Here is a 144,179-nt window from a genome sequence, read left to right on the forward strand (position 1 = left end):
AATATAATTGTTTGGCTTAGACACAAGAATTCGGAACATCCAGACGGTGAAATGAATTATTAGAATTGCAAGTAAACCGTGACTGGTACAAATTAGAACTTCCTATTGCAAAGTAAACTTTATAAGTACCGCGAAGGTTATTCATAACTCCGTTTGCTTTTGTTCATTTTCCATTGTCCCGCTGCTAAATTCAAAATTACCGAGATATTCTGTTTAATTATGTTGTTTTGAATTATATTATATTTATAATATATTATAATACCCTCGGTATCTTCTTAATAATAACAATTTTCGCAATTTTGTATGAAAATTATAATCATTACTTAAATCTGCAATGTTATAAATTGACATATATGCTATTTTATTCCACTAACATCAAGCTTCAAAGTTATACATGATATATTTCGCCGAAGTAACGCAATCATACATTTATACTTCTTTGAATATGTCAACTTTCGTGCCAGAAAATAAAATAATGAAAAATAAAAAGCCCACAAAAAGACACATAAGAGGTGTGGTTTAGAAAATAATAAAATGGTGATTTCGATGTGCAAGATAAAGAATCTGCGTTTGGTGGAACTGGAGTGGCGTGGTGTATTATGCACTGTTGAAATCTAGTGAAACAGTTAATAGTGATCGTAGCTGACTATAAAGGCTTAACTTGAACTCTAGAATTGGACTGAAGATACAGTAATGTAATTTTACACCGTGATAACGTGCTCTCTCATGAAGCAAAATCAGTCAAGGAAGCATTGGAAGCACTTGGATTGGACATATTCTCGCATCCGCCGTACTCTCCAGACTTTGCCCCGTCTGACTATCAACTTTTCACATCAACGGGCTTATAGAGCAGTATTTCACCAATTTTGAAGAAGTTATAAAATGGTTCCATGAATAATTTTGTTCAAATCAAGCAAAAAGTTTTTTTGAAATTGCATCCATAAATTGCCTGAAAAATAGGCAAGATACATATAATCAAATTTCCAATATTTTGAGTAAATAAATGTTCGCCAAAATGGTATGTACGCTCATAAAAAACATTAAAAAATTGCTTACGGAAACGTTTTTTACCTTTAAATCTCATGATATGAAGAGGGCGACATAGAAGACAGTTGACAAAACATTGAATTTTTTTAAATGGGCTTCTGTGTATTATAAAGGAACTCAATTTAACCAACTTCATATTTCTTAAATTAAGCAATTCTATTAATTAAACAAACATTATAATTTATAAATAATCCAATGAAAAGAAACAAGAAGACAAGTTCTGGGGTGGTTTTAATAATGAAGTATTTGACAATGTGTATGACCGAACAAGGGTTCGGTCCGTTTACAGTTCCACAGAAGCCTTTAGTAAGATATCTGCCCTTATACTCAGGCATGCTACAGACTCATTATATTATGTCCGGCTAAATATACAATCATTGGATAAGTCTTCAGACATATAAACAAAAAGAAATATTTGATTTTATTTCTATATACATATACTTGAAAATTTCCAAAAGCAATAAATCCAAAATTTAGAAAACATTTTGGTTGTTATATTTCAATAAAAAAAAGGTGTTGACGAAGTTTGATGGTGAAATATTCTTGTAAAAATAGTATTATATTTAATAAATAGTAAATAATAATATATAGAACTAAAAACAAAAACTATGAAAAACAGCTTTTAATTTAAATAATTAATAAATAAATCTTAACTGGCTGAACTAGAAGGTAATCTCACCATATTATATATAACCACTTTATATTACATATTTTATATTTTTTAGAAAGAAATTTTTAATAAAAAATGTGTGAAGTAAGCAACAATTAAAAACTTAACAAAACGATGGTAACAATTGAAAATGAAATAGAACTTTGGGGCTTGAAAGATGTTACATTTGAATAAAAACAAAATGTGTTATAAAAACTAACCAGAACGGTTGTTGACAATAATTATTGTGACATTGTGACCTGGGACTAACCCCATTAGGGAATTTGAGCGTTAAGTTATGAGGGTATTCGGTCTTACAAAGAGGAACCTTTACTTTTATAACAAGTATTTTTACACGTCCTGAAATATAAACAATTAGTTGTTTGCTTATTTAAAAACCCTATATATTTTTGATTTATACATTTGAAAGAATTTGCTAAAAATATTATTTCTGCAATTTAATATTATTACTATTGTTTCTGATTATTTTTCTAAAGGGTATACTTCAATAAAGAAGTGTTATATGGAAAACGCATATTTGAATTTCTATATAAAAAATTAGAATTGATTGAATTATATTTGAAGAAATATGACCTCAGTCATAAACCAAAAGTTACTGTATGTTAAACATTAAACAAATACCTTGCATATGCATGACCTATAACTTAGTCTCAGACCTCACATATACTAATCCTAATAGTACAATACTTAATCTCTAATCAGCCACTTCATTTATAACTTAAACTGAGTGGTTTTAATTAAAACAAGTTTTAAAATTAACATCGAATCGACGGAGCAAAACGCTGCTTGGAGTAATTTAAATGAAAAAACACACACAATCCATGTCACAAAATATGGAAAATATGAAGCCCTTGATAAGAATATATATGAAGGATATTGTACACTGACTAAAAGTAAGAACATGGGAAAGTTATGCGTTACCTTGTTTGCTGAACTGAAGCATTTCTGGTGAAAATGACTCAACTAAGTGTATAGATATAAAGCAACGGAAGAAGTATTCATCACTTAACATCTGGAAAATTTAAGGAACCACCAACATTTACAGGATTTACAGCCAAGGTTTTTGCCATCTTTTTTGAGATGTACCAGATGTGCAGGAGTATTCTTTATTTAATTCTCTTCACCAAACTTTGCTCTGTGAGATTATTTTATTTTTCTAAATTGCATTGGAAACCTTGCCGCTTTCATATAATATTGAAAATATCTAATGCATTGAAATCACATATTACAAATGATTAATAAGTAAGAATTAATAGACATATCTAAGGAAACAATTAAAAAAAGTTAAATAAAAGTGAATTAAATCCACGTAAAGCATTTGGCTAAGACTATCTATCAAGAAAGAGAATTATAAAATTCACCAACTTGATTATTGCTGGATGAAGTTATTATAATTCTGAAGCTTGGAATTAAGTTGTATTTTTGAATGGATTTGGAATTAATTGGACTCTGAAGTTCAGTGCTACGGGATAAGGAGTAAATCAGTGCTTATTAAATTCGCCTACAACCATATTCCTATTCATATATTTAGCAATAAATACGAATATGAAAAATATTATCATCCCATGCGGTAACAGCCCATGTACCTTGGAATAAATCTTTATGCGAAACCTCATTGGAATGAGCATATTGAAAAGACCACGTTCATGGAGATAAAAAACCAATAGCAACACACCAGTTTGGGTTTATTAACAAGCATTCAACAATTGACCGGGTCCACAGAATAACAGATGTTATTGAAAAAGCCTACGAAAGAAAAAAATTATGCTCAGTCAAATTTGTAGCTTTCGATAAGGTTTGGCACGAAGGCCTTTCTCATAAACTACAGAACATGTTACCAAAACAACACACCTAACTACTAAAATCATATATTACAGCTAGAATGTTTAGAGTTAAACAAGAAGAAGCTTACTCTACAATAAAGGAAGCTAAAGCAGATGTACCACAAAGAAAGAAGAAGAAAGAAGTGTACTGGCGCCAATGCTTTATCTACTCTATACCTGTGATATACCACAGAGAGAGAATATTAAAATGGCTACATTTGCTGATGATACTGCGATTATAGCTGTCAGAGACAATAGTCAAGAAGCCACAGAAGAAAAACAAGGCAAGTGACAATATAAATAATTGGACGCATGTGTAGTTCACCTACAATTTCGCCGTACAAGCGCCAATAATAAATAATAATATCAGTCATTATAACAAAAACGCTAAATATCTCGGAATCAATCTTGATGCAAAACTTCGCTGGAAGGAACATATAAAGAAGAAAAGAAATGAACCGGAATTATAATGTAGGAAAATGTTTTGGCTAATTGAAAGAAAATCATAATTATCAGTGCATAATAAATTGCTAATATATAAGCAAATACTGTAACCTATATGGACATATGGAGTTATTATATTTATATATTCAATTATGTTCTGCAAAGATTAACATAACCAAAATACAAATTTTTCAGAACAAAGTCCTAAGAAATATTGTGGGAGCACCCAAATACTACAGGACTGACTACCTACATTCTCTTTTGACTACCTTCAGATACCCACAGTCAGTCAATAAATCAAGAGAATTACAAGGGGACATGAGGAAAGACTCCATTCTCATGAGAATATTGAAGTATTGAAACTTTTGGATACCACCAGAGCAGGACACAAACTCAAAAGAATCAAACAATCTGATCTTGTGTAGTGTTGTGTAGTGAGGCGGATATAATAAAAAATGCAGCAGTGACATGTATAAACATTATTTCACCAGAGACTGAGATACTGGCCAATGAGTCCTCCTAGTTATATACCTAGATTTAAGATATCATAAAAAAAATATATTGGCTATTTGGAGCAAAATCTAAGTTATCCGTACATAATAAGTTGCTTCTATTCAAGCAACTATTAAAATCTCTATAGACTTATGGAACTGAGTTACACGAGCTTATTTTGTTTTATTTGAAACTAACTAACGGCCAACAGGTGTTCGTAAAGATAAATCGTAAATTAGATGTCAACCACTAGTAACAATATATTAACAATTCTAAAATTAAAATATCCTTTATGTAATGTTTCATAAATTAAATCTTAAAACTAATTATATCATATAAAATGTTAAATAAAAATTTACTTTTTTACGTTTTAAATAATTTGTCTATCTTCGTTATTTAAATGATATCAATTGCTTATTGGATGTCGCTTTCCATTTAATGATATATCACTTTAATATTATATCGTAACTGTTATATTGCAGTAAAGTGAATGGTAATTACAAAACTAAATTCAAGCATCACTTTTCTAATGGAATAAATCTGAAACCTTAAAATATCAATCCAATGAATCGAAAGTTATACAATCTTCTAAGCAAACTTACCAGTACGCTAAATTAGTTTTGATTTTATGATTTTTATGTTTATATCCTACATTATCTCGCACTATTTCTAACAATAATGACAAAACCAAACCTGGTGCATCAAACAACGTCGTCAAATGTGCCTACTTCGTTCTAAATATAATATAAAATTTATAAAATTTTGTATATAATTATTTTATTATTTGAGATTGAACTTATTTCATTCATTTACGGACTTGTATGTTATTATTTACAAATCAAAGTTAATGTTTCTACTATCTAGACTATCTTAAATACAAAAATACTACTCTAACCACATCTAGTCGAGTTTATTCGGGCGTATGCGGATATATCACATAAATAACAAAATATAGTTTAATAAATGTACTTTGGCTTAAACCAAAAACACTTTTTTTAAATAACTTTTTCATAATTAACAAAGAAAGCGTAATAATAGCGAATATAGAAAAAAATTATTTAACAAAAAATAACCACATTGGATTTATTTCCTCTGGTTTGAGAGACCTTTTTGAAATATTTTTTATAACAAGATCTAAAATATTTATAAAAATCAGTTTTAGATCAAAATGGCAATTACAACATAAAATTAATCGCACATAAATGGAGCTTTAATGAATGTTTGTGATGAAAGTTAATAAATGCAGCAGATACTAGTAGTACATAATACTGTACCTTACACGAGTAGTAGATATTTGAAAAAGTATATTTTATAGAGATTTTTCAGAGTTGTATAAGTTATATTCAATTTATTTTGTTGCATATAACGTTAATACACGAAAACATCTTAAACGAAATTATTTCATTAAAATTTGCTATTGTAAATATTTAATGTTTTTAAACAAATAGATTTTACTAATTTCAATAATACTCTAAGTAACTTGATTGAAGATAATATAGATTCATTAAAAGAACCCAACAATCAGTGTTGCCAGGTCAAATGACACTTAAAATTTTCTTAAACACTTTCTTTTCTTGTGTTTATTAGACTGAACGCTTAAATGTCCCAAATAGTGGTACTCCTAAAACGTATCCTATCCAAAATTATTTCCAGCATAAGCATACAGGAACAACAGAATTTATTCTGACAATTTATAGTTAATGCAATTTGAATGCTTCAGGCTGTTTGTGTATGTCTGTTTAGCAACCATAACTCTTAATTTTCTCGCAAAATTCAGTCGAAATTGTAATCTCATGAACTATGAAAGAATTATATAAAGATATGTGTGACAATAACTCAGTTAGTGATCATAGACATCTTGGTATTCAGCAACATTACGTTGACCTAAATCCAAGAAAAGAGTTTATGGCTGTACTATAAAGCCTATTTGGACCAATAGTTTTGGGACCAAATTTGGGATTGCACAAAAAAATTAAATTATCCATCTAGTAATCTAACGCAGCCAAAACAAGATCCTACGATTATTTGCCCCATACGCACTTTCAACTGCTGAAATCGTTCCTCACGACCAGACATTTTATTGTCAAACAGGGTGACGAATACACTGACCTACAGCCAATATATTCGGGTGTTCCGCAGGGCAGTGTTCTTGGCCCATTGTTATAATTATTGTATTCAGCTGACCTACCGACATCAAGAAACACTATTGTTGCAACATATGCTAACGATACAGCGGTTTTATCATCACACGAGGATCCAATATCAGCCACAAGAAACCTCCAACTTCATCTTAACAAAGTCGAATTGTGGTTGAAAACGTGGAGTATCAAAGCAAATGAGACAAAATCAACCCATGTGACATTCACCCTTTGCGGAAGAACATGTCCCTCAGTAAAATTGAATAATAATGAACTTCCGCAAACAGAAAACGTTGAATATCTCGGAATACATTTCGATCGACGTTTGACATGGAAAAAAACATATAGTGACAAAACGCAAACAGCTTTGGGTTAAACTAAACCAAATGTACTGACGTAAATCTAAATTATAATTAGATAACAAGGTTTTTCTGTATAAATCAATTCTGAGGCCCATTTGGACATTTTTGTGGGGTACTATTTGAGGGGCAAATCTAACATTAATATCCTTTAGAGGTTCCAGAATAAATTGTTGCAAGTGATCGTCGATGCTCTCTATTATGTGTCCAACCAACTGATTCAGCGCGCTATCCCCATAGAACCCATCACGAGTGTGATTCGGAGTGTTAGTGCAAAGTACTCTGAAAGACTATTACTGCATCCCAACGCTCTCGTCAAACAGTTCAATGTGCGCGATGACAGTGAAGTGCGCAGGCTCAGACGCAAAACTAGCATAAGAACTGATTAATAGACTTATAGAGTGAGATAACCTCTAGAATAAGCTACAATAGTTTTTAGAATAAGTTAGGATATTCATTAAATTAAGTTAGAATAGTATCTAGAATAAGATTTAGATTATAAGTTGTAGAGTAGATCACTTACTGAAGTGATCTTCTACATATCACGATGGTTATATTGTATAACTAATATCATATAATAATACTTATTGCCTAAGGCAGATTGTTGACGTTCTAGGAGATTTATTTAAAAAATTTACGAATGTTTATAGCTAAGTAACCAAAGAAGAATTACACGGTTATATTTTAGTCAAATAGATATACGAAGTTATTCAAAATTCCCCCTTACAACATGAAATAAGGTTACTAAATTCAAATGATGTAGAAATAATGGACATTGAAACAAACTGATAAATATTGTTGTGCTTATCCCACACTAGTCCTGGTTATATATGCGAGTACAACAGAACAATAGTAGTGCATTAATTTTGTAAATTAAGATTAAACTAAGGATATTTAATGTAAGACGTAACTAAAAAATTCCGTCAACAATTCATGTTGCACCAAATATCGGTAAAATGTTAAAATATCCGTAAAAAACAAATTGCTTTTTTATATACTGGTACTAAGTAGATCGTGGAATATTTTATAACATCTGGCAACACTGTTGATGATAATAAGCGACAAGAGCTTTGGTTTGAAAACGGACAGCGAAAGCTGTCCCTGTCATACTGGCACGTCATAATTACCATCTTGTTCTAAAACTCAAAAAATACTCAATATACCGAAATTTCAATCAATATTATCAGAAATAAATTTCTGAATTCCGCATCATCGTAATATTTACCCGAAATTATTCTATTTCATCTAATACGGAAGCACTTATCGCCAAAAACATCTAACACTGGTCGCTCTAGTGATAAGTCCTTGGTACATCCCACAATTCAAAATAGTCGGGCGGGCTTTGCTATTTGTACCTAGTTGGTCCCAGCCATGGGCTGCCGAAAATCTGACACACCGCCAACACTACCACCAGCACGATCACCACACCGATCAGCGAGTACACTATGCACAGATGCACCAGCGAGAAAACGTAGAGGGTGCGGTGGCACCACTTGTTGGGTTCGAACAGGGTGGGAGCGTAGTCAGGCCATTTGATTCTTAGGATCCAGTAGTTTCCCAGGCCGAACCATATTATCAGAAAAACCGTCAAGGCAACCTGGAACAAAAAGTTGTTAATCAGAACGTATATTTTATTAATCAAAAACATCAATCAAATCATCATCAAAGATTCTTCGTTTTTTTTTAATATAACAGAAGTCTTCAACAAAAAACTGCCTGCTTGGTTCGCGCGATCGTAAAGGAAACAGGACTTCGTCGCGGATTCGAATCCTGCTGGGGCATGGACGTAAATTTATGTTTGTGATTGTCCTTAGGCAAATGTGTAAAATACGCCAAGGTTACCATGATCCCAGTCACGCCAGTAACCAGGCTGAGTAAGAGCCTACGTTAAACTCTAGGTTCAGTTCAGATAAAACCTCGTTAATAAATACATATTTTTTAAAAATATTTTTATAAATATTAGCGATTTTTTAGCTTTTTATTATTTAAAATTAAGGAATTGAACACTGGTCCTTAATTTATACGCAAACCTTTTTTTTTTTTGATAGCATGACATATAATTTATAACAAAGATATACACTTTATATAAGTTCGTATGGTTAGGTTCCCTTCAATCTTCTAATATACTGTTGTATTGCTTCCACGTTAGTATGATTTAGTAACCTTCTTTCGTGTTTCAAGGCGAAATCTTGGATAACTTCGTAAATCCATTTGATTTCCAGGTCATCGTGCAGTTTATCGTTGGTAACGTAACGGTAGGCATTGGTAACTAATCGAAGAATTTTGCTTTGACAACTTTGGATGAATAGTTGATTTGAATGTTCAGTGCAACCCCATATTTGCACCCCATAGGTCCAAATTGGCATTATGATTGTCCGATAAATCAATCTTTTTGATTTTAGATCAAGTTAAGAGTATCTTCCGACTACCGACCGAAAGTAAATCTGTACATGTGCAGTTCACCTTCATACAGTACCATATAGTTCACCTATAAACAGACCGTTCAAACACCAATAACATTAAATTACACTATCATTCCATAATGCTAAATAAACCGGAATGAATCTCGATGCAAAACTTATAAATAAGGAACGTATAAAGAAAAAAAGAAAAGAACTGGAATTGAAATATAGCAAAATGTACTGGCTAGTTGGAAGAAAATCATAATTATCAGTACACAATAAATTGCTATTATATAAGCAAATATTGAAACCTATGTGGATACACGGAGTTCAATTATCGGGATATTCTGCAAAGAGTGACATAAATAAAATACAAATTTTTCAGAACAAAGTCCTGAGAGGTATTGTGGGCGCACCCAAATACTATAGGACTGATTACCTACATTGAGACCTTCAGATACCCACAGTCAGTCAAGAAATCAAGAGAATTGCAAGGGGGCATCAGGAAAGACTCGATTCTTATACGAATATTGATATATTGCAGCTTTTGGATACCACCAGAACAGGACACAGACTCAAAAATATCAAACCATCTGATCTTGTGTAGTGTTGTGTAGTGAGGTGCATATATGAAAAAATTCAGCAGTGAAATGTATAAACATTATTTCACCAAAGACTGAGTTAGGACCGATGTGTTTTGATTTTTGTCTAATATGATGTTGTCTTAATATATTAACAATCATGGAACATTTTATCTCAATAGTATTTGAGTTATTTTCGTATACGGTTCTCATTAAATGGAACGAGTCTACATCGCAATTTTCTTTTCGTGTATGATTTCTTAATATTCTACTGCGTTTCATGGGTAGTATCGAAATACTTTCTTTCATTATCAATGGCACAAAAGATCTATTAGTACAGAGAGCCCTTAATTAAATGTTACAAATATAAAAATGTATCATATAACATAAAATACGTTTATATCGTCATTAAATAAATAATAAAATATCAGAAAGCTGTTCTATCTTTATACAGTAAAACGACCTGTAAAAACGTTCTTATTGTAACTGTTTGGGATGACATATCTACAAAATACGGCTGCTGCTTTTGTCGGTTATTTCGACCATAAGAAAAAAAACATATTTCGTCTTTTAAACATCAACAGGACAGTTTATATCCGAGAAATATTTCATTCTATTCTAACGTATGTATAAAAGGTATAACAAATTTTATGAAGGTTTTTGTTTTTATAAGAGATCTGGATGTATAAAATCTAAATAAATCCGTTTAAAATATAACTCAATATAACATATAAGAAATAATTGTTAATAAAAATAACTAGAAGTATAAATAAAGTATAATATAAACATATAAATATTTTCAATTATTATGAGCACTGTACTGCAGCTAATGGTGATCAGTTAATTTTAAACGAGTTTTGTTAATTGGGACGAGTTTATTTAGTTAATTTTTGTATGTTATTCATTACGATATGAATCAAAATGGTCAGTATTTGATGTTCGTATATTTTTAACAGATTTGTGAAAAGAAAAACTGTAATATTAATGCATAAATTATAATTATTTGACATATCCTTATATAATCATATGACTTCATATAGTTATTATAACTCATGAGGAACTGTGACAAAAATTGTGTTTAATAAACGTTCCATAAATTCTTTTTTATGTCTAGTTATTATCTTAACTTGAATTTTTAAACTAATTCATCTGTTTTGTTTCTTTTATTTTACTTAGTATGCTATTTTTAAATAAATATTATATATTGTTCAAAATATTTGAAATATTTGTCGTTCATAACTATCTTTTACGTCGTAATTTATATCACAGATGTTTAGAGTTTTAGCTAGTATTTAAAATTACAATAAAACAAATACTAACTTTTCTTTCAACTTCTTTTTATACAGAAATAACATTTACTTCGTATAAAATAAATACCTCAAAATATCTCTAACAGAGCAGCTAAAAAGAGAGGGAGGGGGGGGGTTGTAATGAAAGTGAAAACCACTAAAGGTTTGTATATAATTAATATAAGAATAATGCTGCTAGAAGTTGTAAAATATAGAGAGTATTAAAATGCATATGTTTGTACAAACATTTGTGTAATTTTTCAGATAATATATGAGCATTTAGATAAAATGTACGAGGAGAAAATGAATACTAACTGTTTTGCAGATATTGCAAGCGTATTAGGAAGAAAAATATACACGGATGATAACAGAAGAAATATAGTGATATTAGAATGATATGAGAAGGAAACAGTGCAATGGAGGAAAAAAGAACCAAACATAAAAATGCAAATATGTTCTCTAGTGAAAATACATTATTATGTTCCACATATTAGCGCTCTTGTGCCAACTATTGTGGGTGTATAATTAATTGTAGTTTAAGTCTTTCAATAATATATGCTATTAGATTAAAGTAATATAATATTAAAGAAAATTATATTTTTTACACTCAATATAAAATAAAATAAACGTAAAAATACATTTGGATGACGTGGGTTCACTGCTATTTTGGATAGATTATAGGTAGTTGTAATTAATAATTACTTGTAATGTGTGAAATGTGCTTTTAAATTTTAAAAAATGTTTGTTTTTTGAAATTAGTTATGACGGCCATTTGTTCTTCACCGTCCTATATTGTCAGAAAACGGATAATTACTGAAAACTCCCAACCATCGGAGATAGTATAAAAATTTGCGGGATTGCCGCATAAAATACAGCTTATTTCAGCAATTAGCTTGTCAGTGCTTTATCTAAATCGCTTATTAATGCACTCGCAAATCAAAGCATAATATTTGCGAGGTATCCAATCGAATATGTCGAACAAAAAACGAAAACTACGAAGAATAACGCATTTATCGGCATCGAACTTTTCAGAGCGAATGAAGATTGCATGGCAATAAGCCCGATATCGCCGGCAACCTCTAAAGTTAATCAATTTATGGCGGAAACCACTCCGTATCGACTATAATAAGGAAAGTAGGTAAAAGGAAAAATGTATGCAAACTTTTCCGGATGGTCCGAAGTACGCGATATATCGAAAGTACGTTTGATATATTGTTATGCTTTTCAATTTCGAACGTCTCATATATCATTATATTTATCTGTTTGGCAATACACATTTTGCCAGCGTTTTATTATAACCGTTTACCTTCCAATTCCGTATTCAATTGTTGTATGTTAAGTTTATAAAGTACTTAGCTACTTTAAGTCGTTAGAAAGCTTTCATTTATTTTAAATTATATATTATTTTAAAGCACACTAAAAAAATAAAGTTTTAACAAAATCATACTAAGAACTGGGTGTTATTACTTGCCTATATTTTGATCAGCTGTGAGCTATTACCTAAACTGCGAAGTATAAATGTAAACAAATACTAAACAACCTAATATATAGTCCATTTAAAACAACAATAAGCTCATGTCATCAAGATGTTGCCGTAAGTTGTAAATTCGGTTTGGTATCAGACGATATTTTCCTTCTCACTTCTATTTTAGTTAGAGAGATATAATGCTGATGGGTCTGATAAGTTCGACAATGTAACTAAATCATCCTGTCCCGTAGTCAAACGTCTGCAAAATTCATTAAAATTTTAATTATAATAACTAACAGGTCAATTGAAAAGTCCTCGGTATACCATAGAAAACCACATTTTTTGGCAAAATCAGATTTTTTTATTCAACATAATTCCCTTTAAGGGAGATACGCTGATTATAGCGACCCTCCAACTTTTTGATACCATTTTTGTAGTACGATTTGCCCTTTGCTTCAAAATAAGCCTCAGTTTTGGCGATCATCTCTTTATTAGACAAATATTTCTTCCCTGCGAGAATTATTTAGAGATCTGAGAACAGTAAATAGGCGCTGGGAGCTAGATCTGGAGAATACGCTTGATGAGGAAGCAATTGGAAGCCCAATTCATGCATTTTTGCCATCGTTTTCACTGACTGGTGACACAGTGCATTGTTTTTGTGAAAAAGCACTTCCTTTCTCTTTAAATGTCGCCGTTTTTCGGCAATCTCGTATTTCAAACTGCCCAATAACGCTGTATAATAGTCACTGCTAATAGTCCTTCCTTTTTCAAGGTAGTCAATGAAAATTATTGCATGCATATCCCAAAATACAGAAGACATAACCCTGCTAGCCGACTGTTGCGTTTTCCCATGCTTTGGAGCGGTTTAATCTTGTACAGTCCACTCAGATGGCTGTCGATTGCACTTCAGAGTGAAATGATGGAGCCATATTTTATCCATTATCACATATCGACGCAAAAACACGGGTTTATTACTCTTGGTCATTTTCAAACACTGCTCCGAATCATTAACCCGTCATTGTTTTTGGTCAAAAGTGAGCTCGCGCGGCACACACACACTTTGCACAGAGCTGTCTCATACGCAAATATTCATGAACTCGGCGTCAAGCCAAGTTTTTGCTTCAACTGTATTTTTTCCTTCAAAAAGCAATATTTTAGCAACACGCGAAATTCCTTTTTGTCTGTGTTTTTCACAATAACAAAAGTTGCTTCACTCAAAATATTTTAATTCACAAACTAATAATCCGACAGCTGTCAAATTGATCCACGCATCTTTTGAGGGTTGGGGCTTAGGCTAGGCTGAGGCTAACTAAAAAACATATGGATTTAATTCTAGTAGCGCCATCTATATTTTAGGCTGGGGACTTTCAGTTGACCTGTTATATCCCACTTCCATTTATAAGTTTATACATAATACTATTTTTTACTTATTTCGTTAGGTGTTGTGGCCTTACTTTCCATATAATATATTATCAAAAACGTCAAAATGTTGGTTTCGACCTCTTAATGGTTTTACGACATTAAAACACATTGCCAGATTGTCAGAATAAAAATTTGATCTAAATAAAGTCATTATTACAAAATACCACACAAAATACCTTCAAATGCAAACTCCTGATGTATCATGTTTTAATCCAAATTCAAGTGACCTCAATAGTAATAATTAGCGACAGACATACAAGGGAATATAACGAAATATTCATCTCAAATTTGCCTTCCAATTATCTATTTCTGTACGTGTTATGAATAAGATCGGAACACAGACGTCACGAAATAACATACTAGCATATATTATACTCCCTAATTCCCATGCTAATCCACATTTACACAGATTTCTTCAAAGAACAAAAACTTAACGTAAACTGTATACTATTTTTGGAACAAAACTACATTCTATATTACTTTATACTCTGTTAATTGTTTAGTTATTAGTAAGTTATTTAATTAAAACTATATAAAGGCGTAAGAGCAAAAATAAAATTTTATTTTATTTTAATTGCTATTTAGTGTGTTTTAGTAATATAGACAGTATAAAAGATAGTAAACTATAAACATAATAAAATAAGTATTATGAATAGATTATTAGATAACTTCAATTGATCACTACATAGTATAAAACAAAGTCGCCTTTTCTGTCCCTGTATCCCTATGTGCGCTTAAATCTTTAAAACTACGCAACGGATTTTGATACGGTTTTTTTTCAATAGATAGAGTGATTCAAGAGGAAGGTTTATATATATAATACATGCATAATATACTAAGGCAACATGGCTAATTTTAGAGGTTTCTAACGTGATGTCGTAAATTAACCTATTTTTTAGGCTTATTTAGCAATTAACAAAAACGCTGCCTAACCCTAGCAGTTAGATCAAATTAATGTACTACAGTATTGTACACCATAAAAAGGTCTACAAAAAAGTCCGCGATGGTATATGTTTATCTTTTAGGGATAACCCACATTAACCATTTTTATTGTTTACTTTTTACGTGAGAAAATGGCTTAATTACGAAGCTATTTTAAGCAATACGCCATTAATCCTTATCGAATTAAGTACCTTAAATACAGTGTGCAATTAATATAGATCAATATGGTTCCTTACAGCATGTAAATTTGCGTTTAAAAATGTGTAATGTAATAAAAATTGTATGAATTTAGATATTCCAAAGATAGCAGGAAATCTTCATAGTAAGTATAGGGGAAGAGGAATTGTTTTACTCCAAATTTAATGCGTGCAGGCCAATGCGGGCAGTAATGAATGAACCAAAAATACTGGATCGATTTTAATCATGTTTTCATTGGCCGCTATGTTTTTATATACAACGTTCATATTTTTTCTGTAGTGTATTTAATTTAGTATCAGCATTGCACCCGTGCGAAGCCGGGGCGGGTCGCTAGTATATAATAAAACAAAAATAACTAAAAGTAAGAAACAAGTTTTAAACTTTAAAAGTTTTTGCTTTGGTATACACACACACAGGTTCTTCACAGTCTTCATTTTATCAACTAGGGTTTATCTGGAGTGGATATACTACTTAACGTAGGCTTCGAAACATGGTAGTCGGCACTGAGCTGACTGGGGAGTAATCAACTTAGAGATCATCTCGGTAGACATCCGTCTTATCCATTCTGATTACTGGTAAAACTAAAATATTGTGACTCTTTCTGTTTTCACCTAAATTTTAAATTCAACACTATGTTGTAACAAACAAAGCAGACAAATGCAATAAAGTGGTTTTGTGTATCAAGAGCAGGCATATAAGGCACTTTCTAGGTGTCCTCAGCATCAAAAGCAAAATCAAAATCGGTACTAGGCATAATAGATCTAACCAGTAATCTCTAACAGTAATAAATATCAGGGATATAATTGATATCTATAAAGAACCCAGCATTCTATCGGCGTTGTCTGCAGTAAAAGCTTTTCTATAATTTAGAAAAGGGTTATTAAAAAAATTTCGTTAAATCTAGAAGAGTTCTCTATTCGTGAGGTTTGACCAATGTCATTGAAATGTTTTGCTAATTGATTTTCTAATTGTGGTAATGAGATCTGTGTGATAGAGTAATTCATGTATGGAAGACTATTTGGAAAATACATAGTGAGAAGTTTGAATGTAAAATATGGAAAAAATATAACTCAGATAATTATAAGAGATATAATTGACCTTCTCACACTCACCCTCGTTCCATCACCTGATTTACAGTTTTTTGAACTTCCTTTACAGTGAATTAAAGTTATTGCTTCGAGATCATACATTTTTGTAGACTAAGAACATTAAACCGAGTTGAAGAATGCTTTAAAGGCTTATTCATAAATGCAAGACAAGAATCATTTCGCAAACTAGAAATGCATTAGAATAAAAGCATAGTATCCGAAGAAGATTGCATGGAATAATTAGCTTGATTTTAATTTTGGCTTCTTCTCCATATAATTCCGAAACACACAGAGAAATCTCCATATAGAAATGATCGTGTTTACCATAGTTAAAAAGTCAATTGAAAAGTCCCCGGCCTGACCCATATATGGCGCTACTAGAATTAAATCCATATATTTTTTAATTATCCCTATCCCTCTAAAGATGCGCGTATAAATTTTACAGCTGTCGAATCATTAGTTCGTGAATTATAGCGTTTTGAGTGAAACAACTTTTGTTATTGTGAAAAAATGAATAAAAAGGAATTTCGCGTGTTCATAAATCATTGGTCTTTGAAGGGAAAAAATACAGTTGAAACAAAAACTTGGCTTGAAGCCGAGTTTCCGGACAGTGCCCCAGGAAAATGAACCATCAAGGATTGGTATGCTAAGTTTAGACGTGGTAAAATGAGCACCGAAAACGGTGAACGCAGTGGACGCCCAAAAGAGATTGTTACCGAAGAAAATATTTTAAAAAATCCACAAAATAATTTTTAATGACCGTAAATTGAAATTGAATGAAATAGCACACTTTAAGATATCAACTGAACGTGTACATCATATCAATCACGAATATTTGGGTATGAGAAAACTCTGTGCAAAGTAGGTGCCGTGCGAGCTCACTTTTGATCAAAAACAGCGACGAGTTCATGATTCGGAGCAGGGTTTGAAGATGATCGTAATAAACCCGAGTTTTTGCATCGATATGTGACAATGGATGAAACACAGCTCCATTATTTCACTCGGAAGTCCAATCGACAGTAATCACAGTGGACTGCACACGATGTACCCGCCCCAAACCGTGAGAAATGGCAACAGTCGACTGGCAAATTTATGGCGTCTGTATTTTGGGATGCGCATGGAGTAATCATCATTGGCTACCTTGAAAAAAGAACGTCCATCAACAGCGACTATTACATAGCATTATTAGGCCGTTTGAAGGACCAAGTCGCCGAAAAACAGGCCGTATTTGATGGCAAGAATCCATGAATTGGGCTTCGAGTTGCTTGCTCATCCACCGTATTCTCCATATCTGGCCACCAGCGACTATTTCCGGTTCTAGATCTAATAACCCCGTTTTCCGAGTTCATCCTATGCATTCCACTCGAATAACTGTCTATTGGACTTCGGAGTAAAATGATGGAACCATGTTTCATCCACTGTCACATATAGATGCAAAAACTCGGGTTTATTACGCTTGATCATCTTCAAACACTGCTCCAAATCAAAAGAATGCTCGCTGAGAAGACATTTTCGTAGAATGAAGAGGTGATCACCTGAACTGAGGCCTATTTTGAAGCAAAGGGCAAATCGAACTACAAAAATGGTATTGAAAAGTTGGAGGGTCTCCATAATCAGTGCATCATCCTTGAAGAGAATTAATATGAATAAAAATGCCAATTTTGCCAAAGAAAAATGTATTTCACTATAGATGGCCGGGCACTTTTCAATTGACCTGTTACTTGCCTCAGTTCCCTTCATCGAATTGCCATTGAACTATCCATGTGGAATATCTTACACCGAGACTCTCTCGAACTTGGCACCGCGCGGTAGGGTAAAAGATTCCAGATCTTTCGATCTTTTCACACCTTTATCTCCTACCTAGTTGTTTCCGCTTCGGATTTTATGGAGGGCTGACGTCCTTCCGTTTCGCACGTTTCTTTCACGAGGGGGACATTGAATTGGCTCTAAGAAATTTTATATTTAATATTTGCACCTATTGAGGTGTAAATCGGATCGAATGTTATATATTCTTGAAAAGAGCTTTGAATTCTTGTTTGATAGTATATATTTTGGTATATCTATCGTATATGGGCTATATTGAATAAAGTCCTTAAACCGAGAATATTTTTATGCCGGATTTGTGACCAATCGCTATTATAGCTTTAAAAATTTTATTTATCGACGCAAAACCTCGGGTTTATTACGCTTGATCATCTTCAAACACTGATCCGAATAATCAACTCGTCGTTGTTTTAGGTCAAAAGTGAACTCGCGCGGCACCTACTTTGCGCGGAGCTTTCTCATACCCAAATACACGTTCAGTTGATATCTTTAGAGTGTCTGCTATTTCATTCAATTTCAATTTACGGTAATTCTAAATCATTTTGTGAGCTTTTTAATGTTTTCGTCGGCAGCCACCTTTTTTGGGCATCGACTGCGTTCACGGTGCTCATTTCACCACGACTAAACTTAGCATATCAATCCTTGATGGTTGATTTTCCTGGGCCAGTGTCCGGAAACTCGGCACCATGCCAAGTTTTTGTGTTTGAACTGTATTTTTTCCCTTAAAAACAATATTTTCTCAACACGCAAAATTCTTTTTATCAATTTTTTTCACAATAAAAAAAGTTGCTTTACTCAAAAGGCTATAATTCATAAACTAATTATCCGACAGCTGCCAAGTTTATACACGTATCTTTGGAGAGTTAGGGCTAACTGAAAAAGAATATGGATCTAATTCTAGTAGCGCCATCTATGTGTCAAGCCGGGGACTTTTCAATTGACCTGTTAATATGTTGAAATATTGTCCCCATAGTGATAAATATACGAATTGACTTTCTGACTTACCATTTAGAAATCTTTGAGTATAGAGGTTTTATTACCAAGAAAAAAAAGAATACATTTTTGTAGTACATTATAACTGTTAATGAAAAATATCCACACTACGACAACCAAGATCTATAAAAAGTCGTGAATTTGTGAAGGAAAGTCATCTATATCAACATTCAAGCGAAAAATTCAAGCCTTGCTCCGCATATAGTTTGCATATTATAGAGGTCTCTCGACATATTTATAAACAAATTCAACAATGTATAGTTGCAGAAAAGAGCTGAAATAGATAGTAACAGACTTCTTGCATGATAGTGTTCGTCCAGATGTCATAAGACACTCACAGTATATTCACCAGGTATAGCGCCTTCTGATTATTACTCTAAAATATTGATACAGCATGATTTGATTGACTCACTGTTTCAAACGACGGAAGAAGTGCAAAAATGGATCGACGGTCGGATCGATGCCACTCCAACATAATTTTTTATGTATTAATACATATTTTACAAAATTTTATCAATAAATAACTTTTTAATGTGATCAGAATACATGCAGGCATCTAATAGTAATATGAATGCAAAAATATAACATCCAACAGATTTTTGCGTAATCGATGTAATTTAAAAATATTTCAGTCTTTATAAATTGACCATAGATGTACTAATTCAGTGATTGATCTGATGCTAAAAAACTGTCAAAGGAATTGCCAAAATGAACAATAAAATCACTTTCGTTGATTTATGCTAACGGAGCTACAGTACCATTAATTTCTTTTAAAGACTCCTTCGTTCTTGTTTAGGAACAATGAAATCATATTAAAAACTAGTTTTAAACTTACTGATGCCACTTTAGAACCAATTGAAGTAGCGTTTACTGAAGACGAATCTAGATGGCGAGAATGTAGTTGGTTCCATAACGTCAATCCCATTTTCACGCACCCCAAACTTCCACCAACAACCATGTAGATTGGTATATTTGGTTCCCTTGGGCAGTCACGAAGAAACTGAATACCTGTAACAAAATTTTAAAATTTTAGAATACGTCTATTATAGATTTTAACAGATGATCGATATATATAAAAGTTTTATGAATGGATTTTCGGAAAATTTATCAAGATTTGCGTTTTTAAGGTTTTGATGTTGATGTACTTTGTGTATCTTTATACATCATCAGACTATGTACTCTCCATTAAAATTTGTACTGAAATGACGGCCTAATGGAATACAGCTTTGTAGTAGTAATACCAACTTATATTTACATTTAAAAAATTATGTTGTACCAACTTAGCCTTTTATTTTCTTAAGAAATATTGTTAAATTATTATTTATGTATAGAAATATATACTTTGAAAATTTAATTAGAGAATATATGAACAATATTAATAGTATTAGGGGTTTGCATATATTCTGATCATTTATTCGTTTAAATTTTTGGGAAGACTGGTACAATATATGTTAATCAAAATATCTTACATTATGTTTTACATTTCCTGTCCATCTGACCTTTGCTTCAATATAGGCACTAGTATCGGTTATCACCTCTTCATTCGAAGAGAATTTCTTTTCAGTGAGCATTCTTTTGAGATCTGAGAACAGGAAATAGTCCAGAAATTGGAGGCCAGATCTGGAGAATACGGTGGATGAGGAAGCAATTTGAAGCCCATTTCATGGAATTTTACCATCGTTTTCGGTGACTTGTGACACGGTGCATTGTCTTGGTGAAACAGCACTTTCCTATTATTCAAATGTGACCTTTTTCGGGGATTTCGTCATTCCAACGATCCAATAGCGCTATGTAATAGTCGCTTTTGATGGTACTTCCTTTTTCAAGGTAGTCAATGAAAATTATTCGATGCGCAGCTCAAAATACATACGCCACAACATTGCCAGCCAACTGTTGCGTTTTCCCACGCTTTGGAACGGGTTCATCGTATGCAATCCACTCGGATGACTGTTGATTGAACTTCGGAGTAAAATGATGGAGCCATTTTTCATCCATTGTCCCATATTGACGCAAAAACTCGGGTTTATTATGCTTGATCATCTTCAAACACTGCTCGCGATACGAAAAACGAGCTATTTCATTCAATTTCAATTTACGGTCATTTAAAATCCTTTTGTGGATTTTTCAAAAGTTTTCGTCGGCAACAACCTATTTTGGGCGTCCACTGCTTTCACCGTCTTCGCTGCTCATTTCACCACGTCTAAAATTAGTATACCAATTATTGGTGCTTCTGCGGTCTGATTTTAAGTCAATGGCATATGCACAGTTTAATGTTCGTTAATCTGAATCGAAATTATCTAGTATATACACACAATAATAACTGAATAATTTTCAAATACTTAATATTAACTGCAACATCCTGCTAATAGTCCAAATAATCACTTAGAAATATTTAGAAACACAAAGCTCAGAATACACTTCTTTTAAAGAATACAACTTACATTTCAAAATATATATTTTATTTTCCTCGTCACATTTTTATGTTAAATATTTTTTATGTGTTAATATATTCATATATTATTAATCTTTACAATGGTGAACAGAAATTCGGTAAAAATTTGGGATTAAATTGTACCCTTTATATTCCTTTGGGTTCTTTCAAAGACCTCATTCCCTGACCCCGATAAAAATAAACTAAAGCACCAGATCACTGTATTATTGGCAATTTTGTTCGATTTCAAAAAGCAGTAAATTGCCATATTAGCTCTGCCTTTGAGAACGTTGCAGTATCGAAAAATTCGTGAAACAATAGGAAACTCGATAGTTGGTTATATGAATTTTTTCGATGCTCCCTATTCGCTCAATAAAACGGGCTTTCCATAAAGTTTTTGGAATTTCATAAAAGCAGAAACCAATAACAAAGTATGCAATAATGGAATTTATTTGGTAATATTATCATGTACTATAATAGTGGGAACTGAAATAAAAGAAAGTGCTTATATGCAAAAGTATAGTTGATTTTTGTAAACATCAGAGTTTATTATAGTAGGTCAATTGAAAAGTCTCCGGCCTGACACATACATGGCGCTACTAGAATTAAATCAATATGTTTTTTAGTTAGCCCTAACACTCGAAAGATGCGTGTATAAATTTGACAAATGTCGGATCATTAGCTTACGAATTATAGCATCTTGAAGAAAAGAAAAAGAAAGTGCTGCTTCACCAAAACTATACACCGTGTCACAAGTCAGTGAAAACGATGGCAAAAATTAATGAATTGGGTTTGGAGTTGCTTCGTAATCTATCGTATTCTCCAGATCTGGCCTCCAGCGATATTTTCTGTTCTCAGGACTCAAAAGAATGCTCGCTGGAAAAAATGTTCGCCAAATGAAGAGACGATCGCCGAAACTGAGGCCTATTTGGGGCAAAGAACAAATCGTATTACAAAAAAGGTATCGAAAAATTGGAGGGTCACTATTATCAGTGTATCACCCTTGAAGAGAATTATGTTGAATAAAAAATCTAATTTTGCCAAAAAATGTAAGCTGGGGACTTTTTAATTGGCCTGTTATGCTCAATCTTAAGATATTACAGAACATATTTTGATGGAGAATATTTTACGCTACTTCTCGTTTCGTCGAACCTAGGGTATTTATTTATACACCCACAACACCCACCAGATTTTGTTCTCACAAAATACTTGCTGATATTATTAATTTTTCCAGTAACAAACTTTTTATTATCTTTTAAGTTATACAAATACTTTCTGCCGAAAGCCAAAAATTATTTTCCCGATATTTATTTAAACGAATTGACAAAAGGAAAGAGTTTTAACAGAAAACAATAATACGAATACAAAATATTCTATAGCATTCTCAGATTAAGGGCAAAAACAAACAAACAAAACAATAAACTATAGGAAGACGTCCTAATTTATAAGAGACAAGTAAATACAATTTAATTATGCTGCTTTCCACTAGAATGCTTATTTATCATCTTATGTCAGTCTGGCTGGTGGATATCTATTTAGAAACTCTAGACGAACTTATAATAGAAAGTAATTGATAATTATCGTACCCCAAAAATATATTTTCCCTTTCTGTTCTACCGAAAACAAAATAAAATGTTACTTTTTCTGTAAGAATAACCAAAAATTAAATCGTACTGTTATAAAGTGGTCTCTACTGCAATTGGTAAAGTTCAAGTTTCAGAAACCTAACAAATAAAGGAATAAAAGAGGGATCTTGGTTTTTTGTTTCTTTCCTACAATGCTTTTTGATTTATATACTTCTATAGTCTATTCGATGTTTCTTTTTACATACGTTATCGCGATGTTTAATGTATTTCCTGTCGCAATTTGTGAATTCGTTTTAGAATCAGACAATATGTTCCTTTTAATTTTATTTTGGTTAAAAAGAGACACAATGCTGTCTGATTAGTTCGAACACGTAAATGAATGAACCTCTCAAATTCGTCCGGTTGGCAGACGTATGCAAAATTTTTGAAAGCAATAGTGATAAGAGGTTTTTAGGAAAGAGGAAACGTGATTTTTAGATGTACTATAATGTTAAAATAAATTATATTCGATAACAATTTTGTTCAAAGCCAAGCTGAACTAAAACTCAGAGCTGATGGTGCAACTTTGCGACATTTTGATATCACATAACTATATGACGTATGTACGAAATAACTTTGAACAAATTATATATATTAAATACGATAAGCCATATATTTGACATCATTTTGAGAATATTTAACTCATGTGACTAGAATAAATGTGAGGTGTGGCATAGTTAAAGAAGTTTATATAATGAAAAAATGTATAGACAGAAGTGAAACCATAGACCATCGATAATTGTCATTCAGAGCTACATTTATACATTATAGCGATGCTGCTAGCTCTTCCTATTATACGATAGATTTAGAGTTATATGAAGTTTTGTCTTTTAGTTCTTGGAATCTAGCAGTATGCAAGCAACGCAATATCATATAATTAGATATATCATTAATATTGTATAAACTTTTGAGTTACTTTTTTGTGCTTTTGAAGAAAATTATAAGTTCTGAGTTAAAAAGTATTGTAAATACTAAGACCGTTAATTTAAAACATTTTTTATATTATGAAAAACAGGTTCAAAAGAAATTTGAAATTAAGAGAAATCCACAAAATAATTCCTAACCCATCCGGATTTCCAAAGACATCTCTTTTAAGTTGATGGTAAAAATAGCAAAATAACGGCCAGTTGAATCTTCCTTAAGAAATTATAGTAATCGAAATTAAGCTATAAACACATTGTGTCACTATATTAGAACTAATCGAAAATGTAATTTAAAAATATTTTGTGTACATACTATCAACATTAATTTCAAATTCATCTCAGTTCCTTTCTTTCAATCAATGTTGCTTTAATATATTAATATTTAATATATTATAACTAATATAATTATTAATATATATATAACAAATAGTGAAAGTGCTGCACAGATTCATCAAAAATAATTGAACGCCATTTATTTAAATTTTGATGTTAAATAAATAAGCTAACAGTTGAAGAGTTCATTGAAACTCTTAAAATTATCGATGTAGAAAATTTGGGGAATTTAGTTGAGAAGTCTGAACCTTAACACACTGTACTAACTGAATTTCTGTCCATTTTCTGGAAAATGTACTTAATGGTGAAAAGAAGGTTGTGAAAACGGAGTAGTTTGCAATGAAAAACATAACAAACCCGACATCACTTTTTCTCCAACTTTGTATAACATATATTAACACATTTTAGGTATAGAAAGGTTGCTTTTAAAGGCTTACGTATAGCTCCCAAATTAATTACATACAAACTAATGTAATTAATTTAGTTAATTATCCAGTACATTTTATAGATATTATTTATTAATGAATGTAAACTATATAATATTGCGTTAGATATTTCACGTATGGGGTACTGAAAAATATCCAGCTAATAATACGTTTTGAATAATTAATTATAGCTAGAGATATCGTCATAAAATATTAATATGTAATTAGGGCGATAAAAACTATTTTAAAATATATAATGTATTTATAATTTTTGTAAAAACTATAAAACGTATATAGTTATTGTATTTATTATCTCAAATTAGTATAGAAAATATTGCTAAATTGTAAGCATAATTCGGTCAAATTTTGCTGTTTATTGGTATATATTTCTTAACTTAATGCTGTTGGTGTTACTGTTTAGAGAAGATAGGGATGGTAGTACACATTTATTGGAACATTGTGTATAAATGTTTATTTCTTGAAGAATTTTAAAGTTTTATTTATTGTTTATATATATATATATATATATATATATATATATATATATATATATATATATTGAGTGATATAGACATATGTATATGAAAGGGCGAAATAAATTAAGAAAAATTAAATAAATTCAATGATTGAATGAATTATTTGTAATTTTTTATATTATGTGGATAATATATATGATTAATAACTGAAGAAATTAGAGGAAGTCCATGAATGTAAATGAAACGCTGTAAAAATAAACAATTAAAATATACTGCTTTGTGAAACTTTGTAAAATATATAAAATATGTGATCTTCAAGAGAGTTTGTCAATATATTTCTTATTCAAATTGCGTAAAATTTCCCATGGATTTCAGTCGCAGAGCATTATTATCCAGTCTTGAAGTGATTTAATGTGATATAAACAAGCTACTCGAGATTCCCCCACATACTAGACATTTTTACGAGATACAATAGCATCCGCATCAATTTTATGGGAAAAATATTTTCCTTATATATAAATATAACATTGTATAAAACGGGTATGACATTGTTTATTACATAAGATTTATTTTTAAGGAAAATATTGGTAATATTACTCGTATTAGTCATATTTTATTAATAATAATTAAGTATTGATTATTAAAATTAATTGTTTGTGATTGTTTAAAATTTGTGATTGTCCTAGGCAAGAGTTTGAAATCCGACAAATATATTTTCGTATATTTTCGAAAATAACAACAATATAGCAATATTGTTAAGCTAATAATTTAATAAAAATGATACATTAAAAAGAACAACAGATTTGTTGTCGCCTTGGTCCACTAGTTTGGTATTTCATGTTACAGAAAATGGACGTATATTGTGTTTGTGATTGTAATTGTAAGTATTTATAGACGACTTTCTCAAATTCGACAAGTAGTAAACAACCAACGTGAAGAGACAGAGTTGTAATTGTCCATAAGGTAAGAGTACAAAATCCGTCAAGAAAAATGGCCACAGTCAAGCCAGTAACTAAGCTGGGTAAGGCCGGATATCTTCTGGGATAGCCTCTAAGTTTATCACTGGCCAGTCTGTAGGCCTAATGCAGAGGACCGTAATTCGAACCCGACGTTAAGCAGTAGGTCCAGTTCATATATAAAGCGTGGTTAGTAAAATGGAGATTTTAAAATAAAAAACACAGGCGATTATTCGCGAAATGAAACTATAAAAATCAAATTTTATCAAATTTTCATACATTAAATTTTATTTCGTTTCAGTTTTGCACTATATCTAAATATAACTTTGATATTCTTCAAGAAAATAAACCTTTATAAACAATGTTCCAATACATGTGTAGTACCATTCCTATCTTCTCTAAACATTAACACCAGAAACATTAAGTTAAGAAATATATACCAATAAAGCAGCAAATTTTCACCAAGTTATGCTTACAATTTAGCAATATTTTAATAAACTTAAACATGAATAAAACAAGTATAAATTTATTTATAAATAACTAATTCGAGATAATAAATACAATAACTATATACGTTTTATAGTTTTTACAAAAATTATAAATATATTATATATTTTAAAATAGTTTTTATCGCCCCAATTATATATTAATATTTTATGACGATATCTCCAACTATAATTAATTATTCAAAACGTATTATTAGCTGGATATTTTTCAGTACCCCATACGTGAAATATCTAACGCAATATTATATAGTTTACATTCATTAATAAATAACATCTATAAAATGTACTGGATAATTAACTAAATTAATTACATTAGTTTGTAAGTAATTTGGGAGCTATACGTAAGTCTAAAGCAACCTTTTTATACCTAAAATGTGTTAATATATGTTATACAAAGTTGGAGAAAAAGTGATGTCGGGTTTTTTATGTTTTTCATTGCAAACTATTCCGTTTTCACAATCTTCTTTTCACCATTAAGAACATTTTCCAGAAAGTGGACAGAATTTCAGTTAGTATAGTGTGGTTAGGTCCAGACTCCTCAACTAAATTCCCCAATTTTTCTACATCGATAATTTTAAGAGTTTCAATGAACTCTTCAACTGTTGGCTTGTTTATTTAACATCAAAATTTAAATAAATGGCGTTCACTTATTTTTGATGAATCTGTGCAGCACTTTCACCATTTGGAAGTCATTATTTGGAGTACGATTGCTTGAATATTTATTGTAAAGTTGATGCACGTTTTATATCTATTTTTTCACATTTAAGACGAGAGGGCCCTGTTATATCGATATTTTTCCTGCCATATGCAGTTCTGTAATTCATATGAATCAAAAAGGACAAGTCGGAACTAAGCACGTAATGACTGCTCATGACGAACTAAATACAAGGCTTAGAAAGACCACCGCACATTTAACTCGCTGGAGCGTAATTGGCGTCCAATGAAAATAACACATTACGCGCTAGAGTGTTATTGAGAGCGTACATATTATTCAGAACGTTTGGAAAAACAATTATTCATGGATCATATCGTAACAGGAGTATCTCAAATTATTTTAAAAATTGCAGCAATTTTCTTTTCCTTATATTTAAAAGTTTACCTTTTATTACTGTTGCAACAATTCTCGATAGTCACAACAAATTATGGCGAAAAGTTTTCGATATTCCGTACAGTTGCAGCCCGTATGCCATCTTACGAATCGCGAGCAAATTAAAGCCACCCAAAAAAACATCTTGTTTACCAAGCTTTGGGAATATACAATTCAAACTTAGCTTGCCTAACAAGCAATCCTACGCTCTTGAATATATTTTCAGGAAGTTCGTAAACAACTCTAATCAGCTGATATAAGAAGCTTAAAATAACCCTTAATAAAGTCAGTCAACTTTTAACAAAGCATTTGACTAGAGCACCATAAATCAGAAACTACTATTGGTTAATTAAAAAGATGTAAAGTTACTCTAGGAATATGTAGCGGTCGTATTAAATTAAAATTTATAATTTAATTTACGAATTGTTGAATAGAAGGGTTTTATTTAGTTTCAGAGTTATGCTATCTTCTACCTGTCAAATGTCATTGGATAATGGATTTCAGCAGCGTTTATTAACTGAAGGTAGGAGACGATTCACAATTGCCCTATTACATCTTCAGGATGGGAGCTCTGACACTGATGCTCTTTAAATCAAGGGTCATTTGAAAAGTGTCCGGCCTACCATAGTAAAACACATTTTTTTGACAAAATTAGTTTTTTTTTATTCAACATAATTCCCTTCTAGGGTGATACACTGATTATAGCGACGCTCCAACTTTTTGTAGTACGATTTGTTCTTTGCTTCAAAATGGGCCTCAGTTTCGGCGATCACATCTTCATTCGATGAAAATTTCTTCCCTGCGAGCATTTTTTTGCGATATAAGAACAGGAAATAATCGCTGGGGGCCACATATCGAGGTTGCGGTGGATGAGGATGCAATTCTTGGATTTTTGCCATCGTTTTCACGCTATGTAATAGTGGCTGTTGATGGCCCTTCCTTTTTCAAGGTAGTTAATGAAAATTATTCCACTGTCGACTGGATTGTCGATTGGATTTCGGAGTGATATGATGGAGTCGCAAAAACTCTGGTTTATTACGCTTGACCATCTTCAAACACTGCTTCGAATCATCAACTCATCGTATTTTTTGGTAAAAAGTGAGCTCGCGCGGTACCTACTTTACAAAGAGCTTTCTTATACCCAAAGATTCGTCAATGATATAATGTACACGTTCATTTGATATATTTAGAGTATCTGCTATTTCATTCAGTTTCAATTTACGGTAATTCAAAATCGTTCTTTGATTTTTTTAAATGTTTTTTCGGTAACAACCTCTTTTGGGCGTCTACTGCGTTCACCGTCTTCGGTGCTGATTTCAACACGTCTAAACCTAGCATACCAATCCTTGATGGTTGATTTTCCTGCGGCTGTGTCAGTAAACTCGGCATCAAGCCACGTTTTTGCTTCAACTGTATTTTTCTCTTCAAAAAACAATATTTTATCAATACATGAAATTCCTTTTAATCCATTTTTTCGCAGTAACAAAAGTTACTTCACTCAAAATGCTATAATGCACAAACTAATAATCCGACAGCTGTCAAATTTATACACGCATCTGTGGAGTGTTAAGGCTAACTAAAACATATGGATTCAGTTATAGTAGCACCATCTGTGGGGCAGCCCGGGGATAATTCAATTGACCTGTTATAAAATTGACGATATTATATTTCTTTGATTAATTTATATCGTTTAGTATTTTGTTATGTTGGATTGCGATATTCTAACACCATACGTTTATATAACGTGAGTTCACTGTTTATTGAACGGGCTATATTGTTATATGTAGTTTGAAAATAACTCTAGTGTTTTACTACACCCCTTGTATCAATTTTATCAAGATTTTTTCATCAAGGACTATATAAAAACATTAATATTATCTACATGTCTACAAAACCACAACACCAAAAAAAAAGAACAATTCATCGTCGAATATATACTACCCAATTCAATTATCGGAACACTCATTAACTAACCGAATAAACAAATGTTCTCTGTCGCTACAAAATAAATCAGGCACCGTTTTAATGAAATTTTGCACCTCACGCAAATACGTTTTAATTTAATAGAGTAGATTGCATATGAGACCGAATGAACCAACCCGACCAATTCACAACTCGAACGTAAATGAATGTTCTCTGTTTAATTTGTATTGCAGCGGACTAATTCTGGCGCGTTTATTTTCAAGACCGGTTTTTCGATTTTTGAAACCAACACATTTTCGGTTGATTACGATAATTCGTTAGCTTTATTTTCGATCTTAATTTAATATGATTTTTGGCACTATTTGATAGCTAGAATAATAACCACCACTGTTAGATTTATTGTAATTTATACCAGTTAGTGCCTCACTGTAGTAATAACAAATGATATATTTAAAATTACACAACGTGGGACAAAAATACCGCTACCATTTTGAATGCCAATAACTTTGCTCAAAGAAAAGACAAGTAAGTTTCGTTTTCATAAAAAGTTTATTTGGACATTTTTTTCCGTTGTGATTGAAAAATAATATCGGCTAATAATGACAGCGACTCGCTATGCAACTTTCAGCCCTTTTTAAAGGATTTTTCATTACATCCTGCAACATCTGAGGTTGAAATTCTTCAATTTCGTGACAAACATTGTCTTTAAAATGTTGAACGATTTGGGGCTTATTCACATAAGCTTTTGATTTTTAAAAACCTCTTAAGAAAAAGTTAGGCGCTGCTAAATCCAGAGATCTGTGTGACTATGTTAAATTGCCATTTCGCGACATTAGTCGTCGTGAAAAAACGTCATAATTGAAATTTTCAACGAGCGGTGCGTGCTGTGACCTCATCTTGCTGAAATCATATATCCTCTAGTCTTTGTTCTTTCATTTCTAACACAAGAAAATTTCGATTCATGTCTTGGTACCGTTCAGCAGTAACACTAACTGCAACACCTTCGTTAATACAATAAAAATAGGGACCAATAAAGTTTCCAGCATGAATTCCACACCATACAGTTGTTTTTAGTGGATGCAATAATGCTTCATGAATGTATTGAGGATTCTGTGGCTAAGAGTAACTACCATGAAAAAATTAACCATAACTTGGTTGGTTTTGACAGTAGTTTGAAAATCAGCCTTTAAAGAATTTGGAGCAACCATGAGTTATTGTTATGGACAATGCACCATATCATAGTACACTGGTGGAGAAGATCCCAGCAAGTGCATCAACAAAGGCTGCAAGTTAGGAATGGCTTAAAGTACATAAAATAAGTTTTGAAGAAGCCATGTTAAAGAAACTATTTCAGATTATTACTCGGTAAATACACTGACAATTACCCAGACAGGGTGATAAATGAGGAAACAATTAAAGGCCAGTATATAATTAATACACTTTAACTGTAGGAAATTGGATTATAGGGTGTAAAAGCTTTATGTGCATGTGTGTTATTGCTCAGAATATACATGAACGTTTAGTTAAAGTGTATGAGAAGAGAAATAATAATAACTGTTTTGCACATATGGCAAATACATTACGGAGAATGCAGTGATTAAATCTAGTTTTATCAAGAAATCTGTATACAGGTAGTAACAGAACAAACTAAGGAAAAATACAGTAACATCAAAATGAATTTACAAGGAAAGATTGCAACGAAAAAGGTAAAAGGTAAATATGCTCTCTAATAAAAGTAAATATTCAGATATACAAAGATTAGATACTCAGATTAGGCCTTTGGGTGATACCAGTACATACAACAACGCGTCTAGAATTCTACATATACAAGTGTGAAAAAAAGTTCAATGTAAATATAATAAAACAACACTAACCTATAAATTATTGTGGCTGTATAATTATTTGTAGTTTCAAGTTTGATTCGGTAATATATGCATTAGATGTATAATAATGTTAAAATAAATTATATGAGATAACATTTACATTACATTAACATTACATTGGTACGGCAATAATGCGTCATCAATTCAATTGAGATGACGTGGGTTCACTGCTGTTTTGAATATACTATATATACTGACTTAGACTGAATATCTAGCCAATTACTAGTACATTTCTTGTACTCCAGTTTAAGTTCTTCACATCTTTTCTTAACATGTGACAACCCACCTGGGTTCAACATACACTGCTGCTGATCTATATATACTGGTTAATGATTGATTCTTTTGTTGATGAAATCAATATGCATTGATATATTTTGATACGGCATTTTTCTATCCCGTATGGCATTTCGGCAGTAGCTGCTTGTAACTTTTTGCTTGATTCAGTGTTGTTACCTTCAATGGCTAGGATAGCGTTATCTGCAATTGCATCATTGAATGTAGGCAAGTCCCAAGTATGCGACACATAACAAATTAGTGCCAATAGACTTCCTTGTGACACGCCTATATTTTCGTCAAGTCGAAATAGGCATCTTCTTGTTTGAATCTGAAGAATCGGTCAACTATATATATGCTTTAACATTTTTGAATATTGTATACATTTTAGTACTATGCTTTTCAGTTGTTATATCCACTGGCTATGATTAAAATGTCATTTGCAAATCTAACAACATCATTTATGTTACATGTAGGCAACTCCAGAATATACCGCAGATAAAAAACTGGTCCCAATTCTTTCCAGTCCTAGTTAGACAAGTACCTTCTTGTTTGACTCCGAAGTATGCATCAGGTTTTGGTCAGGGAGAAGCCTTTTAATCTTATGCTTTATACCCTCATGCCAAAAATTATCGAAAGATTGAACAATATTTAAAAATAGTGAAAGACAAATTTAATTTTCTTCTAGTGATTTTTCTATGATATTGGTGATCCTTCGAATCTGATCAGTCTTGAAATGATGTAACGTGAAACCATATTGATGATCCGAAATAAAATGATCTTCCTTACAATTGATTTTATACTTTTCGAATGAAAATATCTAAATAATGATAATATATATATATATATATATATATATATATATATATATATATATATATATATATCACTACATAGTATAAAACAAATTCGCCTTTTCTGTCCCTATATCCCTATGTGCGCTTAAATCTTTAAAACTACGCAACGGATTTTGATGCGGTTTTTTTCAATAGATAGAGTGATTAAGAGGAAGGTTTATATGTATAATACGTGCATAATATACTAAGGCAACATTGCTAATTTTAGAGGTTTCTAACGTGATGTCGTAAATTAACCTATTTTTTTAGGCTTATTTAGCAATTAGCAAAAACGCTGCCTAACCCTACGAGTTAGATCAAATTAATGTACTACAGTATTGTACACCATAAAAAGGTCTACAAAAAGTCCGCGATGGTATATGTTTATCTTTTAGGGATAACCCACATTAACCATTTTTATTGTTTACTTTTTACGTGAGAAAATGGCTTATTTACGAAGCTATTTTAAGCAATACGGCATTAATCCTTATCGAATTAAGTACCTTAAATACAGTGTGCAATTAATATAGATCAATATGGTTCCTTACAGCATGTAAATTAAACAAATATTTTCGGAGATATTACAAATTTAAAATTTGCGTTTAAAAATGTGTAATGTAATAAAAATTGTATGAATTTAGATATTCCAAAGATAGCAGGAAATCTTCATAGTAAGTATAGGGGAAGAGGAATTGTTTTACTCCAAATTTAATGCGTGCAGGCCAAGGGCAGTAATGAATGAACCAAAAATACTGGATCGATTTTAATCACGTTTTCATTGAGTGACATAGGCATATATATTTTATATATACAACGTACATATTTTTTCTGTAATGTATTTAATTTAGTATCAGCATTGCACCCCTGCTTCGCCGGGGAGGGTCGCTAGTATATATATATATATATATATATATATATATATATATATATATATATATATATATATATATACATCTCTATTCCGTGCTGTTTACTGGGTGAGAAGTGACACCGATAGACACATGTAGGGGATAACTTACCAAGTGATAATAATTAATGCTATCGAACGGGATAAAAAATGACAAAATTATTAAAATGACTATTGAAAAGCATTGGTTGGTGATAGAAAAGTAAACATTTAGGGTTGTATGTATTTTTCACATAGGGGTTTTCACATTTTATTGTTTACATGCGAATTTTCGACACTGCAATATGACAGCAGGTGGGCCTCGTTCTGAAAGAAAACGGATGTCTCGTAAGGCTGAAAATGTGGCTCAGGTGCGCGATAGTATTGCAGAGTCTCCAGAAACATAAATTCGGAGACGTCGTTTCCAGTTACACATTTTTGCACACTGTTTAAGGCGAATTTTTAAAACTGATTTGAACATGTGCGAAATAAACTTTCTCTGAAAACCAAACTTACTTATCTTTACTTTGAGCAAAGATGTTTATATAATTTCTATATACTAGTAATCTAATTCTAAATCTAAGACTACATACAATATAATCTATATATGTCATTTCTTCATACCTTTCAATTCCTTTTCTTTTTGGTTGTGCTCAGTCTTTTCGCTTCTTTCCTTTCATCTTCTTCTTGCTTTTCTGGAGTATTTCTGTGACACATTCGTCCCAGTTTCGCTTACATTTTTCTCTTCTCCGTCTTAGCATATCATATTCTTTTTAGCTATCGTTTGTCCTCCTTACACTGTAGTGTTTTCTTTATTAATTTAGTCATTAACATTATAAACAGTGTTGGAAATAAAGGTTCCTCAAGTTTTAGTTCTGTTTGGATGATATTTATGTTTGCAGTGACAACATTGGTATTACGTATAATGCATGTAATTATATTTATATTATATAATAATTGGTATTCTATTATATATTGAAATTATCAGTGAAAACCCCTTTAATATTATAAATGATTTTTCGGAGAAAATACGAGTAAGGTAATAGGCTCTCTTCCCTCCAAGCATAACTTTTATATGAAAGAACTATATATATGTATATATATATAGAAATACTGTAATTATCGATATACCAGGCTTGATAAGTTGGTCTAAACTGGACGATTTAATGCAAATAAGAGCCTTATTAAATTTACTATCTCGACGCAATACGTAAGCCTCGAAACCGTTCCGTTGAAAATTCAATAAGTTTCAAAGTTACGAATCGTTATTTATGTCGCTTAGATATTCATCCTCGGGAAAATGCAGAATAATATTCGCATCTCTGCAACTCTCAAGCGATAAACCAAATGCGACTAAGCCCTTTGTTTACGTTAGCATAAGTTTCGTAAGTACGTGGTTATCTACGCGTACGTGCCAGTGGAACTTATTGCATGTACCGTACTGAATTTAGATTTAGCCAATATAAATTCAAATTTGTTTTAAACGCTGTCTTATCGTAGATTGGGAGAGTACAAGGCAATGCGAGATTTATGGTGTTTAATAGATTCACGCCTTTGAGAAGCTACAATATTTAAACCAGCAAAAAAAAAACGGAATTTTTATTCAACATAAAACGCTTTAAGGGTGATACACTGATTATAGCGACCCTCCAACTTTTCCATACCATTTTTGTAGTACGATGTATCTTTTGCTTCAAAATAGGCCTCAGTTTTGGCGGTTACTTCTTCATTCGACGAAAATTTCTTCCCAGCGAGCATTCCTTTGAGATCTGAGAACAAGAAATAGTTGCTGGTGGCCAGATCTGGCGAATATGGTGGATGAGGAAACAATTCGAAGCCCACTTCATGAATTTTTTCGGCGATTTCGTCCTTCAAACGGTCCAATAACGCTATGTAATAATCGCTGTTGATGCTCGTTCCTTTTTCAAGGGAGTCAATAACAATTATTCCATGCGCATCTCAAAATACAGGCGCCATAACTATGCCAGCCGACTGTTACGTTTTCCCACGTTTTGGAACGGGTTCATCATGTGCAGTCCACTCAGATGATCGTCGATTGGAATTAGGAGTGAAATTATGCAGCTTTGTTTCATTCATTGTCACATATCGACGCAAAAACTCGAGTTTAATACACTTAATTATCTTCAAACCCTGCTCCGAATCATCAACTCGTCGCTGCTTTTAGTCAAAAATGAGCTCGCGCGGCACCCACTTTGCACAGATATTTCTCATACCCAAATATTCGTGAATGATATGATGTACATGTTTAATTGATATATTTAGGGTGTCTGCTATTTCATTCAATTTCAATTTACAGTGATTTAAAATCATTTTTTAGATTTTATTAATAAAATATTTATAATTAAAAAAAATCGTCGGTAACAACTTCTTTTGGGCATCCGCTGCGTTCACCGTCTTCGGTGCTCATTTCACCACGTCTAATCCAGCATACCAATACTTCCTGGTTGATTTTCCTGGGACAGTGTCCAGAAAGTCAGCATCAAGCCAAGTTCTTGCTTCAACTGTATTTTTGCTCTTCAATCATTCATTCATCAACACACGAAATTCCTTTTTATCCATTTTTCTTCACAATAACAAAAGTTGCTTCACTCAAAATACTATAGTTCACAAACTAATGATCCGACAGCCGTCAAATGTATACACGCATCCTTTGAGGGTTAGGGCTAACTAATAAACATAGTGATTTAATTCTAGTAGCGACATCTATGTGTTAGACCGGGGACTTTCCAGGTGAACTGTTAATATGAATACTACTCAATATAATACATCTCGTGGCATCGCTCAGTTTATATGCGAAGTCTTGTAGGTTACATTTCAGTTCATTATTCGTTTTGTTCTGCGACATTTAGAACACGCGATTGATGAATCGTGTGATCTCAGGATTGATGATTGTTTAACACTTTACCAACGACAGTATCCAAGGTAATGACAGTGTACGTACGGTATGGCGAAATGTCATCTGAGAAATAGTAAGCATAATACAAAGTTATCTGACAGAGCCCGATAAAGTTTTAAAATTATTGCGGCTAGAAAATGCTACCATATCAATAGTAAAAGAAGAACGCAATATTCCCTTGGGTAATGCTCTTCTAACAAAAGAAGTATGACGCGAGTTTCATAAAGCTGATGTTCAAGGAAGAGCAGCGATTACAAAGCACTTATAATGGAAAACAACGATAACCAAAGAAGGAGCGGTGCCACGACAATAAAACCTGAACGTTTGATGATTGGAAGAATGTGGTACGGTTCTATGAATCACTGCTTATCTTTTTATCCGCAGGTGATGAGGTTTATATATGAAAATCAACAAAAGAAGTCTACGATCTACCTGCTTCCTACAGAAGTGATTCGGTCATTATTTGGGCGGCAATATATTGGTGTTCAAATTATTCTCTCATTCACGTCACTCAACATCCCGACATCCTCAACGACGAAGGTCCTACTATGACCAGCATATTGCTAGTAAACACTGACACATTTTAAAATGCCAAAAATCTTCTGTTTTGTTTTGAGGATCATCAAAGCATCATCAAACATCTTCCAGGAAATTTTCATGTGAATATCATCCATGCTAACTTTTGAAAGAGCTTAAAAGTCTTAAAATTATAGAGGCAGTTAGACATTTTTATATTCGCTGTGTCATTAGGAACAAAAGATAAACCATGAGATAGTTTCTAAGCAACTTACGTAAGACTTTATAACAAGGGAAGTTTTATAACTTGGATTCCACTTTAACTGCTAGTAAATAATTTAATGGTTATTTAATGATACATTTAAAGGTTAGGAAGAAAATGAATGAAACCTGGACCAGCATCACAACTGACTGCATAGCCCACATTGTAAAGCCCGCTACCAAATATACTAAATGTTACGTCCATAATTCAATACTACTCATATTTAGAGATTTGACTTCGTCAAGAATTTAAGCAGATAAACTTGCCAATATCTTACCCCAAACTTTCTTAATGGTGTAAAGCTTCTCACCCAGAAATCTCAGAACTTCTATAACAACGAAGTTATGATTTAACCAGAACAGTTACAAGGGGCTATCAATAAAATCGGAATATATTTCATTCCTTAAGGTTTGAAATTTATATGAATACATTGGCTTTGAAAAATAATATAAAAATTCAGAAGATCCTTATTTTTATTATCCGATAACCAAATTAATTAAAGTTAATATCAAACCGATTACTTGATCATGCCCCTTATTTTCCATCCTCTCTATTTTAATTTTCATATAAATTAAATGCGGAAAAAATCCATAAAGTAATACTTGAGCGCATTTTAAATTTATATAACAAAGTGGTTGGGTACATCAAAAGACTCCCACGATAAATTCTTATATAAGCTTATATTACGCCGGCAACTAGCACAATATAGAATTTTCTTGTCAAAGTTACTAAGTGCTTAAAAAGTTCTTTCATATAAAAGTTATGCTTGGAGGGAAGAGAGCCTATTACCTTACTCGTATTTTCTCCGCAAAATCATTTATAATATTAAAGGGGTTTTCACTGATAATTTCAATATATAATAGAATACCAATTATTATATAATATAAATATAATTACATGCATTATACGTAATACCAATGTTGTCACTGCAAACATAAATATCATCCAAACAGAACTAAAACTTGGGGATATTTTATTTAAAACACTGTTTATAATGTTAATGAATAAATTAATAAAGAAAACACTACAGTGCAAGGAGGACAGACGACAGATAAAAACAATATGGTATGCTAAGACGGAGAAGAAAAAATCTAAGCGAAACTGGGACGAATGTGTCACAGAAATACTCCAGAAAAGCAAGAAGAAGATGGAAGGAAAGAAGCAAAAAGACTGAGCACAGGCAAAAAAAAGGAATTGAAAGAAATGAAGAAATTATATATATACATTATATTGTATGTGGTCTTAGATTTGGAATTAGATTACTAGTATATAGAAATTATATAAACATCTTTGCTCAAAGTAAAGATAAGTAAGTTTGGTTTTCTGAGAAAGTTTGATTCGCACATGTTCAAATCAGTTTTAAAAATTCGCCTTAAACAGTGTGCAAAAATGTGTAACTGGAAACTACGTTCCGAATTTATGTTTCTGGAGACTCTGCAATACTATCGCGCACCTGAGTCACATTTTCAGGATTACGAGACCTCCGTTTTCTTCCAGAACGAGGCCCGCCTGCTGTCATATTGCAGTGTCGAAAATTCGCATATAAACAATAAAATGTGAAAACCCCTATGTGAAAAGGGGTGTCCACCACAGAGTTTTTTTCTTAATTGTTTTGTTAAGTGGCGTAAAAATACATACAACCCTAAATGTTTACTTTTCTATCACCAATCCCTGCTTTTCAATAGTCATTTTAATAATTTTGTCATTTTTTATCCCGTTCGATAGCATTAATTATTATCACTTGGTAAGTTATCCCCTACGTGTGTCTATCGGTGTCACTTCTCACCCAATAAACAGCACGGAATAGAGATGGCAATGAAGATGGTCTCCTATATCTCTCAAACAAAAAGCCTTCTCTCACTCCCTCTACAGTTTTCAATTATGATTAGTATTTATACGTCAAGCGCTGTAGTTAGACCTTTTTGTTATCTCAGCGTAAATATATTCTCAAGTAACTTTATTATTTATTTATTAATAACTAATATTATTGAATACAATTTATTATTAAAAACTACGTAATAATTGAATAGCAAGGTGTTCTCATTGAACAAATATTTCCGGATGTACGTACAAACTACATAAATCTCGGGTAACAGTTATTGCCAGGGGACTTGGTATCATATATATCTATTGATACACTTTGTGATGCCACTGAAGCTGTGAATTTTCCAACAGAGTTTTTGAACTGACTGGAATTGCTAGGCATGCCACTTCATAACTTGCAATTGAAGAAAGGTTCCCCAATTATTTTGCTTCGTAATTTGAACCCGCCACGGCTGTGCAACGGTACGCGATTAGTCATTAAAAAATTAATGAAAAACGTTATCGAAGCTACCATTTTAAATGGCAGGTTTCGAGGTGAAAATATATTAATACCACGAATACCTATTATACCCAGATACGTGCCAATTTAATTTAAGCGTATTCAATTTCCGATTAGGTTGGCATTTGCAATGACTATTAATAAATCCCAAGTCCAAACAATGTCTGTTTGTGGCGTAGATTTGAGCACACCGTGTTTTTTATACGGAATATTATACGTTGCATGCTCTCGAGTGGGTAAACCATCAAGTTTGTTTGTATTAGCTAAAGACGGGCTAACAATTAATATTGTTCACGCTGTAGCATTAAGAGATTAATATTATGTAATGAATTACTGATAAAAATAATTATTATTTAAAATAATTTATAATAATTTTTTTTTAAAATTTGGTGTTTTGTTATTTTTATATTCATTCATCGTTCATAGCGCTCCATGCCTTTTTCACTCATATACCACATCCAAACACATTTCCAATAAGTTAGTTTTTTTTGCAATAAGTTAGTTTTCTAACAAAACAACGTTTGCCCCGTCAGCTAGTACTTGTTATATAATTCTCAATTTGATTATCTTATCTAAATTAAAATAGCGAAAACATAGTACTTACCCATAATAAGCATGATTAGAGGCAATATGGCCAAACAGACCAGTAATATGGTAACTACAACTGAAACAAAAACGCAATTTCATTAAAATCATTCGACTCTACACGCAAAAATATAAACTTAAGTAATAGTAGTATGAAAAACCAATTTCGAAGATGTTCCTGTTCTGTTAGGTTCTGCTCAAAAAGAAACCAGCTAAACTTTTTATTTCAGATATATTGAAAAAGTTGGCAAAACGGTAAAATCAAAAGATGATATATAACATCGGAAATGTGTATTTGAAATGAGTTTTCAAAACTTTTATCGACGATTGGCCTGAGCTAAAACATACCGCGCCTGAAAAATTGAATAGCCAGTCCTAAAAAGAACATAACATAGTTTCTGCTTATATGTATACTTACAGAAGATTATAGTTTAATTTTGGTTAGTTGAAAATGCTTGGAGATATGTTTTAGAAAGGCCAAATATGTGAAGTTAAAAATATAAAATAGATGTTAAATTATTGTCATAACAGACTACAAGGTAAATGTAACTAGCGTAATATAATTTTGAAATAATTTGAAATAATCACACATATATGTTAATTCAATTTAACCAGTGATTGGTACAATACCTAATAGGCTCACGAAAATACTTTTTAATTACAGGTCAACCGAATTATTTGTCATTTTTAAAGTTATTCTGCAATAATTCGTAACACAATGATTAAGATCACCTAACATAATTTTAAAAACTGTTCAACAAATGTGGAAAGGCAAAACACTCCGAGAATATCAAAAAATAAAAATTTGGACATTATTATAAAATATGGTAAAATTGTCTTTCCTCCTTTCCTTGTTTCCATTTCATCCAAGATTGTCTTAATAATATAATTATCCCAAGAAGATAATGCGCTCATAAATACAGATAAATTGGTTCATTCTGGGTTTGAAGAGCATTAAAATATTATTGAAAATCTTCTCTGACTAGTACAATTGCTAAACCTTAATGTAATTCAAACATTATGAGTTTTAGATGAGTGAGTGAGGAGCAGATTTCCATCTCCAACATCAGTGAGTAAAACTATTCAGATACTAAACAAAATTATTCCGAGAAGAATTTCAGCTAATCTAAAAGCAAATGGTAGAACAATACATTATTTATAAACAAATGTTGTCAATACTTCAGGAATTTAAATTATTTTGTCCATTCCTGTATATAGAAAGTCGTTTATTATTCCAAATTTAGTTTAAAATCACATAAAACAATATTTTCTTGTGCCCAATTGTAATTTTCTAAAAACAACACAAAATCTGCCAGTACTAAAGAGATGGTTTCAGTACTGCTTCATTGCATATAACACCGTACAATACACCATGGCCATAGAAACATCTTCAGAATACTTCCAAATTTTAGTTGCACAGTATGAAGGGATCATTCATCATATCGTTACAAAAAATGATGAAATGCAACAGAACTGAAAAAGATTTTCTTTAAATAATTTTCAATACGTAATTATTACTGTTTCTTTCATTAAAATAGGAATTTGAATGACACTTGAATACTCTATAGATAAAGTTTAAATAAAGTCAAATTTAGATATGCTGCTTTTCTACTAAAACTTCTACAATTATGGAAAATTATAAAATATTGTTAAGAAATTACTAAGAATTTGAAAGAGCATCAAGTAATATCGTATTAATGACAATGAATTGATTAAATCTACACCAGACAACAAAATTAAAGAAACTTGTATTTATAAAAACCCAATTTAACTTAAATAATGTGTATATTATTTAATAATATTACTTACTAGTTCTATTGACGATTCGTAAGGCTTTGCAGACAAAGTCGCAGGTACCGCTAGCTTCCAGATTTGCATCTTTCAGCTGATAGGCCACGGATCCGTAAGTGGTGAGGCTGAGTCCAAGTCCCAGGCCTTGGCCGGCTTCCTCGGAGTATTTTTGGTCGGCGCAGAGTCGTCGCTGCTCATCCCCCGAGACCTGCGGGACCCCCACCTGTTTAATTTATGGCGTTTTGGATGGAAAACTTCGTACAGTATCTACTACAAATTATCTCACATTAATTCATCTACGATTCACTACGAATTCATTTAGAACAGAAACATTTAAATACCGGAATAGTGATATAAATATAAACAATTTGTTACAAGGGGAATTTTTACAGTTATAGGACTTTGGATTGAAATAGAGTTCAGATAAATCAAGTTTGAGATCCAATATATTCGGCAGCTTTGACGTTAATTTTATTTAAAACAACAGGGATACTGAATGTTAATATATACTTACTACATAGCCTAATATCTATAATTTAAATAGTTTTATATAACTAAACCAAAATAATAATATAAAATGGATAGTTAGATAAATTATATAACATATTGAATATATATAACAATAAAAATATGCCCCATATAATATATTAGTTTTAGTATGGTAATATTAATAGTAATATTCAATTTCTTACTATTAACTTATATATTTAAAAATGATAAATCATTATATTGTAATATATGGAGAAAAGCACAAGTGATATCGTGAGACATGTGTTGTGTATTTAGCAAATCAATTGAAAAGTCCCCGGCCTGTCACATAGATGGCGCTACTAGAATTAAATCCATATGTTTTTTTAGTTAGCCTTAACCCTCAAAAGATGTGTATATAAATTTGACAGCTGTCGGATCATTAATTGGCGAATTATAGCATTTTGAGTGAATCAACTTTTGTTATTGCGAAAAAAATATATAAAAAGGAATTTCGCGTGTTGATAAAATATTGCTTTTTGAAGGGAAAAATACAGTTGAAGAAAAAACTGGCTGGCTTCATACCGAGTTTCCGGATACTGCCGCGAATGAAGAGATGTCGACGAAACTAATGCCTATTTTGAAGCAAAGGACAAATCGTACTACAAAAATGGTATCGAAAGTTGGAGTGTGGCTATAATCAGTGTATCACCATTGAAAGGAATTAGTGGAATAAACACAACTAATTTTACTAAAAAATGTGTTTTACTATGGTAGGCCGGGGACGTTTCAATTGACCTATTACAAATATAATTCTGCAATTAACAGTTACAAATAAAGCAAAGTTTTTTGATCATTGTTTTTCTAAAATAATTTCGAATTTTTATAAAAAGACGGTGTAATATATTGAGAAACCTAGACCAAGGAAAAACCAAGAATTAGAGACCATTTCCTCATCAAATATGTAACTGGGCTCCAAAATCGAAATGTTTAATTTTATCATTAAAGTTTTACCGAATTTTAAAATGTAGTTTTAGTTGATAAAAAGGACAATTGGAATACAATAAAAAGGTAGTTATTTGATTTAAATTTATTTTGAACTTTTATTACAACTAGGTAATGAATATGTGGATTTATATTAATTATGAGGCCTATAAATTAGTTTTATAGAAATTGTTCTCTCGCTAGACGCTCTTTGTGTGAAAATCGTCACATTGAAAATGTCGGAACCAGTATTCAGATACTGAAATCCATGGAGAATGGTTACCGTACCTTTCAGATATCCTTTAGTCAACTTTTTCACCAAATTGTAACTACCTGTGAGGTTTCAACGTAATGGTGGTTACAAATGTACCCAATTCGATTTAAATACCTTTACATAATCTGCTGTAAAACCTTTAAAATTAATTTATAGGCAGATATTTATAAAGTAACGAGATCAGTTCTTAATCAAAGTATGAGTGTTCTATGATATGAAGTGCCCAATTCTATTTTTTTGTAAATATTGAACGGTATCCATCACTTGAATTATGTGATGTTTCCCACCACTTCATTTAGTGATTAATAATTCTGAAACATAATGTCACTATAACTAATTCTAAAACACCAATGGCAACATATCTTCTTACTTGTTTTCAAATACTAACTCATTTAAAAGCTAAAATGTTACTTTAGGTAATATCACTGATTAACATCGTATTTTGATTCCAAATCATTGCCACAATAAAAGCTAAATAATTCTAGTATTATATTGTATTTAAAGTGACATTTAATGTCTTATGTTATATGTACTTAAAGTACTGTCTACTACTTAAAGTACTACTTAAAGCGTGTCTGATCAAATTCCAAAAGCTTTTGCTAAATTTGTCTTGATCGACCAGTGATCTTCCGAAACCATATCCTTCATTTTTATAACTTTGCAATGTCACGTGAATTTTATTCACCAGAAAGTTCACATTTTGATGGTTGCAAACCAATTTCTGTTTTTAGTAATGTTTTGTTAATCAAGAATCAGCTAGAACCCCGAATTTCGTGAATAAAATGATTTATTCAACATATTATATTTAAACATATAATGACTTTAAGTAACAAAATCTAGTCTAGTTTTACGTTGATGAATAACTTATTGAGAAACCTAGCATATATAGTAATCATCAGTTCTAAATTATCAGACTTGAACTAATATTAGTTATAGTTACAAAATAAGATGTTTTTACTCATTTGAAGAACTTTTCTGTAAACAATTGTACGCAATTCGGTATATGGAGACGGCAATATAGTTTGTTTACGTGGTGTATTCCATTTGTTTTTAGATAAACGGATTTATACCGAGTGGTTTATAGATCGGAACAAAAGCGGCCTGTCAAGTGTTTTAGGAATAAAGTCTTAGGAACAGTTTTTTTTAGTTAGTCGTTCATAGCATTTCGATCCATAAAGAACATTTTTGGTACAATCGCCGTTGGTATCCCGTAAAGCAAAGGATACGCCAAGTAGACTATTATTCGGGATAGATCAATTAGGCGAGATCAATGATTGTATTAAACTAATTTTAGAAGACAATTGTGGAAAAGTGCGAAATTTTGAGCAAATTTTGACGAAACGAAAGAAAGCTTTGATGTATAATGTGGGGAATCATGTTATTATATAGAATGTTGACGCTATTGTGGGTGTTAAAATGTATGTCGAAATTTAAAGATCTTTATGTAGCTAGGAGAATGTTTTGTTCATCAAGAATGAGTTAAAACCTAGAATTTTGTGAATAAAATGATTTATTCAACATATTATCTTTAAATTTATTGTAAACAATGAATGAGTTTAAGTAACAAATTCTAGTCTAGCTTTACGTTGATGAATAACTTATTGAGAAACCTAGCATATATAGTAATCATCAGTTCTAAATTATCAGACTTGAACTAATATTAGTTATAGTTACAAAATAAGATGCTTTTACTCATTTGAAGAAATTTTCTGTAAATAATTGTACGCAATTCGGTACACGGAGAGGGCAATATAGTTTATTTACGTGGTGTGATCCCATTTGTTTTTGGAAAAACGGATTTATACCGAGTGGCTTATAGATCGGAACAAAAGCGGCCTGTTAAGCGTTAATTAGGAATAACGTCTCTCTGGACCATTCCAGGTAGTTTTTTTTTCGATCTGTTGTTCATAGCATTTCAATCTGTAAAGAACATTTTTGGTCGAATCGCCGTGTTGTTTGTTGATGTAATTTGTTAGAATTTTAAATTAATCCGTTGTCATCGTCACCGGTTGTTAGATACTTGTCCCAATTTATCGCCTACACAATATTCTTATTCCTTTTAAAATGTTCAGTAAAAACCATTAAAATTATCTACAGTTGAAATAAAAGAAAAATAACAAAATCATAATTTATGGAAGTGAAACATTGAATCCTAAATTGTCTTATGTCTACCGGATTTCTGTAAAATTTATGTTAATCGACAACTTGGCTGATATACGACTCTTCTTTATGTACTTTTAAAATGACTCCATAAATTGCAATCCTCGGCTTCCGCTTAACATTTTAACGAACGGTATCCAGCTTTGTCCGTAATGCGACTGTATATCAAAAGAACGCCACAGACGACGTGAAGTTTCGCGAAGCCATTGCATGACCGCATATATTTCTCGTATAAAAATAGAATACAAATTATATGTTGTCTGGAATATATTTCAGTACACTGAGCTATTTAAGTACTATAACAGAGTCGTTTTCAAATATGACATTCCATTCTTCATGTCGAACAATAAGTTACATATTGTAATGTAAAACTTTCCAGAATGCCATAGTTCAATATAATTGGTATTAAACGGACCATTTCTTGATAATATTTTTGAAGCACATGTTCATTGGGCATTGGAACAAATCTCGTTAATAACACGTCAATTGAAAAGTCCCCAGTCTACCATAGTAAAACACATTTTTTGGCAAAATTAGTTTTTTTTTATTCAACATAATTCCCTTCAGTGTGATACACTGATTACAGCGAACCTCCAACTTTCCGATGCCATTTTAGTAGCACGGTTCAAAATAGGCCTCAGTTTCGGCGAACACCTCTTCATTCGACAATTTCTTTCCAGCGAGCATTCATTCGAGATTAGAGAGAAGGAAATAGTCGCTGGTGGTCAGATCTAGAATACGGTGGATGAGGAAGCAATTCGAAGCCCAATCCATAGATTTTTGACACGGTGCATTATTTGGTGAAGCAGCACTTTCTTTTTCTTCAAATGCGGCCGTTTTCGGCGATTTCGTCATTCAAACGGTCCAATAATGCTATGTAATAGTCGCTGTTGACGGTCCTTCCTTTTCGGAGGTAATTAATGAAAATTATTCCATGCGCATCCCAAAATACAGACGCCACAACCTTGCCAACCGACTATTGCGTTTGCGTTTTCTCACGCTTTGGAGCGTTTTCATCGTGTGCAGTCCACTCAGATGACTGTAGATTGGACTTCGGAGTGAAGTAATGGAGACACGTTTCATCCATTGTCACATATCAATGCAAAAACTCGGGTTTATTATGCTTAATCATCTTCAAACACTTCTCAGAATCATCAACTCGACGTTATTTTTGGTCAAAAGTGAGCTCGCGCGGCACCCACTTTGCACAGAGCTTTCTCATACCCAAATATTCATGAATGATATGATGTACACGTACAGTTGATATCTTTAGGGTGTCTGCTATTGCATTCAATTTCAATTTATGGTAATTCGAAATCATATTGTGGATTTTTTAAATGTTTACGTTAAATAGCTTTAACACTTAACTACTTCCGCTTTTCCATCATATTATTTCAGCAATAACATTATGCATAATTATCTGATTTTTTTAAATAAAAAAATACGTGAAAACTATATAGATGCGCTCAAAACTAGATATTTTTCTGCGATTTCCCCTTTTCGTGAAAACGATTTGGTTTCTATGGGACCACTTTGGTTCATAATTGATAGAGATACGTTAAATAGGGTTTTTGCTGATTTTCAGTTAGTGGTTACAACGATTATTATGTATTATATTTTATTTTAAAACGTTTAAAAATCTAAGTTTGTTTATTTTTTACTTGTGTGTCTCTTATTTAATTTTGAAGTCGTTTCAATTTTTTTATATTTTATTTTTAGGTAGTAGTTAAATTTAGAATTATACATGGCATTTTAAATACTATAGTTTCCATATTGAATCGATAACTGATTACCTTGTAACTACATAATAATTATGATGAGACCGCTCGAAATTAAACTGGTCCGTTCGTATTTTTTCTGGAAGTAGTTTTTATTGGAAGCAGTCCGAACTAGTACATTTCTTATAGGCGCAGGAAGCAATTTCTCTAAACGATTTTTTCCCGAAACGCTTCGCACGCCATATTTGTTTTACTTCCGAGACTAACATAAGGCTTTGCTGTTCCCTTTTACCCGTGATAAATCGATGCCTGATCCTCAATTCGTACTTTGCTCACAACAATGATTGTTCCAATTTTTCTTTATGTTTCCTATTACGTCCCAAAAATATACTGTGTTTTTTATTTGAGAAATTGACGCATATAAATTGCGGGTAATCCAATGTGGACTTTATAAATGTAAAAAAGTTACAGGAACAATATTTGGTCCGAAGTGAAAAGAATATTTTTTTATTTTACTACTTTAATAACATTAATCATCTACAATGTTTAGATTACAGAGGTCTGTTAAAACATCTAAGCCCCAGTTACATTTTCTAATGTAACCGTCTCTCACTTCTTAAGCTCTTCACTCACATCTCCAAAGTATTATGGAAAGTGGTCGGGATGGGAATGGGAGAAACATATATTTAGTCATTAGGCAACCTAAACCTCCAAATTCTTTTAGAATTCATTAAACGATTTTTTTACAATTAGGGTGTTTGTGCCTAAAAATATTTCTATGACCTCCTCAAAGTTCGCCCTTCTTTTTGACTGAATCATTGCTATAATTCCTGACCCGATGAAAGCATTTTCTTATGCCTTGGAAGTAATCTCCATCTTTAGCGCGATCCATGGCATGAATAAATTTATCTCTGCTTACAACAAAACATGCTGTAATGATCATAAATGTCTTTGATAATTAATCCAGTCAGTTTGGGAATTATAACATTATCAGCTCATTTTTAAAGATAGCCAAAATCCTCGAAGTAAAACGATTCTGAATTTTTTTACAATCTGTGAATCCGGATAAACAACATTTATAGATCGGGAAATCGAGATCGAACACTCTTGTTATTATACTACCGATTTATATATACAAATGAACTAAATTAACTTAATGTCTAAACGTTATAAAATATAAACTTACTATTCCTGACGTTAGATACATAGAGTATATATAGAGGCTTTACTTAAATAGGCGAAACCGAGGAAATGTTTTGCGTGGCCCAACCAATGCTGGCTCTGAGACCACTTTTTTGATTGGTTCATTTGAATTGCCCTATAAAGGCATGTAATAGACTACTTTCTATAAACCGATTGTTTGTTTCTTTGAATTGTTTATGTCGCTATTGTGTCTTACTTATAACAACTATTATTTGATTATAATATATCTTCATTCTCAAAAGTGCTGTGCATCTAGTTTATATGGTGCAATAAAAAATCAGATGTCATTTTCCTTGGAAGAAACAGCCCAAGTTAAGGATTAAGGGTCTGTTTGTGTGTGTGATTTAGCTTTGCTTTTACCTCGCACATATACAATTACTTATATAGAGCCTTTGTATTCATATAAATCCATATTACTTTTTATAGGAATACAACAGAAGAAATCATCAAAATATTAGCCACACTTTAAACCCAAAATGTGTTCAAATGGGGCGATGGCAAAGTTACATTTAAGGTGAATGTATATACTAAATCAGTATCAAAAGTTTTAATAGACAAAATTTTGCTGACCTTTAAAAAGTGGTTTCTAAACTACCATCAAGTAAAAACTTCATTATTTTGAAGGGGTTCATTTGTTTTAAACAAATGTATATTGGTTAAGATACTTTTAATTAATATTTTTGACTTAAAGCTCCTTAACTAAGAGAGATAGAAAAATTTTGTTGTTGCATCTGCACTAAATATTATTACGGCCACGGTCACTAAAATATCTCTAAAGAATAAATAGCAATATAAACTTAAAAGATACAGCTTTTATGTGAAATAGGTGAAGAATCAAGATCAGCTTGTTGTTAGCTGTATCAGAGATCAAATATACGAAATTTAAAAAACAGTAAGTAGCGTTTTCAATCGAAATATAATTAAATACAGTTATTTCAGAGAAAATTATTAGTCTGGAAGGTATCCATGAAAGCCCAAAACATATACAACTATATGAGGGATGCAGAATATCCCTTCATACGCTGTAGGTTAATATAGGATTTAAGTGATGCAAAGATAACTCACGAAGGGATTTATTATATCAATTTATATATTTAAATGAGACATAAATATTTCAGAATGATGCATTGGATCGCTCATGGCAAGATAATAATAAATATGGTGCAAACACAACAAAAGTTGATGGAAAAAGGTAAACGTTGGAATAACTATCGATTAGGTTTTGTAAGTCATAGCATTTATTAATGATTCATAGCAGACATATAGTTCTTCATGCTGGAAACAGGAATGTTTTTATTCCTGGTGCAGAATTAGTGTTTTCCTCTAAGTCCAAGGGTGGCTACAGCTTTTAAAGAACTTGGAGGACCCATCTGTTATTGTTATGTACAATTTATCATACCTACTATATATATAATACACTGGTACAAAATTCCAACAAGTGCACCAACAAAGGCTGCAATTAAGGAATGGCTTAAAGTACATAAAATAAGTTTCGAGGAAATCATGTTAAAGAATGAACTATTTCAAATTCTTACTCGGTAAATATATATGAAATATTTAATTGCATTTTATGTAATTTAATTTTTTTAAAATAAGCCTGGAAAAAGATATATGATAGATCAGATTACTGAACGTTATGGCCACAGAGTATTATGGCTTCCTGCCTATCACTGCATATTTAATCCTATTGAGGTGATATAGGATATTGCAATAGACATTCAGATCGAAAAGGCTTTTTAACTGGATTTATAGAAAGAAGCATTGTCGAAAATAACACCTTCGGTTTCTGTGAACTGGATCAGACACATTGAAGAAGAAATTGACAAATGTTAAAATCCTGAGCAAGTTTTGTTAAATTCGAAATAAACAGCTAAGTTATTAACATGATTAATATTTCTGAAAGTGACACTGATTGATTAAAATTTAATGAATGTTGATTTATTATTCAATGGTGACAATTACCAAGACAGGGAAGAGGAAACAGTGAAAGAGGAAACAACTAAAGATCAGTATACAATTAATATACTTTAATTATATTGTTCACAATATACATGAACATTTGTTTAATATGTATTAGGAGAGAAATAATACTAGAAGAAGTGAAGAAAAAAATTTTTCATGAAAGATGTATACAGATAGTAACAGGACAAACTAACGAGAAATTTTACTGTAAAAAACTTTACTGTAATGACTTATACAAAGTTAAAGAAACAAGAACTAAGCGCAAAATATAAATATGCTCTACACACAAGGATTACTCAATAACTTCTCAGGATATATAAATGGTGATCATAAAAACAAATATTGTTAGTTTTATTAGGAATCATGTCTCTTCGGTCAACAAATTTCCTATAAAGTTAAAACTCTATTTCTCTGTGACGAGAATCGCCAAACAATGACATACAATGGCAAAGTTTATTTTCAATACGTTTTACTTCCAAATAAGCGACAATCCTTCAGAATCCGATTACCGATAATACGCGATGTTTAATGAAAGAAGGAACCCCATCGAGAATATTTTCTCGTACGGACGCGGCCGGAAATAACCGAAACGCGGAAATGCCGTTATATTTAGCATCACAAAAGCAAACTTTTAAGCTCGACACGCTCCACAACACTCCCCTTTAAAAAATTCAAATCGTGTACACACGTTAGCAAATGAAATTTGGAAGGCAGAGGATAGATATCATGAATTTTATATATCTAAAAACGGTTCGCCTCAAAAGGAACTGGAAATGAAAGCACTCGAAGACGTACTCGAAGAAAATTGTTTTTTTTGGTCGGGCGTTTCGGAATAATATTTTAACCCGAATAACAAACGCGTGCCTTCGCTAAAATATAACTTTAAGGGTTTGGTCCTAACGATGCTTAGAGACCGATCAGAATTCTAGCTGTTTCTCTTACTGTGTTATCACTAAATTCAGTTTTGTAATACGAGCACTGTTCAAATAGTTCTCAGTTAAATATTATTAGGTTTGGTAAGCATCATGTCTTATAATAAATATTGAGAATTCTTGATTGTTTTCCTACTGGGCTATCACTAAACTTAGTTTGTACGGTATAATATACAGAGACTGTTCAATGAGTCCTCAAGATATGTAGATAATGCTTATAGCTACAAATATTGTCAGTTTTAGAAAGCATCATATTTTATACAAAATATTGAGAGGTCTCTATAACATATAAAAATAATTCTGTTTTTTTCCTAATGGTTTATTAATAAATTGAGTTTTGTATTAAACAATATAGGACGACTGTTCAATAAGCTCTCAGGATATGAAGATTGTGCCTATATCAAAAAATATTATTAGGTTTGGTAAGCATGATGTTATAAGAAATATTAAAAATTCTTGATTGTTTTCCTACTGGGCTATTACTAAACTTAGTTTGTACGGTATAATATTCAGAGACTGTTCAATAAGTCCTCAAGATTTGTAGATAATGCTTATAGCTACCAATTTTGTCAGTTTTACATACAGAAAGTGTTCAATAGATACTTAAGATATGTAGACAATACTTATAGCAACTGATATTGGTAGTTTTAGTATCACATTTTATAAAAAATACTATTGGTGTATTATATGAGAAATATTAAGAATTCTTGATTCTTTTACTACTATGCTATCACTAAACTTAGTTTTGTACCATATAATAATGAGGACTGTTCAATAAGTCCTCAAGATATGTAGATAATGCTTTTAGCAACACATAATCTCAGTTTAAAGGCATCATACTTAACAAAAAACAGGGATTTCACAAAATTCAATTAAAAGTGTTTTCCATACAAAATACTAAGACTTATTATTTTATAACCACTCTAAACTACTTTAGAACTATGCTATCACTAGACTTAGTTTTGTACCGTATAATATACGAGAACTGTTATAGGAGATATATGGTCAGGGTATGCAGATGATTTTTATATCAGAGAATATTGTTAGTATCATGTCTTAAAAAAATATTAAGAATTCTTGATTGTTTTTACACTGGGCTATCACTAAGTCAAGTTTTGTATCATACAGTATACGAGGATTATTCAATAAGATTTCAGAATATGTAGATGTTGCCAATAGCATCAAATATTGTTAGATTTGGTAAGCATCATGTTTCATAAGTAATATTAAGAATGTATTCTATAAGAAATATTAAATATTCTTGATTGTCTTCCTACTGGGCTATCACAATATTCAGTTTTGTCCAGTATAATGTACAAAGACTGTTCAATAAATCCTATGGATATGGAGATGATACTCTATTTATAAGTTTTATTCAGATATATTTGTATTGCATCATATTATTAAAGGTCCTGATCCTCAGAATCTTGATAAAGTCCGCCTGATTCTAAGTTCAATAACTAACTACTTCAAAGAAATATTTCCAAAACTTTCAACACAATTCGACGTAAATAACAAACATAATTGGAGGAAATATCAGAAATATTAAATGAGAATGTTAAATGTGAAAATTAAATTAATAAAGATGATTCAACTTAGTGAAACAATTCACTTATAATTCAATTTATAATAAAAAAATATAATTTTAAAAGAATTTCCCTTTATTTGCAAATAAATAATTCGCAGAAAAATACTCCAAATTCCATATAACAAAACCCAAATCATATTTGTTACCCATGATGATGAATGAGGGTAATTTAAGTTTATAGTTTATTGTTTAGTTTAACGTACTCTGTATTCATTAGATTTTAATTTATACAGGACTGTTTAGTAATTAAAATTTCTTGTTGTATATATATTTTAATGCTGTAACGCCTATAGTGCTATAGTATATGATTTAAATTAAAAATGTGTTAGTTACCTGACTGACCGAACTGCTTGCTCTACGAGAACCGCTACTCTCAAATCCACTGTTACCGCTATATCCCATATTTATGTTTCCCCTAGATGAAGTGCGATACGAAGGCGATGAATTACCCCCTCGGGAACCTGGAACAAATAGGATGATTTAGCGTAAGTTGTAATTGATTTTTAAAATTATACGTTTAAAATATAAATTATATATTTATTCGCAGTTTTCAACCATTAATTCTCCAAATATATGGCTTAAGAAACCGCCAATTCTATTAACCTAAATTATAAACGTTACAATTTCAACATATCGATAATAGTTTTATCTACAAAACAATAGCTTTGAACTTTTTAACAACTAGGGTTTATCTGGAGTGGACTCTCTGCTGACTTTTGAGTAGCCAAGTTCAGAGACTAGCTTAGACAATATGGGGTCATACAAAAATGATTAATGGTGTAACTAAAAGGGTAAAAACTATAGGTGTTTTCTATAGAGAGATACATAGAATCATAAGAACTAGTTAAAATAAGGAATTTCCTAAGAAAGATTCGAGTACTTCTGTAAATATATTTTTATATCAAAATATAATCATAATAGATAAAGATACATATTTTTTTACTAATTACATCTTACATTCGGTATACTACTGTTCAGTTATGCATTAATATCATGCAAGGCGTGTACGAGATTAATACATCAATATGTATTTTCCATATTAGAATAAAACTAATCTACTTCAGCTAAAGTTAAAAATATACTTATACCCTAAATTAGTTCGTGTGGTTTGGTTTGGTTTGGTTTGGTTTGGTCAATCAATTCAATCTTCTGATTTCTAGCGTGTTGTCCAGCATCTATATTGCTTTCACGTCGCTGTGATTTAGCAAACTTGTTTCATGTTTTAAGGTGAAATCTTGAATCACTTCGTGTATCCACTTGATACCGAGACCATAATGAAGCTCTTCGTCGGTTAGGTAGCGACAATCATTGTTATTTAATGTTTGTTTTAATAATGTTTTCAGTTTAACCTACCAACGATATATATTCCGAGGTATTTAGCTGATTCTGATTGAGGAATCGGACATCCGTCAAATGAAATAATTCGATTTTTGTCAATTGTAGTAACACAAAATTAACATGGACAGATTTGGGGCTATTAGGATGTGTTTTCAAGGTTCTAGTCTATTTGTTGATCTTGTTGACCGCTACTTCTATAGCCTTAGAGAGAGATAGGTTTTTTTGCCATTATAACTGTGTCGTCAGCAAATGTTGCAAATACTCTTTCTTTTGTTGTTAGTGTATTAACAGAATAGAGCAGATATAGAAATGGTCCTAAGACTCTATCTTGTAGAACTCCAGCCAAAATAGGTTTAAGTGTCGAAAATGTCCCTTCATGCGAGACTCTTTCTATCGAAAAGATGTGATTCCATCAGCCGACAGTAATTAAGCGTTAGCAATTTACTAATTTTGTAGATTAATCCCAAATGCCATACCCATTCAAAAGCTTGTGAGGCGTCCAGGAATATTGCAGGGCAGTATTTATTTTTTTCGAGATGCCTCTTCAACAACCGCTGTTACTCTGGGCGCTGTTGAATGGTGATTCCGAAATCCAAACAGGAAATCTGGTGTTTCTATAAATGATTTAATGCGCTTTAGCAGTAGTTTCTCAATTAACAGCAGTTTAGCAATTTTGATATCGCAGGTAGCAGCGAAATATTAAAAATGACAATAAGTTACCATATTCCTCTGGCATAAAATTCTGAAGCACTAGAAGCAACCTCAATGGCAATGGAAATTAGAGGTCTATACGTGGTAGATTTGGCAAGAATGGCATATGAAGCAACATTGTCTAGCGTAACTCATTCAATTCCAAAATAAGAGAAAGTTTATAACCTAGAATTGTTTAAAACATTTATTTGATTTCGTATTTGAGAATTTTTCTATGACTCAGAAATTCGCATTTTCGCGACTTTTAATGAAGTACTGACTTTGGAATGCATTTAGCAATCGAACATTTGTTTAGGAACGCAATGTTTATTATGTCTCTAACTATATAGCGATACCGTATCGAGAGAATGTACCAGACCGTGCTGGATTAATCTGAACAAGAATTTCTGACTAACTTTATAATATAAAAGGTTTACTTTGCCCCTTTTACTAGTTATTCATATTCTATAAATCTTCTTTCAATCCTATAAACCAAATATTACGGAACAGAGTCATGATATGCTTCTAGAACTCTTTGAAAGGATCCGGCAGCAGTTTTCTTCTGACCACAAAATAAAACCACATTACACGATTAGCATCTATATACTAAAACTCAACAGTATTAAATGAAAAACTCTCATATTATATAGAGAAAAATCAATAGAGTCGAATTTAAAGGTTAGGTTATTTGCTTGATTATTTCTTATACTGATATTTGGTATATGCACCAATAGATATCAATATCGATCAAAATATATTCAAAATGACGACTATTTATTCTGCCGAAAAGACTTTTTAAAGCAAATATTACGTACTTTATTGTGTCGTTTCTTACAGAATAAATAGAATAAATAAGTATATAATACAGCTGAAATATAATAAATGCTTTCCAGGTATTCTAATGTCATTGTGTTAAATGTTAAGCATCAATTGTACTAGTACAATTGTACTAGTACAAAACTATACTAGTACTTGCATACAAACATTATCATCAACTTTATTTATATTGAAGATTTAATCTCTATTACATATATAAATCAATTTGGAGGTAATCTACCAACAAGATGTTTTGCATCTTATTAATGTACACCTTCCCAATCAATTTCTGAAGGGTTAGCAGTTTTTACCTTCGCTCAAAACCCTTTTTACTTCGGTTATGTTTATTATCCTAAACTACTTAGTAAGTGCCCAAAATTCCATTTAACATTTCTAGTAAATGTTTTTACAAATGAGAGCTATGGCCATACAGCTTGCCGTATTTTGTGCTCAATACATAAATTAAAATTCAAATTCTATAAATTAACTTATAATTATTATTAATGAAAGATCATGTATTAAAATAGCGCTGAAGTTTCAGATCTACTGCTAATGAATAAATGATGTTCCGCGAACTTATTAGTTCATTTCGGTATCATTTTGTCATTTTTAAAAAGTACTGAAATGACCTTTTATTCAATTATTAATATATGTTGCAGCTATTTTGAACATATCCTTTTGGAATACGAAACATTAGCCAGAGTACTATTTACACTATGCGATGTATTCAATAACAATCCATTTACAATTGTAAAAAGTTTTTTTAACTTTCAGGCATATTATAAAAAACTGGGAGTACATTTTGGGAAATTAATGAAAGATTTTTGCTGCATAACATTTAGAAAGTCTCTCCTTCAGTTTATTAGTACATAATTATAACAAGTAAACCCAAGATTTAACTTCCAACATCAACAAATCTTCGAAAAATATTAAATCCATTCGCGAATTAATTAATAAATTTAGACAATTTGAATGGTTGATTTACTAATTAATTCTTAAAACTGAACGGGTACATTTACAATTTTAATATTCCGCTTAATATTTTGATCATTCTAAGCATTTCATTTAAAATGCTAAATCAGATAATTGCATATTCGATGTGATGGAAAATATTAATTTTGAATTATTCAGATAGCTATTAAAATGTGCGAGGTCATGAACAAATGCCGGTGTCGAAGTTCGCCATATTATAAACCCCAAAGTAAATTCGAGGTCAAATTTATAACGAAAATATTAAACGATTCGTTTACTGAAGCCTTTGGCAATTACAGGGCATATACAAGAAAATATGAACACCTCGCAGACTGTGTGTCTATATATATATACTTGATTATAGCCTATCCAATAAAACATTAATACATATTAATAATAATAATTTGGTTCTACTGATTTTACTACTTTTTACCAGTCACTGTTTCAGTCGACTGTTTTCAGTCGCTATTTTCGGTCCGACTTATTTTCTTACTATTCACTATCGACTGTTTCAGTCGTACTTTTAGTTACTATTTTTGGTTCTACTTGTTTCATTCGATTGATATTTAACCTTCTGGCTCTGTCGTCCTAGCCGCGACTAAAATTGAACTAAAACTCAGAGTTGATTCGGCAATATGTACAAAATAACTTTGAGAAGATTATAGGATAACTGTTATAATGTAGAGTATGAAATATTCAAATCTAAAGTATATATAAGTCAAATTTATAACGAAAATATTAAACGATTCGTTTACTGAAGCCTTCGACAATTACAGGGCATATACAAGAAAATATGAACACCTCGCAGACTGTGTGTCTATATATATATACTTGATTATAGCCTATCCAATAAAACATTAATACATATTAATAATAATAATTTGGTTCTACTGATTTTACTACTTTTTACCAGTCACTGTTTCAGTCGAATGTTTTCAGTCGCTATTTTCGGTCCGACTTATTTTGTTACTATTCACTATCGACTGTTTCAGTCGTACTTTTAGTTACTATTTTTGGTTCTACTTGTTTCATTCGATTGATATTTAACCTTCTGGCTACGTCGTCCTAGCCGCGACTAAAGCTGAACTAAAACTCACAGTTGATTCGGCAATATGTACAAAATAACTTTGAGAAGATTATAGGATAACTGTTATAATGTAGAGTATGAGAGATTTATGTGCATAGATATGTGGGTAGTTGATCAGAATATATATAAGCATTAGGTTAGAATTTATGACGATTATTGTATTGATAATGTATTAGTACTAACTTTTTTGCAGATATGGCAGATTAATTATGGAGAATGTAGTAATTAAATCTAAATTTATTAAGGCAGATGTACACAGGCAGTAACACAAGAAACTCAAGAACGATATTAAAATGACAAGGAAACACAGGGACGAAGAAAACAAGAACTAAACATAATTTAATTACTTACCTGTATGTCCAATTATCAGAGGAAAAATAAACTTAAACTTACATTTTATGCGGCAATGTTGCATTATAAATTTTGATGTATTAATTTGTCTGTCAGTATTTGATCCTATCTGTGACCGCTATCTCTAGCTTATTTGGAATATGAAAAAACTCTTGCAATTTGCTATTGACTAGAGAAGATGTTAAGTTAAATTCGTTAAACTGACAATTCTTTATAGTTCCTTAGGTCAGGGTCGAGAAATCTAGATAAAGAACGCAAATCAAGGATCGCCTAGGTTCATTTGAATTGCAATTAGTCCGAATAAATTAAGTAGTGTGAAGTAAAGACAATCATTAATTCACAAGAAAGTCTGGCTGAAATCGTTGATTGTGAGCAAACGGGCTACAGAGTGAATGAGCAATAAAGAAAAGGGTTCCAACGGCAGTCCACTTAGAGAGCCATGGCGTCAGATAAAGAAATAATTACCTAATTAGTGCACCTTTTTTTTCTCACTAACAATATTGGAGATGGAAATCGACTCCTCACTATATGTTCCAAAACTCGCCATCGCTGTTAATTATGTTGAGATCTGACGATTATATGACCAGATAAAATATTTCATAATATTCTAATACTACTCAAACCAAAACTAACCCTTTTTGGCAGTATGTATTTGTATATATTATCATCACCTTAGAATATAAATATATCGAATATCAGAATTTTAATCAGTGAGGATATCGAGATTTTAATTAAAAGTAATCTGGCGTCAGTGATGTGAATAGTGCCATTTTAATCTAATACACCATCACCATGCTTATTGTATACACAAAATATATAACACATCAAATGAAAAGTTCCCAGCCTACCATAGTATAACATATTTTTTTGGCAAAATTAGTTTTTTTTATTCAATATAATTCCCTTCAAGGGTGATACACTGATTATAGCGACCCGTCAATTTGCCATTTGTCGCTGAGGGCCATGCCTGGAGAATGCGGTAGATGAGGAAGCAATCCGAAGGTCAATTCATCGATTTTTGATATGGTGCATTGTCTTGGTGAAGCACCTCTTTATTTTTCTTTATATGCAGACGTTTCGGCGATTTCATCCTTCAAACATTCCAATAACCAACCTCTTTAATGGTTACTGTTGATGATCCTTCCTTTTCAAACTAGTCAATAAAAATTATTCCATGCGCATCCCAAAATACAGACGCCATAACCTTCCCAGCCGACTGTTGCGTTTTTCCACGCTTTGGAACCGGTTCATAGTGTGCAGCCCACTCGGATGACTGTCAACTGGACTTCGGAGTGAAATGATAGAGCCATGTTTCATACATTGTCACATATCGATGCAAAATTTCGGGCTTATTACGCCTGATTATCTTCAAACACTGGTCCGAATCATCAACTCGTCGTTGATATTCTTAGAGTGTCTGCTATTTCATTTAGTTTCAATTTACGGTAATTCGAAATTATTTTGTGGTTTTTTTTAACGTTTTCGTCGATAACAACCTATTTTGGGCGTCCACTGAGTTTACCGTCTTCGATGCCTTTTTCACCACGTCTAAATTTAGCATACCAATCCTTGATGGTTGACTTCCCTGGGGCAGTATCCGGAAACTCGGCATCAAGCCAAGTTTTTGCTTCAATTTTATTTTTTACGTTCAAAAAGCAATATTTTATCAACACGCAAAATTCCTTTTTATCCATTTTTTTGACAGTAACAAAAGTTTCTTCACTCAAAATGCTAAAATTCGACAGCTGTCAAATTTATACACCCATATTTTGAGGGTTAGGGCTAACCAAATAAACAAATGGATTTAATTATATTAGCGTCATCTATGTGTCAGACCGGCGACTTTTCAATTGACCTGTTAATGACATTGATTTTGTTTTTTTTTAATTTAAGATTGATAAACATCGTATATTTAGTACAGTTCTAGTACTTTTCAGTTACTTTATTATTATCATGCTTTAGCGTCTCAATCATTGAACATCTTAAAATAGAAATTCCTGTCCAATACAGTTGCCAATACATTGAATAAAATAACCTAATGTAGCCCATAAATCTCATAAAAGTCCATTTTGTATGAACTTATCAAAATTCAAATTAACGTACTTATTCTGAAATATTAAGCGTGTAAGAAGGTTCACGGTCATAACAGTTTTAGAATGTTTAAAGGTAAACCTTACGTATGCAAATTAGTTGCGTTATAGTTACCCTACATTTAACAAACTACTGCTGAAGCTCATGTGCTTCACAGTAACTATAGTTCTAAACTTGGTCGTTGTGCTTTATCTGTAATAAAGGCGATTATTTATGGACCCTTCAATAGGTGAAGTTTGTAATATTCGACCAACCCTTAGACATATATTTAGACATATATATATATATATATATATATATATATATATATATATATATATATATATATATATATATATATATATACATATATTTAGATATGCATGAAAACATTGTGGGGACGTTATGTAACCAGCTGTATTTAAGAGTTTAATTTTTATTAGAATTGGATTGATAATATTAATACTCATTATTTTAAGTTAACATAAAATGGTTTAAAAGTGAAATTAAAAGTTCTGTGTTTAAACCGTACATTGTTAACAGCTCCTCTAGATGTAGCATATAGCTCTTATAATAAGTTACTATAATCTATAATAGAAGACACAGGTCTGATCGATGTCGTCTGAGTAATAGATCGAAAGAACAACACTCGATCATGTAACAAGTCCATAGGATCTGAAATGTCATTTAAAAATTACCAGCAAAAGAAAAGTTTTCTTCACGGTCAACTCTTCAGTTCGGACATTCAACTAAGAACGAATGTGGTACGAAGCAGTGGTAAGAAGTGTTATTCTACAAACTAAACCTGAGTCAAACAAAAGAATATGGACGGCTTTTTCAATCTGATTTACCAGACGGATAATTTAGAATTAAGCAAATAATAGGGCATATCTGCCATATACTAGCAATATTCTAAATCAGGAAATTAAATCCGTACTTGTAAATTTTACTTTTAAACAGAAGCATTTTTTAGCAGAAAATCTTTTTTAGGAAAAAACCTATTACCGATACCCAAATACATTTTCTGACTCAGCTAATTATTTGGGTTTAATCTTAGATACTAGACACTGCTGGAAAGCCCATATCAAAAAAAAAAGATTACTTGAAAGAAATTACAAGTTATTTATATATAGAAAATTGCTCCTATAAAGCCAAATTTAGAAACCCATTTTTACTTTACCTCTTGGGTTGCACCATAGAGTTCATATTAAACTCCTGAATTACTCAAACCTAGTAAGGACACTTAAGAGGATGAAGTCTTATGACTTACTGAATTAGTGCTATTGAAAGCGGAGTATTCTATAGGTTGTGCCACATGTTAAATTTAGTGAATAGAAAAAAAACTAGTGAATAGAGATCTTAGTTCAAGAATCACATAATTATCACCCATGAATTTTAGTTAGAACAATATTGTTCATTGATCCATATAAAATATCAGATTATTAGTGTAACTAGAAGGCCTGTATAGTTACTTAAATTCAATAATAATTAAACAAAACGTTTTATAACCTTTCATAATCATCAATTAACCGGAGTTAACTAAAGGAGTACAAGCAAAATCATCACAGTTTTTGATGTAAGGTCATCAAAGATTGATAGAAAGTGCTCAAGGTTCTCTAGCTATATACTACAAAAATTATGAAACATTCATGCTATGAAAACTGCCCCTAGTCCATGGATTTCTATCCCAAGTATTGCAGTTGAGAATCTAAAGCTACCAAAGGCATATTGCCACATTTGTTGTAGCTCAGTTGCTTGACAATTCCATATATGTTATATAGTGGATTTTTTAATAAAAACAGTGTAATTCAGAAGATCTTAAAAAGCTCAGAAGATTCTTAACATGATGATGGAAATCACAAATAGAAGTGATGTAAATACTCCCAAAAAAAAATTAATTATCATTAGCAACTATGAATGTTTTTACAGTCCTATAGAATATTATGCATATGAATGCTACATCAAAATTAGTAAGATAATTTTAACTTGTACAAAACTCCTCTTAACATCCATACACTGCTTTTGATTTACCAAGCTTGTAAAAAAACACCGTCTTCACAAGGCACTCAAAAGCTTATAGTTATTAGGACTATAAATTAGTTTTAAATCATTCTCTTTCTGATGAAGAAAGCCTCAATTCTCTTTCTGATGAAGAAAGCCACAATTCTTGTAAAAATCAGTACAATGTATTTTATTTAAAATGTACTTCATCCATAATAGCTACCTTTTCCCATCTTTCAGGCAATTTGTATTCCATGTAGGAAAACGATGAATATTTCTTCACAAGGCACTCAAAAGCTTATAGTTATTAGGACTATAAATTAGTTATAAATCATTCTCTTTCTGATGAAGAAAGCTTCAATTCTTGTAAAAATCAGTACAATGTATTTTATTTAAAATGTACTTCATCCATAATAGCTACCTTTTCCCATCTTTCAGGCAATTTGTATTCTATGTAGGAAAACGATGAATATTTCTTCACAAAGCACTCAAAAGCTTATAGTTATTAGGACTATAAATTAGTCTTAAATCTTTCTCTTTCTGATGAAGAAAGCTTCAAATCTTGTAAAAAGCAGTACAATGTATTTTATTTAAAATGTACTTCGTCAATAATAGCTACCTTTTCCCATCTTTCAGGCAATTTGTATTCTATGTAGGAAAACGATGAATATTTCTTCACAAAGCACTCAAAAGCTTATAGTTATTAGGACTATAAATTAGTTTTAAATCATTCTCTTTCTGATGAAGAAAGCTTCAATTCTTGTAAAAAGCAGTACAATGTATTTTATTTAAAATATACTTCGTCAATAATAGCTACCTTTTCCCATCTTTCAGGCAATTTGTATTCTATGTAGGAAAACGATGAATATTTTTTCACAAAGCACTCAAAAGCTTATAGTTATTAGGACTATAAATTAGTTATAAATCATTCTCTTTCTGATGAAGAAAGCTTCAATTCTTGTAAAAATCAGTACAATGTATTTTATTTAAAATGTACTTCATCCATAATAGCTACCTTTTCCCATCTTTCAGGCAATTTGTATTCCATGTAGGAAAACGACCCATTTTTTGATATCTTCTTAAGAAGTGAAGAACTGCTCAAACAGGTCACGACTTATATATCGGAACAAGTAGTTATTAGAAGGAACAACGAAATGAGAATAAGGAAGGTAGTCATTCTTATTTTAACGTTTCCAGGCATGTTTTCGCCGGCTTTAAAACATGTGGTCGAACTTTGTCATACTGAAGACAAGCGTTGTTATATCTTCTTCTGTCTAAACTTCATACAGCATTCAATGACTTTTAGCTACTTTTTATTTTCAAAATAAAGTCAAAACTACTCGCAAATGTGATTTACTCGATAGAAATTCATTCATTTTCAATGTACTAAAAACACATATTGTTCACAGTTCAACGAAATGGTACATACTGTAATTTGAAGCCTATTAGTCAAGCTTCAGCATGAATTTGATTCTAAATACACACGATGCGATATAATATATATAATATAATATATATAATATAATATATATAATATAATATATATAATATATATATATATATATATATATATAATATAATATAATATATATATATATATATAATATATATATATATATATATATAATATAATATAATATATATATATATATAATATAATATATATAATATAATATATATCATATAATATATATAATATAGTAACACCATCAGTTTCAAATACTCTAAAAGTAATGTATATATTGATTTCTTTCCATGGTTATAACAGCATTAAAGAATGAAAATACAGTTAATTATAAAACTAACATTTTTCAACTATTTGCAGGAATGTAGGCGGCATAAATTTGATATAACATAGTCGGCAATATAATTTCTCATTATTGTTTAGCATATCTCGTGTATTTATTGAAAGACGTGCCAAGTACAACAGTTTTTTTTTTGCGAAAACTCGAAACTATATATTTAGATCGATGAGGCCTACAAAATATAAGAAACGACGATGTGACTGTCCAGTTATATCCCTCTTTTATCATTTTAACGGCACTGGCAGATCTTGTCTGGACACTCAATACGTGAGTGGAATTCAGATAACGACAATCTTGTTTACGCCCAGTCCTTGGAATTCGAGTGGACAAACACATTTCTAATGACAAAAAGTGGCGACTTTCTGCGGCAAATGAAAAGGTGAATGACACAAAAATATCTTGATGTTCGTAAGAGGCTCACGTTGAGATACAAAATGCTCGAACGTCAATACATGGATTTGTCAGTTGTATAAAGAATTTTCTGGTTCGCTTGAATATACTGCATATATTATAACAGACCGAAACCTCGCATTTTTATTATATAAAACAACTAGAAACTATTTATAATATTTAAATATACAATACACTTTTTTTAAGTTGAATATATTTTATACCTTCATTTGTAAAACCGAGTCTTATTTGTTTATGTTTTATCGAATTTTTTTCCTAAAATACAGACACAGACATGTAGCATTCAAGAAAATCATAAATCTTTCCGAATGTCTGTGGTACCTCGAATTCGATCTCGTAGTTCGATATTTTAGAACTTTTAATTTTTGGGTCGCTCAAGTATTTTTAAAAAAGGTTTGAACGATAATGGAAAGGAACTAGGCGGGATTGTCGCTTCTTTTTTAATTATATGATTTGTCACCCTTGCGAATACTTATTAACAGAAATAATTGCCATGAATGGCAACAGTGATGATCAACAACAACTTTCTTCGGGGGTTGTATATGCCAGATGCGATCACGTTCTAGTGATGTTAGAACTTCATAAAAGCCTATTTCTAATCCATCGCTACATATTTTATTTTACTCTATTTATTATTTCTTCGACTCGTCATATATCACTACATAGTATAAAACAAAGTCGCCTTTTCTGTCCCTATATTCCTATGTGCGCTTAAATCTTTAAAACTACGCAACGGATTTTGATGCGGTTTTTTTCAATAGATAGAGTGATTCAAGAGGAAGGTTCGTATGTATAATACATGCATAATATACTAAGGCAACATTGCTAATTTTAGAGGTTTCTAACGTGATATCGTAAATTAACCTATTTTTTTAGGCTTATTTAGCAATTAGCAAAAACGCTGCCTAACCCTACGAGTTAGATCAAATTAATGTACTACAGTATTGTACACCATAAAAAGGTCTACAAAAAAGTCCGCGATGGTATATGTTTATCTTTTAGGGATAACCCACATTAACCATTTTTATTGTTTACTTTTTACGTGAGAAAATGGCTTATTTACGAAGCTATTTTAATATAGATCAATATGGTTCCTTACAGCATGTAAATTAAACAAATATTTTCGGAGATACTACAAATTTAAAATTTGCGTTTAAAAATGTGTAATGTAATAAAAATTGTATGAATTTAGATATTCCAAAGATAGCAGGAAATCTTCATAGTAAGTATAGGGGAAGAGGAATTGTTTTACTCCAAATTTAATGCGTGCAGGCCAAGGGCAGTAATGAATGAACCAAAAATACTGGATCAATTTTAATCATGTTTTCATTAAGTGACATAGGCATATATATTTTATGCCCGTGCAAAGTCGGAGCGGGCCACTATGTTTTTATATACAACGTTCATATTTTTTCTGTAGTGTATTTAATTTAGTATCAGCATTGCACCCGTGCGAAGCCGGGGCGGGTCGCTAGTTCTCCATAATTCTTACACTATCGCAAAAGTAAAGATAATAGTTTTATGGTTGCAAATGTAAATATAATAAATTATAACAATTTTATAATCCAGAAATTAACGTCAAAGTGGCTTAAGATACTGATGCGTGGTTATAATACATGTCTAAATTGAAACATACATAAACGCCATCGAAAGTGGTTTCTGCTAGCTCTTGGTGGCAGCATATCTAGCATGTGGTTTTTCGCTTTCTCCCATGTAGGCATTACAGGTCCATCATAGCTGAAGTTGGAGAAGTAAGTACACTAATACAGTACTGATCATTATTTATTTATTTTGAGAATTTAGCTTAATCCCAGTAAGGCCTATTAACAGTATTGGCAGCAGATATCGCGCGTTACTTCTATTGATCTCTTGCACATCATTATTGTTAGTGTTCGAACATAAGCTGGTACGTCGCGCGCTACTTTCCCTTCGTACCGTGTGCACATGCCATACTTCGCCCTAGCACCGTTTATCATTGCTATTAGTTTTTTTTGAGATTATCTATACCAGTCGCCAGTATTTGTCCACATATTCATTTATTCATACCATTATTATCGATACCATTATAACTGCTAGTATTTGGACTGCCAGTACCGCTATATTTTAATTACATAGCAATAGAAGCATCTATCTACGTAATATGTCAATTATATTTTAATTTCACCCTTGTCATTGAAAACATTGGTTGCTCAGGTACGTTTTATTATGTTAGAATTATCACCCGACCACCTTGAATATCAAAATCTCGCACGCTTATTTGCATTAATTATTTTGTCATTTATAGAGTAAGCAGTTGTCATATCATGTATTTTGATCTCTGTTTTTATATATTTAAGATGTCCTCTGAGGAAAACTATTCATCAGCCATGTTTTAACTTCTTCGATGTTGGCGAAGTGCTGCTCGGCATACGCGTCTCCCATTGACGCGAAAAGTCGATAGACGGACGGGAAAAAGTTTGGAGGGTACAGTGGGTATGATAATATGTCCCATTCAAGTACTCTCAATGCCTTCGTGACCGGTTTATCCCGCTGTAAAATCAATTTACCATGCCTTCAGGTCCACTTTTAACGCTTTTCGGCCAATGCATGGATCAAAATTGATTATTTGATCGACGTTGACATTGTGGCATCAATAAGTTTCTGTTAAATCACATTTTCTATAGTGAATAACAATATTTGAATTGTTTTGCATTTGAATTGATTTCCGACACTTAGACTAGAATTGAAGCTTTGGCAACCATCAGTTTTGCTGATGAACAAACAGTTATTTTATCCCGCAGCTAATGCAATAGTAACGTGACTTTCCTAAAAATTTGGCAGCGTTGTTTCACAGTACACAAGCTCAATTTACTATTGGTGTAATTCCGTTGTTGCCAAATAACAAGTTATGTGTTATAAGGATATATAAATCCATGTAAAAAGTATACCTACCTGCTGCAGGTATATATAATCTGCTATAGTTTCACAAAGTAAATACAATTTAGGAATATAGGAAAATAAAGATACAAAAATATAAAGATATCAGAAAATTTAACTTACATACGGCTGTAATTTAAAGAAACTTGGATAATATGCGTAAAATGTAACACGTTTACTCGTGTACAGCCACAAAATGAAACTCGGCTTAAACTTTCGAACAGTTTGGAGAACATAGCTAGTTCGAACTTTAAGATATAAAGTTTTAAGTCACCCTGACATACTAATGCATTTGCTGATACCTTATTATCATGTAATTTTACAGCTCTATGTGTTATAATGAATACATTTATAGGCTTATTTTCTTCCTTATATATTATACTATAGTTCTTTGTGTTCAATTTGTATTAATAAATGATATTCTCCTTCAAAATTAACCATTTTTATGTAGCCTCATTAGTTCGTTGGCAATTAAAGAGAAACATCAACAAAAATCGTGAAATAAGGCACGAATTGTCTCCAATATGACGTTATACGTCAAATCTAGCTTCCTATGTCTTTTGACACTTCTCACTCGTCGGAAAAAATATTTAGTGGGAAACGATTTACAATAATTAATTAATTATTTCGTTAAATAATAATTACCTTCATCATCATTGATTTGATTGAATTGTCAGATAATGCTTTATGAAATATCCTATTATTAGATAAACAGTCGTTCCCTAAAAAGCCTAGTTGTTTAGGGTAACTGGCTCGTGTTTTCATGACAAGTAATAATGGTCAGTCACCCAAGCAAATAGCCAAGAAATCTTGTAGTATAATATTATACCTATAGTATATGATACATATAAATATTTGGCTGAAATAAATTTGGTTAATTTTCACTAAAGTAGGCAATAAAAATTGGGCTATGTATATGATCGACAACTTTTAAAAACTTTAGAAAGGAAATGTGTTTTTAAATAAATCCGAAATTTGAAAGGCAATCCCAATACTGTATGTTACTATTTATAATTACGTTAAAATGTTGAAATGTATATGATATTGTTTTGACTCCCAGAATTATCAAACACAATAAACCTTTTAAGTCGAAATAAAATTGTAAAGCTTATTTCATATTATGTTTAAATAAACAAAAACAACCTTTGGTATATAAAAAAAATTAACAGATTTTAATGGACTCTTTTGTTTTAAATAGAAAGGGCTGTTTTAGTTAAAAATATGATGTAAACGTTCAACAAAAAACTAAACGTCCAATAGAATTTGAGATCTAAAGTTGAATTTCTCTAGGTTGATTTTATGTTATTTTAAGTTTTTTTTGTTTAATTAAATATTGCTTTATTCTACACAGCTCAAGTTATGTGCCATGCTATTACGAATCCGGTGATGATATTTAATTCACCAACAATCAACTTAAATTCAGGATACGCTACCAAGAAAGATTGTGCTATTTACCCGGTATAAATTCAGACATTTTCAATGTACTGAAAAAATTTACTGTTCTCAGGTCGACGAAATGGCACATATTGTAAAAGGAAGTCGGTTAGTGACCCTTCTGCATGAAGATGCTTATAAATTCATCAGATGCGATATAATATATAAAATCATCAGTTGAAAAGCATCTGAAATTAATATATAAACCTGTAATAAATTCAAATACAAGTGGTGTATTAATTTTTTTATGGTTAAATATATTGAAAGCTAAACTTCTATATATAACAGGTCAATTGGAAAGTCCTCTGCTACCATAGTAAGGTAGGCAGAGGACTTCTATAGTTTTTTTATTCAACATAACTCCCTTCAAGGGTGATACACTGATTATAGCGACCCTCCAACTTTTCGATACAATTTTTGTAGTACTATTTGTCCTTTGCTTCAAAATAATTTTGAGATCTGAGAACAGGAAATGGTCCTTGGTGGGCAGATCTGGAGATTACGGTGGAAGAGGAAGCAATTCAAAGCCCAATTCATGGATTTTTGCCATCCTTTTTTACTGATTTGTGACACGATGCATTGTCTTGGTGAGGCAGCATTTTCTTGTTCTTCAAATGCGGCCGTTATTCGGTAATTTCTATCCAATAATGCTATGTAGTAGCCGCTGTTAATGGTCCATCCTTTTTCAAGGTAGTCAATGAAAATTATTCCATGCGCATCCCAAAATACAGACACCATAACTTTGCCAGCCGACTGTTGCGTTTTCCCGCTTTGGAGCGGGTTTATCCTGTGCAGTCCATTCTGACGACTGTCGATTGGATTTCGGAGTGAAATGATGGAGCCATGTTTCATCCATTGTCACATATCGACGCAAAACTCGAGTTTATTACGCTTGATCATCTTTAAACACTGCTCGAAATCATCAACTCGTCATTGTTTTTGGTCCAAGGTGAGCTCGCGCGGCACCTACAATGCACAGAACTTTCTCATACCCAAATATTCGTGAATGATATACATGTTCAGTTTATATCTTTAGAGTGTCTGCCATTTCATTCAATTTCAATTTACGATCATTCAAAATCATTTTGTGGATTTTTTAAATGTTTTCGTCGGTAACAACCTCTTTTGGGCGTCTATTGCGTTCACCCTCTTCAGTGCTCACTTCACCACGTCTAAACTTAGCATACCAATCCTTCATGGTTGATTTTCCTGGGGCAGCGTCCGGGAACTCGGCATCAAGCCAAGTTTTTGCTTCAACTGCATTTTTCCTTCAAAAGGCAATATTTTATCAACACGCGAAATTACTTTTTATCCATTTTTTTCACAATAACAATAGTTGCTTCACATGCTCTTCAAAATGATGTAATTCACAAAGTAATGATACTACAGCTGTTAAATTTATATAGGCATATTGTGAAGGTTCGGGCTAATTAAAAAACATATTGATTTAATTCTAGTTGCGCCATCTATGTGTCAGGCCGGGGACTTTTCAATTGACCTGTTACTTGGACACGCTAATCAACTTTTTGACGACCCCGAGATTGATACAGCTTTTATAATACACTCAGTGTAATCGGCAACTATGTTCCTTTGTATAGCTTATTATATTAATTGAAATGTCTTTATTTTGTTACTTTGGCCCATATTTTTATATAAATTATATTTTGTTGGTTTACCATTATCTACCCTATGTTATGTAATTACTATGTTATTATATACTTTATTTAATTATCACATTGTATACTCCCATTTATATTAAACTAGTAAAAAATAAATAAACTTTTTACATGATATTGTTTTTAATTATTAAAATATGTGAAGTGTACATTTGGCTAGTACTAAGGGTTGGTAAAATAAAGCAAATGATAAAATCTGCAAGGAAATTTTACGTCAATCCGATCTGAAGTCTTGATACGGCCAACAATTTATTTTTTCCGTTTCGTTTATCATTCTGACAGCAGCTTGAGGATTCTGCTTCTCATTTTTACAACATCTACATCTAACCATTCCCGTTTCGGTCGAGGCAGAACGATTTGATATCCGGCATGGAAGTGTCGCTACTCCAATCTCTGTCTTCGTATATATCTCTACGTTTCCTTTTATACTGAAACCTCAACATGAATCTGAACCGTTTCCGTGACATATTTCTTCATTATTATTTTGATTGTCCAAAGTGTTATATACCGGTGGTTTATTTGTTAGTTTTATATTTTCAACACATTAAGGCATATTATTTTTATGTTCGTCTGGGAAGAATGAATTAATAAATACTTGATTTCTATTTAAGGCCTATTTAATGTCGATAAAGTCACATCTGCCAAACTAAAGTTTTCTGGTTTGGCTGGTCTTTGATGGAATGCCATTTTTTTGATATGGGATTTCAATTTCGACAGATGAAGATAAAACAGAAGTTTGTTTCTTCTTGTTTATACAACGTGCGGCAAAAGTCTCGCTACCGTTTTGATTGCCTATATCTTTGCTCACTGAAAAGATAAGTAAGTTTGGTTTCCATAGAAAGTTTATTTGGTCTTTGCATCTTTTTTTTCGTTATATTTGTATATATAAAAAATTACATAACCAAATATGACTAAAATTCTCATTCAGATATTGTCAGCAAATGGCGATCTTTTTGAAATGATTAATTTTGAACAATATAGAGATTAAAGGCAATGTAATAAGAAAAGTAATAATTAAGTTTTGCTTGTTCTTGTTGATAAAAAATAAAATAAATAAAGAAAATTTTGCATGCAATAACGCTAACATAACAAGTCAATTGAAAAGTCCTCGGCCTACCATAGTAAAACACATTTTTTTGGTCAAAATTATTTTTTTTATTCAACATAATTCCCTTCAAGAGCGATAAACTGGTTATAGCGACCCTCCAACTTTTCAATACCATTTTTGTAGTACGATTTGTCCTTTGCTTCAAAATAGCCCTCAGTTTCTGTGATCATCTCTTCATTTGACGAGAGTTCCAGCGAGCATTCTTTTGACATCTGCGAACAGAAAATAGTCGTTGGAGGCTAGATCTGTAGAAAGCGGTGGATGAGGAAGCAATTCGAAGCCCAATTCATGGATTTTTGCAATTGTTTTCACTTACCTGTGACACATTGCATTGTCTTGTTGCAGCAGCACTTTCTTTTTCTTCAAATGCGGCCGCTTTCGGCGATTTCGTCCTTCAAACCGTCCAATATTGCTGTATAATAGTCGCTGTTGACGGTCCTACCTTTTTTACAGTAGTCAATGAAATTTATTCCTTGTGCATTCCAAAATACAGACGCCATAACCTTGCCAGCCGACTGTTGCGTATTCCCACGCTGTTTGATCACGCTTTGGAGCGGGTTCATCGTATGCAGTCCACTCGGATGGATTTTGGAGTGAATTGATGGAGCCATGTTTCATACTTTTCGTTATTTTTGGTCAAAAATATGGACACGCGGCACTCACTTTTCATAATGCTCTCTCATACCCTAATATTCGTGAATGATATGATGTTCACATTCAGTTGATATCTTTAGAGTGTCTTCTATTACATTCAATTTCAATTTATGGTCATTAAATATCATTTTGTGGATTTTTTAAAATGTTTTCGTCGGTAGCAACCTCTTTTGGGCGCCTACTGCGTTCACCATCTATATTCATTTCATCACGTCTAAACTTAGTATACAAATCCTTGATGCTTAATTTTCTCGTGTCCGAAAACTCGGCATCAAGCCAAGTTTTTACTTCAACTGTATGTTTTCCCTTCAAAAAGCAATATTCTATCAGCACGCGAGAAATTACTTTTTATCATTTTTTTTTTCACAACAAAAGTTGCTTCACTCAAAATGCCTTAATTCACAAACTAATAATCCGACAGCTATCAAATTTATACACGCATCTTTGGAGGGTTAGAGCTAACCAAAGACCTATGGATTTAATTCTAGTGGCGCCATCTATGTGTCAGGCTGGGGACTTTCAATTGACCTGATATAATAGCGATAGTGTCGAATAAAGTATCTATAAAAATTATATAAAAAAGGAAATGAGGTTTCGTAATCAAATTCTTTCACTGTATTCAGTACATTCAAATATTACATTTTTAAATATACTTTGGACAACCATTTTCTTAATTCATAGTCTTTTAATATAATATTTAAGGCAATAACCATGTTTTATACAAATGTTAACTAGTATTTAAATAAAATAATTATATAAAACCCTATTTAATTATTTACATGCAAAGAATTATAATTGAAATAATAGTATATCCCTCTGGAATCTCCTAAAGATAAATAAAATTTGATGTGTTCTCTATTGCACATTTTATGGCTGTAGTAGCGCAGTTCCTACTCAATTATTTAAGTTGTAGAACGTGGACGTCTAACACGTGTTATTTGCCAATCTACGTGGTTGTTTCTCTGATTCTTACAATGTTTTATTTTGGAGATAGAGCGGGATTATCGCTGTATCGCGTCAACGTTCGGTGATGTACGGTTTTACGTGGTTGCAATTTTTAGCGGATTCACATTTCCTTGGCTTCATTATTCGGCTACGCTGTCGGAATTTAAAATGCACTTCCTACAAAGTGATAATGTATAAAGTAAAACAAACAGTATACAATGCAATTAAGTAAGTGGAAATAAATATATATTTAAATCAAACTTATAGTTAATTCCGATTATAAATATGTTCTAACGTAAGATAATGTTTCTTAGTGCCTATTGAAACTTGAGTTATTTGGAGAAATACTTATTTCACTGATGCACTATTAATATGTCCATCATATATTAGGAATTATGTCATTGCGCTAATACATCGAAAAAAGATTCAACAGTTAGTAGAACTTTAAAGCTTGTTAATTTCAACTCTGTAGTCATTAGTTTAATTTATTAATCGAAATAACGTTAAAACCTTTTTCTTATTTTAATATTTAATTCAAAGTGATCAATACGATCATAGTTCTGACATATCTTTTTTTTTGTTTGAACGCAGTATCTATCAACTGTTTTAAAATTATCATATCTAAGATATCAAATCAACAATCAAATGTCTTTTTTAATGCAATATTACTTGTTAACTTTCTGTAGTACTTCATTTGAGTTGAACGGGAAAAGTAGTATTTTCCGAAAATGGTATCAGCCAAACTTTGAAGCTCAACAAAGTTCTTCATTCCGCATTGGTTGGGGTCGAGGTAAAGGCGACAGGACGGTACTCATGTTGTTGCGATAGGTAAGATCTTATTTTTTCGTTTGTTTAATATTTATGATTGAGGCAAGAGTGCAAAAGCCGACAATGAAAATGATCCCAGTCACGCCAGTAACCAGGCTGGGTAAGACCGGATGTCTTCTGGGATGATCTCCAAGTAGGTCACTGACCAGTCGGGAGGCTTAATGCCGAGAACCGTGTTTCCACGTATGTTAAACAGTACGTCAAATCCAGATAAACCCTAATTCGTAAAAAGTAGACTCTAAGACATTATCTTACAAAACTTCATATTTTAATATATTTCTTGTTCTTTATATTTTGAAATAGTCAGATACCTTATACTGGACTTATTAACTGAAGTTTTGCCTAAAGGAACATTCTCAACACTTAAACCCATATCGGTTGAAGTTCCTCATGGTACTCTCTTGGCGCCACTACTGCATCCGCCGTGACATTTTGTTTAAATCTTTCACAAAGACGGATAAATAGGTATCTAATCGGTTGGCTTTATATTCTTTTTATTGAAGGTAGGTATTTCTTGTCAAAGGTAAATGGTTATTATTACAGTATATTCAAGTTTTCAATATATTAGATAGACTTTCAGTAATACATTTTAGTAGTATTTGAATTAAACAGAAAAAGTAGTAATTACGGAAAATATCAAACTTTGATGTACTTAAAAGAATTTAAAATATTAATGTACATCTTGTTTCGTATATTTGTAAATTATCAGATATCTTAGAGGACCTTTAGAATTTTAAATAAAAAGGAATCGTTATCATTTAAACCTCTTTCAGCTGGATTTTATATATATATAAATATATATATATATATATATATATATATATATATATATATATATATATATATATATATATATATATGCTAAACTGCTTTACACCGCTGATAACATCAGCCGACGACATATATTTTGTAACAAAAAAATTGTCGCTACATAGCCAACGAAGAATTGCATAAATTTTTACGAAGTTATCTCTGATTTCAGCTAAAAAGATGACGAACAGTAACTTGAAAGCAATAGGTACTATTAGACTATGCACAGAAAATCCGAAATCTGAAGAAAATTTAGTCATACGAACTGTATAATAGATTAATTTAACTCAATTTGGCATATTTATCTTGCTTGTAATTTCATACAAATGCCATATAGCAATGGTAATAAATACATTTTTAAATTAATTAATTCTTGAAATCATTAACAGGCAAAAAGTGAACAAATTTCAAGTATATCGGTTCAGCAGAACTCGACATCATGTTAACTGTCTAAAAATCGAACGACTAGTTCCGGCAATAACGCGTTTAAAGTTTCGTTTTTACATATCGAATCACTAAAACAGCAATATTTCCGAAAATAAGTTGTATATTAAAAAAATCCTCTTAACGGTTAAGCTTGAAAATGTGGGAAATATCGATTTTTATAATTTCTAGGCCATAATACCTCCTTGATATATTTAATCGTATAATCCCTATCATTGGATAATCAGGCAATGTTGTCTGAGATCTTAATCGAATTCAAATAATAACAGAGGGAATCCTGTGAAGCGCGCAAATAACATGTGCAACTCGTTAGCGTCAACAACGGTGAATTATAGGACAGCTCGCTTTCCATATGTACTATTACACCGTAGAAATTTATTGTAGCCCTGAATTTATTTAGATTGCTTTTCGTTCGTGTTTAATATGACAGGATATTTAGTATTTTACCATTAGCTGTCGCATATTGTTCTACTTTAACAATGTCTAACTTTAATTTATAATGTATCATTAGAGGAGCGTCATAATTAACTTGACCCATAATTTAATAATCACGTATCAAAATATCAGCTAGTTAATTAATACTGTTTTTAACGAGTCTCTTATGTTCTTCTTTTGTACTTTATTTTCTCTTAAATTCATGCAAAAGTATCTCCTTAATAAGGATTCCCCTTTCAATAACCCATTTCATTTCATCCATTCGTAGAATTCCAGTTAATCATATTAAAATGTGTATTATTTCCGCCTTTTTTAAGCCATATTCATAATGCCATAGCCATATTCATTCATAACGACATCGAAATTCTAAGAAGTTCGAACATGTGTAATAAAAGTAAAATACCCAATAGATAAGAACAATCACTGACAATTGACTAGCAAAACCGTACTAAAATCGAATTTCTCTGATAGGCGTTTGCTTATTCCATAAAGGGAGAAAAAGATTTAAATATATAATATCATCTTTTTTGTCTCGAAAACTGTTAATAAGTGTTGAATTTTTAACGACGAAATGAATTTTAAATTATGTAAGTTTACCAACCAGCAGTTTTTAGCAAGGTTCTTCTAACATTGATGCTAAATAATAAATTACTGCGGAAGTAACTACATTGCGTACAGTATCAAACAAAAATCACACTATATCCAGAAAACTTGGGCTTTGACACGAATTTGTTATTAAATATTTCATCTAAGTCATGTTTAAATTATAAAAACTTAAGATACAAATCATAAGAAATGTTAATATAATACAAGCTAAATATTTAGTAGCTAAATTAGGATTATTAACCGATAATGTACGAAAATATACAATAATATTATGTTTATATACAAAATTTATGTTGCTTTTAACAACAATTTGAAATTAAAAGGTTGAGGTTCAAAATATTTGATATACCCCTTAAATATGTAATTGTTTCTAAAATAACTCATGCATTTTTCAAGATCTATTCATATTTTCTATGGAAGCTACTATGTATTCGAATTATACATTGTTTTGAATGTCCTTGAAATGTTTCGCCAAGCTGAAGTCTCCAACAATAAGCTGAAGCTCTTTTTTTGATATTTAATTTGAAATCGCAGAAAAATGCAAAGTAGGCGCTTCACTAAAAAAAATTTGAACTCAGTGGTGGTATTTATAGAGACGTAAAAGCAATTTTGTGACTAACCTCGGAATGTGGGCTACTTTAACTCAAAAATCACTAAAAGGATCTGATTTAGTGAAGAAAAAAGATTTATCATTATAAAACAACTGGAAAACTGACCGTTAGCGGATTGAAGCATGAATTGCTTCAATATCCAACTTATTCCCCAGATACAGCGCCCTCTCAAATATGACATTAAATCTGTTTCTCATTTCTTTTCAGAAATGTTTCATTAGAGAAATCATTTTAATGCCCTTTAAATTGATTTACCATTATTTATCAGAATTTTTAATTTCCTTTTCTAATAACTTGCATGAAAAAAATTCCCTAATCCCAATGTAAAAAGTTATGAGCTCAGAGTTTCGTAACTTATTAGATTTCTTTACTACGTCGCGGCATTTGCGACATAGTTTGAAGCGATTATTTAACTTGGGTCGAGATAAATTACGACATACATACCAATTTAAAACATTCGTACATTTTCTTTCATTAAGGGAACCCCTAAAATCTCAGTATTTTATACTGTTGATATTTTTAGAAAAACTATGGAAATAAAATATTTTTGATATCGAAAAATTTAAGTACATTTTAGTACAATGTTACTACACTGAAATTAAAAACATTTCATTTAAAAGATTACAATGTTTAAAAACATATAATAAAATTAAGTAAGATTCTTTAATTTTTTTTATATATTTTTATATCGATATTTTTTTATATAATTAATTTTTGTTAATATTTTCGTATTCAAATATGTGTATCTGGATGAAACATGGATATTCCAAAATGGAACATTGGGCAACCCATGGTAAGACGCTAATAAAAAAGTATAAAATTGAGTTTAAATACGAACCATTAACTAACATTAACATTAACATTACTTAGAGGAACCATTAGTTATTGTTATAAACAATTAATCATATCACAGCACACTGATGAAAAAGATACGAACAAGTGGGTAAATAGAACATGTAATTAGTGAATGGCTTGCAAAATAAAAAAAATTAATATATTTTGTTGAAGACTGAAATATTTGAAATAGTTACTCAGCTAATATTAACTAAAATTTTAATTGTGTTCTAGGTAAGTCACTTTTTTAGAAATAGGTCAGAAAAAAAAACTATATCTAGAAATAGCTGAACAATATAATCGCAAAGTATTATACGTACCTAAAAATTTAGTGATAGGCAGAAGGAAGTGATAGTGACTGAAGGAAACTCTCAGAATATGGGCTTATGATCCACTGCTGACAATTAGCAAGACAGGGAAAGAACTACGAAACTATAAAGAAGCGGAAACAACTACCATTAACATTAACATTACCTGGAGGAACCATTAGTTATTATTATGAACAATTGATCATAAAATATATATTCGCAGTTGGTTCAGCACATAATTAAAATTAGATATCTGTACGAAAATTATATTGTAGATATATAAGATTTCAAAATAATTGTTCAAAATATTTATGAACATTTGGTTAGAACGTATAAAAAGAAAGTGGATAACTCTTTTGTACATGGTTTGGCAAATGTATTAGAGGGAATGCAACAGAATTTTATCAAGAAAAATATAAACTAAGGAGAAATGCAGTACTATCAAATTACTTAACAAGGAAATATAAAATAGAAGCACAGTAATCAAATTAAGAAGAAGTAAAAGTAAAAAGGTAAATATTGTGGTGAGGAAAAAGTAATACTAATCAAATACACCTACAATACTGTGGCTGTAATATTAGCTCAAGTGTAAATCATTCGATAATATATTCGTTAAATGTACCATAATGTAAAAATAAATTATATTTGGTAACACTATGATAGTTTTATTTATACTAGTATTTTGTTGCATATCATAGTCTAAACATATCAAAAGTCAAATTTGATGCCGCAATATTGTGACGTATTTACGTCATACCTTTTGAAGATGTGTAATCGCTGTTTTATTGGACGAGTTATATATAATTATTATTCATCAATATTCTTTAGTATAAAATATTTAACTAAAATATTCTAAAGTTGTGATTATTATATTTCCCCAATTCGGAAAATTATCTGGCCAGCAAAAGTAAAATGATTACACGAAAACCGCAGATTTAGAGTCGAAAAAACTCCTAATTTTTACACAAAGGTTATGCAAATTGTCCGAGAGTTTCGAAACTTATTACCTTTCTTTATGAAATCCTTTCTGACATTTGGCAGACGGCATTACTTTCAAAGTTATATTTTACTTAACACTTTTAAGAAGTTACGACCTAGATACGAATTTAAAACTTTCTTTATTCATTCCATTAAAAAATTCCGGATTTTTAGATTGGCACCGTCTACTCGTTTAAAACCGCATTTTTTTGGTTTTGTCAATTTCGGCTGTTTAAACTGAAAATTTTCTGAAGTATTTGGGTTTTTTCTTCAATCTTAAAATACATATTTGGTGTTAGGTGTTATTTAAATTAATATACACTTTTAAATTTAAATACTTTATCCTGAATATTTTTTCAGTCTAGATCTTGCCGCAATTCTAGTTTCCTATAATCAGATTCGGAAAGAAAGTTTCTTTCTAGTAACCTATTTGATTAATTTTTACCATTTTGTACTATTTGTACATATACCATCTTAGCATTATAATTTCACTATAATTAATAGAGGATAATCCATATTATAACTGGAAGAAAATCACAATTATCAGTACAAAATAAATTAATACTATATTATACAAGCAGATACTAAAACCTATATGGACCTACGAAATTCAATTTTCGAGATATTCGATGAAAAGTACTTTAAAGATAATACAAGTCATCCCAAAAAAAGTCCTAAGCGTTATAATAAGTGCCCTCAGATGCTATAGGGCTGATTACATACACCGAAACCTTTAGATAACGACAAAGTTCTCTTGGTACTTAGGAAACCAAGAGAATATTAAAGAGACATGAGGAGAGACTCCGTTCTCATATTAATATCCAGTAATTATTGCAACTCTTGGAGGACACTAGAACAGCACGTAGACTCAAAAGCCTCAAAACATTTGACCTTGTATACTGTAGGAGATGCGCCTCATAGAAGAAACAGCAGAATTAGTACATAGATATTATGAGACAAGAGACTACAGAAGTTCCTATGGATCCATCCCATATATATACCTGGATTTAATATATTGTAAAGACAAATTGTGGTAGTAAGTATTGTTCGTCGATAGCAGCTAATTTTTTCCCATCTATTTTATTAGACTATTTACGGATTTCTACTCGAGAAAACGATGTAACTTTTGAGACTATCCACGAACCAACCCTTGCTTTAGTTCCTTTAAAACAAGTGAAGTGCCTCTCATACAAGCTCACGACTAATAGGTCCCAATAAGTACTAACGAGAAGGAGCAAGGTCTGAAGAATACAGTGGGTAGAAAGAACGATGAATCTTTTGAGGCTAACCATGAACCAACCCTTTTCTAGTTCCTTCAAAATATGTGAAGTGCTTCTCAGGAAGCTCACTACTCATATATCGTAACAAGTACTGATCACAAGGAGCAAGGTCCGATGAATACGGTGGGTAGGGTAGCAAATCCAATTTTACTCATTCCAAGTATGTTTTCACCAATTTTGCAACATGTGGTCGAGCGTTGTCATGCTGAAGTATAACATTGTTGCGTCTTTGCTCGTATTCCTGTTGGTTTTTTCCAGAAATCCCAGTTTGTTACCTTTAAATATGGCCAAACACTATTCAGAATCATCAACACGTTCTTGCTTTTGATCAGCGCCAAGAGATTTGTCATAATCAAATGCTCATGCAATATAAAACCAACACGTCGTTTTGATTTATTAAAATGTTGGCTAAGTCCTTACTTCGCTCGAACGGTAATTTTTCCCATCAAGAAAGACTCTTAGCTCAATAGTCCACAAACTTATGAGTAGAATGTAATAAAATTTTAACAGCTCTCTACTGAGGATTATTAACTGAAAATATAATAAAATTAGCTCCATCTGTTTGCTAGGTATGAGACATTTCAACAAATGTCTTAAACTGTAGATTTTTATAAAAAAAAAAGAAGTTACGTCTTTGGGGATAGATTGACGTAAAGAAAAGGGAAATTCACTTGTATCATCCCGCACATTTCAACAATATTGCTGAAGGAGAGACAACTTTTTCACTATACTAATTCTATTAAATTCTTTAGCTAACATTATAACTACTGTAACCTCCTTTGCGAAAAGTTTTAATACTTTTGACCTAGACTGCCATTTGAAAGTTTCGTTCTTCATGGAAAAATCTGGATTATGTTAGGATTTTTGTAATAGAAGGGAACGAATTTTAAGCTGGTTTGGCAGTGATAAACTAAATTAAGTAAAGCAGTCGTTCATACGTTATTTCCTGCTGCCTGTAAAATTTATAGCACAAAATTGCGCTTCCCTATTTGACTTGAGACATCTCGAGATTTCGTAATAACTGAGGGACGAGTAATGTGCATGGATTTTATCGTTGTCGGAAAATATATTTTTACGAGAATAGTGTGCATATATTGTTATTTGGAATTATATTCACCGGGGCAGAAATAAGGACTTGGATATTTTATTATCTTAATAATAACTTATAAATGGTGCAGGCCATTTTTAAAAGGCTATTATTATGTTACTTTATGTTTTAGGGTGTTCTGGATATGAAAATGACTTCTTTATTTCACTGGTCATAGTACGAAACGTTTCTTGACAATTTTCAAGAAAAGATTTATAAAATATTATTTTATTTACAAACCGTTGGAGACAATTTTTTTATAACATACGTTCACTAACACGCTTTGGAATATTCTTATTCCCATTGAATATCCACTTTACACATTTTTGTTTGTGGGGAGAACATTAAAAATATCTCTAAATCGTTAAACAATATTGTGGTCATCTATTGTATTTCTTCAATGTACTGGTGAAATGGTTCTCCTTATTCCTAACTGACATCTCCCAAATTTTCCAGAAAGTAGTGAAGGTGAGAATGTGAAAAATAATATTTTAGACTTATTAGACAACCTAAGGTTTGCAATGATATTGGCACGCTTTCTCTATGACTTTCTTAAAAGCAATCAAGCCTTCTTTTTGAGGATCCGTCATGATTGTTGTGAATTTTGAATCATTGGCCATCTAGTGGCTGGTCCGACAAAACAACCTTGGCTTACCACTTTATGTCCAATGGTGACAAAAGGACTTTGAACAGTGATTTGGAACAGTGGAGTTGGGATTTAGACACGAAAAGCAACTCTATCGAGAATGGTCTTCATATTTTAATTTACGAAGAACCAATTTTAAGATCTTGTAGATTTATTTGAGGTGTACGGAATGATTTACAGGAATGGCAAACATATAAACAGTCATTGTGAAGCAGAACTGCTTTAAGGTTTCTTTTAGATGAATATATGCGAATTTTTTTGTATCGTATTGGGTCCTAAATGATTACGATTCAATAATCGACTCCATTTACGTCATCTTTCCTTCCTTATTTGCTATTTCGAAACCGAACTTGTGACTTAGCCTTGTCATGCAAAAGGATAGATTTGCCTCTCTTGCTAGATAATTAACTATATCAATTAATGAATAGAATTTATCGCATACTTCTGAGGCGATAGATACTTTTTGCATGAACATAACACCATATAAAGATAGAAATCACATAACACAACAGCAACGTAATGGTTATGAAGTAGACCTATTCTTCGAGCGAATTTATTAATAATAATTGTTTAAAAATTTAAAACAAAAAATTAATTAATTGTAAAATTAATAAAAAATTCAATAAAATTGTTTAATAAAATGTAATAATAAATACTTATATAATAAAATGTATAAATGTATCTATAAACGTATAAATGGAATTAATAAAATTGTTTAATACAGAATTGTTTAATTTTTTATTAAACAATTGCTTAGAAAGTAAATCTGGTAGAGGACCCTTTATGGTGGCTATAACCACTCTTGATCCAAATTATGTATTTTCGAATATGTTTTATAGTATGTTTATGGATATCTATCCCTTATCCTTCTGTCGTCTCTCCTCAGACCTTTTATATCGTTGTCCCATGTCCACTTCTGCCATTGTATATTAATTTCTGGTATCTATCTTTACTATTTCTCTTTCGCTTCATATCTGTCATAGTTTCATTATTCTCCATAGTCAGTTTTAATTTTCCTACCTGATTTTTTAGAAAATTTAATAGTGACTAATTTATCTTCTATATTTGTACGATCGTTGAACTCCTTTTAGTGTATGACTACTTTTCCTGAAGTCACTCTTACTTTCTATGGTTGACTTTCTCCTTTATCCTTCATCGGTGTTGTAATACTGTTCTTCTCTGTTGATTTTTCCAATGAATATACCACCGTGGCTTTTTCGTATATTTCTTATTATTTAAGTACCAGTTTGGCAACATCGCGGTTCTATTTGTTAGCAGCAACTGCTATTTTTACAGCACTATTATTTATATTTACAATTATTTTTCCTGTTTTTTAATAATAGAATAATTATTAGAATTTAAATAATTAGAAAATGTTACTGTAGCTACACAACCAACAACATGAAATCTATATTCGATGAATATTGAGTTCATCTACTCCCAAACTGTTTATATACCAATAAATACGAGTAATACCGTTATCCTATACAGACACAATACAAAATACTTTGTCATTAATTTAGGTTCTAAACTTTGTTGGAAGAATTATTTAAAAAAATTTAGAAAAATCTAAATTATCCGTATATAAAAGGTTACTGCTCTGCAGACTAAAACCTATATAGAACTATGGAATATATTTGGATATTCTGCGAAGAGAGATGAGACTAAACAAGGGCCAGTAAGTGTGTTCCTAAACAAGCAACCAGTTTTAAGTCACTGTAGAAATAAATTGTAAGTTATTTAGCATCGACTAGTAATGATATATTAATAAACAAAACAACAGTTATTTTTCTTAGAATTTTCGATCCAAAAACATTAAGGTGGATAATCAACACTCGCTACTTGCAACGTTGCCACGACTCTCTTACTTTTCCAAACTATCTTAATAAAAGCAGATTACACTTAAAGAGTTTTAATCCATATTTGTTATCCATTTAGGTCCTGTTAACTCTAAATACACGCAACGTTTTTCTAAAGGTAAAACCAGTTCTAACGCAATTAACCAATCAGATTACCGGGAACAAAATATACAAGACGAAATCCGGTAAATCGAGTGAACAAATCTCTGGGAAATTCGCATTTTCCCTTCCGAGTGTTTTGTTCAATATTTGCTCGGGAGAAAAAACAAAACAAAAGACGACCGAGCAGGGAAAAAACGCCTCACGAAGTTTCGTGACTTCGGAACCAATTTTATCCCGGCAGGAATGTGTCGTTTATTCAAGGCCGGAACGGTTTCAAGGTCCGCTAGGACAGCCGCTCCTGTAACATAGTTCCGAAAGGTCTATTAGGGAAAAACATTGATTACTTTCGGTAGACTTATATCGAAAGGACAGCCCGAAATCATATCGTGTGACCCCCATCGTGCCGCAGGAACTGGTGGAGTTTAAGGTTTTCCATCTAAAGTTTGTTGTTGTTTTTCTTTTAGCAGTAATTTGATGATAAATAGGTATATTTACGAAGGTCGTTCAATAATATCCTATAGATGGCGCTCGTCGCAATAGAAAATATTAATGGTTTCATTTTTTGATGAAGATTGAAGTAAATTATATTTCAAAAAGATGGAAAAAGTAAATTTGTAGAGGTTATTAAAGCACACACTCAGATCTCAAAACACTCAACGAATGCTCGCTGGGAAGAAATTTTCGTTGAATAAAGAGGTGGTCGCCGAAACTGGGGCCTAATTTGAAGCAAAGGACAAATTGTACTACAAAAATGGTATCGAAAAGTTAAAATATAAAAAGTGGAATAAAAAAAAAATTTTGTCAAAAAAATGTGTTTTACTATAGTAGGCCGGGGACTTTTCAATTGACTTGTTACGTTCTGCTATATTCTTAGATAGCACAAGTCTTCGATAAGAAATTGTATGACGGCCTTGTTGATAAGCTACAGAAGATGTTACTGAAGCAGTACAATGAACTATTAAAAGCTTACATCACAGCTAGTATGTTTAGAACCAAACTTGAGGAAGCCTAATACAAAAGAAGCAACAATATAAATAATTGGAGTCAAAACTAGAATATAAATGTTAACAAAAGTAAATATGTGCATGTGCATTTCACGTCTAATTAGACCGTACATGCTCCAATAACAATAAATAATAATATTACTCCATATACTCATTAATATTAATTAAATAATTGAAACTAATATCATATATATTAATTAGACAGCGAGTACATTTGACAAAAAATCTGAAATTAACACTCTGAAATTAAATAATGGAGATTAATTTTATAGAGACAATATTGTTTTATTAAACTGTTAGTATATTCCATTCTATATTACAGAGCAATGTTGATAAATATCTTACCCGTACATGCTCCAATAACAATAAATAATAATATTACTCCAAATACTCATTAATATTAATTAAATTAATGAAACTAATATCAGATATAGACAGTGAGTACATTTGACAAAAAATAAACGAAATACAATTTTTGTTTACACTCTAGTATCAAATAATTGAGGTTATACATAGCAAATTTGAAGATAAAGAATGAAAAATAATGATAAGGTGCATAATATATTTTAAAAAAGTTAATGGAATTTTAACTGGCAGAGACATAATGTTTTTTACTAATAACGGAAAACAAAAAAGAGAGAACTTTAATGAATCCTTAAAGTAATAACACTAAAATAATATAAAATGGGGAAAAGATACAATAGCAAATTTAAGTCAAATTTTTCATGCTACAAACTTCTTTCTCGTTTTCAATTTGTTTTCATGTAGAACGTCCGTATGTTTATGTTCTGTATAATGCCATCAAAGGAAAATTGAAGCTGCTCAAAGTCCCTCAAGCAGAAACATGTATAGTTTGAAAAATAGTCCATAAGATAAACAGACTGTAAACACAACTTATGAATAGAATGTCATAAAATTTTATCAGCTTTCTGACAGGTGTTAGTACGAAAAGGTAGTACTGAAAAGGCGGTGAATACAATAAAATTAGCTCCATCTGTTTGTTAGGCCCGGGACTTTTCAGCCAATATGTTAAACAGTACATTTTTATAACAAAAATTAAAAGTATTTTGATGACTCACTGACGTAAAGAAAAGAGAAATTCATTTGAATCATACCATAAATTTCAACAATATTGCTGAAGGACAGACATTTTTTTTTACTAAACCAATTGTGTTAAATTCTTTAGCTAATATCATAACTACTATAATCTCTTTAGCGAAAAGTTTTAATAGTTTTGACCTGGACTGCAATTTGGGAGTTTCGTTATTTTTCATGGGATTATGTAAGGTTTTTTGTAATAGAAGGGAACGGATTTTAAGCTAGTTTGGCAGTGATAAACTAAATTAAGTAAAGCAGTCGTTCATACGTTATTTCCTACTGCCTGGAAAATTTATAGCACAAAATTGCGCTTCCCTATTTGACTTGAGACATCTCGAGATTTCGTAATAACTGAGTGCCGAGTAATGTGCATGAATTTTATCGTTGTCAGAGAATATATTTTTACGAGAATAGTGTGCATACATACATAAAGGGCGTATAATTTTAACAATATTAGTGTTGGGAACAATCGACTGAAATCGACTATCGACTGTTTAGTAATTGACTACTTTTTACTATCGACTGTTTCAGTCGTTTATTTTAGTTACTATTTTCGGTTCTACTAATTTCATTCGACTGATTTTTAACAATGTGGCTGTGTCGTCCTGGTGCGACCTTGAAAGTAATGCGCCGAATTTATGCTTATATAGATTTATATGTAATATATGGGGTTTGATGTTTTTTTGTAGTTTGCTTGTGAATAACTATATATGGACTAACTATATTTGGAACGCTAGTTTTCTAGGGCAAAAAAATTTAATTGCAATAAAGTGTAAGATACTTTTGACCGGTATAATAGGTAATATTTTGGGCTGGTATAATAGGTAATACTTTTTTGATAAACTTTCACGATTTTTGTCCAAGCCTTTTGTTTGTTGGTTTCAGAAATTGCATCGATTCCAAAAGATTTGAAGAATTTTTTGCAGTACCAGTTGTTAAATTTCTTTTAAAAATATTAACGTTAAAGAGGTGAATAACGTATATTAAATATTTGTAATAAATACATTTTGTGATAGGAAAAGTAATCCTACTTCCTTTAAAATTATATTATTTATTACATGTTAATAGAAAATAGTTTTTTTTCCTTTTCTTTTTTAAAGTTACCACATGATTGAATATATATACATATCGTCCTTTCCTTTCTCACAATTTATACAAACATGAATTCCTACATCTTCGTCTGACATCACGAATGAAAAAAAGCAGCCAAACCGTGCATTTGACTGAAAAGGGTAATTACTATTTTCAGTCGCTATTTTTTTGACTATCGGGAGTTTCGACTGTTTTGCGACTATCGACTGTTTTCAGTCGATAGTTCCCAACGCTAAACAATTATAATATACTGAAAAATTAAAAGCTTACTTTACAGCTAGTTACAGTATGTGTAGAACCAAATATGAGGAAGCCTATTATAAAAAGCTAAAGCTATATGTGCAACACAATGTTTATGTTATATACAACGTCATCATAGGTGGATTGAAACTGTTCAAAATCCCTTGGTCTTTTATTATATTGGGAAGTATTTTTATGACTACTGTTTGATGTCTGGCGACGTAATTTGACAAAGAATCTGCTTACAATATAAGTATTTCATTTACAGTAGAAAAGGATAGAATATAATTACCCCACCTCATAAAAACGCCTTAGATATAATTTCTAAATGCCTAAAATTTATGTTCAAAGTTAACAAAGTCCCCTCTTTTTCAATATACTGTAATAATATTACTAAATAAATAACAGAGGAGAAAGTTTTCAGTAAATTAAACACGCCGATATTAGAAATTGTGCTTAACATTTTATTTTGATTGCTCGTGGAAAAAGCACTTTCCAGTTTTGCTGAAATTACATTTGGAGGTAGCGTAATGCTTTTTCTCGCATTCGCTTCATTGTGAGAGTTGCATGCCGGTCGAGCTCTTTTGTAATAGTTTCTGGTTAGAGCTCCACTATTATACGACCTTTTACTGGTTTACAATAAAAGAACGATTGCGAATTGAGAACTGTTGAAATCATTTTAAATAGTTCCGAAAGTAAATCTATCCAATTATTTTTATAATTAGTACTTTTTTATCTATACAATTATATAGTTATATTAGTTTAATTATTCATTCAATGAAAGAATTATAGTACTTTAATTATCACAAGTTTTGTACAGTATATAAGTTTGTAGGTGTTTGAAAAGGTTTTCTCTCGTTTGAAACACTTCTCTAGTACATTCATCCCAGGCTCACTTAAGTCACCCTCTGATCTTTCTCCTCTCCGACTTTGCATACCATAATTTATTTACTTGTATTATATCCTCCATGGGCTGTAAGTGTCCCCAACAAATAGGTTGGCTCTGTACTCTCTAAATTCTTTAATTGCCATCCTTTCCAGTTTTCTTACAACCCTAAGTTTTCTGAGGTATCGCATTTCTTCTGTTTGTATCTTACCTTTCTCACCATAACAATATGCACGTCTCTCAACCAATTGTTAGGTTTATTGTGTAAATTATTTTGTACAATTCCATGTTATATATACCCAGATAGTTAAATATATATACTTGTTCTATTATAACATGCCCAAATTGTATATTTATTAATTCTGACTCTAGAATCACCATGACTTTCATTTTGCTTTTTTTCATTATCATTAAGTATTAACTAGTTGTTCTTATAATATCAACTGCAAATGCTGCTTTCCACATCTGTGTTTTCTCCATGTTATCATAACTATAATAATAAAAACATAACATATTTGACTATTTAAACCAATAATAACAAAAATAATGTACAAACAATAACAAATTAAAGACAAATTGATAGATAAACAGCTAAGAGTAAAAGGAAGAGCAATCTTAGCAACTATTCTAGGATAAAAATACATAATAAAAATGAACTCTAAATTGTTGAGTTCATCAATCGCAGATATAAAATCTTCAATAAAATGGATGCAACCAAAAGAGATTGCAAATCAAATCACAGAATGAATAACAGCAGGAAAAGGAAAAAACCAAAATTGAGATGGTTAGACGTAAGTTTAAGTAATTAATGTAATGGGTGATAAAATAGAAAATAGTAAAGAACAGAAACAACAAACAATGTTAACTTATTGTCAAAAGACATGGGTAATAATACATAAATTGTCTAATTGCTCTTAATAGTTCAATAATCTACCCAAAGGGTATTACGGATTTGTTATGTTTATATTATACATACATGACATGTAGAAAATCACTTCATTAAATGATCTATTGTATAAAATAATATTTTAATTAGTTAGTCTTATTCTAAAGTCTATATATGTGGAATAATCAGATCGAATGGTGTTAGATGTTTTAGTCTACTCACTTCACTGCCACTACGCATATTTAGTTTATTAGCGAGTACAGTAGGATCCACTGACAGTTCTCTCGATCTGCTTCACACAAATACGTTGAATTACACTCGTTATTGGTTCTAGAGGAATATCGCGTTGTATCACTTCATTTGAAACATAGTGAGTATCAGAAATGAAAATACAAAAAAATAAAATTACGAATATATAGTCCCCTAAATTTTTGACGCCGGCTTGGTTGGCGCAGTGGCAAAGGCGACAGGAGAGTCCACCTACTGTTGCAATACTCGCGGGATCGAATCCTGCTGGGGCATGGCCGTAAATTTATATTTATAATTGTTTAATATTTGGAATTGTCCTAGGCAAATGTGTAAAGTCAGACAAAGGAAATGATCCCAGTCACGCCAGTAACCAGGTTGGGTACGACCGGATGTCTTGTGGGATGATTTCTAAGTTGGTCACTCGCCAGTCGGTAAGCTTAATGTCGCGATCCGTGGTTCGAATCCCACGTTAAACTGTAGGTCCCGTCCACATAAATACAACGTATCAATGTTGTTGCATCAAATTTGATCAATGGTTTGTTCCAGTTGCTTTTCTGTTTCCAACTCTGACAATGGATAGGCTTTGATATTTTCAAGCAGAGTAATTAGAACAAGAAGTAGCTATTTAAAATTTAACAAAAGAAGCAATGTGCTAAAGCAACGTTTGCCGGTTTATAAAGTCTAATTAATATTACTAATGTTTTTAAGAATGTTGCGGACTTTTAAGAAACGGGCGAATTTTACAGGCTGATGTGTCTACATGTTCGGACGCATGAAACAGCATTGTATCTCTTTTTAACTAGACTAAAGGACAAGAAGAAAAAATACGGTCTGATTTTAATATTAATTTACATACTAAAATTGGGTGATCATTACTATTTTGGACAGACTAAAAAGCCAGCTGAAAATCGTTATGTAGTACCTTACGCCATTCATGTAGATTATATTTTGATCTATATAGAGACGAAAACGTACTTTTTTGTTAAGTTTTATTAGAATATAAAAAACTCGCCCAGAAATGACGTCATCGAAGTGGATTACTTATTGTCACCATGCCAATTGGTCTCGTCTTTTAAGGGACATGCGGATACATTAAAATCATTCATGTTCCTGTGTTTGCAAAGGAAATGCGGAAAAAAGAATTGGCGAAAATCCGATAACTCTATTCAATTGTCTTGTTTTTATCCCATTTTCTCCAGAATTTCTTCCGAAACAAGCAGCCATGCCTAAACAAACAAAATAATGCCGGTGCCAGAAATAAAATATTTTAAAGCATGTCGACCGAATAAAGGAAAATACGTAAGTTTAATCGGCCATAAGAAATTATGTTTGTTTGGTATATTAAATGTTGTTTTAGTGTTTGTTTTGGAGTGTATAACACCTCGGAAGCAGTATTACAGGATAAAATAGTTAATTTGATTAAAAATATTTTAAATAAAAACCTTTATTAAGATTCTAGTGTACATTAATATTATATGACTGAAAGATAATTTTCAAGGCTTTCAAAACAAGAGTTTCTTTCACTGATGACGTCTTCTTTCGACCCAAATCTCTTATCGCCATCAGGTTTGAAAACAGTAAATAGTCACGGGAGCTTATACCTGGAGAATATGCTAGATGGGGTAGCAGTTTATAGCTTAATTTATGGATTTTTGGCATAGCGACTACAGGCGCCTGGAACCATATGCTATAATGATGGAACAACATATTTCTTAGTATTCTAGAACCATTGCAATGATGGTTATGCCATACTATTTATCAAGCTTTCACTTGGTTTCTGTGATGACATTTTTTAGCAAAAATAATTTTAATCAGCATAAGAAATCAGGCTTTTTTTAATTTTTGTTAAAATTCGATTCGTCAAACATAAACTAAATTCCACAGTTTACCCAAAATCTCGCAGTGGTCTACTAATAGGTGGCAGCTTAAGACAGCAATAGTACATTTAAAGTTACTGGGCGAGAGATTCACTAAGTCAATGACTTATTTAACTGCTCTTGTATATATCAAAAAATACCAAACATGACAATATTTCACATACGTCACAGAGAATGGAACAAATAAATGAAGAAAATGTCTATATCCACTAAACTGAACAATAAATCAAATATAAAAATATTTTAATGTTAGTCTTAAATAGGGCTATAGGAAGAGCTAAGACATTTCAATGACCAGACATAACCTTTTATATGACATTTTCATCTCCTTTTGTAACTGAAATTTTATATTAATACAAGAAACTTTTTTTTAATTTAACATTTTCCTTGGACAAATTTCTTTAAATAGATTAATAACGTAATACAGTTTACAAATTTGCGACACGTATATTCAAAAACACTTCTCTGTTAAGTTAAAACGTACTTCTAATTTTACATGACGTATTACAATTCACGTATTATTAACTAATAGTATATTACTTTCAACGTAAAATATTCCATGAGTTTTAAAAGTAAAACATTAAGAAAAACTACACGAAAAAGCAGAGAGCTGAAAATGAACTGGATAATTAGTTAAATTAAAAACTTTACAGGACTAAGTTTGTAAACAGTTAAAGGCAATTTTTAAAAACTGGCGCTTGAAGTTCATTTAAAATGGTTTAACTATATTTTTCGTAATTTTTTTATTGCAAAAGTACATATTGCATTTTTTATATATAAACATGAAAAGCAATGATACAAAGTTCATATGGCCAAAGATTTAAAAAATAAATTATATTGTGCTAATTTAATGAAAAAACTATAGCTTACTCAGATGTTAGTTATCAATGTTAAAATAAAATTACAAGCTACGAAGGGAAGTTACTTCGTCTTGTCATATACATAATCACATAAAATTTAACAATAGAGCGATTTGTTAAGATATTCAATTACACAATAGTTGCTGGGTGTCAGATCTGGGGAATATGATGGATGAACAAGCAATTCAAAGCTCAATTCATGGATTTTTGTCATCGTTTTTACTGACTTGTGACACGGTACATTGTCTTGATGAAAGAGCATTTCCGTTTTCTTCAAATGCGGCGGTTTTTGGCGATTTCGTCCTTCAAATGGCCCAATAACGCTAGGTAATAGTCGCTGTTGATGGTCCTTCCTTTTTGAAGGTTGTCCCAAAATACAGACGCCATAAACTTGCCAGCCGACTGTTGCGTTCTAACACGCTTTGGAACGGGTTCATCCTCTGCAGTCCACTCGGATGACTGTTGATTTTATTTCGGAGTGAAATAATGGAGCCATGTTTCATCCATTGTCAAATATCGATGCAAAAACTCGGGTTTATTATGCTTGATCAGCTACAAACACTGCTCCGAATCAACAACGCGTCATTGTGCAGCTCGCGCGGCACCCAATTTGCACATAGCTTTCTCATACCCAAATATTCGTGAATGATATGAAGTACACGTTCATTTAATATCTTTAGATTACGGTAATTGAAAATAATTTTGTGGATTTCTTTAAATGTTTTCGTCGGTAACAACCTCTTTTCGGCGTCCACTGCGTTCACCGCCTTCGGTGCTCATTTCTCCACATCTAAACTTAACATACCAATTCTTGATGGTTGATTTTCTTGGGACGGTGTCCGAAAACTCGGCATTAAGCCAAGTGTTTGCTTCAACTGTATTTTTTCCCTTCAAAAGGCAATATTCTATCAACACGCGAAATTCCTTTTTATACATTTTTTCTCGCAATAACCAAAGTTGCTTCACTCAAAATGGTATAATTCAGAAACTAGTGATCCGACAGCTGTCAAATTTATACACGCATCTTTTGAAGAATAGGGCTAACCAAAAAAACTATGGATATAATTGTTGCAGCGCCATCCATGGCTCAGGCCGGCGACTTTTCAATTGACCTGTTACATCTAACATCTTAAAGGAAAGCACCTAAATGCAGAAATCTGATAAAAAAACCTATATGAAAATATAAAAAACTTACCGTACAATATTTTGTAGTAAATATGGGTGGAAAAATTAAATAATTATAAATCCAATTAAAACAAAAATCCAAATGTTGTTTGAATTTCGGTTAAAGGTTCTTTTATATTCTATAATCCTTCTGTTATGATTGTGTATATTCCATCAAACAACAAAGGTGGATAGAAATCAATTTTTAATTTACGGTACGTAGTAGGCTCACATTTCGACGCGTATGCCTGTGCGTGTTCTTTATCGGATTTTGAGGCTTTATTTATTTTTGAAATCTAATCAGAATCCCCAAATTATATATTATAGTATTATACTATATCGGTATTTACAATAAACAATTAATAACAAGTGAATTATCCATAACAAGGCCATTCAAATTGTTACTAATTATTTACATACATTTTATTAATCAGCCTTTATCATGCTATAAATAAATAAAGAGAGCATCAAAATTTGTTTATTTATATTATTAATTTTATTAAAATAACAGTAATATATATTTAGTAGCATAACATTTACAAATAGACAATGAATAAAACTAGGTATCTAATTTATATTAATTTTATTATTATATCTAATTATTCTATAGTGGTCAATAGAAAATATGAGCTATATATACTGAAAGAAAACGACGAAATATTAACTTTTCCTATTGTGGACAATAGAATCTCCTTTCATTATAATCCAGCAGTAATTTACTAACATTTTTGCTCTTCTATGTGTTTTATATCCTAGCGTTTCAAGCGTAAGTAGTATTCACACTTCAATAAATAATTCAAATCACTTAATCTTAATTATGTTAGAAAAATTGAATAGCACAATATAATTAGATCCAAACTTTTACTATTTTTTTATTATCATAAACCGAGATATCTTAATGCAACTGCTATTTACATTTTTAGACTATTTTATTTTTCATAAAAAAAAACACTTTTCAACACGTTGGAACCAATTCCCGTAACACCTTTTCCATTCCGATTGAAGTTGATCAACTAAATAAAAGCGCGTTTAAAATTGTTGACTTGGTAGTTTGCTTCTAAGCTGTGGAACTGAGAAATGTCATCGGGTGCCAAATCTGGACTGTACTGTGGATGACCTATCAATTCAATATGCAACATAGTGATTCGCTGAAGTAAGTGCTGTTACATTGTCGTGATCGAAAATAATTCGTCTTTTCTTCGACTATTTCCTAATATTTTTCAAGTACAGTTAATACAATAGAGTACAAGTACAAGAGGCAGTTAATCATGTACACATTACTGGGAGACAGCTATTGTCTACTAAGAGAATCCACATAAAATAGTGCCGCCGATAACACGACAAAAGTTACACACGACTTAGTTTGTTTCAATAATAAGTACAACATCCATAATCTTTCACAACTTCCATCAGTCCCTTTGGCAGCATTTCAGGCAGATTTTTAACATAATCTTGATCTAGTTTTTTCACTCATCTTGGGTTTGGCTTTTTAGTTATCCTACATTTCAATACGTACTTTCCAATTGGAATGTTTTCTTCCTAAAAATAGTTTTTAATGACTTTCATATTATGAACAGCAGCATTGTCTTGCTGAAATAACTTATAGCAATAAATACGATCTTTATTTCTGCGATTCCTTCCAAACATATGGCCAGCTCAATACATAACACTTTCTTCACCCAACTATCTACGACTTAAAATCATCTGATTGTTTCTTAAATCATGATAACACTTTTACGCCGACTGCATAACCGGGTTCGAACAGTGTTTGATCCTTGGTCAACCTCCAACTATTTTTTAAATAATTCGTTATAGCTTTTCTAGATCTGTTTATTATATATGCCACTTATGATACAGACTTTTTTTGATATTTTTATATTTGATTGATACAAGTTTTTTTTGCATTATTGACGATATTAATTTCATCTCCACTATTTTTTCGAGGCATGATGAAAAATAAGCTGATATTTTAAACTGAAAATAAGAGTTTTTAATTTTTTGCCGGTCAACTGCAATATATGTGCTATTAATACGTGAAACAAAAAGTAAGCGATAGCGGTTTCTTTGATATGTTAACATGAGTACTTTTACTAACTATCCTTAATCAAATAGTTTAAATGCTGCATTTTTTATATTAAGAATTGTAATGGACATTGTGTAGTCTGCTAAAGCAATATTGAGAAGTATAGCTTTTGTTGCACCTTAATCGTAGTTTTTAACAATTCCTTGGAATGTTTTAATGTCAAATACCGATAAAATTGTCGATATTAACGACAATATTGTCAGTGATAATAATTGTCAACCCACACAAATAAAACCAATTGCCTACCTGAGGGATTGTCCGCGCTAGACCTCCTCTCTGTCACCGGTGGTTCTTGGAATGTGAGCGTCAAACTACCCCTCGAATTTCTCACATCAGCCGCTAGATTACTCCTTGCTGCGATGCTTCCTCTAGGGCTTCTGTTTGGATCACAACCATTTTCAGGTCCAATACTTCCTCTAGGACTACGTTGGTCTGAACAATATTCCCCTATTGATTAAGAAAACATTCGCTATTGAAATTATTAAAACTCCACTTAATTCTACATTTATTAATTATGTTGTAAAACAGATAATAGATAACAGATAAATAACAACTAAGATATTAAAATACTACAAAACATTTGTGGGGTATTATACCATTCCATAGGAAAATTCCATTCCTTTTTACAGATCCACAGATCATTCAAAAATAAAAGTAATTATACCTGCTTTAAAATTAAATTATTAATTGCGTGTTAATAGTATTCTGTAATTAGTTTTTTTCCTTTTCTTTACTAAAATTACTACGTGAAGGAATATGTACATCTCCTTCTCACTTACACTACCGTTTGAGAATATAAGGACATATAAAATTAACTGCCTCAAGCAATTAACTCCGTCCTTTCCTCTTCCATAATTTACATAGGAAAGGATTCTTGCATCTTCGTCTATTATCACGAATTGAAAAAAACAACCGAACCGCGGATTTAACTGGAAATAGTAATTACTATTTTCAGTCGTTTTTTGACGGTCCCAACGCTAGTGATAACTAACAGATATTATAGATATTTCGAGAAAATAATAAAAACTATATATTAAAGTCTAAACATTAACAAGAATATAGTACTCAATATATAACAAATAAAATATACCTGTGATACTGCCCCTTGGGCTTGTTCTATGAGACAGTACTTCGGGTGCTATGCTCCCTCTAGGGCTTCGATTTATTTCTGGAATAATACTATGTCGGGGGCTACGATTAGCTGAAAACAAAACAAAAAAAAAACATTATTCGAAAGCTCATTTTCAGTTCAAATTCAATTCGCGTTCAGAATAACTCCTGGTTACATATTTAGAGTTCAATGTCACTAATGCCACAAATACAATATTCAAAATATTTCAAAAACTTTCTATTGAATAGGATGAAACCAATCTTTGAGGTAAAGCATGCTATTCCGTATCAGCATTTTGGTTTCAGAAAACAACTCGACTCGAATGGATCAGAGAATCACCAATGTCAGAAAAATCACTAGAAAAAATATAATTTGTTCTGCAATATTTTTAGATGTCGCTCAAGCTTTTGATAAAGTGGGGCATGACGGTTTAAAGAACATATTTGACCAATATATGCAAATTTTAGATTCATATATAACTGGCCGATACTTCAGAGTCAAAAAAGAAAACGCCTAGTCTGACTTGAGGAAAATATCAGCAGGTGCGCCAAAGGGAAATGTATTGAGACCAGTCCCAATAGGACTCGCCTACATTTATTGAAAATGTAGTTGCTACATTTGCAGATGACACTGCAATTATAGCCATTGGAGTTAACAACACTGAATGAACTGGAAAGTTACAAACAGCTACTGCCGAAATCCAATGCTGGAAAGTAAAATAGCGTATCAAAACGAATCACAATAAATTAGTGCATATTGATTTTACCAACAAAAGAATTAAGCAAAAGCCAGTGCAGCTAAATGCAGGCAAATATCTTGGCATGACCGCTGATGTTAATCTCAGGTGAAGTCAAACATTAAGAACAATTGTGAAGAACTCAAGCTAAAATACATAAAAATATACTGGTTAATGGATAGATATTCAGGCATAATTGTATATAAGTGTTAGCAAGTCTTGAAACCAGTGTGGACTTATGGTGTTCCAAAACAAGGTACAGCGAGGTATTGTTGATGCTCGTTCGTAACGACAACCTTCATAAGATCATAAAGTAGAAACTATCAAGAACGTTATCAAGGACTATGTCAAAAAACATAAACAGAGGCAACACATCAATGTTGAGATTCTTCATTTCCAAGATAATAATGGCTTAGTCGTTAAACCGTTTAATCAGTTCAGTGATTCTACAAATAAACCTCAGAGCATATTAAAAAAGGTGACCTAGGAGTTATGCTTAAAGTGTCTATCGTAGAATAAGTACTTTATAATTTTAAAATAATAGCAAACGATAAAAAAAGCCTATTAACGTTAATGTACTAGATTGGTTAATAAATAATTTCAAAAAATATTTTAGAGCTCTAGAAATAAACCTCACAGTTTAGCTAGACTGAAAGTGACTTTAGTTTACTTTTGCCGACAATGTACTTCTTCTACCACTTCATTGGTTGATTTTTAATAGCCTTTCAATAAATAAAATCCACTTGAGAGATGTTTATATTAATAATTTTGTTGCAACTGTTAAAAAATGTAGTCTTAAACCATTACTTTTCTAACAGGATGGTATACCACACCAATTGCAAGAACACTTTTCAACCTAATTAGTTTCTTGATGGTTGAGGTAGTCAAATCATTTGATGTTGAACAGACCTTGATAAAATCATTTAGATATAGTAACAAGCTGTTTAGAATATTGCTAAAATACCTGATAGAAGTTTATTGTAGCTAGATGATGAGTCATGAATGAATAAATAATTGGATTTAACCTCACTATTTTCCTCCATTACAGCCAAACTGTTACTATTTTACGTCATCAGTTCATGAGCTATTCCTAACTGACCTGAGTTTCTCATTAAGGGAAGAAATCCACCAATGTGCGCCGAATGTGGTTCCTCACTATTAACCAAACACATACTAATTAAATGCCGAAGAAACAACTCGCAAAGCCGGTTGCTCAACCTGGGTGGGACGATGAACCAGTGTCTTAGGCTGGAGAACCTGGATAAGCTGATTAATTGTTTAACCGTAACGTATTACTAGAAATATAATAGTATGCATCTATGTAATATCATGCATGTTTATTTGAATACTTGTATCTTGAATCCTTATCATTGACATGGGTTGTGTGACCATTATACTGTAGCATTTATATATTAATGCATCTGTATGCTTTTACAAAGTTTACTTGTTATCTTCCAACCTGTACTCTAGACTTTATATTCTGACCATATATTTATATTGTTCTTTACATTCTATGCTTGTAATAACATTGTATCTGTAAATAGACCCTAAATAGTCCCGGAGGCCGATGGGCCTATAGTGTATAAAAATAAATAAATAAATAGTATTATATCTACCTTCGTTGATTTTAAAACTTCGCTTACGTCTAAGATCAATAATTTAACAATATCAAAACAAAAACTACACCTAAAACCAAATACTTACTTTCTTCTTGGTTCCATGTTGTGGATTCTGATGGTGTCAGCGTTTGTCTGGGTGTCCTAGACCCGTCAGGAAGCAAGCTGTTGCGCGGACTTCGACTATATTCGGATATATTCAGCCTAGATCCATAAGCGTTTGATTCAGGAGTCAAACTGTGTCTAGGCGATCGGCTTGTATCAGGAACCAAGCTATTTCTTGGACTCCTAAGAAACCGATATATAGATAAAATCAAAAAAATAGTTAATTGAATATTATATTTTATGAAAAGTAATAATAAAAAAATAAAGATTATATATATATATATATATATATATATATATATATATATATATATATATATATATATATATATATATATATATATATATATATACATCGGACTAATATTAAACTATTATATATTAGGTAATAGACCATCACGAACTCCCAACAATAGCTGCGCTCTAATTAATCAACTGACAAAAATAAAAAGATTTATTACCTGCTATATTGGTCTGGAATTAAACTATTCCTTGGAGACAAAGCCGAGTCAGGAACTAAACTATTTCGAGGACTCCTTAAATCATTCGGGACCAGACTGTGTCTCGGAGACCGCTGAGAGTCGGGAATGAGACTGTTTCTTGGACTCAGGGCGCTGTCAGGAATTAAAGAATGACGTGGAGACCTGAAACGAAAATTAAATTTCTATATTATATTAATTTATTCTATCGTAGATTTCCGAATATATATGATGTGATCATGATTATCATTATTATTGGATCAAAAACTAGTAAGAATTGGAATAAAGCACTATTGGTTTATTTTTCATTCCAAAGTAAAGAAAAAGATAACCGGTTTTTTCGGATAAAACTACATGAATTTCAAGAAAATGGAAAAATGAATTTACTCAAAGTACTGGCTACTTAATTTTATACATCTTGCCCAAATATCAGGCAATTTAAGGATGCCATCCCAAAAAAATGTTTGTCCTTTGAGCGAAACTATACATTGAGCTATTTTCCAACTTCCTGGTAAATTGCTGCTGTGCAATGGCGTGTGTCAAAATGTTGATAACCAAACGGGGCAAGGTCTGGAGAATATGGCGGGTGCGAAAATATGTCCCAACCAAGCCCTTTCAACGTTTCCTTGGCCGGTTTTGCTTTATGAGACGGCGTTATCGTGCAGTAAAATAACCTAACCTATATGGTTTTGCCAGGTGATAACCATAATTTTTTGGGCTTAGGGTCTTCATAATAAATCCACTTTTACTCACATGTTACTATCCAATGCAGAAATGACTTCCGATCATACCTTTGAAACATCATTTTAGACGATTTTTCGATTTTCCATTAACCTGTTATTCAATTGATGTATCACCCCATCTCTTCGATTTTTCCCATTGCTCGTAATTGGTCGCTAATCGCTTCTTTGGTCACATTTAACGCTTTTGCCCATTGTTTTTGAGTTTGGGTTGGGTTTTCATCCAATAAATCTTGTATATTCGTATTTTTTTACTTTTTCTGGTCCACCAGAACGTTCTTTATCTTGCACGTCGAAATTACCACTTTTGAATTTTGGAAACCACGTTTTTGATTGGTTTTTCTGTAGGAGACGATGCGCTTTTATACTAAAAAATCACCTTATCATGTCTTTAAGGGTATTGTGGATATTTTTCGATCAATGCACAGTTCTGATTGATCACCTTTTGTCAATAATAACCATTTTCCAGATTCGAATAGTTCATAGTATACGACACCAGTTCCGTCAGCTCTTTCTCCCTCAAAAGTAAATGAGAACAACGGGTGAAGTTAAAAATTACTTTATACAAATTAAAAGTTACAACAATAGATGGGTATAATAAAAGGATAATGACGTCAAGTTACATACTATGAATTGGCACCAACTGAGCGCTTTATCGATCAGGTATCTGAATATTCTTGACTCCTGTTTAATTAGACCGATACTATACTCTTCTTGCTCCTGCCTTGGGTACCTTGTACTGATAGAGTAGCCTGGCTTAAAACTTTTTCTTGTAAACTGATTAGCGATTATTTCTAGGGAAGGAAATACTTATCCAATGGTTATTTCGTTGTTTCAATAAAAGATATAAGCCCATGAAATCAAGTAAAGTAAAAGAAGCTCAGCTGAGATTTAGTTTAAGAGTTCATAGGAGAACCTAATATGTGAAAGCATGTATATACACAGATTTTGTAAAGTATTTCATGAAGTATAGTAGCTGTACAAGCTTATACGATTGTAAAGCTATTATTAATATGAATTTCAAAATTACAATTTCCGAATTTATTTACACAAATCAAATATTATAAGGTAAATTAATATAACGCCAGATACACCTTTTTATTTTACAGATCTGTTTAATAAAATCAAATATTCATCATTAATTGTTTATAATTTAAACCTGTTTTTGTAACGTAATTACTATCAATTACGTAAAATGAATATTATATTTGCATGTGCATCTTGAAATTATCTTTAAGACAAATTATTTTTGTAAGTAAGTATTTATTTTTAAGTATAGTTTAACATGGCGAATTTTATATTTTTATTCCTAACTAGCGACCCGCCCCGGCTTCGCACGGGTGCAATGCTGATACTAAATTAAATACACTACAGAAAAAATATGAACGTTGTATATAAAAACATAGCGGCCCGCTCCGACTTTGCACGGGCATAAAATATATATGCCTATGTCACTCAATGAAAACATGATTAAAATCGATCCAGTATTTTTGGTTCATTCATTACTGCCCTTGGCCTGCACGCATTAAATTTGGAGTAAAACAATTCCTCTTCCCCTATACTTACTATGAAGATTTTCTGCTATCTTTGGAATATCTAAATTCATACAATTTTTATTACATTACACATTTTTAAAAGCAAATTTACATGCTGTAAGGAACCATATTGATCTATATTAATTGCACACTGTATTTAAGGTACTTAATTCGATAAGGATTAATGCCGTATTGCCTAAAATAGCTTCGTAAATAAGCCATTTTCTCACCTAAAAAGTAAACAATAAAAATGGTTAATGTGGGTTATCCCTAAAAGATACACATATACCATCGCGGACTTTTTGTAGACCTTTTTATGGTGTACAATACTGTAGTACATTAATTTGATCTAACTCGTAGGGTTAGGCAGCGTTTGTGCTAATTGCTAAATAAGCCTAAAAAAATAGGTTAATTTACGACATCACGTTAGAAACCTTTAAAATTAGCAATGTTGCCTTAGTATATTATGCATGTATTATATATATAAACCTTCCTCTTGAATCACTCTATCTATTGAAAAAAACCGCATCAAAATCCGTTGCGTAGTTTTAAAGATTTAAGCGCACATAGGGATATAGGGACAGAAAAGGCGACTTTGTTTTATACTATGTAGTGATATAATTTTAGTAAGTCCATTTATATTTTTAAGTCAAATTATTTTTGTAAGTAAGTATTTATTTTTTGTCGTATTTATTTTATTCTCATTTGTTTTTTATGTATGTATCTATTTTAAGTATAGTATTTTAAATAATATCTCTACAGTATATTATTATAAATCAATATTTTTATCAGACTTCATCTAGACAATCATCAAGCCTATTGTTTTTGAGTCTGCGCACTTCATATTATTTTTAATTAATTCTGTGCAATTACGTATCAGTATTGTCGAAACAACGTTTAAAATTTTATATTCAACAACATTTAATATTCAACTTATGATAAGGCTATGATGTTCACCGTAAGTAGATCTCTTTTGATGAAAAATTAAATGAAGTGTAGGTTTTCAGATATAAAGCTCACGCTCGAAACTAAAATCTCTCAATAATAACTTGTTAGTTAAAATTTGCATTTCTCACCGATCCGAACTGGCCTGAATGACTTTGTTTTTAACAACCGCGATTAATAATTTCAGGACGTGTTTGCAATTTATGTCAGAATTTTAAGCACGTTATACCGTAACAGTATCAAACTTGGTAATTAACCCTGCAAACTTTCGGCTGTATAAATCAGAAATGTTTCTGAAGTTTGAACGGGTCTTTTCGGCGATCGCCAAGTAGTGAAGGTCTTGACTGAAATAAAATAACCGGGTTTTTGTAGTTGCGCGAAAGTACCCCTTAGCACAAGATCGGTCTTAGCAAAAAAGCCCTTAAATTATTCCGGAGTCACATAAATTTCCTTTGAGACGTTATTTAAATACGACATTAAGCCTCGGTTGAAGAATGAAACAACAGCGTATTGATTTACTAAATATCCTATTTAAATATTGTATAATTTTGTATAAACTTTCTTATTAATGAGCTTTAAATAAGAAAAAACTGGCATTAAATACGTACAACATTGTTTCCCCTTTTTGCTATTCATGTACTTAATAGCAAGTAATTAATTATTAAAAGATTAAATTAAGTAGATGGTGATTGCATGTCTTATTATCAACGATATCTATTGGTAAAAATGCCAAGTATAAACGTAATTCAATAACCAATGTAAACAACAGTTAAATATCAAAACCAACACTATTCGTAATAAATTTCAAGACGTATTGGGCGGAAGCCCAATTCAATCTCTCTAAGAACTTTCATATAGCTTAGCAGTTGATTAATTAATCATTTCCAGATGTTTATATGCGATGGAATATCCTCAAGATGAAGGAAAATTGCTACTACATGAACTCCCAAAAAATATAATGTTTTTTGGTATTTTCTGCTATCATCCATTTTATGATTATACCTATAATATCTTGTTGGTGACGCCTCAACCTATCTCATCCATCTAGCCACTGTACTCTATGCTGTATTTTTCTATAATATATCCTTCCATCTATTTTCTTATCCGAATAAAAATTTAATTTAAAACTGATTCCTAGTATGTTCCTAATATTTTCCTTTTTTCTGCTATTAGTTTCTATCTACTTTGTTTTGAAACTGTCATTGTTCTACATTTTTTCCAGATAATGCTTTGTTTTCACAATATTATTTTTACTTCTCTCTTTCGATCTCTATTTGCAGAAATTAACATTCCTGGATACTTAAACTTTTTACCACTTCTAAAAATTAAAAATTAATTACTTTTCTTTTCTTCTTATTCATTACTCTTTCTCATTTTGTCTTTCTTGTATTATGTTAATTCTTCTTTCGTATTATTCACTATATCTCCTCTTTTAGCTATCATAGCCAGAACTTCTGCGTATGGCAACAGAATTATTTTTTTCTGGTCTTCGAATATTGTTATTTATATTCCTATTATATGCAAAGTGTACCGGAAAGTCACTACCGATTTTACTAATATCGCTAGGCTTATGTATCCATTGTTATGATTTGTCCTATATTATATGTGTCGTTATATTCTACTGACATCAAGCTTCACAGCTATACATTATAGAGTATACATTATACTCTATATATAGAAGTTTTACTTAAATAGGCGAAACAAATGTTTTGCGTGGTCTAACTAATGCTGGCTCTGAGACCACTTTTTGATTGGTTCATTTGAATTAGCCTACAATGGTATTTGATTTGCTATTTTCTATAACCCGATAGTTTGTTTCTATGGTTTCTTTATGACGCCATTTTGATTCTCAAAAGTGTTGTGCATCCAGTGTTTGTGTGGAAATAAAAAAGCAGACACCGCATTCCTTTGAAGTAACAATCTCAGTTAGCTAGACTAAGGATGTGTATGTATCTTAGCATTGATTTTACCTGGTACGTATAAAATTATTTAGATAGAGCGTTTGTGTATATATAAATTTATTGAAAGGAAACCATGAAAATATTACACACATTTTAAAACCAAAATTTGCTAAAATTAGTCGATGGCAAAATTACATTGAAGGCAAATGTGTTTATACTACATGAAAAGTATTTGTTGCCCTTTAAAATCTTTTTTGAAATAACATTTCAAAAATAATTGTAACTTACTTCAATAAATTTTTGTGATGAACAAGAAAATAAAATATTAACAGACCCAGTCTTTCATCTGTGCTGCTCTTTTTTTATAATTCTATTAAATTGATATCACTAAAGAAATATGAAGAAGGGAAAAAGGACTATAAACAATTTCGATTATATTTGTCAGGACATATGTTGTGTTTCCAATGACGTTGCAGAATTTTTATTTATATATATATATATATATATATATATATATATATATATATATATATATATATATTCATTATATAATTATATTTCAACTTTTTGATATTTTATATTTGTATTTATATAGAATTCTATTCTAATAATTTTTTTTGAGAAATTATATTTGGGTTTTATTTCAAATTTAATTGGTCAGTAGAATGTGACGTCAGATGTTGGTCACGTGATTCCTATGAAATACTCAACCATCAAATGCTTTCCTAATAAAATATTTTCTTTACAGGTGCCTGTAATGTTCTATCTTTAATTGCCTATAGTGTGGGCAAGATACACCTGGTAATCTCATGTATGATTATGGCTTGCATGACGTCATAAAAATATCTCAACAATTTTAACCTGTTATAAACACAAACATAATTTCAACATGCTTTTCTGCATTTATGTTTTACAAATTTAAAGAAAGACATTGTATGAGTCACCGCAACTACTATACTAATAACACATTATTTAATGTTCATTAAAGACATCCGTTTATTATTTAAAACCTAAAAGTCATGTCGACCCTCTAAATCACAGACTTTACATTCAAGTAAAACAACTGTGTCGTGTTAACTCTAAGTACATTAATGTATTTAAATTGTTGAAATAACTTTAATCGAATTGCTTTTCTCGGCTAAGTTTCAGATCGAAAACTCTTTCGGAATGTCTCGCAACTTAATGAATATTTTATAAAAGGCCCATTAAATAAATTTGTTTTTTGGGAATTGCAACCGACTGAGGCTGGGTTTTTCCTTTTTGTGAAATCAAAGTAAATCTTGTTAGTTTTTTTGTTATTTAATGTATATTTGGCAAATAATGAGTTGAAACGAATATTTGTCAGTAATACTTTAACAAATACGTTTAGTGTGAAGTACTTATTATCTTCTATAGTACTATGACAGTATCATTACTATATCACAATGCAACTGCTCCATTCATATCATTTACTAACTAAATTTATGTCGATTACTTAACACAGAAAAATACATCAAATCCTAAAATATTTACTTAATAGAGGCAACATCGAAGTTTTGTGCTGCGAAAATCTAAAAGCAAATTACTAAAAGAAGACAAATATCATACATAAAGAAGAAATGCAGCTTATTCGTCAAGCTGGCCAAGGTTCAAGTTATTAGGAGTGATTTGAGAGGTTCAAACTAGAGAAATTGAACAGACAAGAGATAATTGTAACTTGTGAACTCTAACTACTTCTGATGGATATTTTATAAATTATTACCTTTAATGGTTAAACGGAAAATGCGTTGTTTGTTTCACAATTTTATTTTTACTTCTATCTTTCGATATCTATTTGCATAAACGACAATTTATCTATATATTCAAAATATATCATTAAATAATATAATTAAATAACTTTTAAAGAAATGAAATGAATTATAATGACTTAAAATAAAGAAAATAAATAAGTTTCTGTTTATGTGGCTCTATAACTGAATGCCTGTAACTTTTTACTAATTAAGTTACCACCAACAGCAATAAAAATGAACATTTTTCGACCTGCAGACGTCCTTTAACTAGTCTGGGAATAATTATTGCAGTATACGCTTAAACTCAGACATCTTAATTATAACATCAAATGGAAATTAATTGTTAAACCATTTTAAACGCAAGCTTGTGATAAAAATAGCTAAATGAAACAAAAGTCCTATTAATTTGCACAATGTTCTATCAAGTTACAATCAATAAAATCATAAAATCTATTATTATTAACAAGACTGTTGGGTCTTCTTAATTAAATATTATTTATTGATGCGTAAAAATGTTAATACACTAAATCATGACATATATCAACTTATAGAGATTGTACTATCAAAATAAAATACTATTGACTAACATGTCTCATAAAATACAAGAAGGTCGAAAAATAGGAAAAAATAGGTTTTGGAAGACCATAAGACTTAATTGGATAACATTAAGTAATACCATAAGGCCCTCAAATAACAATAGCATCAATAGAACCTAAAAAGTCCACGATGGCATAATTTAAACAAATGAATAATATTTAAATTTGGACCATATTGTGAAAGAAAAACTTAAATGAAATGGGTAATGTAAATGAAAATGAATGTAATGAGAATGAATGAATTTTCACTAGCAAAATACTAGCGCAAAAAAGTACTGCTTTTGACTTTATTACAATAAAATATTAAAGGAACTTCCAAGAAGAGCACTAGTTAAGATTATCAACCTGACAAATGCTTCATTAGGACCATATACCACAACTATGGAAGCTAGCTAAAGAATTACTTATTTCTAACCCAGGAAAGTCACCTTATGCCATCCATCTGTCCAGCTGTCCATCCATCCGATGACCGACAGTTTCCAAAATATTTGAAGGTATAAAACTAATTTTTGAAGAAAGGCTATTATACAGAGATATTCCGGATCATTAATATGGTTTCCGGAAACAACATTTCACTACTGATCAGATTCACACAATCAACAATATCATAGAAAAATCACTAGAAGAAAATAAAATTTGTTCTACGATATATTTAGGTGTTGCTCAAGATTTTGATAAAGTTTGAGATGGGGGTTTAAAACATAAGATTAAAATGCTTCTCCATGACTAATACTTAAATATTTTACTCATATATAAGTAGACCACCCATAAGATACCAATATTATTCTAACTTTATATGAGTGTATTGGGAGCTATCATTAATCTGATGTACACTAGGGACTTACATTCAATAAAAATGTTGGCACCTTCGTAGATGGTACCGCAATCCTGGCCATCAGAGATAGCAAAACTGAATCAACCGAACTGTTACAAACAGCTATTGCCGAAAACAATGCTGAGCAGAAGAAATGGTGCATCAAAATAAACCAGTGCATATTGATCTCACCAACAAAAGAATCTAGTACAAGCCAGTATATATAAAATAGCAAGTAGGCCTCTATATAAATACAGCCAAATATCTTGACATGTTCTCAAAGACTATGCCTAAAGACAAGAACATAGGCTCCATTAGCACATCAATGTCCTTATCATCACTCCAACTTCTAGATAATGATAGCTTAGTCAAGTCATAAGTAAAATTCAGTGCACATTAAAATGAGTGTTTAACCCAAGGTGTAAGTCATAGTTCTTGGCAATGTTGAAACCCTAGCAAATTATATTAAATATAGGATAAAAGAAATAGCTTATTAGTGTTAATTCACTAGATTTATATAATAAGCTTTGATAAAAATATATTGATTTAAGAGAATAAATTAGAAAAATAATTAAACCATATTAACTAAAAGCTCTATGGCTTGAACTATGTTACAAGCAAACTGAAGACTAATGCCTCCAATTATTTTAACATATCAAATATGAAAGTAATTAATTTAATTAAAACTGAATACAAGTTCTTGACCTTTCAGTTTTTAGCTGTAATAAATTCTACCCCTTTCACTAATTAAGTCGCAAGCTTTTCAAATAAAAATAAAGCTTCTGACTGGAAAAGTCCATTTAACTAACCAGCAGGGTTACCGACTACTGTAGCAGGTATTTTAATTTAATTACGTTCTTGGTATGTAACAAAAGATGTTTAGACACAAAAATTCATTCACTAAAACAATTTATTAATTTATATTCATTTTTAATTCGAATATATATATATATATATATATATATATATATATATATATATATATATTCAAAACAGTAGTGACGCGATTACCAATATGTATCTGTAATAAAGTCAGTCAGTGTTGTAGTCAGTGTAGTCATAATATCTCTCTATAATTCATTGCAGTCATATAGTTCGTGATGCTTGAAACAAAAATGATTTTATTTCTGGTGCAGAATTAGTGTATTCCTCTAATTCCAAGGGTGACTACCATGGAGAAATGACTTGTTGTCATTATCTTGTTTTTGCAGTAGTTTGAAAATCAGCTTTTAAAGAACTTATTTATAGTACACCGGGGCAGAAAATACCAACAAGTGCATCAACCAAGGGTGCAAATAAGGAATAGCTTAAAGTATATAAAATAGTTCTCGAGGAAACCATATTAATGAATAAACTATTTCAAATTGCTACTCGGTAACTATACATGAAATACTTAATTGCATTTTATGAAATTTAATTTTTTAGAAATAAGCCTGAGAAAAGATGGTAAATCAGATTACTGAACGTTATGTCCACGGGGTATTATGTCTTAGACTAAATTTGTTGTTGTTATCTTAGCCTTATACAATCTGCATAATGAGAATTTAATGGGATTTATGATATATTATAGCATACAGAAGATGGCATCAATAAATAATCTCCTGTACATACGTATAAAGCACTATTAGTCTTAATTGAATTATTATGTTATTCTAAAAACTATTCTGTGGGTCTATTATCAGGTCTGCTGGTAATAGATATTGTAACCTACGCTCTTTACTGACAATTGAATTACCTTTAATTGTCTAGCAAGTACAATTAGAAACTCTGACGCTATTTTAGAGTACTTTATACTTTGAATGCAACTCTGTATAGTTTTAGGAAAGATATCGAGCTGAAATACGCTATTACTGTTATGATATGGAGTGGGGAGTACCTTATTTTGGAAACTCTGAAGAATAATTACGTCGGATTTCCTGCTGGTACCCCAGAGTTCGACACGTCTGTATGGATCAAAAAATTGACTTACACAGTAATACCAAGATAATTTGGTTATGTAAGCCAATATATATGGTTCAGTATTAATTCGGTTCAGTTCTTTATTGATATATGATAAGTGTCGATTCACATACCTTTCCAGATATTTAACATTATCTGCTTGTGAGAGTACACGATTTTCAAGACTTACAGGAAGACAGGTCCTTTTATGCAAGATGAAGCTCACGTGAGTTTTTAGCCACAAATGGAGTTTGTTGAGAAGAAGTTGGAAGTTCCTTATGGTTGATATTAGATTCCCGTGAGATGATAAAATCGCCGTGTCGTCAGAATATCTTGCTGAAATCGGATGTGTAAGGTTTATACGTCATTTGTATACAGGATACGTAACAGTAGGCAGTCTAAAATGACTATATGAATTGTCAAATTTTCACACCCATCAGTTTCGCATGTTAATTATTTATGATCACTAAGGTTATTTTAGTACGTGTTCACTAACTTACCGATTACAAGTAGGTTCATCATCGTTCCGTTCTCTATCCTCTCGAGACTCCATAAGCGCGATATCCGGTATGATACTGTGTCGAGGGCTTCTGTTCACCTCAACCGGTATCAAACCAGATGCCCTATTTCCATCGATTGGGGATACGGCTATACTAGCCCGTCGTCCTGTACACATGTATTTTATTATAGATTATAAAACAATATTTTAGTGATGACCTACCCGGGCTGGTAGCGGCCGACCTGCTGCCTGTATTTCGGTTCTGTGCTGGGGAAGAGGCGGCAGATCTTGATGCCCGCCTCCTTCGCGAAGAGGTACTTCGATGCAGCATCGTTAAAATATTCTAGCGACCCCGTGCTATCACTTTAGATGTGACATCTTCAACCAAACCTGAAACCAAGTAAATAAACTACATTATTATAAGAATTTGGTTAGATATTATGCGTAAACAGCATTAAATTAAGCATTTGGTTCAACTAGCTATCATGTAACGACATAATGCTACTGTATAATTTTATCAACACTTATATTACTGTAGTATATTTTGATCACCGATATATACTTGGGCAAATGTGATGTATGTTTTGACATTTTTCTACATAAAACAACACTTTTCTATTTAGCATTGTTGAGTAACTAAGTGATTATAGACACTAGTCATAGAACGCTCAATATTTTCTGCATTCTTTACTTTTAGTCGAATTAATTTGAAAAAACTCATGCTAAAAACCAATTAAACTTTAGAAACCATTTGTTGGCATTGTTGCTTTTTAGTCCAATTGCCGGTTATAGTATTTAGTGTCTTTATCGTTATAATTTTTGATGTCAATGGCAAAAAATTATCCAGACGAACAAAAATGTTTGAATACAATGAATCGCCAGACATATTAAACAAAAATTCAGCTGAAACCCTCAAAAAAACCAACCGTTTTCGGATTACTCAATATCAACTAATGCAGAAGGCGCATAAATTATATACTAAAATGATTCAATACGTGACGCAGAGAAAAATAAGTATATAAAAAATGGTAAACTCATAAAATGACAATAGATGCATAGAACTAAAATATTAGTTCCAACAAATATTTGATTTCATTACTGAAAATAAGAAAGCGAGCTGGAATATCGGGTATATCCATCAAACAAACCAATTTCAAACCATAATGAAGAAACAACTGAATTTATAAATAGTAATTGGAATAAAATATTACGAGAAACATAATAAAAACTGGATTAACCCAATCCACTAGATCAAATCCATCTTTACCGTCAAATTGTATTTTTTTAAAATTAGCTATATTAATCAATAATAATCAATTATCACTAACATCATTCAAATACTTGCTACAGCAGATGTACCACAAGGAAGTGCACTGGAGCCAATATTTTGTCTACTATACATTTGTGATATACCGCAAATGGAGAATATTACGATGGATACATTTGCTGATGATACTGCGAATATAACTGTCAGAGACAATAGTGAAGAAACCACATGAAAATTACAACAGGCAAGTGACAATATAAATAATTGGACACAAGCTTGGAAAATAAATATTAACGAAAATAAATATGTGCATGTACCATCACCACCCTCAGACCGTACAAGCACCAAGAGTATTAAATACCGTACAAGTACAAATAGTATTAAATAATACTATCATTCTATATAGCAACAACGCTAAATATCTCGGAATGAATCTTGATGTAAAACTCGCTGGAAGGAACATATATAAAAGAAAAGAAAAGAACTGGAATTGAGATATAGGATAATATGTTGGCTAATTGGAAGAAAATTACAGTACACAAATTACAGTAATTATTCACAATTATCAGTACTTAATACATTAGTATTATATAAGCAAATACTGATACCTATATAGACAAGTCATAGACAAGACAAGAAGTATTGTGGGTGCACCCAAATACTACAGGACTAAATACCTACATCGAGACCTTCAGATACCCACAGTCAGTCAAGAAATAAAGATAATTGCAAGGGAGCATGAGGAAGGACTCAATTCTCATGGGAATATTGAAATATTGCAACTTTTGGATACCACCAGAGAAGGACATAGACTCAAAAGAATCAAACCATCTGATTTTGTGTAGTGTTGTGCAGTGAGGTGCATATAACAAAAAAATACAGCAGTGTCATGTATAGACATTATTTCACCAGAGACGGAGATAGGGTCGATGGGTCCTCCTAGCTATATACCTAGATTTAAGTTAATCATAAAGAAAATATAAGAATATTTAAAATAATCATAAAGACAAAGTGTAGGTTAGTCGGAAACGACTAGTATTAATGTAACAAATAATAATAAAAAAATCAAATACTCGGACTCGGCTATTGCTATGTGTTTGTGACAATTTATTTTTATTATTTCTAGTTATACATCTAGAGATAAGTATTTCATTGGAGATGCAAGCTTGTCTACCTTGCAAAACTCTTGGCTGAAATCGTATTTAGTGTACGTAAGAACAGATTGTTTTATATAAAAGGATGGAGGGGCCCACAAGGGAAACACCTGAAGGTTAATTTACAGCTGAAGATCGTTAGTTTTTACCAGGCTAGTCCTCTATTTTGTCCTCTCTATTTTTGTATCAATGAACTATAATTCACAGAATCCCCTAAACTCAAGAATAAAATATCAATCTGTATCAATATGGTTATGGTATCATCGAAAAGTTTCATTCTATTTGATCATCTATCGTTCTTACAAAAAATCCCTGTTTGCTAAAGATAACATCATAAACTCAAATTTTCATACTCAGGCAGTTTTTACTTATTTAATAATCGCATTCCCAAATGCTTTTCCGGGTGAAAATGTGGTGTATAATTAAGAATAGAATATGATGCTTCATCAATATGTAAATGAAAAGTTTGAATTATATTTCATCATTTACACGTTCTTATTGAAACTTCCTATTTTATAAAAATAAGATCATAAACTCAGTAGCTATTATTTCCATACCAAGGCAATTTTATAAGTCAAAGTTTAATTTTTTTGATATTCGCATTCCCAAATGCTTTTGCGGGTGAAAAGGTGATGAAAGTTAAATATAAATATAGATAAATTCAGTTATATGTGCATAAGCCACGATCTAGAAAATCCCCTACAATTAAGAATAGAATATGATGCTTCATCAATATGTCAATGAAAAGTTTGAACTCTATTTCATCATTTACACGTTCTTATTGAAACTTCCTATTTTCCAAAAATAAATCATAAATTCAGTAGTTATTATTTCAATACCAAGGCAATTTTATAAGTCGAAGTTTAATTTTTTTGATAATCGCATTCCCAAATGCTTTTGCGGGTGAAAATGTGGTGTATCCCCTACAATTAAGAATAGAATATGATGCTTCATCAATATGTCAATGAAAAGTTTGAACTCTATTTCATCATTTACACGTTCTTATTGAAACTTCCTATTTTCCAAAAATAAGATCATAAACTCAGTAGCTATTTTTTCCGTACTAAGGCAATTTTATAAGTCGAAGTTTAATTTTTTTAATACTCGCATTCCCAAATACTTTTGCGAATCAAAATGGGATAAAAATAATGCAGGATTATCATCTTAACTTAACAAAGTATGAAGATCACGAAATTTCAATTTAATTTTTTCGTTCAAAATCGCCACGAATTATCTGGCCGCCCGAAATTACCGGACTTGTTTTAAATATTTCTTTCGGGAAGGCATCTGGCTCGAGAAATATTCATAAAACGGCAATAATTGAAGATTTATTAAAACCAAACAGGAGGTAGATTGAAAAAGTTTTTAACCGAACTGTGGCAGTTCAGTAATAAAGTTAACAGTAGTTTTTCGAAAGTACCTAAGTACGTTTATGTACGAAAATTGCAAAAATGTATTTTATTCTTTTATTTAATTAATACATTTTTACTAGTCGTTTCCCTCTAACCTACAATTTGTCTTTATGCTAACTTAAATCTAGGTATATAACTAGAAGGACCCATCGGCCTTAACTCAGTCTCTGGTGAAATAATGTTTATACATGTCACTGTTGAATTTTGTAATATATGCACCTCACTACACAACACTACACAAGATCAGATGGTTTGATTCTTTTGAGTCTGTGTCCTGTTATGGTGGTATCCAAAAGTTACAATATTTCAATATTTGTATGAGAATGGAATCTTTCCTCATGCCCCCTTAAAATTCTCTTGATTTCTTGACTGACTGTGGGTATCTGAAGGTCGCGATGTAGGTAATCAGTCCTATAGTATTTGGGTGCATCCACAATACCTCTCAGGAATTTGTTCTGAAAATTTTGTATTTTGTTTATGTTACTCTTTGCAGAACATCCCCATAATTGAACTCCGTATGTCCATATAGGTTTCAATATTTGCTTATATAATAGCAATTTATTATTCATTTATTGTAGAGTAAGCTTCTTCTTGTTTGAGTCTAAACATTCTGGTTGTAATGTATGATTTTAATAGTTCGGTGTTTTGTTTTGGTAGCATTTTTTCTAGTTTATGAACAAGGCCTTCATGTCAAACCTTATCGAAGGCTTGTGCTACATCTAAGAATATAGCTGAGCATACTTTTTGACTTTCGTAGGCTTTTTCAATAACATCTGTTATTCTGTGGACCTGGTCAATTGTTGAGTGCTTGTTAATAAACCCAAACTGGTGTGTTGGTATTAGGTTTTTTCTCTCTATGATCGGTTTTATTCTTTTCAATAGGAGTTTTTCAAAAACCTTAGATATTACTGGCAGCAGTGATATAGGTCTATAGGATTTTATTTCGATACCAAAAAATATGGCGATTCGTTATGATTACATCGTTTTTTGAGATCAATTCCGTAAATTGCTGAAAGATGGGAAAAATTAGCGGCTATCGATGAACAATAGTTTGAATAAAAAACATTGTACCTACTTTTCACAATAAAATTTTAAGTTGAAACCAAAGTCTTTAAGACTAATTTATAGGATTAATATCACAAAATTCTTGATTATAACCATACGTTAATGTAACACTTCTAACAATTATGATATCCATTGGTGTGTCTAATCAATTTACCCATCAATCGAATATCTGAAATTATAGGGACCGAATCCTACAAATTGCCTTAATTGGTATTTCCTAATTAAGGCAATTACGAGATATGTTCGGTGGGAATTTCCTTACAATATGTAAATTTACTGCAAATAGTTGTTTTCTACTTCGAGTTTTTGTGATGATTATCATAATAAAACATTAGTTAACAATGTTGTATTAACATCAAATCAAACATGACGGGAATGTTATGTAAACAAATTATTACTTAATGAAAATGTCAAGGGTATACTCTGATAAAATATCCCTAAAAATACAAATATCAAACTGCCATCGAGTATCAGTTTTCTTTTCCATTTTGGGTTATATATACCAATTTGAATCTACGTTTCGATTTTAATATAAGAGGTCGATAAAATTATATGAATAGTAAACATATACACAATATTTATTAATTCATGAAGTATTCAGCACCATATACTTTTAAAACAGCTACAATTCTGCACGGAATAGATTCGTAGAATGTTTAAATAGCTTCTTGTAGCAAAATATTTGCCAATTCCTTCCTTCTCACTCTCTACTATGAAACTCTAAAGTAACAGTTCATTTGTGTTGAGGACTGTGAAATGTGCTGGCGAGGGAAGATGTTTAATATTATTCTTATGATCTTCAAACCTGGACTGGACCTTTTTATTTGTATGTATGGGTACATTGTAATCTTGAAATATGTGGTAATATGTTACTGATAGTAACAACTTCCTTTTTTTTTCAAGTCGTCTATTTAAAATTTTTCTTCTTATATACTTCATATAGAACATCATATTAGTAAGGCTTTTTGGATACTAAATTTAATGGTTTTAAAATACTATAAAAAATCAGCTCTACATTTAATAATATTTAGTTATTCATTGCATATATACAATAATCGAAACAACTATCGTTAGATTAGAAGAAATCTGCTGCCAAAGCACATCAATTAACTTTAAGAACACAGTACATGAAGCTACACAATCATATACTAACTGTCTATTTTGGTTTCATCATTTTGAAAATGGTAACTTTGACGTCACTGACAAGGAACGACCTGAAGGACTAAAAAAAGTATATATATATATATATATATATATATATATATATATATATATATATATATATATATATATATATATATATTATAATTAGCAAGGTACAGCTACTAAAGCCAAATGAAATGGTTGCTGCAGATATCTCCTTTCGTCGGTTGAAAAATCTGAATGAAGTGTTATTGCAAAAGAGTACTAGCAATAATGAGTAAAGAAAGCTAATTCATCCTTTCGATGCTGCACGGTATGGATGGCCCATGGTTTCCAAATACTTAGATTTTGAATCTGACATATTAAATATAAAAGTGTTAATATTTGATTTCGTACTAGAAAATTAAGTTATCCGTTTAAAATGCATTCAGTTTATAAAATTTTTCTTGTAACCTTTAGGTGAAGGCACAATTATAACCTTATTTTAATAAGACCAGAATGGCAGAGAGACTTAGATATGAGAGTTAGATTTTTAGGGCGTGAGCAAAATGTTTAATAATAACAATGAACAAACAAAATACGTAGACAATATATAAAATATATAAAAGCATCCAGTAAAAATACTATCTTTATAGTCGATTTTTTGCCGGACGGATATAATGAAAAAAACTACAAGTTACAAATATATTAATAAGTATCTATGTATGAAAATTATATAGATATACTATAATATGATAAATTATATATTATAGACGAATTACAATCACGAATATATAAATGTATGAATATATAAAATAATTTAAAATTATAAACAAAAAAAAAATAATAAATACTTTACTTATTGGCCTATATTATTTATATCTAGAATTCCTGATATTTTTTAGACAACATACATATTCAATCTTTGTTTTTCCCTTTGCTTTCTAAGTATCGACTCTTTGATTTACTTCAAAAAAATTATGATTATAAATCTTCAACAAATTTATGAAATGCTTGAGTATATTTTGATCAACGATATATTGATGAAAATGAGAATTGTTTATTTAAAAATGTATTTATATAATGTAACTGCTAAATTAGATGGTTCTAACATTTATCTGTGTAAAATAATCCTCTGTCTTTCATTTTATTGTGCTTTTAAGAAGCTAATCATTGAGAGATCCAAATTATATTTCCCACTTTTATCACTTTTGTTTGATTTGAAAAAATCAAACAACTGCCTAAGCCCATCAAATATTTTTAAAAACTGATGATACCTGAATCTCATACTCCTCAGTCTAATCATACCTTCTGATTTTAACGATTCAAAAATTGTTATTTTGATCTCTTGACAAACTTATTGGAAAAAGCTTTTGAAAAACTTAACGGTTGATAAATAATACTGTTTAATCACCTTTATACCAAGATATAACAGTTCAAGTGAAAATTCCCCGGCCTGAGCAACTTTTGTTATTGTGAAAAAAAATGAAAAAAAGGAATTTCGCATGCTAATAAAATATTACTATTTGAAGGGAAAAAATACAGTTGGAGCAAAAACTTGGCTTGATGCCTAGTTTCCAGATACGGCCCCAGAAAAATCAACCATCAAGTATTGGCATGCTAAGTTTAGACGTGGTGAAATGAGCACCGAAGACGGTGAACGCAGTGGACGCCGAAAAAAGGTTGTTACCGACGAAGACATTAAAAAAAATCACAAAATGATCTTGAATGACCGTAAATTGAAATTGAATGAAATAGCATACACTCTAAAGATATCAACTGACCGTGTACATCATATCATTCATGAATATTTAGGTATGAGAAAGCTCTGTAAAAAGTGAGTACCGCGCGAGCTCACTTTTGACCACAAAGAACGACGAGTTGATGATTCGGAGCAGTGTTTGAAGATGATCAAGTGTAATTAACCCGAGTTTTTGCGTCGATATGTGCGACATAGATGAAACATGGATCCATCATTTAACTCCGAAGTCCAAACGACGGTCATCCGAGTGGGATGCACACGATGAACCCGCTCCAAAGCGTGGGAAAATGTAACAGTCGGTTAACAAGTTTATGGCATCTGTATTTTGGGATGCACATGGAATAATTTTCATTAACTACCTTGAAAAAGGAAGGACTATCAACAGCTACTGTTACATAGCATTAATGGACCTTTGAAGAAAAAGTAAGTACTGCTTCACCAAGACAATGCACCGCATCACGTCAGTTACAACGACAGCAAAAATCCATGAATTCGGCTTCGAATTGCTTCCTCATACATCGTATTCTTCAGATCTGCCCCTCAGCGACTATTTCCTGTTCTCAGATCTCAAAAGAATGCTCGCTGGGACGACATTTTCGACGAATGAAGTGGTGATCTCCGAAACTGAGGCCTATGGTATCGAAAAGTTGGAGGGTCACTATAATCATAGTATCACGCTTGAAGGGAATTATGTTGAATAAAAAATAATAATTTTTTTATGGTAACCCGGGGACTTTTCAATTTACTTGTTATTATAGAAAATATCCAAATCACGAGAAAATGGTTTAAACGCCACCTCATGTACATGTAATAATAAATTGTGACTTTACTACGACAATCAAGTACAAAAATTCATTATTTTGTCCAATGGAGCTGTCAACATCGATACGGAGAGGGAATATAAACTAATACCATACTTGTACCATAACCATACCATAACCCATAAATATCGCTGCGCATACGGTGAAATCTACAAGGAATATAGTAATAGCAGCTACTAAACTGTTACTGAACATATATACTGAGGCAAATTGGACAAATGAAGTAACATTATCAGCACAGTATTGCCATATTGCTAAAAAGATGGAAAAAAGATGTAGAAAATAATGTAAAATATTTTGATTACTATATATTGTACCAATTTTTGTCAAAAAAATGCAATTTGAAAGTGAGAAAAAGATCAGAGAACATGCTAACACCCAATATTTATGAAATTACCGTTGTATATGTCAAATACATATGTCAATAAATAATAAGTCGTGCAAAAAAATCTATATCCAGTTACAAAACATAAATATGTATTTTCACAGATCATTTTCCTTAACCTGCCGAACAGGAAAGTATGACTACAACTGAATTTTGGAATTAGCAATTCTTCAGGTAACATCAGAATTAAAGGTAAGTAGAAACATAATGTTTTCTTCAAAGAAAATAAATAGGAAGGTTTGAAAACTGTATAAATTGTACCAATTTTTCTAAAAAGGTGCCATTTGAGAGTGACAAAACAATCACACATGCTGACGCCCAATATTTATAAAATTACCCTTGTATATGTCAAATACATACTTGAATGCTAATAGAATTATGTACCCTTTCAGGCAACTGCATTTTCAATTACGCCCTAATTGCGTTTGTGCCACCCAGCATTCTCAACGACAAGTGAAAAGACTTATAATCTATGCAAATTGTAAATTTACTATTCAGGAATTTGTAATTCAAACCGTACCTCTGGAATATATGATGCTAATTTAAGCTTTCGCAAACATAAAAAGTAAATATACATCTGTAGTCGCATGGCTTATGCGGCTCCGTACGGATTGACGTTGTTACAGTTGAAAAAAAAACAATCTTCAAAATTAAACTGTAGGGTATTTAGAAAATTTGTTAATTAGGCGAGAGGCGCGTTAAACGACCGTTTTCTTTACAGTTTGCATGGTGTTGACAAATTTAAGCACGTATTAACGTAAAATATTATTCTAACCCTTAAAAAATACCCGGGAAATTATTGCGGACGAGTCGTGTTTGTTTTACGAATTTGCGGCAAATGCCACAAAACCAACAAAAAATTATAATGTTCGAGGGGAATGTAGCCATATTAATGATGACCCAATTTATCTTTGAGTAATATTAAAAGTACTTTTTTCTCCCTAATCTGTTACAATCTATTACAGTATACAAAAGCAATAAATTACCTTAAATGCTCTTATTAGTGCCATCTATTAACCCTAATATTAAGTTTTCTTAAAACTCTGTTACTTCCTAACCGGCAAGTCCGACAGTTCCAAATTCAAAACATAGAAATATAGTTCAATTTGTGTAGAAATTAATATTTTTATCTAGAAGATGTGTATTGGAAAAGTGTGTTGATATAATAGAAATAATAAGAAATTAGTGTTGTTGTAGGAAGTAGGTTCTTTAAAAACAATTTGTTTCATAATGCCATTTGTGCAGCATTTGCTTTAAAAATTATATATAATATGAAACAACGAACTTGATTTTCATGGTGATACTGATATGGGGCTTGGAGCCATGTCTTGTTATCTAATTGGTAAATAGACACAAAGTGTGAAATACATAAATTGCAATTAGGAATAGCAATGCTCTTTCACAACTGGGTCTATAGTACTCCATTCTGAAATGCAATGAACAATTTTTTATCGCATAAGAGCCTGACTTCAGTTTGTTGACTTTTAAAAGCCATTTCTGATCCACAACACGATTTTTTTGAAAACTATGCATCCCATTGGAATCTTCACGTCCTGAAAAAGACAAAGAAAAATTAAAATGGTTTAAAAAGGACGATTCAGGTCGATAACATATAATTCAATTAATTATCCCGTATCCCCGTATGAAGTATTTTTATAGTGGTAAATGTAGATTTTTTCATATTTGTTACGTATAGAAATTGTAGTATAAAAATAAATAGTACCTTCTATTTCTCATTATATTTTGTGAGTGTTACAGTTGAGTGTTATTTTATTATAATTATTTTACTATAAATTATATTTTAGGAAATAAGAATTATAGCATTAAATTTAAGGCTTACTTTGTAATAGTAAGTAATAAAGTAAGTCTTCACAAACGAAATTACAGAAAAATTGTTTCGCATTTTCTAAACGTAATAATTGTCAGATTATTATTATGTCAGATAATTAATTTTTGAAAATGTTTCGTTCAAGTGCCAACTAATATTTAAGCAAAATTTAACAACTAAATTCCATTTTTCTGACTTGCCTCTTAGTTACAACTTTATATATAAAAGGTGGTGTTACATTTTTCTATATTATGGTCAAGTCTGATATTCTACTGGAACACTTATTTACTAAATACTTTCTTACCGTAAAACAATATATATTATCTTCAAAAATCAATAATTACAGAGTAAGTACGTCATAAATTCTAAAATAAATCGATAAGCGTCCCACTAAATAGAAATTCAAATTAATTTATCCACCTCCTTCACTTCTTAAGGACTTACGTAAACATATTTCGGTTACGTTCCAGTCAAAATTTATTTCCCTCGTTTTTGGAGGAAATACTACCGGAATGATGAACAATACAATTAGAGATGCCTCTCTAGGCTCGTGAAAATTAAAATTTACTAGCGTGGATATTAACGACGCTGTTACATGTCACTTTTAGTGGCAATGTAGGGACGTCTCCGAACATTGTTGTTGAGCTATTTCGAGGATTTACAATGTTAATGAATCGCAAGTAAACCAACTAAATAAATTTATAAAATGTATGCATAATATAATTTTAAATATATGAGATCAGAAAGCGAAAATAATAGAACCCAGGAAAATAAAATTCGTGCTAAAACTGGAATTATTATATATCTTATATATATGTATATATATATATATATATATATATATATATATATATATATATATATATATATATATATATGTATATATATATATATATATTAGATCTTATATTAAGGTAAACATTCAAAAGGATAATGTATATTAATGTAATATTAATAATGGTATAAATAACGATCATTTGGCAAATGAAGGTACTATATGCAAGTTATGTTTAAAATTGCGTAAATTGATTGGTTTTAATATATTATATATATATATATATATATATCAACAAAGTCTTAAAATGTGATATACTTTGTGTGTAAAAAAGTTATTCAGAGGAATTTTAGGAGTTTATAAACAGTAATTTTGACATCAATTGTATACAACATAACAAAAAATCGAAAGCTAACGGGCTTATATCGAATTGGAATATCAAGTGGAAGATAAACTCATGAGAGATTGTTATAATCACTGGTGAATTTCGGTGCACTTATAAACATAAAATTCATTGAAACATAAATTATATCATTAAAAGTAGCAACGCTAACCATGGACAATACTTAGGCAAAAATGTATAATTCCATTCTTTGCTAATAAATACTCAATTTCTGCTAAAAATTTTGTGCAGAGCTTTTCAAATATCTTTTAATTGGTAAAAGGCTGTAATTTAAAGACAAAAATATATGCAGAAGCAATCATAAACCTCAACATATTTTAAGGAAATTATGTACCTTCATTATAAACATTATAATTGTTTTATTTCCTGTTATCCCATACTAGCAACGATACTATAGCTCTATATATATATATATATATATATATATATATATATATATATATATATATATATATATATATATATATATTAAAATTATAAAAAAATAAATTTCATGTATATATTAAAAGATAAAAAAGGTGGGGCAAAAGTCCCGCTATAATTTTGATTTGACACTAAGGGGCTAATATACGACAGAAAAACGAGCAGAAATAATGACAATAATCGTTCCATTATTACTATTCAGCGGAAATTGCGTCAATGATAACGGGACTTTTGCCCCACGTTGTTTTAACATCAGATCACACAAACAACTGCCTTAAAAAATAATATTCATTGAAATATTTGTAAAATTGAATAGCTGATAGTAGTACCCTCAATTAGTTAATATAAAGAATTCGTTCTCTTCTCTGAACAAAAGTAGAATATAACCTAAAAGTAACTGTACTCTAGATGGCACTACTTCTATATAAAAATTTAAGATGTCATCAGATTATAATCGGTAGTCATATATCATTTTTGTTTTTATTTTCATTGAAGTCTTGACCAGTGTGAACATTATTGGGAACATTTTGTGTTACCTTTTAAAAATAATTTGTAAGTTCATTAAAAGAAACAATATGAAATTATGGAAAAATTATATTAACGATTAAAATTATTTAGCGGAAATTCCTACCACATTCGCTGTTTTCCCTTCCAAGTACCACTTCTTTCGATTGAAAATTCATAGCCTGAGTTTATATAAAAATTTTAACATTACCGTTTTTTATATAAAATTAAATATAGCTTATTAAAAAGTTCATTATAAAAATTAACAAAACAATGACATCAGAATTCTCAGCAATTCCCAATTTGTTGATAAAAAATAGGATAGTTTTACAAGGAGATCCAACAAATTAAACAAAACGAAAAAGCACACTAAATAAATTAAAAACTTAAATAAATAATTGATGAGTGAACAAGCTTGAGATAACCAAATTATGGTGTCGTATTTTAGCCATTAATTAAGATTTCTTTCTCCTTAATTCCTAAGAAATAAACATATTTCCGTTGCGTCTCGACCAAATGTATATTCCTTGTTTCCAGATTAAATATTCCCTGAATGATGAACAATGTAATTAGGAGAAATATCTAGATCTGTGGAAATTAAAATTTAGTAGCGAAATTCTGGCAACATGTTTACTGCTTAGATTTACATTTTACATTGTGTCGGAGACGCGAAGTCGTGAAAACGTTACACAGTGACTTTGTTCCTTAATAAATCTCTGGAAGAATGTGTCAGCTTTTTATTAACATGGTATTATTAAATAATTTAATCTAACTAAGGTACTAACATTTGGACATTACATTTTATATTGCTCTAGTAAATTGAAAACGTAAAATCATTATAAACGACTGCCGGCTTGGTTACTATTGCGATAGTCGCGGGTTCGAATCCTGCTAGGGCATGGTCGTAAATTTATGTTTATGATAGCTTAACACTTGTGATTTACCTTAGGCAAGAGTGCAAAATCAGACAAGAAAAATGATCCCGGTCACGCCAGTAACCAGGCTTTCTAAGACCGGATGTATTCTGGGATGATTTCTAAGTTGGCCACTCACCAGTTGGTAGGCTTAATACCTAGGATCGTAGTTCGGGATCCACGTTAAACTATAGGTCCAGTCCAGATAAACCCTCGTTAGTAAAAGGAGACTTTAAAATATTTGAAAATAAATATACTCCTAATTTTAACATTATTATAATTAGCGATTTAGTTTTACGGATACGGTAATTGATAGGAGACACTGTTATGTTTGTTGACACAATTAAACTGTCTAAATATAAAATTAATTCAGCAGTTTTATTATATAGTTGCGTTTTATTAATTAGCTATAAACTAAATTCGCATGTTAAGTTTCTAAATAAAACTCGGCAAGCTGCTTTAAATTCCTTAATGGTCTTATTTTAGAAGTATATTATACTATTTAATGTCAATATAAGGCCCGTTATATTATCAAATTAAGTTTTAGTATCACATGGAGCTACATGAGAACTGAAATTAAAACAGAATATTCTAATACGGAAATATTCCTGTGATTCAATCGTTCTATCTTCATTTATATACATTCAAATAACCTAACAGAGTAACAAAGATATTGGAAATCAGAGAAAATAGAATATATAAGCGATTCAGCATGTCCGAAAAATATGCACTATGAGATTTAATATAAATATCTAGATCAGAAATCTTCATATTCTAAGAAGGATGCCTATTATTTCACTCCAAAATTAGGCTATTAAATGTATTAGTTGGAAAAATATTATTTCGTCTTTTTAGAGGTAAATACAAGCAATATGTATGGCTATATTCGAAACACCTTAACGGAAAACGAATTTTTCTAGTTTATTGAAATGTTTTCCCTTCAGGTCCAGATATTATATTAAAATAGAATTGTCTTTCCGCTACTGAAATAAAATTTAATTTACGAATATTGAGTTTCCAATAAATAAGTCACCAAAGACTGAACTACTATACGATTCTTGAGAATAATAAAATTTAACTATTAATAATCTACGTAAAATATATATGAAGCTAAAACAGCTTTATGAATTGTTGCTTCACTTCTACACCATTAAACTCAAATTGTAGATGAGGACTAAGTGTCTGTTGGGAATTTTTAATTTAAAATAGACAGATGGATTCTTGATTGACTTGCCTAACGTGTGAGCTTAGCTCTTGTTATTAAAGCAACATGTAAAAAATGGCAATACATTAGATAAACAAGAACACCTATTAAAAAACATCACTGTTTTCATGAAGATTAAAAATATCCCTTAAATTTTCACACATTTTGTTAGAATAATATATAAAAATGGGTTGAAAGCCCCCTGAATACCATTTTATGCAACAAAAAAAGCCACTCAGATATTAAAAATACTTTTAAGTATAACTGCTATTAAATACTATCGACCACTACTAATACTACCGAAATACCAAAGAAATATCAAAAATTATTTATGTTTTTATCCCTCTAAAGTTAACAACGTTCTTCCAATACGTTATCAATAAAATTCCTTTTAAAATGAAAAAATTAGTACGATGTAAATATTCTATTCAAACTATATATTCTTAAACAGGTCTTGGAACCCATCTTGTTTGAATATTTTTATTCAATAACTTTGAACAAGACATACAACAATTAGTCACTGTCTACATCACATCACTGTCTACAAATTGATTTTTGTTGTTTATAAAACTTGGCCATTTCGCTCTTCATACTAGACATACTGTGTTAAGTTATTAGGTAAATGGCTCGTTACTATAACTGTTAGGTTTGATACAAATCTTTTTATTTTGGTCTGAAGTTATTAACTTTACTAGGTCTAAGAGTAGCGCTATGATAACGACATTCTCTGTTTGGTAACAAGTTCAAAAACTTTAATTGGTTGATTTCTATCATTTTTTACATTATATATATTTTTTTAATATAGACATATTTTGTTATCTGTATATAAGATGTCTGGGAAGTAAAAAGGCAGTTGAAAATCACAACGCATTATGCAAAGAGTAAATTGGCGAGTAAATAAATCTGGCCTATAAAGCGGCATATTTAGAAAGAAAAATGAAAATACAGGGTTATTGCTGTGAATTGATATATCCAGATCATACGTTCAAAAGACCAGGTGACAAAAACTTCTTTTCTCCAAAAACGTATAGAATATTCCCTGATTGTCATGGAACAAACTCACACTAATTTTAGAAATATTTGTTCCCCTTTTAATTTCAATTAACTGTCCAATTGATCGTGTTACGCAAACAATAAACACATTTCTGGATATTATTGGAATGAAAAATGACGGACCGATATCAAAAACAGTGGATACTAGGCCACGTTAAACGTGGGCTTGAATAAATATAACACGTAATATAAATAACATTTTTGATGAGGGTTTGACAGTTCTAGTGATTTCCATTTTTATCCAGTGTCTGATGGTATAAATTATTCCATACGGGGAACAAAAATGAAATACAAATTTAACAATAAATTACGGGCATAAATCTGGTTTATTAAGCTAGGATATTGGACGCGGGCAGGTGAAGCTAATTAAAAATATTTTATCATCGGCTGTCCATAGGTTGCATTTTGCTGTTCTAATAACAATTCGACAAAACTTCACCTGAATAAATCGAAACGGTTGACTTTATTATGCTAACTGCTTAATAATATTAGGATATTTCATGTGTTCTGATTTCTTTCATTTTAAATAAGTATTTATTTAAAAAAATTATACGCTATATATTAATAATTGAAAGATCTATATCGTACATCGATCTAAAGAAGCATTAATCAGAAAGCGCGTTGTTTAGTAAGTTCACTAGATATGGCAAATCATCACATTCGAACTATAACAGCGCACTCTTCACAATTCTTATCATACAAGTAATGAATGAGTAAACATCTGCAGTAATAGTTTTATTTGGTTTTCGTAACTCGTAACACTGCACACTGCTCTAACACCTTGATGGGCCCTCCATATACACAGCAAGACTTCAAAGCCATGAATACTGGCTCTCCTTCGCTCCGCTATGAATAAAGTTCATAATTAATCGATTCATCATTTTCTAAACTACCTGAAATTTCTTTGAGGGCTTGCGCTTAGTTGTCCCATTCCCATATTTTTTAGAATACCACAACTTAGGAATCGAAGCTCTGGATTCATTTTTGTAACGCATAACACTGTGCGTTTAATTCCACCACCAATAAGTTACCGCCGTAAAGGAAACTTCATTGTTTATAATAAATTCTGAGGAGGTAAATACTTGTCGGGAAGATTTGTCATACGATCTTAAGATTTTAAAGTAGAAGTAAACTAATAGGAATCACGTATTCAAATTATATTAATTAATTTTCCATCTGAATGAATTGACGTGTTATCCGCGGCGTTTCAGATTCATTAAATCTACCTAGGCTTTCTAAAACTGATACTGATGATGTGTACAGAAGACATGTATATAAAAACACAGTTTTAATTTCTCCGTATAACACCTTCATTAGAGACTTTGACTCCTGCCATCTGTACTGGGACCTACGAGAGATTCCTCAGTGCTACTATTTCCAAAATATTTAGATGTTTATTGTGTTAAATACATTATTCACTCTAAAATATGTACCGTTACTGTAAAAAGCGCATGTTCAAATAAAATCCGTTCCGATTTTAGTAATATTGTCGCCTTTTAGCGATTGTTATCTTTAGAACCTCCTAAAAGGCATTATAGTTCTGATTATTTTGGTTCTGTGTTAATAAGTCTAAATATCGAGTTTTCCATTTTCTCTTGATTATTGTTTTTAACTATATGGAAATTACATTTTGTAAAATGTTGAAACCTATATTAGTATTATTTCACACCATATTTACTTCCATTATTTTGAAAGCTTCAAACATATTTCCAACTATTAAGTAAAGCCAGAGAGCATGTTTATATAATGATGAGATGAATAAAAAACAAAATGATTCTGCACGTACATATTTCTAATATTAAATCCTAATGCCCTCTAATTATATGTCGAATACATAACAAGTTGTTTATTAAATACAAACTTATTTATAACATTGAAATCAACAAACATCAAATATTCTGTAATATAAGCAATTTTATTCAAATATCGATACTATATATCAAAAATTAAACGAACCAGGAACTTTGAATCTGTATTTCAATGATATCTTTATACAAATGTACACATGCAGGGGAAATAACAAATAATATAGAGTCCCGAGCGGAAATACCAAGCAATGAAATTCTCCTCTTGCAGCAGGACGCAATCGGATTTCTTCGGCAACAAAAATGAATAAACAGCCTTATTATTCGGACTGAAAATTTAATTTAAAATATAAAAATCCAAACGGAAATGCTGATATTAAAAAATGGAAATATCCGTATTTAAATAAGAGATCAATTTGTTGATAAAATATTTACAGAATTGATTTATTCCAAGCAATTAATTTTTTAATTAATATTATGTAAATAAATGTGAACCAAACGAACAAAATTGAATATTATTTTTATTAAAGTATAGATTTGTATTATTTACACTAATTTATTATTTAATTATGAAATTTAACTTAAATGCAGCCACAAAATGAAGAACTGGTAATTATAGCATAATTATTCGAAAATATGCTATTCCTATTTTTCGATAATCGATTATTTATATTTTACTTAAACACCAAACATAATAAACTAGTAAATGCAGCTAATATATTGCAATATTTAATGGAAAAGACATGTTTTCTTTAATTATGCTTAACTTAGATTTCTTTTATCAAAAATTATAACTGGATAATCATATAACTAAGAATTATGAATTAAAAAAAAACATAAAGCAAAAAATTCAATCTAGAGAACAATATTCTGTTAAAAAAGTGCGCAAATATTTAATTATATTTATATTACAGGAATACATGTTTCAATAATTACCATTGTTTCAGCTGAAAAAAGTGTTTAATATTCCAGAAATAGCACTATAGAGTGAACACAAAAAAAAACTGAAAATAATATATATATATATATATATATATATATATATATATATATATATATATATATATATATATATATATATATATAATGGAAATTATAATTGGGCTCTCATATCACGGATAATTATGAATAAAAAATAACTTAATAACATTTTCTAAATCAGATATAAAATAGTAAATGAAACAAAAAAAGAAAATAAGTATCTATTTTCATGGAAGTGTGAATTGTTCTGTAAAAAACATGTAGTAATATTCAATTGTAGTTATCTTAAAATAACATATGGTACGATAATTGCAGTCTCTTCAAAGTTTGGTATTGAACCAAAAACACTATAGAGTGAAGAAATATGAATAAAAGTGTGTAATATTTTTTTTAAATCAAATCTGAGGGAAGAGCAGAAACGAAAAAGGAAAACAAATGTCAATTTTTATGATAAATATCGATTGTGTTGTAAAAAAGCGTAGAATTATTTAATAGTAGTTATTCTGAAGGAACGTAGGGCTCAAAAACAACCTCCGATTTGAGTAACACTAAAAGAAAATAGTATTTCATATTCACCAAAAGGCACTATATAGTGAAAAAACAAATTGCATGATTAGGTAGATTTTTGTTATTAAAAATTATAACACGGTTATCATAACACGAGGAATTATGAATATAAAGAACTTAATGAAATAAATTTAAATCAAATCTAAAAAAGAAAATGAACTGAAAAAAGAAAACAAATTCCAATTTTCAAGACCATTTTTATCGCTCAGTTAAAAAGATGTTGAAATATTGAATTGCGTTTACCTTGAAGGATCGAATCGTTCAAATATTAACCCCTATTTTGAGTCGTTTCAGCACAAAAAAGTGTTTTATATTCCACAAAGAGCTGTATGTAGTGAAGGGTCATTTAATGGCCCAATAACCTATAATTTTCCCGATGCGTCTAGTAAGAGGTATCCTAATCGATCTCGCGGGTACTATTAGAGAAACGGTTTCTTTTGTCTTTTCGTGTTATTTGAATTTATTTATAGTTGTCGAGCGCGTAAGTAGGTTAAAGTTTTCATTGAAAGTGTTTTATTAATGATAATTTTTATAACAACAAAATAACTGTTTCTGTTTTTATCAACAAATACATACTTGGACGTTTTAACATGATACTAATGATGGTTTTCACGGAAACGAAAACGCTTAAAATTATTCGAATTTTATTGAAATTTCTGGATGAAATTTACATAGAGGCAATCTTCTATTAAAAGTCGACTTTGGGTAAAATAAGTTCGGTTCAATCTATACATTATTCTCTCACTCCCTACAACTTTTTGTCATCATGCTACTTTCAAAATAGTAATTAAATAATTCTTATTTTGAAACAGTTATCTTGTAGTATATTCTTTACCTTAAATAATTGACGATTAAATATAATCTCGTTTTAAATTTTGTTTAAACAAACTTTACCTTGTAAAATAAATAATTTTGTTAGGCATATAGATTAGATCTGTTCTTTTAAATTTTATAGTCAAATATTCGTACAATATATTTTATTTAAAGTACTGTACATCAATAGTCGCAACTTATTCACATACTTCAAGCCATCTACGGATTCTATACCAAAAATTATTCCGAATTTTTAGTATTTTCAAAAGAAGTGAAGCGCTACTCAGACAGATCGCGACCCGTATATTGGAATAACTCAGTAATCAGAAGCAGCAATGTCCGGATAACACGACAGAGGTGGGAGGGGGGATGGTTAGAACATCTATTTTAATATTTCCAAGTATGTTTTAACCGATTTTGCAACAAGTGGTCGAGCGTTGTCATGCTGAAACATAACATTCTTATTTCTTTCCTAGTATACCGATAATTTTTCATGAAGTTCTCAGCCCAAACGCATCATTTGTAGTCTGTAGCGATGCCCATTGATGGTTTGATCGAGTAATGTCTATAAGTCATCGTTTTAAAATGTTTTGTCATTCCAGAATGCATCTTGACTTCGGTATCAAAATCACAATATTTAACCAGCATTAACATGTTAAAATTAATGGAACGTGGTTTCCATACGCTTCAAGCAGGATTCGATGACCTTCCGACCGATCGTGAAACAAGTATAACAAAACAAACAAAAAAAGAATTACTTACTCAATTACTACTTATAAATTAGACTTTATAAAATAAATTAGAAATACATTATTAGAATAAATATATAATCCCTTTAAAAAGAAATATGCGAAAACTCCAATAAAAACTATTGTGCAGTAGGTCAAACTTAAATTTCACTCGAAACTTATTCTCAAAAAAAAAGCGAACCTTCAGCAGTTTCTTTTGGATTATTAATTTCCAACTTTTTCCATTCCTAATTCAGTTTATTAGTCATGTTTTATTGTTGACAGTTTTTCATGAATAATGAATTTGGTCCTATCCCGTTTCTGCCATTTTTGTCTTATTTATGAGGCATGCTTTATTTTATGCTAAGGAAGCAAAAACCGTGTTAATTTTTTTTTGCTCGAGCTGGAACAACGATGAAAGAGTTAAATTGCTTCAATTAAATTTGTACGAAAGCGATAAAAATGATTATGGTGTAGTTAATAATAGATGTTTAATATTATTGTAATTAAAAATTAAAGGAGAATGAACCATATATTGAGTGTTTCCTTTTCATAATATTATTAAAACTATAAATGACAATAATTCTAATATGGCTGCTTTATTCAAAAGGGTACAACTTATATATAATTATGAATAACTTCAGACAAATTTCGTAATTTCATTTAATATAAACTATTTAATTACTTTTCATTGTGATCGGATGACGCAAACTATGAAAAGTAATAACGTAAATAATTAAGGAAGAAGCTAGAAAATAGCACCAATAACATCTAACCTTCCGACATATACTTTCAAGTTTAGCACAAAACCTACGACAAAGTATATTTTATAATATGTTTAAAAAGCAGAGGTTTGGCATTTGACATCAGAGTTCGATAATATGTATGCAATTTTTTCCGCATTATTTTTATTTTTAGCATACCAAAATATACAGAAATCAGTTGAGATGTTTAAACAGCTCTTGTGTTACAGACCATGTTATGGTCTATATAGCTATGAAGCAGTCATTGCCGATAAATCAATTGAAATAGACCAGTAGAGTGATATATTCCTTAATCTCGTCTTCCATAAAACTTCACTTAATCTAATTTGTAATTACGTAAAATGACATAAAATGCTTTTACAAGTAACTATATATAATATGTAATGCAAAATGGCTCTTAGAAAATGTAGGGCGACCTAGTAAAAGGTTACGGAGAGAATGCAAAATCGTGTACTAAATAACTTCTAATGGTCTCGCAAATTACCTACAAGTAGCATACTTAATTCTGCCTTAATATATTTTAGCAGATGTTGCATTTGTATAGTAGTTACAACAATATTATTAGATAAAACCATATTAAAAAATATTTAAATCATTATCAGCAATATCGGTAATATGTTTTATTAAACTTTATTTTAATATTACATTTTTATGTTATTACTGAGAACAAATTGGTAATATGTATATTAATCCAAATATTTCCATAATTTCCATAATTTTCTACAAACTTTCTACATCTTTGGTAACATTTTCAGACCATGTACCAAGCTATGCTACATCGATCATAATCATATAAATAGTGTTCAGAAGAGACTATTCTTTGTGAGTTCGAATCATAGACAACTCACTTGTCTAATAAATCGACCCCTATACTGCATATTCATAAAAAGTATTCAGAATGAGGTAAATACTAAATGCAACATTTGATAAAGTGTACTATTAATATCATTAAAATATAAAAATATCCAAATTTTTCTAATAAAATACTATCCAAAAAAGTTATTCCACAGACAATAAAAGCCTATCAAATAACAAAAAATTAGCCTCTAGAAACTGGAATTCAAAAAAGCCCACCAAAGGTAACATCGCTAATCTTCATGGGTAATATTACAAAAGACAATGATGTTTTTTTCCTTAAAATTCCGAGGCGTTTAGGGCTATAATGGAATTCGAAAGCATATACAATATATGGGGTAATATACAGTATTTATTATCGCACATAATATATTTGTAGCCATGGTGAAGCCTCAAACACAGATCCAAACTTCACTGTTCAGTATGTGTCATTTTGTGGAGGTATGAGCAAACATTGTTCAGTTCATTGAAATCTTGAACTGAGTATATTCTACATAAATTTGAAGAAAAATTGAAGTAAGCGTAGTAATTGAAGCCAAGAGACGTTGAAATGCGTTTAAGCATTTTTGTTGATGATTAAAAGTTGATAAACTACAATAATTTCAAGCGAAAACAATAATGGGTTCCATCTAATAGTTGATGCGTTTGAGTCAAATAAGGATAATGGCCGGAACACGAAAAAAGGCAATGTCATTCTCCAGCATGACTAGGCTTGAACGCATGTCGCAAAACCGGAATACATACTTGGAAACATTAAAGTACTACGCAACCTCCCGTATTCTCCAGACCTTAGTCCCTTTGATTACTATTGTTCCGATATATAAGTCATGATCTCTAGGAACAGCGCTTAATTTCTTATGAATGTACCACAGAATGGGTCGACTCATTGATAGCCTCAAAAGATACATCGTTCTTTTAAGATGGTATCAGTGAAAAAAAAGACAACTAACAACTTGACTTGCCTAAAAAACAGATAAAAGTACCAATGGAGTATACTTTCACAATAAAGCTTCATAATTTTTAAAAGATCCTTTAAAGCAAAGTTATAGGTCTATATATATAAAATCTGCAGTGTATGCATGATCTCTATTCGATATATAGACCATCGTTATCATATTTTCGAATCGTTATTATTTCAAAACTTATTTCCGTCGGACAACAATGCAAATGTTTTCCTTCGGGAGTGTAAACATACTGTCGCGTCGAATAAACGCAAAGCATTGGCAAGGTTTTGTGTTACCAAGGCAACTTCGGGGACTCCCGCATAATTTTGTACTGACCATAAAAGTTTTGGTTTAGTTATACGTTGTCGTATCATTCTCCCGATTAGCTAAATTTGCAAGGGTCGACCTATCTCTTGGATAGTTCTCGAGCCTTGACGAAGGCACTATAATAGGCGATGCTCTTAAAGTAATTCGAGTTCTTTCAGAAATTAAGATGAACGCAAGACTGAATTAAGCTTTTACTGTCATTCAAAAACCTTTTTTTCCTGGATATTTTGAAATTTGGATAATGTTCAGTATAAAAAAGGCTTTAGCTTATGTTGCGATGCATTTTTTAATTATAAATATTTGGAGCAATCGTGTAGATTTAAGTTTAGGGTATAATAATATATTTATCATATGTTAAAAGAATTATGGCTTGACTCAAAATATAACATCGCGTTGTATTGAATGTTTGGTGAAAATAGCCAACCAAAGAAGGTACCGAGTAAAGAGAACATACATGTTCAACAAACAAGGTATCCCATCGGCTCGTTGTCGAATGTTTCGGATAACGAGGTTTCACGTACCGAGGCTAGACGAAACTTGTCAGAAGTTAGACCTGGTAGAGGACTAGGCTTATAGCTGTAAATATCAAGAAGAACCGAAATCGTGGAATTGTCGGGAATTCCTTAAGAGTCCGAAACGCACATGTTTTATCAGCGTGAGAAATTCCTAGCTTGAGTGTTTCCCACCCCGATATTTTCAGTGAATCGGGGTACAGAGAAGGATTTCTTGGACAAGGCTTGACCATCACCACCAAGAACCCGTGGGAGGAGCTTCAGCGATAAAACACGGTGCATCGAAAACGAGAGACAGTGGAGCTAGATTTGAGAATTGAGAAGAAGAAAATATTGAACTGATTGAAGGAAAGTATTGAATGGATTGAAGAAAGTACTGAATTGACTGAAGAAAGAATTTAAATGAGTATTGATTGAAGAACACGTTGAAATAATCATTTTCATAAGTATTAAGCATTAAAGACGGTATTGAAATCATATTGTTTGAATAATAGAAGACTGGAAGAATTGAAGAAATGTTAACAGTATCCAACGGCCACCAGTAGAGTTCCTGTCTATATTAACCAAAACTCACCTTTGGGTATTAATTTACACAAAGAAGAGAGAAAATTAATTGTGTTTAATTTACAACTTTGTTTTCTCTCCCATCTCAACAGATTATGATCTAATAAATACTTAAGCAGTTACCACTTCTAGCCAATACTTGACAGATGCCCGATTCCTCAAGCAGAATCAACTTAATACGTCGGCATCCAACACCATGATAGGTTAAAACGGAAATATTAACTCACTACTGAACGTGTATCTATTAAACGCTATCTAAATTTGAATTTGAAATCACAGATTTGGACTTGAACGTCAATATTAAAGAAATATTGCTATATCACTACATAGTATAAAACAAAGTCGCCTTTTCTGTCCCTATATCCCTATGTGCGCTTAAATCTTTAAAACTACGCAACGGATTTTGATGCGGTTTTTTTCAATAGATAGAGTGATTCAAGAGGAAGGTTCATATGTATAATACATGCATAATATACTAAGGCAACATTGCTAATTTTAGAGGTTTCTAACGTGATGTCGTAAATTAACCTATTTTTTTAGGCTTATTTAGCAATTAGCAAAAACGCTGCCTAACCCTACGAGTTAGATCAAATTAATGTACTACAGTATTGTACACCATAAAAAGGTCTACAAAAAAGTCCGCGATGGTATATGTTTATCTTTTAGGGATAACCCACATTAACCATTTTTATTGTTTACTTTTTACGTGAGAAAATGGCTTATTTACGAAGCTATTTTAAGCAATACGGCATTAATCCTTATCGAATTAAGTACCTTAAATACAGTGTGCAATTAATATAGATCAATATGGTTCCTTACAGCATGTAAATTAAACAAATATTTTCGGAGATATTACAAATTTAAAATTTGCGTTTAAAAATGTGTAATGTAATAAAAATTGTATGAATTTAGATATTCCAAAGATAGCAGGAAATCTTCATAGTAAGTATAGGGGAAGAGGAATTGTTTTACTCCAAATTTAATGCGTGCAGGCCAAGGGCAGTAATGAATGAACCAAAAATACTGGATCGATTTTAATCATGTTTTCATTGAGTGACATAGGCATATATATTTTATGCCCGTGCAAAGTCGGAGCGGGCCGCTATGTTTTTATATACAACGTTCATATTTTTTCTGTAGTGTATTTAATTTAGTATCAGCATTGCACCCGTGCGAAGCCGGGGCGGGTCGCTAGTAGTAAATAAATATAGTCTGTTCATAATTATTCTGTACATACGTCATTTAAATTTGTAAGATCAAAACGACGCACTGTTGCCGCATCAACTCATCAAAATTCTAATCTAAATAAAATAATTGAACAACATTATAGTACATCTAAAAAATACAGTAATTTATAAAGGCGCAATAGTTTATAGGTTAGTGTTCTAACCTCTTATCACCATTGCTTTCAAGAATTTTGCACACGTCTGACAAACGAACGACTTTGACAAGCTCATTATTTTGCATGTTAGAACTAATCAGACAGTATTACGTCACTTGACTAGAATAAAATAGAAGAAAAGTACTGCCTGGTTCTAAAACGAATTTACCAATTTCGGCAGGCAATACACTAAACATCTTGATGACGTATGTACAAAAAAACTTAGACTATAGTCATGATATGTTTATATCATGTGGTACTACGTAATACTATCGCTATGCCGTCCTTAGAGAGGGAAATAAAATGTAGAAAATGATGTAAATATTTTGCTTATAGCGATTTCTCTTAATAAACGCCTACTCAAACGAAAATTAATACGATTTAATGCTTTTTCACCAGAAACAACAAACGTTATACTGCACGTACTGTTTCATCCAAATTAATAGACCTTAATATGTTATGCTTTTCATCGCATGTTGGGCGTTTTCTCGTTTGTATAAGGCTATTTACTTGTCTTGTCATAAGAACGCTTCGTTAATAAAATTGATGGTGTAACGAAATTGATTACATCAAAAATATTCGAGCTTGGTCACTTAGGAATTAAACCAAATAAATATCCGACGTATTTTTATAACCCTATAATAATTTATTAAGATAATTTATAAATAATTATATATCTACAAATAATTATTTATTATTTTATTATACATTTGTTTAAGACTGTTTTTGTGACTGTGGCATAATGTATTCCGTTTAAAATATTGTCCTGTGTACTCAGCCGCTATTTTTTTTCCATCATTCAGGCAATTTTCGAATTTCATCTCGAAAAAACGATGTATCGTCTGAGGCTATCTAGGAACCGACCCATTTAATTTCTAAAACAGAATAATATATTTACATTACAATAAATAAATCTTCATGGCAGAGATGCAGAGATAATTCTTTGACAGATATATAGCTTATATTTTAAAACTTATATATTTAACAGTAAATTTGAATAAAGAATATGTAAACTACAAAAGCGGGCTAATAGATAATGTACATCTATTATAATTATACCGTATTAAATAGCTACTCTAAAAGCTCTATGGATTAACAATATACATATATTCTAACTTAAAAAATTAAAGCTGCTTTTTATATTCAAAATAGAACATGAATGTGGTATAAAGGATAATCATGTTTATTTCATATAAGAGTAATAGTATTTCCAATTATATAATCACATTGATAGTAAATATATAATAGGAATAATTAGTAAAACAAGTATTTTATTAATATAATTTTTTTTAATAGTATAACCCTAATATGGCATATGCATTTTATATATCGGGACTGAGCAACTTTTATACAATTCAATTTATAATAGTTATTTTCCTAGTACTAAAGAAGCATATAAAGTGAATATAAAATATATTTCTATTATAGCATTAATTATCATATTCGACACAAAAGTCAATAGAGTTCTTTTCACGCTAAATCAAATAAGTTCTATGTGTCAACTTCTTAAACTACCACAATATATCTTTCTGTTAAGTCAATCGATGACGAATATAAGAAAAAGGGCTAATAGCAATATATTCATTCTGAATACATAAGTTAAACCATTTGTTCACAACTCCCATGCCGAAAGTTCGAACATATAGAAGAAAATGATTTGTTATCTCTCCAATAATATATTATATATGCGTTCTTACATGTATTACTGATATTATTTAAACAGTAGTAATATCTGGAGCTAACATAGCAAATGCTTTCAGTGCTGTTCAAAATAAAAGCAAGTTAACAAAACATAGCAAATTAATAGATGCCCAATTATTGGAAAATAACAGAACAAGTGGTAGGTTTTATATATATAAAGTCATATGAGGGGGTATATTAACCCAGGCATTATAAAAATTGATGTTTTATATTTTCGATGGCAAATCCTTGAGTTCAAAATTTAAATTATTTTCGGTAATATAATCGTCAGTGTCAACAAATGGTAGAAAAAAATGTATAGCCATAATTTTTCGAAAAACTTTTTCTTACTATGATACGATAGAAGAATGTTCTGAGAAACTGGCCATAATTGGATTTTGTACTCTTGCCTAGGACAATCACAAATATTAAGCAATCACAAACACAAATTTACGACCATGACTCAACAGGACTCGAACCTGTGACTATCGCAATAGTTGGTGCACCGTCCTATCACCTTTACCACTGCGCCTGTCAACCGCCTTGACTAATATTCTTCGGATAGTTGAAGTACTATCTTTATTTCGGATATCCCTATCACAAACATCAAAGATGATCAAGCCAAGTTTACATGGAAATAAACAGTAATATCTTGCTAATAACTGGTAACCCTACAATCTATGTCAGCATAAATTATTTTTTATTGAAACATCAAGAATCGAGAATCGATAAAAAAATTAATATTTTATTTAAAATATCTATATATTGGCTTCGATATTTTGAAAAAGTATATCTAGTATAACAAATGTAAATAATGTATTTTTCAAAAAGTATCGATCAATATCCATATTTTAATCCAAAAGAATTTGTTCGTTCTGAGGTGGTCACGCTCTTCACCGAGATCCAAAGAAAAAATTGATTCTCAAAATGATTTAATAAAATTTAAAATGAATAATACTTTTTAGCATTTAGGTCTCTACTTATTTGGCTTAACAGTCCAAATTCCCAAAATGTTCAGGAATAATATTTCTATTTTCAATTACTATATCGAAAAACTATACTTTAAGAGATTTAAAATAATTGCAGAGGAGAGAAATAATTGCTACCGGGAGATCCTGATCAACGAGTTGAGTAATGTCTAAGGCTTTCTAGTGAAATTCTGAAAAGATGTTTCGACTAAATTGATAATAAGCGACAAAACCCATTTTCTTCTCAGTTGCCACTTCAATAAACAGAACAGTCGGTTTTGGGGAACACAGAATCTTCAATTAATTCATGAAACATCATTGCATCCACTAAGAACAACTCTATGGTGTGGTATTCATACTGGAAACATCATTGGTCCCTATTTTTTGAAAATGACAAAGATGTTGTAGTTACTATTAGTGCTGAACGGTACTAAGACATAATTCGAAATATTATCGAACTTGAAATGGAAGAGCAAGGACTAGAAGACATGTGGTTGCAGCAAGATGGAGCTTCAGCATACACAGATCGTTCAACAATTCAATTATTGAGTGACCCCTCCGGATTTAACAGCACCAGACTTTTTTTATAGGATTTTTTAAAATCAAAAGTTATGCGAACAAGCCCCAAATGATTCAATATCTTAAAGATACTCAGCATCATTCAGCCTCAGCTGTTGCAGGATCTATGAAAAATGCCTTTAAAAGTGCCGTAAGTTGCATAGCGAATCGCTTTCACCATTTAGCCGATATAATGTTTCAGTCATAACAAAAAAAAGCGCAAAGAACATATAAAATTTTTATGAAATCTTTTCTTTAAGCAAAGTTATAGACAATCAAAATGGTCGCTGGACTCTTGCCCTACATTGTGCATATCATAACAAAATAAATTCATGGACCTACAATTTATCTCAATCTGTTCGGGTTTATACTGAACCCACAATTTCATCCGTATTCTCCATTTCCACTGGCCTCATGTCGAAAGTCGAAGTCGTAATCAAGAAAAATGCCACTTGTTTCACGCTAACGTGACCGCCAAGGAAAGAGCTTTAAACTATCAGGGCCGGCTGCGTTTCAGATTTAAGTGGATTAAACTTCCGACTTGTGCCAGGATTATTTCTTCTATCGAACGGTATGTTAGAGTGCGAGCACGAGACCTTAATCGGTATTGATCTGTGTTGGTACAGATCGTGCCTATCGAATGCCGAAGAGGTGCAGGTAAGATATGCAGTTCCAGATGCCGATTTCTATTCATGCCGCGTGCGCTACATGCGAGTTACGCGTCGGGAAAAGTATGAATTATTTATTTTTAAGTGCCCGGCTACGCTGAAAGTTGATTGAATGAAATTATTTGATTTGCATGGCATTATTTCGTCGAGTATTACCTACAGTGTTGATGATAAAAAATTTGTAAAAATACAAAAACAAATTACAAAAAATTAATATAAGAAATACAGATTATCTAATCATCGCTGAATTATAAGTACGACTCCTTATAATAATTAAAATTTATGAGAGAAATGCATTCATGTTTGTAGTTCTCATGTCCAATGGTGATATACATATGTTATATTATATAAAAACTAAGCGCCAATAACACTAATATATCATATTTCTTGTATCTTTCTACACCTCGAAACTGTTGACATTGTTTTCAGATGTTCATATCCTGATTATTAAAACTGCAGATATTGTAAGCTGATATAGATTGTAGGGACTCCAGTCATCTTTAAGATATTACCAGTTCTTTCTTTGTAACGGTGACTTGATCAGCCTTAATATCTGTTAGGTTATGTTGCAAAAGAGTGTTATTATCTAGATAAAATTTGACAAAAAATTATTAGGAATAGATAATTAATTTTATTTTGGCTAGCAGTTTAATATATTTTTTATTATAGAGAAGAATAACACATTCTATGTTCTACATAACTATATAAATCAAAACTACCACTATTTTTGTTATTCCTGCTATGTTAGCTCATGATATAATTATAGTTTAAATAATACCAGTTATAATTAAAGGGACGATATTGATGAAGAAATGAAACAGTGTTTGTTTACATAATGTGACCGTTATTTATTGATGTAATATAAAATGTGGAAAATACAAATAGATAGATGGGATCGGCACTGGATTTACACTTCTGCACTGAACTATGGTCAGTGACTGAATGAATGAAAGTACCCTTCAATAATCTCCCAGATAAACGTGCACTAGTTGGCGCTGCTGGCAACCCGCATCTGTTCAGCATCTAGGATTATATTTTTGGATATTTTGTAGACCGTTTTTCCACGACGTAAAATTTGTCTCAAGGTCGCTTATATCATATATAATTGGGAGGTTTATATCATATTTTATTAAAAAGATAACAAATTATTTTTTTGATGTATTCGAGTTTTCATCATGGGAGATGTAAACAAAGGGTTTAACCTACGTATTCAGAAAAAATATATTGTTGCTATACCTTCTTCCTGTTATTATGAACAGAATTAATAGAAGGATATATTATGGTCGTTTAAATAGTTGATGTATAAAATTTTCTCAGTTAGTAATGTTAAGAACTTTGTAACGTTTTGTATAAAAATGATATATTAATGCCATAGTAAAACTATAGTTTCTATCCAATTTAATTATTAAGATATTTGCCAGGATTCAAAGAATTGGTCTAAACAGTTCCTGTAGAATAAATCAAATAACTTAGAATCAAACGAATCGGCAAATTTTCACACATAATATTATAAATAAATTTAACGTAAAAGTCCAAGTCAAACGACTGTTCTATGATACTCCGGAGGACTATAATACTGTATATACTATTATATATTATTATATCAGAAAGAAATCAAAAAGGAATATGAATTTAAGTTAAAATAGAGATATGTTATATATGTCCATATCTTATATGTATATGTAGTTTATCAACTAATTCTTCAGAGGCTCCATAGTCACATTCATATTTGCAGCTGTATTTTTAATATAGAAGGGCGCCCAGATCTTGATACGTTCTTCCTCTTTTATGTAGTATCTCAAAAAACTCATCAATGAATAGTATATTACCATTAAGATATACGTACTTCGTTACGTATTTTATAAATACTACTTCACCATCTCCTTGAGGATTCATAATACTTGAAATAAATAATTTTGCTAGTTTCCCAATTTCAGTCTCCGTTATTATATTTCTAAGTTATTTTGTCTATAAAACTAATAAATTATAATAAAATAAATTTATCCGCAATACGATTGTAAATGCTACCACCTAATACACATCTTTTCCAATCATGTGACTGCTCTGTCAATTATTTTCGTCCGCAAGTCCGTGTGATCAATGTAAACCAAAGAAAATCTGGCAAAATTGAGTTTTCGTGACGTCTGTTGTCGAGAATTTATTTATAAATTTTGCCAATGAACACCCCGTATTTATATCAAAACAAACGCTATAGAGAGAATCCGACACCTAAAATAATTCAAATAATCTATATATTATACAAAAAGAAACATAACTAACAGACACAATAAACGGAAAAGGGGAAAAGGATTAAATTTTAAAGCAATATCCAGATATATTAAGTACATCCATTTTGCCACTGGGTTTCACACATTAACACAATTTATGGAACTGGCACGACACTAAATAGAACATATAAAAACAAATGCAGTTTTAAAACACGGACGTTATATTACCCGCAGTGGTCGTTTTACCGATGATGCTGTCTAAGTTTCATTATGGCTGAACCGATTAAAATTTTATGTGCCGGACTTTTATACGTTAATTAAATTTTTAATATCGGTCGATTTTATTTCCAGACTAAATACGGTATTCAGTTAGATGTTATAAAACAGAATTACATCAGATATATTCCGTTCACTCCCGTTGTCTCTCTCTTTCTCTCTCTCTGGAAATACAATTATTGTTTATATTGTCTTATTGTGTAGGTAAATAATAGTGTAACTGGTCCATTGAAAGGTCCCCGGCCTGCCATAGTAAAGCATATTTTTTGGCAAAATTAGTTTTTTTATTCAACATAATTCCGTTCAAGGGGATACACTGATTATAGCGACCTTCCAACTTTTCGATACCATTTTTGTAGTATGATTTATCCTTTGCTTCAAAATAGGCCTCAGAGATCTGAGTATAGGAAATAGTCGCCGGGGGCTAGATCTGGAGAAAACGGTGGATTTTTGCCATCGTTTTCACTGACTTGTGACATGGTGCATTGTCTTGGTAAAGCAATTCAAACTTTCAAATGCGACCGTTTTCGGTGATTGAGTCCTTCAAACGGTCCAATAACGCTACGTAATAGTCGTTGATGATCCTTCCCTTTTTATACGTTTCTGGTTTTTTCGTGTTTTCCCACGGTTTGGAGCGGATTCATCGTGTGTAGTCCACTCAGGTCACTAGTAGACTCAGGTCGATTAGACTTCGAAGATTCGGGTATATTACACTTG

At 31.2% G+C, this 144,179-nt stretch overlaps 1 protein-coding gene across 1 annotated transcript; it reads right to left on the reverse strand.

Moving 5' to 3' along the window:
* Positions 1-8,016: 8,016 nt before the first annotated feature.
* On the reverse strand, positions 8,017-111,121 carry LOC143190875 (uncharacterized). The gene is made up of 11 exons (XM_076395447.1): positions 110,974-111,121; positions 110,763-110,918; positions 99,997-100,168; positions 99,519-99,718; positions 97,058-97,168; positions 96,214-96,414; positions 53,760-53,887; positions 42,156-42,345; positions 40,366-40,425; positions 20,016-20,188; positions 8,017-8,570 (listed from the first exon to the last, which is right to left on the reverse strand). Exons 1-11 carry the CDS (start codon positions 111,080-111,082, stop codon positions 8,319-8,321), a joined length of 1,752 nt encoding a protein of 583 aa, XP_076251562.1. The 5' UTR covers positions 111,083-111,121; the 3' UTR covers positions 8,017-8,318.
* Between the last annotated feature and the right edge of the window lie 33,058 nt (positions 111,122-144,179).

The sequence above is a fragment of the Rhynchophorus ferrugineus genome, unplaced genomic scaffold (genome assembly GCF_030347505.1).
Source record: "Rhynchophorus ferrugineus isolate W39M unplaced genomic scaffold, kcgeb_rfMv2 rfM2, whole genome shotgun sequence".
Classification (NCBI taxonomy): domain Eukaryota; kingdom Metazoa; phylum Arthropoda; class Insecta; order Coleoptera; family Curculionidae; genus Rhynchophorus; species Rhynchophorus ferrugineus.

Coding starts and splice junctions, on each gene's coding strand:
- LOC143190875 (XM_076395447.1), bottom strand. CDS start 111,082: ATGCTGCATCGAAGTACCTCTTCGCGAAGGAGGCGGGCATCAAGATCT. Junction 97,169..99,518: donor AACATGGAACCAAGAAGAAA/GTAAGTATTTGG, acceptor TTTTGTTTTCAG/CTAATCGTAGCCCCCGACAT. Junction 8,571..20,015: donor TTGGTTCTAAAGTGGCATCA/GTAAGTTTAAAA, acceptor TTTTTGTTCCAG/GTTGCCTTGACGGTTTTTCT.